This window comes from Pelecanus crispus, chromosome 3 (genome assembly GCF_030463565.1).
Source record: "Pelecanus crispus isolate bPelCri1 chromosome 3, bPelCri1.pri, whole genome shotgun sequence".
Classification (NCBI taxonomy): Eukaryota; Metazoa; Chordata; class Aves; order Pelecaniformes; family Pelecanidae; genus Pelecanus; species Pelecanus crispus.
Window position 1 is genome coordinate 86,131,020 of NC_134645.1, and position 144,179 is coordinate 86,275,198.

Consider the following 144,179-nt stretch of genomic DNA (forward strand, 5'->3'; position numbering starts at 1 on the left):
ACCCAACGTACATAAAAAATTGCGTGAAGACCAACTATCTCAGCAACTATGTGCAGTTTAATTTCCTCTTCCTTGTTTGGCATGCTTTATTTTCTATATGTTGTATTTTATAAATGTTGTTCACATTCTGGGCCAAAGGCAAGTTTTCTGATTTTCTCATGGCTTGCAAGATGTACCTCATGGGTGTATCTTCATGTTCCAAACTCAAACTTAATTTTTGCAATACTGTTGACATCAAAGAGGACTGAAAGGACTACCACAGCCTGGAAACCATCTCTTCTTGAGATCCATTGCTTCATCACTAGCCACCACTTCCACAGCAGAAGAGACAGAAGTCATCCAGACACTTGCTTTTTTTTTTACACAAGCTTGTTTCAAAATCTTCTGGCTGATTGTAGCATCAGTCTTGTGGCAAAAAATGCAGCCATGTAAGTAATACTTACTGCAGATGACTGCGAGGAATTCAAATTCAGGGTTTTCCAAACAATCTCAGCAGCTGCATAACCTACTTTTTAGAGTTTGATTTTCCCTCCTTTGAAATAGTCTCATTCAATGGCTGTGTAACAAGTAGACTATTTATCCATTAACAAAAGAAGAAAACATAACAGACCTAAAACCCATGTCATCAGAAAAAATGTCTGCACCAGCTTTAGATGCCAAAATGAAAGGCAATTCTGAGACATTTGTATTTACAGTAACATACAGGAGAGTAAAAAAAAAATATGACCAGGCTACAGTTTCTTTTGAGCTACTGCAAAATTGTTCCTTAAGAATAAATGCAGGTAAAGGGCCTCATCCAGAATGGGATATATGCAACTGCATCTTCTTGACTCTTTGCAAACATAAGACCTCAGCTTGCGAAAAATACAGTAGGCTTAAAAATCTGAGCAGTCCATCACAGTCGGGCTGAGACAGACTTGGTGAACTGCAGGACTTGCTTTTCAACGGCCGGGGCCATTGTTCACCTCCTGAACATTTCAATCAGCCCACTGGCAGATGTGCTTCCATACATGCCTGCACGCTCAGCCCCGCCGTGGCTTCCAGCATTGTTTGGCAGCACTGCGGCAGAAGCGAGACAAAGATAAATGGAAGTGCGAAAGCTATATTTACACAGCGTTTAAACATACCATATACTGGAGATTGAAGGGCTTGCTGATAGGTGACACTGCAGGTTTCAATAGCGAGCACGTCTAGTAGAGCCCTTATGCCTCATTCAGGTCATGCGGCTCCCATGACTTTACCTAGGGTTGTTGTTTTGCCTGAAAAACAAGTTTTTTTGTGGGTAAAATCCAGCAACAGTGAAGTTTGATCCCTGATCTCAGCAAAGCAAGAACATTGCTCTCCCGGAAATAATATTCTTCAGCTATTCAAAGATCATCCAAAACTAAATAAGAAATAAATCAAATATGAAAAGGAACATGCACAGAAAGCAGAGAGCCAGCAAAAAAGTTACTTTAAAAATATGTTGATTTTGCTCATAAGCCAAAACCATGAAGCAAGAATAGAAGGATTACATTAATTTTTCATCGTTTGCCATTCAAATAACATCTCCGTTTGGCATACATTTAGACTTCAGTCTTACACTTCATAGAGTGTTAGTATTAAAGCTGGAAGAACAGGAAGCTGCAAGAAGTATTTGTAACAAAGCATATTTTCACTGAGATAGGCCTGTTTTCAAATTCATATAACACTGACAAAACTGGAGTAAATTTACGGCATTTTGAAGACTGTCAATCTATTTTTATCATAGAGTGACTTTGGAATTTTACGTTGAAGACTGGCATAAAGGAGATATCAAGAGATATTACAAGAGATGTCTTTAATGAACAATATTTTACTACATAGATATAAAGAAATCACCACACTTAGCATGTGTCTCCTTTCAAGAAATCCCTTTTGATTCTGTTGTGAGTCACTGACAGAGAATACAGAGCATAAATGGCAATAAACTCAGTGGTATAAAATAATAAATACATTTTCATTGTAAAAGATTATTTTAACCAGGTCTTTTTGGCTGGTGACTAGAATATTTGTGGCACCAAGGCAGTCAAAATCTTGATGTTACTGCTCCACGAGTGCGAGGGATGAAGGACTGTTAATGTTACCAGCATCTCTGTTAGACATTAAATATAGAAAGGGATGTGGGTCACGCATGTTAGTTGTACAAGCAGTGCCTAAGCACCCCAAAGAGGTGTATCGGTTGTTCCACCACAGCAAATGAGGTGGGATTCAGCTGCCTGGCTGTTCCCTGCAGGCAGGTCTGTAGAAGTTTGTAGGAACTCTGGGCATAGTTGTGGGGTGTTATTTTTTTCTCAAAAGGTGGTTCTGATCCTCAGAGGATGCAGTCCTCATGAGACTGTATGCCTGGAGAGGTGCAGGGGATGACTACGGAGAGGTATAGCGGCTCCCCCATCATATGCTGGGAGTTACAGACCCTTGGGCTCCTGCTATTCCTCCCTGCCCACGAAACTGTGCTGGCCTTATTGTAGTGCAAAATAATTCAGCAGAAATAAAAGTAAAATACTTCAACCAGATGAAATTTAAATAGTATAAAATTGTGATTTGTGAAGCAAAACTGCTGAATGAGTAAAAGAAAAAGAAGCATGAAAGATTTCTTATCAGTTTTTCCATTTCAAAAGGCTCGCCTGTGGAATGACCCATCCAGCATTCTTCAGGCTTTAATTAATTAAAAGCAGGGAGAAAGTTAGGATTTTGGCGCAGGATAAATATTCCAGACTTGAAGAGATGTTGCTTTAATGACCTGGACACTATCCAGGAAGTACGCAAAGGCTAGCAGGCACTTCTGACAGCTAATATATCTGATAAAAAAGAGCATTCTGGCCAATTAAAGAACTGGGGTAGAAATAATGGTTTGTCACCAAGTGTGTAACTGAGGCCAATTGGTCCAGATTAACCAATGGGTTATCCTTTGTAAGTGAATTTAAAGGTCACGATGAGCTGTCTTGGTGGGTAAAAGATAAAAATGTTAAATTAATATGGTGGCAAAAGATTTTCAAATGTGAGACGTGGAGATAAAAATTAGATTTGCAAATCATGCAAAATCACCTGGAGTGGACTAAGCAAATTGCTCTTATGGCAGAAGGTCATTAAGAAAAAAGTGTGAATAAAAGTATGAATTTCAAACCACCGTAGAAAGCAGAAACCTTCTTTAAGTATTCATAGGCAAATGTTCTCCTGAAGGACTTTATTATAAACTAACAGTTGGGAGCATATATATCTGTACATGGGGAGAGGTAGGTTGTTGTGGTTTAACCTGGCAGGCAGCTAAACACCACACAGCCATTCACTCACTTCCCCTGCTCCCCAGTGGGATGGGGGAGAGAATTGGGGAAAAAAAAGTAAGCTTCGTGGATTGAGATAAGGACAGTTTAATAGGACAGAAAAGGAAGGGGAAAAAAAAAAATAGAGAATATACAAAATAAGTGATACACAATGGAATTGCCCACCACCTGCTGACCGATGCCCAGCCAATTCCCAAGCAGCGGTCGCTGCCTCCCGGCCAGCTCCCCCATCTTACATACTGAGCATGACATCATATGGTATGGAATGTCCCTTTGGCCAGTTTAGGTCAGCTGTCCTGGCTGTGCCCCCTCCCAGTTTCTTGTGCACCTGGCAGAGCCTGGGAAGCTGAAAAGTCCTTGACTAGGGTAAGCACTGCTTAGCAACAACTAAACCATCAGTGTGTTACCAATATCATTCTCGTACTAAATCCAAACCACAGCACTATGCCAGCTACTAGGAAGAAAATTAACTCTATCCCAGCTGAAACCAGGACATAACGCTGTTTTAGGGCAATCTAGTTTCCACCTTCTACAATAAAACAACGGGTTATGTTATGGATAGATGACCTATACAATACTACTTGACCATGAAGATACTTTCTCTAATCTAGCTGTAAATTTCCATCATGCTGACTGTCCTGGGAACAAATCCCATCGAGGTGGATTTTTCCAACATGCTTTTCTCTACAATCTCCCATTGCACAGAGGCATAAAGTTTGATACTGACTCTGGGCAAAGAAGATGGTCACAGGCTTCAGGATCCCCACAAGACCTATAGGGATGTCCATGGGGATGGAGCTTTGGTGTCCCCGTTTTGGCTATGGCAGCCTGTGACAGAGCAGAGTCATTAAGGTTATGTGCCTGAGTATCCTGAACTACAACCAGGCACCTCGGGAGACAGAACTGAACCCAAAAGTTTGCACTGAGTGCTGGGAGGTGATATCTATTCCTCCCAGCCTTGGTCTTGGCCTTCTCCTTGCTCAGTCCTGCTTTCTCCCCACAGATTGATGTAGGTAGAGATGTAGTGGCCACTAATGGCATGAAAGAATGTTTACACTGTAAATGTCTGTCTTCCCAAATGCAAGAGAGCCTATTTAGACACAGTGTGATGTCTAGCTGAAAGCCAAAGCCTCTCCAAACTTGATTCTTCCCGTGGGGTCAAGGTAAGATGGCCTGTCCTCATGCCTGCCCCATGCATGGGGGATGTGGAGGCAGCCTCACGGCTCTGGCTCTCACCTACCAGCACTGGGGACACCCATCAGAGCACCCAGCTAGGCAGCTGCTGCTCACCGCAGGCCAGCCAGCTGCTTCTCATGGGCACCTCTGCCCCATCCCTCTCCAGAAAGTGCTGTTGTGCTTTTAACATTAGAGAGAGCCTGTCCACCAAACACTTCTGAATTCATGTCTGTCTCAGTCAGCAACTGTATTCAAATGGCTCTGTTTGCTGCTACTTGAGAGATAAGATTCCCCAAATAAGGCAATAAATATCCACAGTAGCTGTTGCTTATTTTTACAAGCACCTGCAATATGGAGGCCCCACATCATCACTGCAGTGCATAAAAATGTAGATGTTTATAGCAGGCAAAGTCTAGCCAGCCCCATAAGAAGGCCTTTTGGTGTTCACAGCCTCCCAGCTGTGCCTGGCGCTTCCTTCCCACCTAGAGGGGGTAACCCCCAGGCCCTCAACCAGGGGGGATGCTGCTTGCTGCCTCTTCTGGGTCCCTCTTTCAAGCAGATGAATAGCTTGGGAAGGAGCCTGCCTGCCACCCACCCTGCCTGGGGCTGAGCTGCTGGCGACTTGCAGGCGGGCACTTTCCTTGTCTTCCAGGGCTGCTGGCGAGGAGAAGAGGAGCAGTGACAGCCCAAGTACAGAAGCAAAGAGCAGGACCAAGGAGGCTGCAGCTGGCTGCCCCTTTCCTCCTGGCACAGTGCAAGTATTTGTCTTTTAGCTCCCTTCTTCCAGCCCCCGTTCTGACTTTGTGTGCACACTGCTGTTCTGGCAGGATTTAGGTGGCTTTGAAGCCACAGAAAACAGCAACAGCTCCGAGCTCAAGCACTGTTAAAAAGCATAGAGCTCCATTCCTGCACATAGCATTGCGATACTAGTGCTAGGCCATGAGATTTCGGGCCTTCAGAAATGGGTTATTACAAGTATATAACCAGTGATCATAAACGGTATTTATTTTTCTTTATGTGAGTACCTAAAATACCCAAAACACACATAAAGCAGCTGTTTATTTCTCTGAGGAGCATTTAAAATGCTTGTTCTTCCATGGATTACCCGTGTGAGTGAATGAACTTAAACCACTAAACAGCTGATTCTGAGCCAAATTTTCAATGGATATTAAAAAAGATGTACACATACCTAGGAAAGTGTGCATTGCCACATGAGGTAAATGCATGCAAATGAAGATATCCAAGTACAATGGCCATAAAGCATTGATGAAAGGTATTTTATTGACACTGAAGTAACCTTGTTGAATTGCAAATTTTGGCTTCATTTCCTTTTCTGTAACCACTGCAAAAGCAAAGAAAGGATCTGATTTCCTGGAAGCAGGTTTGTCTTATCTGTTAATATATAGTCCTACCTTTTACATTGGGTGAATATATTTGTCCTTGGTTGGCATAATTTGGGACAAAAAGGAGGAGATATCTTGATTTTTCAGAGAAAAGCAGCTATTTTGAGGACTAATTCTAGGGAAGTATTCTGACATTTCTATAAAGAAAATGTAGAAACAAATCATGTCTAGTCAGAGCATTAGCAAATTGCCCTTCTAGTGGAAGGAATTGCAGTACTGAAACTTTTAGCATACGGTTTCCTATAGGTAGACTACCTTATAGGGTTTTGCAGGAAGCGAGACAGCCAGTAGCTTGTACGTGAGATTCCTTAGGATGGGAACTTCAGAAATACTAAGCGGTGCCTGAGCTTCATTCCCATTTTTTAAAATGACCGAGCTTCGAAACATGAGAGTGTGTGGCAGCGCATGCTGGTGATGGTGTGGAGAATCCTGATGGCTGCTCCAGCTCTGGCTGTGACGGCATCCGCCGGGGTCTGCCTCTGCCTGCTGGTGTCTGTATGGCTGTGGCGGAGCTAGCCAGCTCTTCTGATACCTGCTGGCCAGGTTGGTTTCAAGGCTGTTCTCATGTGGTGCCATCTCAGGGACTTCTACACCATATTTAGTTGCACTAAGGTCCTGCCGATTCTCAGTTCAGTGTAGGCTCCCCAGTCCCTTACTCCCTTTTGAAGAATCACTTAGGAAGCTTCTGAAACTTTTACCTTAAGACTCTTTGCTGACACCGTGAGAAAGTGAGGGAGCAGACGCAAGTACCCATGTAAAATAAAAATATACCTTAAACAGGTATACAACATATTTGAAACATAAACATATTTGAAATTTCAGTGGAACCCCTATTCTGTTTAGAGATAGCACTGTCCAGTCGAGTGTTAGAGTGAGAAGCAACTCATCTCAAACCCACAGAGATGGCAAAATCGCCTCTTGAAATCACAGTATTTCTTTCACAAGGTGCAAAATATGGGGAAATAAAGCTCAGTCAAACTTTTCCTCCACTCCTGGTAAGTAACATGTAAAATAGAAAAAAATCCCCAACCAAACAACAAGCAGAGCCTTCTTGACCCAGCTGATTTCACTAGCTGGTGCCTTGTTTCTTCCCTTTCTTTAGCTGTCATTGCGTCTCGCCCCCTGTAAGCAGCTCAGTCTCATTAAAAGCAGTGTGGTGAAACTAGCCACATCATTATACTCACTTAGACAGAGTTCTTGTAGCCAGCACTTACCATTCACAGTAACTGCCACTTAGGATTTGTGAACCCCCTATTGGCACCTTCCTGGTCATTTGTTGGGTTTTTTTTTTTTTTTGTGTGTGTGTCTTACTTTGAAATTTACATGTCTTCAGAACAACTAAAATTCACAAGAACAAACTAATTAATGGATTCCAGTTTTGACAGCTACAAGAAGACAGATGAGAAAGTAACATGCTTCTGGCAGCGTGTTATCAATTGGGAGGCACCAGTGCATCGCCTCTATGTGGTACAGTGAGCTGGAACCGACACTGACAGATGACACAGCCCTTGACAGTGAAGCCTGTACGAGCTGACAGCTCCACTTGCACTCAGGCAGGTCCACGCTCGGCGCTGGAACTGAACCAGCTTGATGTGCAGAATATGCTTGCTTTTATCTTCCCCCCGGCTGCACAGTGGGCAGGCTGAACAGCACTGTCAGGTGGATCCCAGGACCTATCTTAGAAAGTTACAACTGTCACGAGTCTTAAGATTTTACCAGTAAAAGTAAACTAAACCAATGAACAAGTATCATTATATTCCGATCGGTGCTTTGCTCTCCTTTTTGGAAGCAGGGTGGCTCCCTGGCTGCTGGGACTAAAGGAGCCCAGTTTCCTACGGACCAGTGGCTGTCTCCCAGTTGGATTCTCAAGTGTCTACTAAGGGGCTTGCTCCGAGCGAGCCTCTGCCACAGCTGGGCACCCCGAGCCCCCCTCTGCCACATGGATTCGCCAGTGTCGAAGAAGGGCTGAACGCACACGGCTGCCTTTCTTTCAGGTGGATCTCTTTTCTCTGGGCAGCTTCCTGCTCTCACAGAACTGCAGGAGCTTGTGTCTTTGGGCTTGTTACCCCTGTGTCAAATTTGGTCAAAACTGGCCAAAGGTTTAAGTTCAGATGGTGCTGGGGGGTGGAGAGAGGGTGCAGATGCACATGCAAATACAAAGTATGACAACATAGACCTAATTTCCTTTGAAAACAAGGGTAATACAGCAAGGCTAGGGTTTCTTCACACTATACGTTCAAGACATATATCTACAATCTTAAGATTAAATTGAGTCTGAGTGTAGAGGCCCTGGCAGCCTTATCTAATTCTTCCCTAAGGGGACAGGGATGCTAGAGGCACCGGCATAACTGCTCTGTGCCGTGGTGAATTACAACCCTACAGCAAGTATCCCTTCACAGATTACCGTGATAGATCTTTGTTCCAGTCCTCCTCTCTTAGTGTACATAGATGAGCTCAGGAAGAGACCGTATGCTTTTAAAAGCAACAGAATACTGGAATGAATATTCTCTCATGGATTTAAGAGAATATTGTCTTAATGAAGAAACAGTCTGGTCAAATTAGTTTGAATCAGCCTAGATCTTCAAGAAGCTTCCTTTCCTTCATCTCTAATGCTGTAATTTTTTCAGCTCGCATTACAGAGGAACTGAGAGCCCTATTAAGGGGAAAATCCAAGTTTTATGGCTCCAGCGAGGGGATTTATTGCAGCCAACACATTTCTCTCCCTTGCTCCTTACAGCTCCATGTGGTCCTTCTGCCTGCTTCCCTCCTGTTCATTACAGTCTCCTTTGGCCCCCAGAGCAGCTGCCAGTGCTCCCTTGGCCTAACGCTGGGGTGACACAAGCAATAATACCGGCAGAAGCCAGAATGGCATTGGGCATACTTGTCCGCATTCAGCAGCTGTCAACAGGACCTATTTGAAAGATAGATGGGGGTTTCTATAGCTTTGTTTGTGCACATGTGCCTCAGAATACAGCGCTTAACTAGGAGGAACATAATTCCACTAGCTTCACTGGGACTATTCGTATCCTTAACATTATGCTCATGTTTTAGGGACTTTGCTGAATCGGGACCTAAATTTGTGAAATTTGTGTTGTGTGCACATTTGCTTGGATTTCTCTGCGCTGTGGCTACCCATGCATGCTGTCATTCCTGCTACTCAAGAGCTTGGTAGTACTATGTAACAGGAGGTACATTTCACACAGTCTGTTTTTGACTGTTTTAAAGTGTAAGAGGAGAAAGAAGTTCATTAGAAATTGGTCTATTAAAAGACAACTGGGCAATATTTTTGAAGTGCTTTTCTCTGTGAAGCTCTGTGAGGACAAAATTAAGTTTTTTCCAGATATTGATACTTTTGTTTACTGTTACACATCTATATGATGCATAAATAATAGATCTGCTGGAAGTCTTCAGAAAAAATTGTTTAATGAGGATCAAGATTAACAGGACTTCCCTTTAAGTCAACAAGAAGGAATTTACATTCCTTTTTCCAGGTAGCCTTTGTGCATCACCTTCCCTTTCCCTAGAAACCAAACAAAATCCACAGACTGAGTGGCTCCAACTTCTCAGGTGGATCGTATCATTGAGAAAACAGAAAAGCATGTAAGCATGATTATTATTTGCCTTATGCTAATGTTTAGACACTCTTATTCCAACTTCACAGTCAAGGAACAGTGAGGCAAAGAGAAGCAATTGTCTAAAGCAACATTATGGTCCCATGTTGAGCCATGAAGCTCCTATTTGCTCTGAAGCAATGGCATCAGTCACCCTAGAAAGCCACATTCTCATCTCACTTGGTCCCTCCTTCTCCCGCTGAGACAATCTGCCTGGGTAACAGCGTGACAGCTCGCAGGCACTAGCTCAGTCAAGGCAGCATGTTGGAGGGGAACATTGGAGGCACTGCCTGTCCGAGTCAGGCTGGTCATACAGGGGTGAAAGGCTTTGTTTTAACATTACAGCAGCACACTATAATTATGTTTGAGCAGACAGTTATCGCTAAGTTCTTGCTTTCAATACATTACACCCACCTGAAAAGTTACCTTTTAGAAAGAAATTCAAGTATCTCTTCTTAGCCTAAACGAGTTTGGAATTAACAGAATATAGAAAATAGGTGATTTTCACCGTAAAATTCTTTTCATAGGCAAGAACACTGTATTTCTTAGATCCAGATGTTTGAACATAAATATCGTATCAGATAATTTTTTAAAGAAAAAGCTTATAGAAAAGATGTGTTAAGGATATGTGGCCAGAGTTCTTTCGCTCTTCTTTCATACTGATTAAAACTAATTTCATATAAGCAAATAGAAAAACGTCACTGGTGTTCTTAATTTTTAGGTATTAAAAAAAACCTCCCTGGGGATAAAAATGTCTTATGGATACTGCTCCTGATTTAACAAAAGTCTTCCGAAGCACAGAACAAACATGCCGTGGGAGGTGCTCAGTAGTGTTATAACTGAGTGCCCTGGATGGTCTTCTGCAAAGGTCAAAAGAAATAGTTATTTAGAAACCAGGCCCTCACTTCAATCCCTCTAATATGAAATTGAGCAGTGAATTGACTACCCTTCATAATGCACCTTGCAGCAAGAATCTAGGGTGTTTGACTATTCAGAGCTGAAGGTATTGTCCTTCAGGGTTTTTTCCTTCGAGGTTTTTTGCTTCTATATTGGTTGTGAGAGTCACATCCTTCCACACTTACAAAACAAAGCAGGATCACTGAGCAGGCAATTTGTGAACTCGGCCTATCTAGGTTAGGAGCTGAATCCAAATTCAAACTAGATCTGGATGAAATATTTATGAGTATGCACAGATAGATATTTACACAGAGGGACGCGGATACAGACAAATTCAGATTATCTGTTTTACTCCTCCATGATCAGACTGTTCCTGGATTGCTCGCTTAGATATATTTTAAATGGCTTGCATTTATATTCATGGTGTTGCACATATCTGTGTTCTTGCTTTTTTAGATAGATTTTAAAATATCATACTGAAATTTTATAGAGCCTGATAAAGTTGGATAGCAAACTTTCTTAAACAGAATGAAATTGTACTGTCTAACATCATACAAGGCTATCCAAGATATTCTTTAACTTCCTTAAATACAACATTGAGCACACAGTTCTTTTTCTTTTACATTTTTTGAGCGAGTTATCTTCAAAAACCTCCATCATTTATATCTGGAACCCAGGAACACATGCAATATTTCTTTACAGCCTCATTTATCAAGAGAATCGGAAGTAGAGGAAGCTATGGTGAGCCAAATTTTCTGGTGGTGTGAGTGGGGAAGCTCACTGACCTCATGAAGGCTCTGGCAATTCATACTACTAGAGCCTGACTTTTCTGGTGTATCCACATTATGGTGATTAGCAAAACATACTTAAAATTTCAGCTGAGTATGTACTGTGATATTGTCAGCATGAAAAAAAGCATATTCTACACAAGGAAAAAGGAGCTTAAATTTTTTCTTAACATTTTCACTCCATTGACTCCATCCTGCATTCAGACAGGTAAATGTAGTGTCTCCGACTGTTTCTTGTTTCTGTTTTGGAGCCATCCATGGAAGAGAAATCCACTAAGGGCTGTGAAAAACAAAACACTCTCTCTGGCTCAGAAAGCCCCTGAGGTGCAAATTTGTGGTTGCTAGGAGAATATTTTGGGGAAATATCACTATGTGTTTTCTCTAGGCTCATACTTTTCTGTAGCCACCTGCCCTTGGACACTGCTGAAAACAGGGTCTTGGGCTAGATGGACCTTATATTGGTTACAGTCAAAGAGGCCAGGAGCAGACATGAACCCTCACCAGTTTAAATTCTCAAAGTTGTTCTATAAGTAGAAATGTCTGCTAAATCTCAGAGTGCATTAGATTCTGAGAATGACATTTTGCTCTTTTTTAGATGGCCCTGGGTCTTTTCCTCAGAGGTATATGTTTGTGTTTCTTTCTCAGAATTTACAATGAGTAATCAGACAAAACCTATTCAAAATATCCTACTCAGAATATCCTCATGGTGTCCCTTGTCCCTTCCTCATATCTGAGAAGGACTAGCACTTTGTTTTTTGTGACAAAATCATAGCTGGCATATGAGAAATGGGGTTCCATTCTGTGCATGGATTTTCTGCTGTAACTCTGGAAGACAGAAATGGGGAGCTGAAAGTGGTGAGGGCAGCAAGGGAGGAAGAGTTTTATTCCTCTGAGAGCATTAAACGCTAAATAAGAAACTAGAACTGTCTTTTTTTTTTTTTTTTAAATGGTGTTTTTTCACAGTAGATTAAGTGAGGAAGAGATTATCCAGTGGTTGAGTAACAGGGCTGAGATTCAGGACGTACAGCTTCAGTTTCTGCCCTATCCCAGCAACTTCTCACATGTCTGTAGGAGTCTGTCCACACCACTAAATGAATGAGGACCAAAGAAGAAGTTTTCACTCCAGGCCCCAGTTATGCACCCTGCTAATTGCTTTCCCACTCCTGGCTTTGATTTGGATCACTGCAGACAACTCATGCAAAGACAAGGCACACATACCTTCCCTGTTGAATTGACTCCGAGGTCTGTTCCTGAAACGCAGTATGGAGATGATTGCATTAGGTCTGGCTCCTCCTGCCTGGCACAGTTTTCCAGCACTATCTCCCCGACTTTGCACATCACCCTCCAGGACATGCTATGCGAAGCCCTCAGTTTTGTAAAAACACTGCTCTAATGAGTTGCAGAACAGGTTTCATATTATTCCAGCAGCTCAAATTGAAGAAATACATGGAGGGAGTCATGATTATATCTAAAATCTACAAAGGCACCACTTGGCCCAGAAGAGACTCAGGTGTCCTGTGAATAATCTGGAGAGACCTGAAAAAGAGTATCTCCTTCTGCTTTCCTCTCCAAGAAATCTGAGTCATCATCTGTCTTTAACAATGTTTTTAAGCAGCTAGATTAACAGCTGGAAACCCTAAGCACTACTGTAAGCTTAATAAATAATAGAAGTGAAGGTAGCTTTTTGATAAAGCAGTTCTGGTAGGAAAGAACAAGATTTTCCATTACTCCTCCTGAATGAGATGTCTTTTAAGGCCGGCTTATCGGAAATGTATATAGCAATTCTGTTTCAAGACATTCTCAAGAATTTCCTTAATTAGCCATCCATGTTTACTGTACTTGTCCCTTATAATACATGCAGTGTTATATTTGCTATCTGTAATCTCTTTGTTGATTTTGATTCTCCTGAAATGCATTTTTCCCTCCAATGAAAAGTACCAAAAGAGCTTTCATTCAAGAAAATATGCTCGGCATCTGAAAGTTTGGGATATGTGGGAGTCACATCCTTTTTGTACAGTTTCCTTTAGTACAGTGGGAGTTTAACTCCTTGCTGTCTCCTGCAAAATGAAGTCAAACTTATGGAGCTTGCAATGTAGGTGCCCAGGGGGAGGGGAAGGTTTCAAGAGAAAGCCCAGCAGCTACTCCTCCCTGGAGGGGGGGCAGATGGGAGGGAAGGAGAAGGAGCTCTACCTGTGCTGGCAGCGCTGTGTCCCGGAAAGGCAGAGCATTGCTCCTGCCACTGCACAGCAGCTAGCGCAGCTGTACAGAAGCTGTAATTTTGGTACAACAGCACCCATAACTTTGGTGCTGGATAGGGAGGACTCCCTGGAAGCACTTACCTTTCTGAGGCTGAAGACCTCCGCAGGCTTAATGGACTGCATTTTCAGTTGTTATAGATCAGTTTTTGTACTGTTAAGGATCAGGCATAACATCTCCATGTTAAGCTTTTTAAATAGCTCCCCTTTTATTTTCCAGTACTGTTCTGACTCCAGAGTCAGGTTAAAAGCTCTAGAAGCTGATGAGAAAATACTGGGTGCTGGACTGGAAAGAATATTAGCAATATTCTGATTTTGTCACCTTCTTAATTCTGGTTGATCTGTTGGCCACAGGGGCTCCTCTGCTCCCTGCTGTCTATAGCTGTTCTGCTTTGACAACCTTGCACAGTGGTTATGGTCTGTGCCACTATGCACACTTTGCACATTAAATACATTTTCTCTCACCCATGAGCCACCGTCTCCCTCTCTTGGCTACATTTGTTCATCTGAGGCTATATGGTACAGGCATAAGAGCAGTATAAATGTAGGAAATGTTGAGACTGCAGCACACCAGAGAGTTCTTCCCAGGTCCTGAGCTGGCTTAGCAACCAACCAAGGTCTGGACTGCACGGAAGCAAGGGAGCTGTGATGCTCTCCATGGCCCCTGAGGGCACCTGCCCTGGGGTACAGGCACAGCAATGGGGCTGTTTTACTCTTTTTGCACCTGAGGAATTGCCAGTGATCATTACAGACTTTTTACTCTGCAGGAGGAATATAAAAGAAGGCAGGAACCAGTATCTGGCTCACTGACAAAAAGATTTCAGGCCAAATGACTCACCTCTGGCGGAGTCAGACAAAGCTTTTCAGAGGACATGATTTACAAGGGAATTCAGTAGCTGGGATTTATTTATTTTCAGGGCTTGTTGAGCTTTTTTCAGCTCTTAAACAGTAAATCTGCATACAGAAAGAACATAGACTTCAGACTCATGAGGTTTGAGGACGGACTTCATAAGTGGTCACTTGTTGTGCCTTACCCACAGAGGAAGAGAAAGCAGGTTTTTAGAATCTTGTTGTTGCCCAGATCATAAGACCCTGATGCTCGTTTACATGAAGATGGCAAGCTGAGCATTTGCCTCTGGTTATAAACACATCATTTGTGAAAGCTACCATCCTGAAAGAGAGAAGTTTGCTTCTTATGAGAACTGTCTCCTTTTCCCCTCTGTTCTTCAGTTGAAGCTTTGCCAAAGAGGTCAAGTAGACAGTGGTCTCACAAAACTGAGAGTCACCTAATGTTCTTAGTGTATTCATAACTCTGACAGTTTCTAAATATATTGCTAGCGAAGGACCAGAGTGTTCAGGAAAAGACTACACTGAAAAAAATGTGAACATCCAGTACAAATAGCCAGACACAGAATAAGATGTAATACAATGGACTACTTGGAGCATAACTGTAAAGTTACATTGCCTTGAAATTCTTCACATTCTCTGCAATAGTTTATACATTAAGTCCTTCAAGCATCTCCTGAAGCATAAACTATGTACGTCAGAATAAACTCACAACTTACTCTGGGTATCACAGAAAATCACCTGGTGTGTTTGCCTGAAATCAGGGATATTATCATATGTGGTAATTCTAATTAAATGTTTACTTCTGCCATAATAACTAGAAGTGATTATACTATACAATTTTCAAGAACCTCCCCAGTGAATTAAAAGGATAGGAAATTGCTTAACATACAATGATATTTTTTCCCTTTGAGAAGTCATATAACAGATTTATTGGGTAGTTCGTTCTGTAACACTTTGCATCTTCAGAACAACCCCTTTTATATGGGATAGAGAATAATTTGATATCTGCTTGTGATAAAATTACAGGCTGCATATCATTGCTGCTTCACTGAAATATGACTTGAAATAGTCTGAATTAAACTCTAAAAACAACAGTTCCAGATTGACAGTTTTTGGGGACTTTTCAAGTCCATTTTTAAATAACCAGTTTTGCTATGATATTATAACTGCAAACAAAACACATTTACATAAAGCTTTTTTGTTTAGAGTTTTAAATCTACCAGTAAAAATCTTGCCAGAGCATTGGATTTAAAAAAAAAAAAAAAGCTGCTTTTTTTCTGTTCTGTAAGTGTTAATTGGGATTTCCTTGTCATAATGAAGGGTGATACAGAAGGTGATCTAAAGCACATTCTTATAATCCACCGTACCATTACTTACAGGTGGCTCTTTCACTACTACTAGTGGCCTGATTTACTCATTTCACTAGGTTTACATAGTATTTCTATGTTTTTCTGTTGCAGAAGTGAAGAACAGTCATAAATAATGTAGGAAGTCTCCTAATTATGAAGAAAAACATACATAAGAATTTAAGAAAATATTTTACCAATGGACTACAGCTACATTTTACAATTCCAAGGAACTGTAATGGTTTGATGAGCTAAATCATGTACCTTGTCTAAGCACAACAAAACTTCCTTCTGCAAATAGTTCTTGTACCAGGGACCAGATCTCATAGTCTACTACAAGGTAGAAATGGCAGCAGAAGAGGATGAGTGGGGAGATGTGAGGAAGGTGCTGGATGCCCAGGAAGCTGAGGTATACATAAATGGTCCTTTGCACGCTATTCTCCTGCCAGCAGCACTGTGCAGCATTAGGCAGGCACCTATTCTGCTTACATCTAAAGCCAACTCTGCTCAGGGTGCTCCAGTTTTGTTAGAGCTGGGATTTTCACCATTTCTGAGTTTGGAGACCTAAGGAAGGATTCAGATCAAGATATCTTTGTTTAGGGTTGCAGACATGGGTTTTAGTGGCATCTTGCCTGCACTAAACCTCCAGTTGCGGGTCCAGAGAGATGCAAGTAGCTCATAGCCCTGTGAAGATGCCTTAGATACCACAGAACATTTCAAATTAGTGCCAAGTGCCCATAGATACTATTTAGGTAACTAAACTGAGCCTTAGGTGTCTACATGGAGATTCCTACAGGTGATCAAGGTATCTAATCTTCCTTTGTAACCTGTGGAGATCTACTCTTTACGGTAAATGGAAACCTGTTCATCCTCCATGTTCCACTGACAGTATTGACAGGGTCTCTATTTACTGAGACAAGAGCTTAGACACCTTCCTCCTATGCAGACATCTAAACATATGTATCTATATCCAGAGCTGAATCCCACTCCAAATTCTGGTTTAAATTCTGGTTTGTTTTGTTCTCATCGAAACCGGACTTTTTTTATGGCTGTCTAAATTGTGGTGATGCCTAAGATCTATGCAGTTGGAGATTAAATAACTCATTAATTAAGTCAGCTTTAAAGTCTAGCTTGATGGTGGCAGAAACAGCACATTCACCTGTAGCACACTGGCAACGCGGTAACAATGTGATCTACTTACTACAGAAGACTACAGAGAGTGAACTATGAATTAAATGTTAGTGTGCAGGTTCTCTTCTTGCTGACTTGTAAAATGGACTGCTCTGGAAAGCAGTATTGCTTTTAACTGAGCTTTTACTGTCCTTCGTTGAAAGATGGCAAGCTCCTCTCACTCTATCAGAACACGGGACTACCAGGAGGTGTAGAAAATATTCTTTGCACTTGGTCATCTGTACATGGCTCCAGCCAATTCTGCTTGTTCTTTAGCTCTGTCAACACCAAATTGGATTAGAAATTAAAAAAACAAAACAAACTTGCCAGAAGTGAATTATTAAGGGATTTAGAATCATGGAATCGTTGAGGTTGGAAAAGAACTTTAAGATCATCGAGTCCAACCATTAACCTAACACTACCAAGTCCATTTCTTAATTTCCTTCTGATATTGCACCTGAGAAGCCAAAAAGTAAAATAAGAAATAGTCTATTTCATCTAGATACTGACCACAGATTAGAGAAACAGCAGGAGGAAATAAAAAATAACCCTGGTCTAGGCTGGACTTGAATGGTCTTGGCTGGGTGAAGAAGAAATGCCCATGGACAAACTTGGAAAGTTCAAAGACAGTGAACTTTATTTGCTTGGATTCAGCTTGCAAAGCTTGGTGCTTAAATAGGATATATAGACCCAAATTTGGGTGTTGTAATGGGCAATTATCCTTGGGTGAATAAAAATGAGGCAGAATTTGTGCCTCCTGTTGCAAATACCTAGTTATGAAAAGTTGGGTTCTAAATATTTGCCTTCCTGGCTCAGAACAATTATCAGACATTATATTTTAAGGAGTACACTTTATAGCTTGCAAATAACAGTCATGTGTTTTAATGTATTTAATTTTACTGGCCTGACTTTCACATATTTTAAGAGCTTTCTACCTCTCCTTGGCAGCATAAGAAATTTATCTTGCCAGAGGGATATAAAGGGTCTGTAAATGAAAATCAGGGCTCCGTTATGCTATTTCTGAACATCAAGGTCTCAGGTATTAGGCTGTTTCAGATTATTGTTACCTACCCTACCTTAATGTGAGAGTGAAATCATGCAGTGAATAATGGGCTGGGATGAGTGAAATATTCCCCCCTTCTGTTGTTGTGGGTTTTTTTCCTTGCAGTTAAGAGAAGCATAAAATGTGCAATTGAATCCTGTTTGGTTGATATTAAGATAATAATTTCCCGCACATACCCATACAAACAATGCTGCAATGAAAACTGAATACATTCCTGCAGCCTATGAACACCCATAGTAAATAGCCCTACTCTAAATTAACTAATAAAACTTTTCTAATTACGCACGGTAGAAAGGGTAAAGGAGAGTGATAGCAGGAAATTCCTTTTGCCTCATGCTATGGGTTTGGAAATGCAGTGACATCATTTCTATTGCCAGGCACTAGAGGAGATCATAATAGGATATAATTGTTGCTTGCTCATTTGATTGAACTCCAAAACTATATCAAATAACGCTTAATTATACACATAGAATATCATTACAGAAAAGGACTCAAAACTGAGAGCTCAGTGTAAGCAGAAGCATTTAATAATTATACAACTCCTGTAGATGTAAATAGATAACTTGCTGCTAATTAGTCTGGAATTTTATGCTCGCAATATCCTAAGTAAATCTAGTGAAAATTAGTTGGGAGCCTGAACATACAGTTTTGCTATAGCTCCATCTGGTACATGCCCTCCGATTACCCAGTACGTTGGCTAGCTGTTTGAGGGCCACTTTTGATATCTGGCCAAGTTTAAAGGTCTACTGGAGGTAAAACAATGCCCACCCTTTTACAAGGGGATCATTGTTGCTCAACAATAAAGCTCTCTGGCTTATTTGAATGTCAACAATTCAGAAAAGTTGATGTTTGGAGCCATCAAATAAAATGTTTTTGTGAAACAGTTTATTATTTCAGTGGTAATTATTTGAATCATTCATGGTAAAGGATGTTTGCTAATGAGAGCTTGGCTGCTGTAAATTCCAGGGAGACTGAATGCTCTTTGTGCTGACAAAAAGGCCCAAATCACTGGAGAGCGACTGACTGGACAAATCATTCATCTATGCAAATGCCAGCTGAAATGGTCAGATGCATTTATTACCCTCCTCATTATAGTAAACAAGGCAGAAATCGTGACTGGCAGTTATCAACTTGCCCTGAAGTGTGATTTGTTCTCCTACCACTATTTAAATGAGAGGAAGAAAGGCATGCCACCAGGGACTTTGTTGGTTTATAAAAGAGTAAATGTCACATAGCCCAGTGCTTAAAGACTTTTGATTGACAAATGTTTTATTTGACATATCAAACAATAAAGGTTTTCATATCAAATAGTCCATATTTGTTAGCAGAAATTTAACCCTTGGAAGAGTGAGAACTGATTTTTCAGAATGCTCTGAATCCAGATAGAAAGTTACAAGTAAAAAGAAACTCTTTAACTGGGTGGGCTGGAAAGACTCACACAGTACTGTAGTAAGATGTTTTTAATGGAGACTTCAAATGAACTGTTGTCTTAGTTGCTTCAAGAAAGCATCTCACATCGGGAAGGCTAATAGCATGTAACAGAAGGAAATAAAACAGTGATTTATTATTTTTTTTCCTAAAGGAAATATAACAGCAGTTTGAGAAATCTAAACAGGAACTGCCTCATCCTCAAACTATGTTCCTAGGACATTTATGCTTGTATTAGGACAGGATATAGCCCAACTTGTTTGAGGAATGTATGGGTTTGATAACCAGAAGTATTGCTGAAAAAAATAAAAACAACCAAAAAACAAGCAAACAAGAACACAAATCAAAATTGTTATTTGTATTAGGAGTGTGTATTTGTTGCTACCTTTCATTTTAACAAGCACAGGCTTTTGTGTTGGTGATCTGTCATTATTGAATATGAAACTATTATTATATAGGCAGTTTTAAGATCCTGTATAAATATTTACACAAATCATATGTCCTATGGTGTTAAACAAGAAAGAAATTACATGTGATTAAATGATGCTTCACATCATTGCCTGATGATGTCTTTTCATCTCTGTCAGTTGGTGCAAGGACCAGATGGAAAAAGCATGTATGCTCTATCCAAATGTGAATGTACACTTTGATTGTTTGAGAATGATCTCTTTCAGCTTTATAGAAGCGGGAGGACAAACTCTGAGTGCGATCCTTTAAACCTTTTCCATCCAGAACAGGAAACTGGGTCTGAAGAATGAGATCCTGAAGCTGAGTAAAAAGGAGAGATCATTAGGTATTGTAAAAGGAGAATAAAGCTCTTTGATCATGACTTTTGGGGGGCAGGGGGAACGATCCTACCTGCCTATATCTTCTAACATACGCATTCTGCAATCCAAGTAGCCTGGCAGAGAAATACTAAGTGGAAAAGAAGCTAGAAAAAGCATGTTGGAAAGATGTTTTGGGTTATCTGGGAAATATAATGTGATTTTAACAATAATATGAATATGAATAATACTGCTTATTAGCTAGCATGATAGAGGGAGGAATTAAAAACAAACAATGTCTATATAATGCTTTATGGCTTCTGTGAATCAAACATTAACTGATTCATTTTCTCATTAGCTCTGTGAAGTAGCATCATTAATCCTCCTTTGTGATGGGAGAGCATCTGCATACATAGATAGGTGATAGATATTTAAGGTCACTCAGCTGGCTGCAGCAGACCTGGGTGTTACTACCTAGAGCATCTGATTTCCACTTGTGTGCATAGCTATTACTGTATGCTAGGACTATGTACAGAGACACTTCCTACGTGCTGAAATGGATCACCACAGCATTTACTTGTACTGCATACCTCTGCTATTAACACTTAAAGGTCCCTGCCTTTTAACATCACAAAAAAGCACTTGTCATCGTGGTTATCACTACTGTCATTAGAAATACAGGATTTTCCATTCCAACCTGAAATAAGGATTCTTAATTGCAGTATCCAGTATGTGGAGGCAGGTCAGCCTAGCACTTCAGAGTAACATCCTTGGCCAAGTCAGGCTGTGCTGCCTTGCATACGGAAGGAAAAATCCTCCATATCCTGGAACCACAAGGACATCTGGTGAGATATATACCTTGCAGGCAGAGGACTACAAACATTCTTGCCGATCACAAAATAATCCAACAGCAGTATTTGATTTTCTGACATTATACAAAGATATCAGAAGATAATTATTGCAAATATAGGGAAGAAAATATTCCCATTTTTTTCTAACATAGCTTCTACTATTAGATCTAAGTGCTCCCTTGCATTCTGTTCTTAATGTAGTCTGAATACACATATAAAAAATAAAAAGTCATTGTTACTGGCATCCTCTTTATAGGCATTTTGAGATTACCCTTCTGTCTTGGGATGCGGCCAGCTCTTATTTATGGGAGTCCCTGCTTCTCTTCCCTCCTATGCCCCCATATTCCCCTTTTATCATCCTCACACTCCTAATTTCTTCCTCAGTCTCTCAGAAGCTGGTGTGTTTAAATGGTGCCATCGGTCCACCATTCTGGCTGCCATCAATCTCCTTCAGACCTGCCACATCATTCCAGATCCGTGCCTTCTGCAGGTCTTGAGGGTGCTGTCACCAGGGGCTGATTTAACGCGGTGGAAGAGGCAGACAAATGGTGAGCTGCAGAGACAGGACAGGCCAACAGAGCTTCGTAAAAGCTATAAATAGCGTTCCTGGTTTTGAGGATTTTGGAGCTTAAGAAGAAAGGCAAGGTGCTAATGAGGCAGGGAGAGGCACCTGCTCTTCGATGACATTGCTGGCCTCCACCTTCTCCACTGGAGAAAAAGTTAAAGGAGTTGATTAATATAGTTCAGGAAGGTTTCAGGATTAATTTTCAGGAATGTGAAGTAATCAACATTTTCTCAAGCAGTTAGTACCTTCAGTCAATAACAATGCCACCTTCAGGACTAACTATGTGCCCAGAATAAGTGATCATCAGGAAGCCAGGGACAGGACAACACTCAGTCTAAAGGGTTATAATAGCAGAAGAGGGAAAAATCTCGCTAACAACGCTGAATATCTTTCATTAATGCATACTGGAAGCTAACAGCAGGCAGCAAAAAAACCTCTTTCATTGTGCCAGTTATTCCAAGTAACTTGGTGTCCTCTGCGTGGAGGTGAGTGGGCTGCATGCTCATAAACAGTTTTCTGTGCATCCCAAGCCTCCTTAATCCATGCAGGAGCTGCAGATGTCACTGCAGCTTCAGGCTTGGACTGATGACCCCTAGCTATGTCCTCCAAACAGTAAGGAAAGCTTTTGGTGCTGGGAAGCAGAGAAATCAATACATTAAAAAAAAAACAGATTCAAACCAAACAGCACTCTTCTAGTGAAATTGCTGTATTTAAAAGCTAAGAATGAAATTGCTCTGCCATGAAAAATATATTCCAGTGATCTTAGCAACTGCACCCTGTTATATTGTCTTTGGATGAACTAATTAATTACAGCACCAGCAACTTGCTGGTAAATCTCAGGCATGATATGTCGGAGGAAAACGCTCCAGGAAGAACTGACCAACCTACGATCTTCCTTAAGAGGCTTTATAATGGGGTAATTCCAGTCACTTCAAAGGAGTTACCCTCATTCAGAAGTGTACAAATCAGTACAGAAGTAGGCCAAATATTTTGTATATATTTGTAGTCAAAAACTGTTTAACAGTCATAATTATGTGAAATCATTGGCAGATGTGCTGAATAGCCTGAAACTGAAGGGAGAATGGAACAAATAAAACAAACTGTGAAGACATTTCTACATTAAAAAAAAATGTTCCTTACACAATCTGATCTGTATCCAATACAAAGATATTAATACCAGTCTTTTCATTATTCAGAACTGTTTCAGCAACTGCATCCAAATTAACATAACCATCTATTTCCATGTGAGCAGGAATTCATGCTAATTGTACATTAATTCCCAGGATGAATAATTGAGGTATCAGATGCAACTGCTCAAAAACCTAAATCTTGTTCAGTGCTAAAGTAACAAGTTCTAAGCCTTAAGTTAATCAAGAAAACTACACATAGGTCTTCATTAACATAGAGGGAATCAATCCACAGCTGATAAAATCACAGACCATGCAGGTTTAACAGCGTGCGACTCTATCATACTTAACTCAGTCTGAACACATCTGTGTCTTTAAAGTTTCACAGCGCTGGCAATTTTATAGCTAGGAACCATCACCTCTCATTACGCTAACAGACCTCTTTCCAAAGCAATAATGTTGTGCGGATGTGGAAAAGGAATTATTTTAACATGATGCCTAATTTTTCGTGTTTGGGATCAGCTAGCATTTACTCCCGCTTCCCTGTATTTCTCCCTGGCAATGTTGGATAGAGAACTTATATGTAGATGTCCTGGCTGTTACGATTCCTCTGCATACTAGTATGACACTGTGTTGCTTGATAGTGCTGCCTATTCATGCTCTCTCTGTAAATATTACCTAGATCACAACCCTACTTCATCAAATATGGAAACCAGCCAAATTCCTGCAAGAAAATACAGTCATTTCAAACGCTAAAACATGCAAAACAGAAGGGAGCTAGCTAAATAAGCTAAGACCCAAGGGTTGGAGAATTACTTGTAACTAACAGCTCGTTTGTTTCTGACTAGCTCTAAGATGGAAATAGAGCATCCAGCTCACTAAGGTAGAAAATTCCAGTATAATTACTAGACAGGAATGGACACCCACCCCCCCCCACCCCCCACCCCACCCCACCCCACCCCCAGATTCTTGGCTTTTATATTCTGTTTGAATGCCAACGAGGTATCCATGCATATGTCAGAACTGACTTAGTCGTTGTTTCTATTGCTGTAGCAAAGTCATTCCTAAACAGAGAATGCTTGGGTGAGACACCTGGCTGTGTTATTTTGTATTTGCACAGTATCCATACTCAAGAGACTTTTACAAATTAAGGAGAACAAAAGTGTTTCCTGCAGTGGGGGCAGGGTCTATGTGGGTGTGTGGAGGTGTGTGTGGTTGGGGGTGAGTGTACACATATGCATATTACAAGCACGCACACACAGTGTCACTTTTAGCTGTCGGTATAGCAGGGAAAGGAAGGTGGCTACAAGCTTCTAGTTGGAAGCTGAAGCTCATTAAGTCTTTCCTGAAATCGGCTGCTAACAGGTTATATATTTAGGGAAGTAGCAGTCTCTTTTCTTACACATTACCTGCTGGAAACAAAAAGCAGAAAGAACATAACTAGAGACTTCTTGCCAGTTTTACACACCCGACCCAGCAGTATGAACCCCCTTTCTCAACCCATTCTAGTTTGCTCTATATTCCGGAAAAATGCTTGAATGACAAACACGGCTGAATGACCTGAAGCCATTTATCCTCAGCTCTGGGAGGACTGAACTTCTGCTGATGAATAGACCTTATCTCTGTGAGAAGATAGGTTCCTTTTTTGTGCCCTTGCTTTCTGAAGAGGACTCATTAGGTTAACCAAGAGGTCATTAGGTCATTAACTGCCCAAGTTGTGGTAGATTTCCCATGATGTTTTAGGGCTTGTATACATTTTGAACTCCCAGACTTTCCCTTACTAAAATTCAGGAATAAGTTGCTTTAGAAGGCTGCAACAAAATAAGATGCTGAATTCTAATACATATTCTGAACCATTCCATCACGAAATAAGCTTTGCAATGTGCTATGTCTATTTCTGCGCCCCCCCCCCCCCCCCCCCCCGCCTTTTTTAAATAAAACACAGCAAGCAGTAAAGCCTCCTTAATTTTTTATGGGTAAATTTTCTTATATTGACTTTTAATACATCACTTTTACTTTTTATACTTGTATGATAGCTTTAGCAGTGGAGAAAAGTACTAAATAAGCACATGGTTTTACTGTTGGCATATTTACATGGCTGAAAGCAGCTTTTCTGCGTGCAGTGGATGCACATGCTATTTCTGAAAGAAAACTTTAGCACATCTGATCCATCATGTTGGCAGCCTAAGACATCAGTTGCAAAGCATCACCAACAACTTCTCCATTCATTGCCACTGATAACAATGCTCACATTGATCTGATTGGAACAGCGATATGAACTTCAATGTACTTCTCATAGTTTTCCAGGTTTCTAACCCTTGGGTGGAATCATCTTACTGTTTAGCATCTGTAACTCTTCAGCTCTGCTGAGCTCTGGTTTGATTGATCATGCCATTGTGAAATGTGGCAGCAGTGGATGAGCCACAGGCAGCTTTGTAGCCATGGAACACAACTGACCTATAAAAGTATCTCTGGTCATATGAACATATTATAAAGGGTTTAAAATTGTTATGTGATGCTTGATGAGAGGCTAACAATGTCTTTTTGTTAGGCTAAATTACATATCTCTATTGAAATCAATATGGCTCAGATCTGCAAACACTGAAGTACTGCACTGCAGCTGTATCTATTCCCTTGGCTTTTGTGCTAAAAAATGGCACAGTGTGGACATTACACACGTCTATCTCAAAACTACCAGTCATCTGCTCCTTGCTGCCAGTCAGTTCATACAGCCATCATGCAAGAAAACATGAAATGGCTGATACATTTCTAAAGAAAAACTACTGGCATGATAAAGGAGACTTGAGCTGATTAACAATTACTACCAATCAATATCATAAGCCTGATAAAACAGAGAGTCCCGCTAACTATTAGAACTTTCCCTTCGTCATGAAATTACAATAAGACCTTGTTCAAATGTATCTTGCAGTTCTCTAGTTGTTACAAAGACGGAATCAATTGTCCCTGCTCCTTGAGCGTACATGCCTGTGATACTCTTCTGCACTCCTAGCAGGCTGCAAGGAAAGCCTAGAGACTAGAAGCAGCCAACAGTGCACCAGAAGCACTTAGCTTTAGAAATCTGACATTCAGAAGGTTAAAGCAACGGGCCCGGTTTGAAGAAAGTAGGTGCTTTGCCAGAATTGCCTCTGGGAACGTTTTTATGGCACAGACACCTAGAGCATTTACTTGTCTGCTGGAACAGAAAAATGGCGGTAGCCCAAGGGCTAAGGGAATTTCCTACTTACTCTTTCAACTGTTATTCAGGTTTCAATGTTACTGTATATCTTGCTAAAATGTTATACAGGTTTTACATTCCCACTCTTAAGTTTCAATTGAACGTAGCAACAAGCTGTGCAGTGTCAACACAAAAGCTTAATAAGATTGTATCTATCTCTGTCTCTTTAGATCCCTATATGAAACCTATTGCTGTTTAAATTAGCATATTATCCTTACTGGATCCTACTGCTGCTGACAAAGGATTCTGATTTAAAACTTGTCTGAAGATTCTTGCACAACAACCTCCTTGTATACAGTAGATTTTACTATCTCAGATTCCCTAATCCTCATTAAAAACCTCACAAAGACTTCAGTCAGCACATCCTTTCCAGGCTTTAGGATTATCGCTCATGAGTATATTTCTGCAGAAAGATAAAAAGGAAAGAGGAAAGATTTTTAACTGTGATATGTCCAGGAAATTCTGTATTTTGATAAATTAGGATTTTCTCATTCTTTATGGTTTTTTTCTTAAAGCTTAATTACATATCATGCAGAGGGCTTCCACAGTAAGGGCAGTGCCTAGCCAAATGCTGAAACTGTTACTGTTATATAATTTGATAATACATACTAAGTACTTCATAGAAGACATAGCAAGACATTGCCCTTGTCCCAGTGAGTCTATAATCTAAATTCTGTGTGATCTACCAAGAACCAGTGCCAAGCAGCAGAGATAGATGAAATACTGCAGCAGTTTAATTGTGCATAAAATTTAAGCACAAACTTGTATTGTGGCACATTCTTCTCTTTATTTTTTTAATAAAAATGCAGGAAAATAAAGATAAAATGCAGCAAATATGATTAACTATGCAATATGGCGTTTTCATAGGGCATCGCAGAGAGAGGATGCTACGCAAAATATTGTTACATGACAAAAATCCCCACAGGGAATAAAAAATTTCCTCTGGAAAAAAACAGAGTTCAAGCTGACACAGAAACCAATGACTTGTTAGGTCTGGCTCATGGAAACACCTACAAACATGTTTAAATTTACTCAGTGAGGAGTCTCATTGACTTAGTATACTTTCTCTTCCACTTCGAAGAATCTATGTAATTTCACATATCAAAAAGCAGTAATGCCGGTCCAAGAGGCAGTGAGATGTTTCCCACGCTGGGTTAATATCCTGGGATGCAGAGGAAGCCAGAGAGAACAACTCACACCAATGGCAACGGTGTTATGCATAGGCACTCAGTGCTGCTTTGTGGTTAACACTTGGCTAAGTTGGTTGTATTAAAAACAACTCTCTGATCAAAATTATTTCATTATTTTTAGGGTTCAATTTAACACTTTAAAATACAAAGCTTTGCAAAGTGATAACAAAATTCAGATCAGTCTCCTGCTGGGAGTGGGAACTGGTGACTTACAAGCCAGGTAGTTTTTTGCATGATTTCTTTATTTACAAAATGTTTTCTCAACCAGTATGTTAGAAATAGCAACACAGGCCTCTCTTTTTTTGCAAACTTAACTAAGGTATTACCCTGTTTTCAGGAGGAGCTGCCTCCTAACTTTCTACCCAAGACTCAGGTAAGCTTCATTGCTTAATAAGCAGATCCTTCGTTGTCACTAAAAATCCCTTTGTTACATGTGCTTTTTCAAAGACCACCTTGCCTGGAAAAGTGGATCTGGATGTCTTCTGGGAGTGCAAAACATAAAAGAACCTTGGAGCTCCAACTGCCAGACACCATAGCTGATGTGGTGGGATCTTTACCTCCTCCCATGGAAGCTTCCTTCTGGACATTTTTATCACAACGGTGGCTTGTGGTGATGAGCTAAAGGATCCAACCGTGGGTCCAAGACCCAGCCATATGCCTTGGGAATCAAAAGCAATTGAAATGTCACTAGCCATATCATTCCTTTACCTGCCTTTGGTATAGACACAGACATAACTTCATCACATTTAATGATACCAGTTATATGGCCTTTCCATTCTTTACACCTAATTTTGAAATAACAAAATTCCTACTGACTTCAGTAAGATTTCCCCCTAATGAGCTAGCCGTTGCACCACTTATCATAATGAGCAAAAGCTGAAGGAGAACACTGTTAGGACCTGAATTTGGTGATTACAAAGTTTGATTAACACACAGAAGATAAGTCTCACTCTTACCTTCCAAACAGAAGGTTTCCTGTACTGTTCTACCACTGTATTTCCTTTTAACACAAAGGACCATTTCTGGAACATATACTATGTCTAGTTTTACCGCTGATGTGTATACAGAAATATGTATAAAGTGTTCCTGAGGCATAGCTCACTGGAAATTATCTGTCATTTCCAGATGTGGATAACTGTTGAATAAAAACAGATCATCAACTGATTCTTACAAAGGCTGTGGAATGACAATTTGACAGTAATTTGGAGCACATCTTGAATGCACATAGCTTGAATGTGAGACAGCAGCCTAGACAAAAAGGACACTGTCACCCAATGTCCTCTGTCCCCTTCAATAAATACTAGTCTCTCTGCAGCTTTAAAATACTACCTGCTGTTGGACAACCTCTGTGAATAACGATGAAGTTGGTTCTGTAATTCGTCTAGCTTGGTAAGGATATGTTCATGCATAGCACATCATATGATTTGCTGTCTGAAAGGTTGGGGATGGGCTATGCTAAGTGCAGAGAGGTGTACCTCCGAACAGTGGTATCTTCTGCGTATCTTTGGCACCTGTCATAGGAGCTGGGATAGGCTGGATCACCTGGAGGCAGCCGTGTCTCCCCATGAAATATAGAATGAGGCTAGCAGACTAGATCAAACACATAACCTTTACAAAGCTAAATTTAAGTGATAATTCCAGCATTTGTGACCTGGAGGGGGAGTGGACTGAGAGAAAAACTTTTCATATCCTTCCATCTTCTGCACTGACACAGATCTCAATCTCAATATGGTCTTAAAATAAACAATATGGTCTTAAAAAAAACACCTGTTCCTAGGTGATACATTGCATGCGAAAGCAGAAGTCTTAAGTGAGTGAGATAAATTGTGCCTTCGAAGTGTTCCCTTTCTTTTCATTTAGTTCAGAAAGGGAGGATAGCATGATACATACAGAAACCAAAATGAAAACAAGCAAATAAACCAAATAAAACACAAAAATTCAGCTTCATGTCTAACCTATTTTCTGACTCATCAAACTTATTCACAGTCCTATTTTTTTTTTTTTTTTGCATTTTTATGAATTTAAATTTTAAGGTGGCCACTGTCTGGGAAGGTAGGTATTGAAAGCACCTTTATAAGCTCTCTGTAGCTAGCCCCTAACTCTATGGTAGGAGTGAGGGAGTGAGGCTAAATGATGCAGAAAGGCACACTACACCACTGGCACTGGAACCTGAAAAGCCTACCTTTCTCTTCTGTAAAAGTAATGCCTTAAAAGTCAGGGTTTAAAATGTTATTTTTAAAATATTGTGTATGGTGCAGTGGCATCTTATGCATATAAAATATGTCTGTACATATGTGTATTTCTGCATGTGCACACACATGTGCATGCAGGTACATGAATCGGCTATAAACTGGTCACCCTGGCATGTCTGCTTGTGGAAAGCAGGGTTGTGTAGTGGCCTGGCTGCCACTACAGTTAGCAGCAGAGAAGCACTCTATCCTAAATGTATAGATTTATGTATTTGGAATTTATTATAAATGTATGGAATTTATATTAAAGCATTATACAAGAAGTACCTTAGATACAAGGTATTCTTTACCTTCTCTGGATTTTTAGAATTATTTTTTGACCACCTAGTCAAAGTCAGCATCACTGTTTTCTACCGTAACTGCATAGTCCCAGGTACCATCTAATGTGGAGCATCACAGAGACATGAGGGGACAAGACGGAGCGGCAGCAATTTTGGCGATCATCGCAGGAGCTGGAAGGGGAAACCACGGTTGAGAGAGAAAGCACAAGTGGTTGGGCATGCGTTTCAAATTAGAGGATGTGGAAGCAAAACATGACACTTCCTTTGCAATATGCCAGTTCGGGACCCAAGAGGCACTACAATTCGCTGGAGCAAGTACTCATTAAGGCAAATTAAAATCAGAACTGCCCTTATGACATGCAGGGGACTCAAAGCACCACGTTTTAAATGCACGACCCTGTTGGGCTGGGGCTAGGGCGAGACTTTTAAGCTGCCTGTTAAAAAGCTTTGGGAGAAAAGAGGCTGGGGCGGCTGGGCTTCCAGCGGGCGGCTCACCGCAGCCCTCCGTGGCTGCAGGGGTAAAGCGGTGCAAGCCAGAGAGGGCTGGAGTCACAAAACACCACAAAACAGTAACCCCCCACCGCCCTTCACTTGGCTTTGCAATTACAACAAAGAGCAGGACCGCGGGCTGCGCCGACAGCTCTCACCGGGCCCGGGCCACCGCTCCCCTCAGCCCTCTGCTCCCCTCATAGCCCTCAGCCCTCAGGCCCCCTCAGCCCCCAGCTCCACTCAGCCGCCCTCAGCCCTGCGCTCCCCTCATCGCCCTCAGCCCCCAGGCCCCCTCAGCCACCAGGCCCCCCCAGCTCCGCTCAGCCGCCCTCAGCCCTCCGCTCCCCTCAGACCACCGCTCTCCTCAGCCACCCTCAGACCCCTACTCCGCTCCCCTCAGCCCTCCGCTCCCCTCATCGCCCCCAGCTCCCCTCATCATCCCCAGCTCCCCCCATAGCCCTCAGACTTCCTCAGCCGCCCTCAGCCCCCAGCTCCCCTCATCGCCCTCAGCCTCCAGCTCCCCTCATTGTCCCCAGCTCCCCTCATCACCCTCAGCTCTCCTCAGCTGCCCTCAGCCCCCCTCAGCCCTCTGCTCCCCTCATCGCCCCCAGCTCCCCTCATCACCCTCAGCTCCCTTCATTGCCCTCAGCCCCCAGGCCCCCTCAGCCCCCAGGTTCCCTCAGCCCCCAGCTCTGCTCAGCCGCCCTCAGCCCTCCACTCTCCTCAGCCCTCCACTCCCCTCATCGCCCTCAGCCCCCAGCTCCCCTCATCGCCCTCAGCTCTCCTCAGCCGCCCTCAGCCCCTCTCAGCACCCCGCTCCACTCCCCTCAGCCCTCTGCTCCCCTCATCGCCCCCAGCTCCCCTCATCACCCTCAGCCCTCAGCTCCCCTCATCGCCCCCAGCTCCCCTCATCGCCCTCAGCTGCCCTCAGCCCCCAGCTCCCCTCATTGCCCTCAGCTCTCCTCTGCTGCCCTCAGCCCCCCTCAGCACCCTGCTCCGCTCCCCTCAGCCCCCAGCTCCCCTCATCGCCCCCAGCTCCCCTCATCGCCCTCAGCCCCTCTCAGGCCCCAGCTCCCCTCATTGCCCTCAGCTCTCCTCAGCCACCCTCAGCCCGCCTCAGCTGCCCTCAGCCCCCCGCTCCGCTCCCCTCAGCCCTCCGCTCCCCTCATCGCCCCCAGCTCCCCTCATCGCCCCCAGCTCCCCTCATCGCCCTCAGCCCCTCTCAGGCCCCAGCTCCCCTCATTGCCCTCAGCTCTCCTCAGCCGCCCTCAGCCCGCCTCAGCTGCCCTCAGCCCCCCGCTCCGCTCCCCTCAGCCCTCCGCTCCCCTCATCGCCCTCCGCTCCTCTCATCGCCCTCAGCCCCCCTCAGCTGCCCTCAGCACCCCGCTCCGCTCCCCTCATCGCCTCCAGCTCCCCTCATCACCCCCAGCCCCCCTCATAGCCCTGAGCTCCCCTCAGCTCCCCTCATCGCCCTCCGCTCCCCTCATCCCGCCGCGCGCTGAGGCGGGGGCGCGCGCAGCTGGCGGCCGCGCGCAGCTGGCGGCCCCGCCCCTCCACGGCCACGGCCGCCACCGCCCCCCGCCACCGCCGCCACCGCCGCTGCCGCTGCCGCCGCCGCGCCTCTTCCTCCGGCGCCCCGCCCCCGCCGCCGTGCGGGCCTTCCGGCGGCGCCTGGCGCGGCGGCGGCGGAGCGCGGCCCGGGCTGCTCCGCCCTCCGACGGGGTAGGGTGGCGGCTCCGCGCGGGGCGCGGGGGGGAGGGAGCCGCGCTGCCGACCGGGGCCCCTCCCCTCGGGACGCGGCCGGCGGGAGGGGGTCGCCTCGCTTCGCCTCGGCGGAGGCGGAGGCGGGCGGTGCCGGGCGGCCCCCTCCGCCCTCCACCTCCCTCCCTCCCGCCCGGCCTGGCAGCGCTGCGCCGGGCCCGGCAGCGGCCCGCTGCGGGCGCCGGTCCTGCGCGGCGGAGGAAGCGGGGGCCGGGCCGCGGGGCCGGCGCCCCGGCGGTGGCTGGCGGGGCCGGGGCCGGCTGCTGCCGGGGAGGGGACGCGGGGGGCAGCGCGGCGCCAGGCGGCCCCGCCCGCTCGGGGGGGTGGGTGGGCCTCGGCGAGACCTGCCCCTGGGGAGGGCCCCTGTGGGCAAAGAGCGCGGGTGGCCCGCGGGCTGCGATATTGGGGCGGGGAGAGGGAGCGGAGCGGTGACGGGGGCGGGCAGGGCTGGGGCGCGGGTTGTGCGTCCTCCCCCGCGCCGGTGCCCTCGGTGGCAGCTGCTGCGCCGTCCCGGTCGCGCCACGCGAGTTACGCCTCCTTGCCCCAGTTGCCCAAATCACAACACGACAGAAGCAGGGGAGCAGCTTAGCTAGCAGCATTTATTTATTTTATTTTTTTTTTTCTAGGTACGTACCTCGGGGTGCTTCGCTCCATGTGAATTGTTATTTATTGTCGGTGCAGGCTGATGAATGGACAGTGCGAGGTAACTACATGGCCTAAGAGCTACGGCTAGTGCAGTGAGGTGGCAGGGCACCAGCAAGTAAATGCTCTGCAGAATATGACTGCACGGAGAGGCAGTACAACATTGTGAAGAGAAAAATGAGAAGACGGATGCGCTTGAGTTATTTATTGAAAGTAGTATTGAATGGGGATATATCTGGGTGGCTTTTTTGGCATGAGGAGGAGAGTTTCACTGTAGCTGGAAGGGTAGTCATTCAAAATGAAGTGGTATAATGCCAGCGACTTTAGGCTTTCTATAGAGTGGGTCATTTTTAAACGGGGCTACCTGATAGATTTACACATATTGAAAAACAACTTCTGTTATGTTATATGTGAAGACAACCTCCAGAAGGCAGGGTGGTCACCTGGACCATATAGTAGATGCCAAAAGAAAATTTGTCTCTGTTACACTGCACTGCTAAACCATGCAGTGAGTTCTGGTCCTAGCAGGAAGCAACAGTCAAATCAGTGAAGTAATCTGAAATTCTTGGATTTTGCATGTTTTGATGCTCATGACGGCAACACAAGCAAGATTTTAAGTAGGTAGAATTGTCACAATGTTCCCTTTTTTTTTTTCCCAAAGTGTAAATTTATAAGTTGCAAATATGTAAAATGGCTATGTTTATAGTGCCAGAACACATTACAGGAAGAAACACAGCAAGTCGGGCCCGAGTTTAAAGTATGCTGTAAGAGCTTATTAATGTTTAATTAATATTAGCTTCTAGTTTCAACAAGTTGAGTGTAAATGTTGGTATAATCTAGGTAATTAACAGCGAGAGACGCTAACCTGTGGTGAAAATACAGGTTTTAGCCTGTAATGTAAGGTCGCTGTATTCCCTCTGTGCATTAACGTGCAAAGATAATTAAGAGATTTCCCATTTACCATCTTTTATCTAAGACGCATATATTAAATTGCATTAATCTTTCTTCAGAGATAATACAATCTATTGTTTTTGTCATTTATACATTCTTTGTAATTTGTCAGTGTTGCTTGTTTCTTTTATAGTCAAATGAAAGAAAACTCTGCACAGTACTCCCAAGTGTGAGATTAGCAAAGCTGGTGTAAAGAGGAATTATTACCTCTCTGGCTTTAAAAATCAAACCAGGTATATACATGACTTGTATATACAGCATTTGCTTCCCTTGAAAGAGTATGAACTCTTGTCTAACGCATGCATTGCCAGGGACGGCTCAGGCATGAAATATGCCATCTTTCATTTTTTTTCTATGTCTAATATCTGTTACTTGTTACGTTTTTACACACATCCTTCACTTTGCAGCCCCTCCAAATCCCCAGTATTTTTCTGTACATTTCCCACCTTTTCTCAGCAGTCTGGTTGGTGAGTAACTATGTAACTGTGTCCTGTTTCTGCTCTCATGGGATGAAATCGTGAATACTGGGGAGCTGCGTTTGCAAAACCAACCAAAATGAATAGGTACAATAATCATTAACAGAATGGGTTGCTTGGAAGCTGGAAAATAGATTTGTGTACATAAACTCCCTGTAAAAAGAGGCAAAATAGACTGAAGAGAACTAGTGCTTTTGAGTGCTTTAGTTTAATTAGTGCCTGTTCCCATGAAATCTGTACAGAAACCATAAGAGTTTTTGCTTTATCAAGGTTTGTTGTGTTTAAAGAAGGAAATAGTGAATTACAGTCTTAGAAGGCTTTCTGTATGCATAGCATAAAGGGAAGAAGGGTTAATCATAGCAGAATAAGGGAATTTGCCCATATAATTGAAATAGTTGTCAATTAAACAATGATCTGAACAGGAGAGATTGTAAATAATGTGATGGGCTCTAATGTATGTTGAAAGGAGGTAGCATCTCCTTCTCTTAGGGAAGTTTTACTCCAGGTCTAGTCCAGTCTGGTTCTCTGGAGTCCTGTCTGTCTTATAAAACTAGAGGTAACATTTCCGTGGCCCTTTGAGCTGGTCTGACTTGGGGCTCTCGCAGTCTCACTGCCCCTTTGAGCCAGCACTGACTTCATGTGAACCGGCAGGGAGTTGGTTCCCGGGAGACGAACAGACTGCAGAACTACACTTGCTTGCAGGAGTGGTTGGTGTCTGGCTGGATGAGCCCCAGCAGTCATCTGGCTCCCCAGCAGAGCCGGCTGGAGAGGTGGCTGTGAAGCGGAGAGGGATGGGTCTGCATGGGCCATCAGACGGGAGGGCAGAGCTCCAGCAGCCCCGAGAGAGGCTGGGGACGGGATCCAGTCTGGAAGCGCAGAATGGGCGTGTAGGCATAGGGCAGCACCTCACAGCATCACTGTATGTTCATAGGGCATTGCTTTTTGTTTCTAACCAAACCGCTAACGCCTGCTGTGCTAGTCTGTGGTGGCTGCTGAAGGTCCTGGTATTTAATAGTGCCATTTCAGTCCATTTAATGGTATCCTGACAGAAAAAAATTGTGATATAAAAGAAACCAAATAAAGGAAAGAAGTAGAAGGCTGCTGCTTGGGAGGAGGATAGTAATATAAGTTTAAAAGAAACCTTTATTAAGCTTCAGTTTGGCATAATTTTGCCTGTACAAAAGAAAATGAATAATATACAACAGGCCAACGATGCTGCCAGAGATTGGAAGGTATAGTTGCATAGGCCCAAATGCATCTCTTAAAAATAATCAACCAGTTTGGGGGAGGGGGGGGTTCCACATAAACTTTGCATGTGCATGAACTGCTCTGCTCCAGAGCTGTTTATCTTGATGCTTTGCATAGGCCTGAGTCTGCATTTTTATCTTTTCTTTTTTTTTTTGCACAGTTAAATCCCTTTAATTGGAAATCAGCTTGACCTGTGGTAGTTCCTGAAAAAATCTCTCTATATCATCTGGCCCTACTGAACTGTATTTAATGTAATTCTTTCACTAGCTTATTATCCTTTAACCTCCTGAGCAATTTTTCTTTGGTCTTTTAACTCCACACAACTCTTAATGCTTCTTTTAAAATGCCAGAGGAAGAGTTCCTATTTGTGTTGTAGTCCTAATGCTTATTTATCCTTCTTTTATAATAGTTTTCTGCTTTCTCTTACTTGTTATAAACTACTAAATCCCGTATTGCTTTTAACTCCATAGAAGTAATTTACCTCCACTTGTACTGTTTGGACTAATACATTTTTGCAAAAGCTGTATGCTCTTCCCTGTTTCTTCCTACTTACTTTTGAACCTGTTGACCAACGTCAGCCAAAATTGACAAAGCGGTGTCAGTGTCAAGGACATCAAATTTGTACAGCTTTTATGAAAATCATCAAGTTGGTAGAGGGGGAATGACCCAAATTAATGTTTCTGCTAACTTGAATGCTGCAGATTTTCCATTATCTGCTCTGTTAGACCTGACTTAAACTGGCCCGCTTGTTGACGTACAGCTCTGAACCAGCCGGCGGTTGTGCTGCTCTTTGACAAGCTGATAGGGAGTGCAGCTGGGTTTTGCAACAGCGCTGCAGAGCTCCAGGCTGTGGCCAGAGGAAGCCTGGAGTTTGCAGTGCAGACGTGCAGTTGTGTAGGATGCGTACGTGAGAGAACTGATTCGCACCTGATCTTGGAAGTACCACAGCTGAATGATTCTTAAAATTGAGCTCTGTAAAGCCGTAACTTCCATGGAGCAGCCTTCAAACCATGTTAATCAGTGAATTTTTTTAGTTAGAAGCTGGTGGATATGCTGGTCTACACATGATACCAGGGCTTGACAGCAGTAAGTTTGTTGAAGTTTAACGTCTGTTGGCATATTCTGTAAATAGGTTTTTCTTTTTAAGAGGGAAAAAAATCCAGAAGGAGAATACATTTGTAATCTTCACTTATATCTTACAGCAGCTCCACGCTGAAAAGATAAAATAAGAATTTTCAGTTTGGAGTTGGGTTTTTTGGTTGTTGTTTTTGGGGTGGCTTTTTTTTTTTTTTTAAGGAGGAGAGACTGGGAGTTGTGCTGCTTTTTTCCCCAGTGCCTTTTCTAAAAGGTGGTTCAGCAGGATGTTTGGGGGAAATGTGACATTATTGGGTTTTGGCATTCCAGGAGAGCTTGAAGTGGATCCAGCATATCATCTTATGCATTCCCTTCTGCACTGAATGTCAGGAGTAATTCATGTTGTTGACAGCTATGTCAACATGTGAAACTGAATGAAGGACAGGAACTAAACAAAAAGCTAATAATAGAAGAGGCAAGAAAGTGAGAAGTGAACACTTCATTAGTAAACTTTCTCGCTGTCACAAGTAAGAGGGTCAAATAGTGCAGCCTGTCCTTATCTGTTACCACAAGCGCCTTCTTGTTGGCAACGTTCAAGCGAAAGAGAGCTGTTTGTACATCTGTGTGCGTTTTGTGAGTATGGGAAACAAGCGATTTACCCAAGAAACACGCACAGTGGATTTATGTAGAGCATGCAAAAGTCACGTGGATTTGTCTCCATTTCTTTAATTATTTACCCTGCTTTAAGCTTATGCTTCCAAAAACTCTGTAAAGTATGGTCTCGCCTGTACCCATTGCAACCATTAAATATGGGGTTTGTCTGCCAGGCAACATGAGGCATCATGTTAGTTGTTGTTTGATGTGTCTTCTGCAATAGAATCGTTACCTCTGTTGGTTCAGTGATTACCACAGTATGTATCCTGTGGTAAACTAACCGGCAACTCCAGTACAGGCTGTTGAAGAAACGTTTATTCTATTTTGAGACATGCTTAGTCATCCCTGTTTTGGCCTCTAACAGGTTATGGGCATTAGTCCTTATTTTTTCCAAGTAAAGCTGATGAACAAGTTAATCAGAAGTCCCGTTTGTGAGAAACAGTTTGTGGTACCAGAGGACGTGAATTCTGGAGTGCTGTGTTATTGGCCCAAGCGTGTTGTGTACTGCTAGCAGAAATCAGAGAATACGTTCCACGTTTCGTTGTGTGTTGGTAAATATAAAGTTTACATCACGCAGGTATGGGCAGCTGCTAAATATGGGACAAGCATATGTAAGAGGATCTTTATTAGTAGGGAATATGATACGGCCCTTCCGTGTCCCGAAGACAACATTCAGCTAGAAATATTTCTTCACTGTTGTAAATAGGAAACTTTAATAAAGAGACTTACCTCTAATTTGGCTTTTTCTAATTGTTAAACCTGCTTGGTTGGTTGTTTTACTTGTGATTTGGTGTAGGCTGTGTAAAACACATCAGTATCCTTAATTATTAGTATGTTTTGTGTTGATTTTTTAGGAGGCCTGGCAGTACACAGATCTGGTACATTTTGTGTTTAACTGAATTGTTACATAAATGAAAATATTTTCTCTTGTCAGAAGTAAAATGCTTTCGATGGGGACTTCTGCTTCTGATGCCAGGACAGTTTCGAAGACTTACTTTGTTGCTTGGCTAAAAGGAAGATGATGTCGTTAATGAATTCTGAGCATCCTTCAGGAGGCTGGTGACCCTTCTATCATTGGTGAATGCTGTCATGGACAACCTCAAAGGGTAAAGACAATATTATTGTGAGTCTGTTTCAGGCTAGTGCTCTGATACAGGAAGCAGTGGGTTAAGTTTTTGGTTTAGATTAACTGCCCAAGGCTCGCTCTTTTCAGTCTTAAAACCAGTCACAAATTATGGGAACAAATTAGACAAAACAATTTGCTGGAGTAGCTGTCCAACTTTCTATATGAGCTGTCTTTGAACGGTGTATTTACTCTCCAGATTATATATATTAATATAATATAGATATACTTGAGCTAGTTTTGAGTGAACTAATTTGGGTCTGGGAGCAGTCTTACTGCAAAATATAAGCAGTAAAGTAACTTAGATTTTGTTGGGCTGTATACTACTGCAGCCTGATTAGGTACCCGAGTACTTTGTTTAAAAGCCAGCTTTAGTTTAAGTATTGCAAAACTATACTACGGATAATTTTAGCTGTACCTTCAGACACTCTTCTGGAGTTGTTTACTGCAAGGGCCAGATTTCGTTTCATACTTGATTTCATTTCCATCAGTCAGTGCAAGATTTTTTTCTATTAGTAAATCCCTGAAAATAATACTTAATTTAACCATTAGTCTTTTTGTTGCTCAAGGACTAGTTTTGGCTAATGTTTCTTCATAGTATTCTCTTTTTTTTAACCACAGTAAATGGGAAGCCACATTTAGTAGCCTCCAACTAAATAATTGTCTTAAAATAAAATGTAATAGTTTGTTAATGTTTTAGTAGCAGTGCTTTGTTTAAGAGGATATTCAAAAGAGTACAGTTTGCTTTCTAAGAATGTTTTTATCTGCTCACTATGTTTATTCATTCTGTTTTGTCAGCTCTTTTCCAAAACACCACAAGCAGTTAATGCACCTTATAAAGGACACCTGACCTTTCGCATCTTCCGAAGTCACATCTAGATGCCACCAGTGTTTCCCATGTTAACAGTTCTGAGCATGTTTTACTATATGTGCCTTCGGCGCCGAGCTAGGACAGCGACAAGAGGAGAAATGAACAGCCGGAGGGCTATTGAATCAAACACCCGAGCCTTACCAATCAATGTTGAAATAGTTCAGTATGCCAAAGAAGTGTTGGATTTCAGCTCTCACTATGGCAGTGAGAACAGCATGTCGTATACCATGTGGAATTTAGCAGGTATTCCAAACGTGTACCCTAGTTCTGGTGACTTTACTCAGACTGCCGTCTTTCGGACTTATGGGACCTGGTGGGATCGTTGCCCTAGCGCTCGGCTGCCGTTCAAGAGGACGCCACCCACCTTCTGTAGCCAGGACTATGTGGAACTCGCTTTTGAGGAACCAGTTTATCCCACTGCAGTGCACATTCTGGAAACGTACCATCCTGGAGCTGTGGTCAGGATTTTGGCATGCTCTGCAAATCCTTATTCACAAAATCCACCAGCTGAAGTAAGGTAATTTTTTTTTCTCCTTTATGCTTTCCTGCAAGACGTTAAATGCTACAAATAATGCTGTTTAGCAAACTTTACTTCCTAGTGTTTCTCTGTTTTGTATCTGACCCACTAACGTGTTCTTTATTTCTGCATGTTTTTAAAACTATGGTGACATGTTTTTATAGCAACGTCAGACGTGGATTTTTTTTGTAGGAATTAATGCAGATCTTAATATCAGATTTAATTTGTGTAATGATAGTTTTTGTGTTGGAGTTTTTATGACCAATAATTATTACGTAAGTACAGAAATCACTTTTGAAATGGCAGTTCTGAGGAGTTCTGTTTCTCCAATAAGAAAAGCAAATTGTGTAGAAGAGGCTGAGGATTCACTGTTTCTATATCATCCTGCTTCAAGTAGCCATAAACTCTTTCTTCTCTCTGCATGCTTTAGGTTGTATGTATAGTACAGACACTGTAACTATTCATATGGAAATGAGGCCAACACCAGAAGCACAGAACAGTCAGACAAAAGGTGGTGCCATTTGTCTGATCTTTATTTTTGGCGTGATCAAAGGGTGTGAGCCGCACTTCACTTTTACACTTGCTTCATAGACTAGAAGAAGCTGATTTGATCCTGTTGGTTTTCCTCATAGTACAAACTCCTGATGAAATTCCAGTTGCGGGGGGGGCAGAAAGATGGGGACCTGGGAAATGGTAAGATAATAAAGAAAAACCACTGTGTATGAGGTGTGAAGCTCTTAGTCAGGAGGTGAGGAAGTAGAAATGGAAGGAGAAAGAGAACAGGTAAAAGCACATATTGGGGTTAAAACATTGGGAAAAGCTATCAGTATATGCAATCAAAGTATTCCATATACATCAAAAAGAGATGAAATAATACCAAACCCATAAAGGAAAGGAAAGAACTGATAGAAGAAAGACTTAACAAAAAGTATCCTATAGAAAATAATAAGCCAACAAATACTGTATTCCTTTAAAATGCATGCTTTGGCAGTATAAGCAGTGTTAGCTTGGATGCTGGGTGTTTTTTCCTTGACCTGCCTTTTACAGGTACAGCTAAAAAGCATACTTTTAGGTCTAACTTAGTATCCCATGCTTCCTAATACTAGGCCACTGATGGTTAGTCAAAACCCTGAGAAAATCAGGTGTCATGTTATATATTAAAAATTCCCAATTAATATAGTTTGTGTGTTTCTGTCATCTACTGTTGTTTAGTGTAGTTGTTTGTTTTACAGTGCTCTAGTAAAATAGCTCTAAAGTAAACATCCGAATTCAAGGAATAGTGATAGGTCAAACTAATAATAATAGGCCGCCTAACTTCAGAAGTAGGAGTGCATTTGGCACTGTAGTACAGAACTTATTTATAGGATTGTATGTGGTGAAGGCAGCTTTTAAGACTTTTGAACTTAGAACCTAATGTAGAATGACTTTTGGCTAATTACTCTCTGACCTTTCATTTTATTTTTTTTTATTTTACGATGTAGCACAGATTTATGTAGAGATTATTTCTGTAACTTGATAAAATTGCATTAGAGAAATAATAATAAGTGTGCTGCAGGGCAATACAAGGATATAATTCTGAGTAATAAGCTAATGCTATTTTATAAAAATGTCTGTTTAGGTTTTGGTTCTTATAACAATACACTTTTTTTAGTTTTGTGTAAAGACCAAGAAGTGTTGAAGGAAAGCTCAAGAAGTGTTAACTGAAGGAGCTATTTATTAAGGTGCACTAAAAAAAAAAAAAAAAAGAGTGAATTGTTCAGTGACCTAAAAAAAGATGGAAGAGAAATTACCAATATAAAACTTTTTGGGATGTGCTTTATTGACTCCTCTTGGGGTGTGGTCAGAGCTCAGACTTACCCGTCATAAAAAAGGATGAAGTTTCTGTAGGACCCTGCTTTTTAATTTGTAGGCAGGAGTATCTTCTGTTCTGCCTATCTAGGTTAACAACATTTTTGGTTAGAAGAAGGTTGTCTCAGGGAGCCTCAGAACCAGTTGACTGTGCTGCATCTTCAGTACTTGCCAGTCTTGATGCTAAAGAAGTGTTGGAGGGACTTTTTTTTTTTTTTTTTTGCTTATTTCCCTCAGCAGGACTTGTCTGCTCAGAGCCGTGCATTTGGTTTGTCTCCTTCTTTCCTCTGAAAGAGACAAGCATATCTTATGCACGGTGTCTTGAAAGGGAAGATGAAGGAATCCTTTCTGTGCGAGGTGTGCAGTGGTTTTCGATGGTTTGGACTTGGAGAACTGCCATACTGTTTTCTTCTGTTAAAAAAGGCCATGTCCCAGTTACTCGAAGGGTACTTAGAACCTTGTTTTCCTCTTCTAACTATTTTGATACTCCATTTTAAATCACCTTATTACCTAAAACCTTCAAGTGCTGCTTTGTTTTACCTGCTGACTCTGGATCTGTTTCTTTCTGAACACCAGTGTAGAAAGGGCAGGTCTTTCGAAAGGTTCCTTTTCACCAGTTCTTACTTTGATATTAAAAGAAGGCCAAATTAATGGTGGAGTCGGAACTGTTGAGAGGAAAAGATCTGTTGAGACTTGTTTAAATGTTATGCTTAGTGGATTATACTAGTCCAGCTGAGTAATTTTTTTTTTCTCTTTGTTTAGTATTTAAAACATCAGCTCATCCAAGATTTTGCTGGGTGTAAAAGCTTCTAACCTACAAGAGGCTCTGTAAGGACTTGGTGTACCTCAGTGCTTGCTCAAGAGGACTTTATATATTCTTGTAGAAAAATGGCTATAGCCCACATAGTTGGCTAGTGTGTTGCTCTGTTGCTCATTTTATGCTTCTGTTGCATGCAAGATCAACTGTGCAGATGTTCAGAAAAAGGTCTTTAGTCATGTTCCTCTGTTGCTGGTGCATTGAATACTGCTATCAGTTACAGCTTTGTATGATGCTGTCAGATCAGCTTTATTCAGAGTCTTTTTAGAGGTAGGATCAGCTCTTCATGGAATGGGAATAAGCATTTATTTTTCAGAATGGAATGTAATTGTTCCTAAATAATTCTAATGCTTAAAACACAGCAGTTAATTTGAAGCTTCTTCATTATGGTTTAACTGGCTTCCAGCAATCCGAGGATTCTCTGTCCTCTCATATCTTTTGCTACTTTAAACACAGAAGACATTACATCACTCTCCTCTGCATAAAACAATTTTTAAAAATCATAAATGTCAGAGAAACTGCTGTCTTTACACATGGAGACCTTTTATGCTTTTCATTAGTGCCACTCACACCTTAACTGGTGAGAAGTGTTTGGTAATTTCTTAAACTTTAGTAACGTATGTTAGTATCCATGTACAGATTTGTTAAATGAATTATCTGAGTGCAGAAAATCCAAGCAAAAATTAATAATCTGAGATTAAGACTACATGCTACAATATTCCCTTAGTTCTTATGGAGGAAATCCCTCCCTATTTTGTATTGTGTTGTGCTATGATTACTATACTAGTGTTGCCTTGAGATTTTGTACTACGGTGCATGTTCTGTGTACTTAGGGTTTGGTGACAACGATGAGTCCCTCTTTGGCCAGTGGAAGAGGCAGAGCTCCACACAGGTGTGATGGGGATGCTGCATCTGGCAGTGGCGTGAGCTGAACCCAACCAAGAGAATTTCCTTTGTTTCTCATAGTGTGTTGGACTGATGGATAAGATACAGCTAGCTTCTGTGATGAGGAAAATGTTTTCTTTCCTGTTTCCTTTTCCTCCTCATTTACCCAGAAGGCTTACTCTTGGTGATTCCCTAATGGATTCTTTGGCGTCAGCCCTGTTAAAACATTTTGATACTCCTAATAGTTAGCTGCTGTCAGACAGGAAGAGTTTGTGTGTTTAAATGGGAGCTTTCAAGTCAGAAATAATTTTTTCAGAAGTTTTTCAACTTTTCCCTTTTAAAAAAATAACTTTGCTTTTTAAATTTGGAATATAAAGGAAAAAATCGGTCCCTGTTCTTCTTCTGTTGTGGTCTTTTTTTAACTTAATTTGACAGTTTCTCTTATCTCATGTACATTATAGTGACACCACATATTCATGTGCTTTTATGAAAGCTCAAAACCAGAGATTCCTAACTAGTCTGGGATGTGTGGCAGTGCTTGGGGTGATGTTTCATAGCATATGCCCTTACTGCTATGCAATGATCACTTCTTTGGTAGATTGGAGATTGCTTTGTTGATTATGTTTTTCTTGTTTTCTACAGGTAAAGTGTAACACTGATTAGGTTATTTCTCACAGGTGAGATACCATGATCATTTGGCTGGCTGGGAGCAGTTCCATTCTGCCTTGTGTGTTCCCACCATTTATTCCTATTTAACTTAATTTCTTTCATGTTGTTGAGAATTTTGCTAGATGCTCTTTAGAACAAAATTCTGAGTTTGATTTGTAGATGAACAGCTTGGCTCAGTATTTCCTAGCTTCGCTGTTTGCTGCATGTGAGGTTCCTTTCTCTTTCTGAAGTCTTGGAAGCCTGTAGAGGCAGAAGCTGCTGCAACCAGAGGAGCGGACTAAGGAAGACAGACAAAGTAAAAGGCTCCCTCCTTCCATTAGGAAGTTCATTGTATTTGGCCAATACAATGCTAATCTAGGTGGGAATGTTGCGGATTTGTTTGCTGGCAGCCAGGATAGGGATCAAAATGTTTGATGAAAAAAAATCCCCCCCTTCTGATAAAGGGAGTGAAACCAGAAAGGCAGTGTACTGAATGTAAAATATGGTGAGTCTCTGGCTTCTAGAGAGTGGCATTCAGATGGTTCTTTCACTCTACCTTTTATTCCTTGTGAATCTCTGATGAAGGCACCCAAAACACTGCTGATACCATCAACACATTAGAGTGTGATAAAGGACCTTCAGGGCTGTATCTCACCTATGTGTAACACACAACTTAAGTTATAGCCGTTTGCATCCTTACTTATAACTTGTTTTGACATCTTCAGGGAAACAGCCTTTTCTTGTGCAGATGACTGTCATAGAAGAATGAATTCTGGGTTCATGGGGCACAGTCATTTTTGAGAAACCCATAAAAAGCTCATGTGGACAGGGCAGTTATTTGAAGTACCTTTTGCTGTTTTAAATGCCCTGAGCATTTTGGGAGTCCTGTCTGCTCTCTCTGATATTTCAGAATTGAACTCTCAAAGCAGAAATGAAAATCTGCTGCATATTACCCCATAGTAATTAGACTGCTGTGAACTCTGCTTATCACCTTGATCTGAATGGTTCTAAAATTGTTCTCATGATCAGTCTTCCCTGCCTTTTGTATTTACAGACTCACAGCTGTGGTCAGGGGTGTACTTTCCAGGTTATGTTGAACCAAGTGTGCTAAAGCATTCCTGGCTTGTTAGCAGGCAGGAGACATTTTCTTCTAGGTAGCCTACAGATTATTTACACAGCACTTGCTTGGATAAGAGCAGATGGGATGTATTATAATCACGTATCATGATTATAATTGTTGCAGAAGTTGCAATTTCAGCAAAAGTGTGGTCATACTATTCTCTGAGTTTCCTTATGTTCTCCTTGTTGGTCTATCTGAAACTTCCCATTCTTTTGGCTTTTAACACAGCTATAAGTTTCTTGGGACAGGGCATTTATTTTTTTGTGCTTGAATTGCACGTAGTGCTTTATTCACTTTCTACACCAATCTCAATTTTACAATGCAAGAAATCTCAACAGATTGCATGCAAAGTTTAATCTTGTCTCACTGGAGAGAAATCTGATTCCTTTTCCTAGGAGCCACTTTTCCAAAGAATCTTTCTTCTTATATGTTTTCTTCAGAAGTAACCAGGTCTACTCAGGCATCATTTTAGCCATTAAAAAGCTTTCCAACAGCATTGGGTCAACAAAAAATTAAACAAGCATTAAATATGTGCTCTCATTTGACACAAACCTTGCAAGTATGTTTCTCAGCCTAAAAATTGCTAGACTGTATTTTCCTTCACAGTGAGGGAAGGAAAATGGGAATTCCCCCCCCCCCAGGTGTATTGAGTCTTTTAGTATCAGAAATTTGAGCAGAATGAGTTCCTGGCTATCTTCATGAGGTAGAGAAATCTAACGGGAAAACTGAGTCCATTAAAGCTGAATGGAAAAACTTAAAGTCCGCATTTTCTTCAATCGCTAGAGAAAATAATACAGATGTTACTGCCTCCCATTCAGGCTTTGCATGGCAATGTAAAGACCGAGGCTTTCTAGCACATTGCTGGTGAAACCTTATCAAAGCACTCGCAGTGCAACATCTTTGATCCTCTGTTACTGTATGTCTGCAAGACTTGAGGACAAACAATGTCCTACCTTCAGTCATTTAATTCTGCTTGATTTTTTTGAGAGCTACCTAATTAATTCAAAGGAGAGGAGACGAAAATTCCTTTGACTTCTCCACAGGTATTTGTTGGGATTGAGTTTCTCTTCGGTTTGGGTTAAATAGTTTATTGAGCATCTTAAGCTTGGAACAAATGCAGGCAACCTTACTAGGGAAGCTGATTTTGGTACGCATCCTCAAACCAGGACTGACTGTCAAAACCCCTTTCTTCTGAAGGATTTTGAAGTGGATGACCACAATAAAAAAATGCTCCAGAACAGAAGAAATGCAGTTCTTACTGAAGCCTCTTGGAAATTTAGACTTTTTTGATCCATTTCCAACTGTGGAGTCTTCACTCCCATTCAGATAACATGTAGCCCATTTAAGTGTCAAAGTGCTGATCCTAGATGAAGAGACCACTTCCAGTTTCAGTAATGGGTGTATTAAGAGTATGCCTACACTTGGGAAGAACTTACCAGCCCTGACTCAGAGCAATTGCTATGGCCTGTTCTTGTGTGCGGTGCCACCAAGGCAGAGAAGAATGTCAAATCAATCTGATACGCTTGAGGCATTAGCACTTGGTATGTAATTTGGAGTTTCACAAGATTGTAAAGTCATGCTACGTGTCTTTCCTTTTCTCTAGTTTATTACAGAGACTGGAAACTAGAGACGCTACTTGCTGAAGGAGGTTATTGCTCTGCCAGTTGATGAACCTAGACCTTCAGATGCATTATTTTTTTCCAGAGCTCTGCTACTGCTGGATAATCCTCTCTCCAGGGCACCAAAGGAGAAGTCAATAACTGAGACACATTCTGTTAAAAGTTGATGGTCCAGCGTGTGCTAAATTAGTGAAGAAATAGCCTTGAGTTTCCCTAAGGATAGTTTGAGTGGGTATATGAAAGTGTCTAAGCAAAATGTCAGATGGTGATCTGGATGTATTCAAGAAAGGTCATGTGCATTGCCAACACTAAGTATTTGCTTAGGGAATCGACCTATGTGAGAGGGTGTGACAGTGGGACTACATCTGTTACTTTTTGCCATGAGTTGACATTAATTTCCTAAATGAATGAAATCTTCTCGTAGTAATAAGTCTCTCATAAAAATTGTTAACCTTAGGGTAGAGTTGTTCACTCTCCTATGTCGGTACTTTCTGATGTGCCATATATTCACCAGTCCTGCATGTTTGTTTTTAGTTCATGACTTTTTTTTTTTTCTTCCTTTGACAGAAGACTTCTGCAGGCCTCCCATTCTACTGTAAGGTATTTATGGAGAGTGGCATGAGGTAGGATAGGAAAGTTTATCTGGGCATACCTGAAAATGTCCATCATGAAATGGAAGTTTCAGCCGATATGGATTAATTTTCCTATCCTTGAAATAGTAGCAAATATTAAGCTTCTAAGCCTTATTTATACTGTATGCTATGTTTTAATGGAAGTCCTTACATATGTTTTACTTTGTCATGATGGACAAAGTTTAAGCATTTGGTTCTGGAAAATAATAAGCATGTTTGATTTTGGTTTTTTTTTTTTAAAATGAATTTTTTTACCCCCTGTGTGTTCTGCAGTACATGTCAGTGTTGAGCAATACTTGCAAGTTCAGAGTAGTGGTATCTGGTAGGGAAAGCCAAGATGCTGAGGTACTAGGGAGCAGATGCAGCATTTCTGAGACCCCTGTGACAGGATAAGTAGCCTGAAAGAAATCCTTGAAGCTGGGACAAGGGCAATCGGAAAGAGATGGAGTAGATGTGGATGTGCCTGGGTTATGCACACTGGATGCAGAGATCGCTGTAAGCGTACTGTCAAAGGGAGTAGCAGCAGTGGCTGCTGGAGGCTTCCTTCTTTAGGAATTAACTAGACTTGAGGGAGGAAAAGATGGGCATCAGTGACTGAAGGACCTCTAAGATCCATTTGCTGGATGAGGATCCATGCAGATATAAAGAGCATGTTTCTGTTTTCAGGCCTTTTGGCAAGTTTGGAAGCACTGAAGACCTAATGAATATAAGACTTGATTCTCCAGATTACTCAATTGGCAGCAGGTTTCACTTACTGGAGGAGATTTGAGGTCTGTGTGTGAAAGTAAGGATGTATGTCTGGAAGTTCTGTGCATGCCCTGAACCTCCTTCTGTCACTGGACTAAAGAGGAGAAAAAATTTTCAGTTTAGCAGTTCGGAAATTCTAATGTTTCTTGCAAAGGACCCTTTAAAATGACTTGAAGATTCTATTTTCTTTGGTAATTTGATGGTGAATTACTTTTACAAGGAATAGTTTGTTTGCCTAGACAGATGAACAAAGTAAAGTTTAGATTATTTTTTTTAATAATTTGCAATGCTGCAATTTGAACAAGTTTGATATTAAAGAGTCTGAGCTGTGGGGTTTTTCTTCTTTTTTTATATTTTTGTGAAAACCTTTTGTGAGAAATGAGAGGTCAGCTGACTGTATGTTTGGGTTACATGGCAGGACTGTTCCCTGCATAGTTACACTAACACGCCATCATTGTGAAGACATCTGTAATCCATTTGTTAAGATTACCTTACAACTTGTTAGAACAACTTGTGCATGAATAATGGTACTCTAACACAAGTGCATGTCTATAAGTATACAGCTTGTTTTGTTGGTTAGCAATGCAGAGAAAATATGCTAAGGTCATGAATTAGTGTGCCCTGTTAAATTCATCCTTAGGATATTTACCAAATCTAGGGAAAACATAATTTTCATTGTCTTTTCAACCATGTTTTACACTTGTTAAATACTTCTGACAAAGAAGCACTCTTGCTATGTTCAGGAATTGCTCTAGTAACTTTGATTTTAATCCCTATACTGTCTGTGTGTGCATTTTTTCTTTCACAGATGGGAAATCCTTTGGTCTGAGGCACCTACAAAGGTGAATGGTCCTCAGGCTCGGCAATTCACGCCTTGTATCAAACAGATAAACTTTCCCACAAACTTAATCCGACTGGAAGTGAATAGCTCTCTTCTCGACTATTACACTGAATTGGATGCAGTAGTACTACACGGTGTGAAAGAGAGACCTGTGCTTTCACTTAAGACTTCGATGATTGATATGAACGATATTGATGAAGATGAGGATGAAGAAAAGTATGGCTGTGGAATGGACACCCTTAATAAACAGTTCAGCATTGTTACCCTCAGGGAATGGCCGACAAACGGATATTTTGATAAACTGCCTTATGAGGTGAGAAAAGCATGTTTGTGCGTGATGTATTTGTCTTGATCATTAAGGGTGCCAAGGTACTTTATAGGGTACTGGTCAAGACTGTTGTTTTTACTGATTAGAGTTCCTTGCATTCTTTTGTGAATCTCCTGCAGTTATTGTATGGTTATGCCTGAATTATGTAAGTCTGTCTACTTCCACGGATGGATATTAGCAAACCACTTTGCTGGTATTTGCATAGTTATTGCACTTTTATTTCTCAAGAATCTGTCCACTCACACATAGTTTTTTACACCAGTTACTCTAACCTTGAATTTCTAGCTCTTGAATTTAGAAGCTTCTGGCAGTTTTCTAGTACTTTTAGTCCTCATGCTTGACGAAGAAGATATATAAAAGAAATACGAAAAGATCAAACCAAGATCTGGAAGTGGAAATAGTTTGTAATAGGCTAAAAGTTTCTTTTCCTGTCATCTCTCTCACAAAAACTGAGAACTTTGTTCTTAAAACTGCCATAATATTTTCATATTATGAAATAAGCTTCTTCCATCCAGCTAAGTTTTGAATCATGGTGCAGGTAAAAAGTGTTATAGCTGGACTTCTGTACACTGTCTTGTTTTGATGTTTGCTACTTTTTATTCTATTGTTAGCACAGAAAACAGTTGTGGAGAAACTACTCCTTTCAGATCCCCTGGCAGTGGGGCAGTTGCAAGTGTGCTCAGAGTCAGTGTAGATAAATATTTTCTTTCCTGTAATTGCCAGTATAATGAGATTGTGAAGTATTAGTGCTGAATATTGTGTGCAGGCCAGGAAATTCTCAGTGGGGTGTAGCTGTTTATGGAGGCTGATACCCTAGTTAGAGTAAGAATTGAGAGACGTAATAGTTGTCTTCTCTCCTGAAATAAACTGGGTTTGCACATAGTGGAAAGGAGCCTTTACTTGCCGGTCAGACCTCTGGACTTGGGCAGAGACATGATTGTTCCTGCTCTTCAGTGTACTGCAGTCTGGCAAAAGAAGCAAGTGTTTGTTTACTGTGGTAACTCATCAAATGCTCAGAGTGCTTGTGGCTTGAATCAGACTCGCTTTTGAAAGCGATGGGAGGATGGTGAGAGATGCTGTCACTGATTGCAGGGTACTTTCAGAAATATGTGATCTGATCAAATAGTATTTTGGTTTTGTCACATCTGTTGTCTCTCAGTACCCCAGTTTGGCAGGTGAAGGCCATAGTTGGGTGTGAGTGTGCCCTAGTAACTTACAGAAGTTTGCTGTGCTTGTAAAGAGGAAAGAGAGAGAAAGAGAATGTAACAAGTCTCTATCTTTCTCCTGTCTATTTATCTTCTCTTTCAAGTCTTTTTCAGTTCTTGGGTTTTTTTTGTTGCTGCAGTGGAATAATAAATAAGGATACTAACTTCATCTTGAGTTAGCTCTAGTGGTGTTTTTTTTTTCCCCCCCCAGAGTCCATTTAGTGTTTAATATATTTTACTGTCAGTGTTTGTGTATCAGTACTGAAGTAAAGAAAGTACCTTGCATGTGCAAAGGAGCAGTTGATTCCAGAACATCTTAAAACATGTAACTGTTTCAAAGTTTGAAAACTGTGTTGGTTTTAGTCATTCAAAGAAATTACTGTAGACAAAACTTGATTTAAATCTAGCAAGTCTTGTTTGAAAAGGCTGGATAAATGGATGTGTAGTATAGTAGAGAGAGAGATTACTAGAGAGATTAATCAATCTCTTTTCTGTTCCACATGATTATACATATTAAAATTATAATTTAGGAAGTATTTGTGTAGTCCTGTTACTCCTGTGAACTCCTGCCTTCTTGTACTTTACATTGTGCTTTTCTGCTTTCCTGTTTGTGTACCAGCTTCCTTTCTTATCCATTTTTAACATGTTTGGTTTCATGAATGCATTTATATGGTCTATCAATACCAAGCACATTTTTTTCCTTCTGCCTTGGTTTAAAGAAACTGAAAATGTGGGTGGAATATTTATCAGAAAACTACAAAAGACTATTTCTGGACTGGTTTTGTGACAGCAAAAATCCCAGTCTCCTGCTTTCTTGGTCCAGCTGGAAGGTCTGGGTATCAGAACAACGAAAATGTTGTACTTCGTAGTATGACAGTTTTTTATCGCATCAGATATGGGAACAGTACTCTGCATGCTGTCTTCGAGACTGACAAGTGTCAGATTTTTCTGGGAAGTGTTCGAACCTTGTAATGATGAAGCAAGGCAACTGCTGACTCCTTCCAGTTTTGATTGATACGCTACATGAAAAATTGTATCTTCTTATACGTTTTCATGTTGATTGTGAACGTGTAACTGTCCTAAGTCTTCATACAGATGCCTATTCCTTATTTGAGCTGTTTCAGGCTTTTTCATACTACCCTCCATAATTTACAAAATACACGGGCTGAATGGTCTTCTGTGCTAATCTTAAAGTAGGCAGCAGTTCCTCCAGCCTTTGTTTTGCCTCTGTTGTCTTTCTGAAACTTCCATAGACTATGCTTTCATAGACTGTGTTGTTCCTTAAAATGGCATTAGGAATGGCTTGCTGCAGCATGAGCTCTAAAAACATTGTAAGAGTCTAGATCTCTCCTGCCAACAAAAGAGAAAAATGCTCCTGGGGCACAGACTTCGTTAGAAGAAAGTGTGAAATCTTGGATGAACTAGGTGAGAGAATTTTCCTTCCCTGCTCATGGACGGTGTTAACCAGCCCTTAGTAGCTGTGAAATACTGTACTATCATCTGTTCTCCAGGAAGGATTTTCTAGGCCACACTTCATGTCCTTGTGTTCTTCCCAGTTATCTTTGACTAACTTGCACTGCTTGTAAAGTGAAGGAGTAGGGCCTTAGTCTTAGTTGGCTTTGCAGGAATGCTTGAGACCTGAAGGCCTGAACAAGTTAAAAGCCTTTGAGAAAGGTGAGGAATACCTGCCACAGCATACTTGTGGTGCAGCTTGAGACTCACCAAGATGTGCCAGGTACCAAGAACCTAACTTTTGTTCTTCGCAGAGGAGAGTCAGGAGAAATCCTGCATGCTGCAGTCCAAAAGATATTTTTTTATATAAATTTTTATCTAAAAAGATACGACATCTTTGTCATTCCTTGAAGCCAGTTCTTCCTAAAGCTGCCTACAAGATTTATGAGCTGTTCATGTCTACTGGGGAAGTGAATTTCACCACTAAATGTGGATTTGGCACCTATGTTCCAGGAAAACGGGTCTTGAATGTAAGATCTGCATCCCTTAAATGATACTTAGAAGAGTTGCAGCAATAAGCAGGAGCATTTTTAAGTGTCATACACTTTTTTCTCTCAACAGTAAACTACTTACATCTTTCCAGAACAAATATTTGTAGGCTTTCAGATAATCAGCAAGATTTTATGCCTCTCTTTGGAAAGAGAAACTCGCGAGGGTCTTAAAAGCTGTCTTAACAGCTAATAACCATACGGCACAAGATTCCCTTCAGTTAATGGCCAATATACTGCCAGTTGCTATAGCAGACTAGCCTCTGAGCAATGGCACATGGAGAAGATCTCTCCAGCTTTCATCCTCCTGGATTCTCAATTATTTGACTGTGCAGTCTGTCAGTAAGATCCTTTTCTGTTCTTTGAACCAACAAGGGGCTTAAAACCTTTGCAGCCTTTCACTGCTGAGAGGATCGGAGCCTGTAGCCTGGTGATGTAAAGCCCACTCTGCCAAAGCATATTAACTGAGTAGAATAAAGAAGAGAGAGACTTAAATTATTGTGTTTTGTGAAACTGTTGCAAGATCCACTTTTCACGTGTTCATGTGCGCTATTAAATGTGTATGCGTTTGCTGGTGCAAGCTGTAGGATCGTGCAGCTAGGGACTGTGTTTTCTTAAACTATGTTGAGGAATGTCAGAAGCCCTAGAATACTGCCTTCTCCTTCCTGCCTTCTCCCTTTGCCTTTTTGTGCACTTATCCTTTGTCCTTTGTCTGAGCATGTCTTAGTATCAATTCTAATTAATTAGTGTCTAAGCTGTGGCAGCTCTGGCTGCAGAATGAAAAAAATTGCAAGTCATTCATTTGTGTGTTTCTGAATGAGTGGTTTGCTTAGACCAATATATTTTCATATTGGAGGGACTCATGTTGAAGAACTGAAAGAGGAAATCTGTAGAAAGTGAAGATATTCTAGGTTTGACCAGCATCCAGGCAATATTTTCTGGCCAAATCAAGTTCTGCATTATTGTCCTCTAGCCACAGAAAGTATTTTATGGGGTACAAATGGTTATTGCTTGGTGTTATTCAGCAAAAAAGCTTAAAAAAAATGGAGAAACTTTTGGGTAGGTAAGTACTATTAGAAGCTACACCATTAGTAAAGTTTTACCCCATGTATTAAAGAGTGTGACGGAGATCCTGTCTGAGCTTATAAGCAAACTTTGATGCAATGGGTGAGATGTCTGGTTTTTTTAAGATGTTATATTTTTTAATTTATAATTCAAAATATATGCATATATGTAAGATGCTGCAATCAGGGACTGTGATGATGATAAAACACACACGGATCAGGTACTAATCAGGATCTTTTTTGTGCTCAAACAGCACACAAGGAATTTGTATACTGTTGTTGAATTGTTGTGGAGACTTATGATTTGGAAACCAGTTTTTGGAGGTTTTCACTGTAGTGGGTGTCGATCTCACCATGTCTCTAAAGCGGTATATGCCATGTCTGCCCTGGAAATGGGAGAGAAAGTACTTTTGTGCTTTTGGTCCATCACGGCCTAAAAAAGGCAATCAGTGCTGTATCAATTACATTTTGTTTTCCTCTTTATATTCCTTTGTATTGTTTTTCCAATAATCTTTGTTTTTACTGGTGGATTTATAAGAAAGTGTGAAACAATAATGGTTGCCATAATTTTTCATAAATACAGAGTAAAAACAGTTTGTGAGAAACTGCGTTAGAGAATTAGTTTTCAAAGCAGCTACGTAATTCTGTAGCATTCTTGGAATTGCCATGAACACGGTATAGCACGATACAGCACATCATGCCACATACTCATTATGGTATCAAATTGTACTTTATGCTAGGATACACATACATAAAGATCAGATTTCTGAGAGACACCAGACTCCAGATTAACAGTGATTAATGGTTATTAGCCTGTAGGTTTGGAACCTGTTATCTGTGTTTAATCAAAAGCCAGGAAAAAAGTGCTTTGTATCTTAATGTCATAGTAGTGACATTTCATTATATTTTTTTCATTCTAGATATTATGAAGTAGCATAATTTCAGTGAAAAATAAAGAAGGATTATTTTTTCTGATTAAGACATTCATGTGGTAAGAGATTTCATATCAGATGTGGAAAGATTGCAACATCCTGTATGTTATGAAATAGTCATTGAAATCATCAGTTAGTGTAAAGGGACATTGGTGAGGCATTTATAGTTTCATTCACCATTATCTTCACTGTTCAGAAGTCACAAAATAACTTTTTTTCCCCCCACTGAACAAAATTTGTTACTTTGTTTTTATCAGACATTACTATGCCACATTAATTGTAGACATAAATTTAGCTAACTGCAGCCTTTGCTGCTGCACACTCTGCTCTAGAAAACTTACTAAATAAGCATGGGAAAAATCTGAGGGAAAAGACATTCATAAAATAGATATTTAGGTGGCTTACAGAGTGTGAAATAGCTGAAAGATTGCAGAATAGTTTGGAGCTGTCTTTCAGAATACTGAAAATTATTTAAAGTGAATTGATGGCCCTAGAGAAATAGGTATATGTTTAGGTATCTACTATTAGAATGACAAACAAAACTGTGCTAAGTAACTTCTGAGCTGAAGTATGGGTCTAAGCCAAGCAAAAAATCAAGATATTAACTTGGGATTGTATCTATGTTAGTTCCTAGTTAGTTTGCTCTCTCTCAGATACCAAAATGCCAACAAACTAAATGTCAGTTGGGAGCAAACTTTGTTGATTACAATATATTAACTGCAGTTACTATGTATATTTTTTAAAAATATATATATATATATTGCTGTTACATTGAAATGACTACGCAGATCCTCTGCATCAAGCTGAGGTGAGAGTTCCAGGCACCTGCAGAGACAAAAAGCCTGGGTTGTTTTTAGGAGGAAGGAGGAGCGAGGAGAAGGGAGGAGGGAAGGCTTGAGATCAAGCTTGAGAGAAACTGGAGTATATGCAAACACTGTATTTTGGCATTGGATTTGAAGTTAAATTTTTTAGAGAGTCGTAGATTTGTGTTTGAAATCCAAATACTAAATCTGGAGCTGAGTAGGAAGTAACATTTTTCATTTTGCAGGAAGTTGGATTGTTTTCTTATTTCTTCTCTTCCAAAAATGAAGGGGGGAGGAGGGGAGGCGGAAGCTAGCTGCATAAACTGGTACGTTGGAAGTACAATCTGTTTGGATCTCACAAACAGCTTCGTTTTCATTTTATGTCAAGCATTTTATTCTGATTTTTGGCGGGTTTGTCTTATGAATCCTTATAAGACATTAAAATGAAACATTGTGGTATTTTGAAAGGGCCAGAGGACTCTCTTCAGTTTAAGCTGGTTTGTGGGTTGGGTTTTTTTTTTCTTTTTTAATTTACACTGATTCATTTCAGCAAGTTATTGTTTCCCACTCTGCTTGAAAACACTTAGCCAATTTTAGTTACATAACTTGAGTGCAGGTACTTATAGCTGTTAAAGACAGTCCTGGTAAAGTAAACATTAATTTTTAGATTTCATTTTTCAAGTGCATTTTCTCTCAGGAGATTTTTTTTGTTGTTGTTGAGCGTTTTTATTATTTCCTTAAGTGGGTATTTATGTGTCTGTGTTGATCTTCCTTTAGAAAGGAAAACAGAGCATGATAGGAGTCAGGATATTTCTTAATTTCTGAGTGTGAGATAAGTCATTATAAAAACGTGTACTGGTGCTAGTCAGAAGGGCTAGTGATTATTCTGAAGCTAAGATGATTCAATCTGATAAAGGTAAAAAAGGGGTTTTGCCTTTCAGGTTTGCCTCTGACATAGAACAAAAATGCTCTCAGAGAATTTCAGCAAAGAAGAGATTACTTTTTAAAAGGAGATCTGAGTATGTTGAATTTTTTTACGTAGTTGCATAGTCCAGCATGGATGGGAGAGGATATAAGGTAGAAGACAAAACACTGATTTTTAAAGCAGGGAGCAGAGGAATAAATCTGAAATCAGCTCAGGGTTTGGGGAAACTGGGACATGGTATGGTTTTTCCATGTACTCTGCAAATATTCTGCCATCTTAAAAACCAAATCCAGAGAAGAAAGAGGATGCCAATTCAGTGTTCTGATCAACTGCAGTGCAGACATTGTGAAGGGAAATATGTAAACATGGTGTTTACATATATATCTCTGTTTAAATTAGCATGGGTAAAGAAACTTCTAATTTGAAAGCTTCCTGTCACTTTCATATGCTGATCTGCTTTTTCGTTTCTTGTTTAATGTGTTGTCAAATTGAGAAGGCAGTGCCAGTCCTATTTAACAGTTAATAAATGATTTATTTCAGAAGTTACTTTTAAGTAAAAGGATTTACTTTTCTTTGAAGTTAGAACATCTTTTCTTATTTCTTTGCAGTTTTCTCTTAACATTTCAAGTGCTATATGACCATCTATGACTTTTTTTCTGTTTTTAATATAGCTCATCCAGTTGATTTTGAGTCACCTTACAGTTCCAGACCTGTGTAGACTAGCGCAAACTTGTAAGCTACTATATCAACATTGCTGTGATCCTCTACAGTACATTCATCTCAGTTTACAACCTTACTGGGCAAGGATTAATGACACGTCTCTGGAATACCTACAGTCTCGCTGCACTCTCATCCAGTGGCTGAATTTATCTTGGACTGGAAACAGGGGAGCCATCTCTGTTTCTGGATTTAGCAGGTCAGTGCTAAACGTACTGAAGTATTTTGACTAGCTCTGTTTGCAGAGCTGCTGTTACTAAGTATTTGAAACCTTATTAAAAGACAGTAAATGTCTTTGATTTACTATAAAGGGTGTGATTGTTATGATGTAAAAAAAAACAACGGCTAAAACAGTAAGAGATAGTAGATATAGCAGAAGTCTGTTTCAGTATGTTGAGTCTGCATGTGCCAAACTACCTGTGACTGAAAGGCTTCTTCCAGGGGGAGCAGTGTTTTGCTTTCGCTTGGGCTTCTAAAAGACTCCACTGGAACCAAGCTGTCAAAAATCCGTCTCACGAAGAGAAGGTTTGTGGTTGTTCTTTGTACAGATGAGTCATCAGTAGGGCTGTATTAGAATGGCTGCAGTAATAAACTGATCACAGTGCATGCTTACAAGGTATGGGCCCTCAGTAATCACTGGAGTGCAATGTAAATGCAAATATTTTCATAAAAATGATTTAAAACATTAGCCCTGTTGGGAAACAGGGAGCTTGCATGTGCATCTTCCACGGAGCTGAAAATATGACTGTGCTGTAGGTCATTAAAATAGCAAATTCGCAGGGATTCTTGTCTGTATAACAGCCGTGTTCTCTGCTTTCTTAACATATCATTTCTTGCTTCTTTGCTTGTTTGCATTAGTTAAACAGCATCTTTCAATGCATTTCATTTAAGCAAAAATTGCTGCTTCAACTAAGAGGTAATCAGCAATGGCAGGTGAAAGCACAACTTGACTGATAAGAAACAGAAATGTTTAATATATCTAAAAAAAATTGTCTTAACTCTCATTTGTTTTCTGAATAACAAGGTTAAATCAAGTATTCAAATGTTTTCTTTCCGTTGGTGCCTGGGTGCCTTCCCTGGGGAAGTATAATAATTTGAAGCAATACTTTGTCAAGATGAGAATGTCGCTTTCTTTTTTCTGACCTTCCAGTATAATCCAAGAGCCCTATGCTCTTTTGTGCTTGTTGGTAGAAAAAGGAGATAGACATCAGCTAGTTGTTGAATGGGGTACAAACATTTGTCCTAAATTTGGATTTCATTTTAGATACATTATGCAGAGGATAAATATGTAACCTTTAATTGAGAATTCAACTCTGAATTCATGAAGTGCTTGCTTTCTGATGCTTAGCTATTAAATCTGTCTTTTGAAAACTTAAAGTATGTGCATCTTCATGGCAATTTTTTAAAATTGTCTTTTTTTTTTTTTGAACATGCAGTACTGCTAAAAATTTTTGTAGGCTTGAAAGAAATTAATGTCCAAATTCAGAGAATTATAAACTTTGCAATTCTGGCATTTCTGACTTCCAGTTAGTTGAAAATGGCTTTATTGCTAATGACTTTTTTTTTTACTTCAGTGCTGAACTAATAACAGCACTTACGTGTAGTCAGTATTTCTAAAATAATAAATATTCATTGTTTGACTATTAATAATCTGTGAATATACATGGTCAATTTGTATTCATTATTACAGGTGATATTTATTTGTAAAAAGGGGGAAAAGTGTTCTTGGACACTGATACAATTGTGAAGGTATCTGTATTTCTAGGAAAAAGTATTTCTTGGAAGAGATACAAACAGTCTGGGAATGGAAGATGCAGTTCAATCAAATTTTTGAAACAAAGTTGTAAGCTAAATAATTTTCAGGTGTGACTTCTGCTCAGAATTTTCACATCTGAATCAAAAATTCTCCACTGTAACTAGGTCTGGTTTTGAAAGTTTTCTTTTTCCTAATACAGAAATAATTTTGCAACTCTTTGTTCTGTAGAAGTGTCTTTCTAGTAGTATCTCCAAACACAAATTTTCCTTTTGACATTCTTCATCAGCAGGTTTGTCAAATTTGCTGGCCTCCAGGAAAGGAAAAATCTGCCGCTCATTTGCTATGGAAGTATCTATCAATACAGGAGACTTATTAGAACAACACTTGCTTTTCAAAAGCATTAATGTAACTTTCTTCAAAAAAGTAGTTTCCTGGTAAGAGATATTGTTCCTCAAAGTAATGTTTTAGTTTTATTGCACTGGCTGTCATTAAGAAACCACCACCATGTGGATATTGCAGCATCTAGGACACGTAGTCATGAAGTCCCACAATTTTTCCTTTTGGAACTCTAGATGTTCCTCACCCAGCCTGACTTTTGGGACATATGCAAAACAGAGTTTCCAAAGAATGGCGGTACTTTGACTTCCCTATGAATTCTATTTCACACTTAAATTTTCTTTCTAGTTTACTCTTCAGAATATGAGTCTTGCAGAGGAGGTTCTCCATTGGCTGGGGAGAGTGCATTGCTGCTTTTATCAGTTACCTGCTGGTGTTAACTGTTACTGAAAACTTAATCAGATTTTCAGACTCTAATTGTCTTTTGCAGAAATTAAATATGTATTTCTGTCTGTCTCTGTACGTAACAGTAGAAGACATGTACCACTACATTTATTAGTGTAAAATCTTCTCTTGCTGCTTCCTGCATGAATGTTTCTAAATCAGTTTGTTGTGTTTTCTTTATCCTGCTCTCTTCGGCTCCCTCTCTGGTCTTGGTATTCTCTATTTCTTTTTGCAACAGAAATTTTTAAATAAGGCAATAAGGTGTGCCTATACAGTACCAAGCTGCATCTTTTATTTTGGATTTAATTGGTGAAAAAGTTGTCTTGTAACTTGAGGTTGAGTTCAAACAAGCCTAAATTGCTTATTTCAATACTTCAAGTTTATAAATTTTGTGGTAAGTCGCTGCATAAGCGACCATGAATGGCTGTCAAACCAACTACTTGGAGGTGTAAAGAATTCTGCCTAGAAGTTGTAACAATTTGAAGGACTCCGTTATGCTGTTTTCAAAAGGCCAACCTATATTTGTCAATTCAAGGAGAAAAAACATTATTTGCTAAATAGAATTTGTAAATAACTTCTTCGCAAACACTACAAATGGCTGCAGTACAGAAACAGCAAAATGCTAAAACAAAAATACCTTTTCCTCACAGATAACAGAATTTCACTTTTACAGGGCCTGTTTTTTATTTTGTTTTCTTTATTTTTGCACTTTTCGCTGCAGTTGGCACTGCTGAAATCAAAACTTGTATAGTTAGTTTCATTCTTACAATTATACACTTTAGGTTATGATTTCTGCAACTCAGGGCATATTTAAATGCTACTTTTGCTTGAATTTTATTTTGGCAAATATCTTTCAGAAATGTTTATCTGTGGTTTCCTATGACAGTCTTGAAGGAAGTAGCTTGTGTAAATTTGTGTGTTGTCTTTAAAAGGTGCGTGTAGACATGATTGTAAGAAATAATTGAAAATATGTATTTTCTTGCAAAAATGTATTCAAGTAGAAAATTTTTAAGAGTAATTTTAAGAAATGTGACTGAAGCAAGTACTGTATTATCATGAGGAGATAGAATGCTTCAGGCATATGAACATCCTGAGGCAAAGCTGAAGGTGTTTTAACTTATTGATAACATCTACTCCTTAGGGCTAAAAATGACTATCATAAAGTTTTCATTTCAGCATACAATATAAATTAACTAAACTTTATCATTCAGATTGAACTAAAAGTATATGGAAAAGTGAAAGACAAATGAGTATCTGAGCAGTCTCAAGTGTCTGGAATGCAAAGTGGCAGGGAATAAACAAAGATTTCACAGCAAGCATTACATAAGCAACACTGCATTTCTCTTGGCATTAGAGGTATGGTGAATTTCTTCATGCCAGGGGAATATCAGCGTTGGAGGATAAGACCTATATAAGAAAAGTGAGGCAAGTTGACTGGAGGCATACTAAATATCAAGACGCTGAATAAATGCTCTAAGGTTTAAACAGCTCAAGAATGATGACAGTTTAAAAACAGAGTTCTGCACATGGATTTCTTTGTATCACTGATAATGTCATTAGATTGTCTAAACTATTTTGCTTTAAATATCTGAGGTGTTAGGATTTATATTTCTAATATTTTATACTGTGAAAATGAATCAATAGTGTTTTGTTTTCAGGTTAGTGATGCCGTGTTTGCATGTCAAGCATATCCAGGAATATTTCTTTAACAATTTTGTTGCTGTTAACATTTGAAGGCTTTAGTTGCTGTTTAATAGAGGTGTATTTTGACAACGTTTGACTTGGTGAGGCTTTGCTACGAATCAAACTAGCAGGAAGGTCAGAGAAATTACTGAAACATGCATCAAATACTCAGTCACAGAAGATAGGAGTAACATGTGACTTGACAGGCATTCTCAATTAAAAATCATGTCTGCCTCTCTTTTTTAATTTCCACAGTTTTTAGTAAAACCTAGGGTTGCTGTAACTGAGATTAAGTAATAATGTTTGTTTTGTATGTTTTTATTGAAATAGCTCAATCTGTGTTGAGAAAAGCACAAGATCAGGTACTTACTATTCTCCTTACTTGTGTGAAATGTTTTAAGGTTTGCTGGCAAAAAAAAAAAGTTTAATACATGCTAGAGTAGAAAATAACATGTCTTACAGGAAGGGAAGGTGACTTCATTTAAAAAAAAAAAAATGTTACTCAGTCTCACTCTCAGGCGTGCATACTTGGATGCACCAAGACAACCAATGTGTCCAAACCAATTTGTCCAGCGTGTAGTCTCGCCATTCTGTGCCACCTCCGTCCTTCATCTCCTAATTTGCATGTCCTGAGAAACTGCACATTCAAGGACCTTGATGACCTGCTAATTTAACTTCCACTAACAGATGCTGCTCTACCAGCCCTCACTTTGCTGTTTCTTCTTTCTCGTGCTTCTACACCTGTGTCTACCCATTTGTTCTCCAGTCATAGCAGTCTTAACACTTCTGTTAAAATTATCTGTACTACATGCTGCTGCTGCTGCTGTGTTACACAGTAGTCCCAAAAGGAAAAATGTCATTGTGAGTATAGAAATATCTGGACATGACTTTAAGAAATATGTTAAAATGTAATTCCACAAGCCAAATCTCATTGTTTTAAATTACGTAAGTAAATCTGTCAAAGTTCCTTTAGGTCCTCAGATCTCTGCTGTAAGGCTGGTATAGCATGTTATGATCCAGAGTCAATTAGACACTTGGAATTTTTTATATTAATTACACTATCAGTGCAAAGCCCATGATCCCAGAAGTTGGTGTCTGCTGATGAATGGAAGTATCAAAAGCCGCCATGCATATATGCAGTCACCACAACTTTGGAAACTACCTAGAGTGGAAAACAACTCACTGAAAGGAGGAGGAATGTGTTTCAGTGTTTGGGGAGAGAAAACGGAAAAGTGCATGAAGTTTAAAGTTTCGTAGAACATTAGGTGTTGATTTTATTCAAATATGTAAGCCTTCTGTGTAAAGTGAGTAAACCATCTCCTTAATTAGGAAGACTGAAGGGAAAATAGAAGATTTTAGAGCAGTAGACAATAGAAGCTGCCAGGGATACAGGAATGGTACCTCTGGTATGGCCTTGGATTAAATGCAAGACTGTAACTGCAAGACAGGTTGGGATTATGAAGTTCTCTGCCAAATCTGTGCGAGTAATAATATTGACAGAGTTGTAGTAAGAAAGAGATGACCTCAAGATCTAGAATCATAGAATCGTAGAATCGTTTAGGTTGGAAAAGACCTTTAAGATCATCCAGTCCAACCATTAACCTACACTACCAAGTCCACACTAAACCAGTCAAGGGCAGGCTAGACTAAACCATGTCCCAAAGTGCCATGTCTACCCGTTTTTTGAAAGCTTCCAGGTATGGTGACTCCACCACCTCTCTGGACAGCCTGTTCCAATGCTTGACTACCCTTTCCGTGAAGAAATTTTTCCTAATTTCCAACCTAAACCTCCCCTGGCGCAGCTTGAGCCCATTTCCTCTCGTCCTATCGCTAACTACGTGGGAAGTGAAATGAGGAAGAATATCCAATTGGTTGGGTTGAGGGGGGTGTGCGTGTGTGATATTATTCTTGTCTGGTAGCTGGCTCTGGAAAGCAGACCTAAGTAGCTGGAGGGAGCGTGTAATTGACTTGAAGCAAACTGCAACAGTTGTTTTAATGAAATACTGGTTCTAGGAGGGTGATACCAAGGAGGGTTAGGCAAATAGGGCAACGTTATATCTGTCAAGTAATGGAGGTAACATCCCTGACTTGGATGCTAGCATGAGGTAACACTACAAGGGAAAGTGCTAAAGGAAAGAAAGCAATCTGTCCAACCCTATGTTGTTCATAGATGGAAGGTGCTTCCCCCCACACTCTTGTACACCAAATTCAGCAGTTTATATGTCAATGACTACAAAATGAGTACCTAAGATTTTCACTGAAAATAGATTTGGTAAAAACAGCATGATTGAAACCTGTGGGGATAATTGTACTAAAGGAATATAAAATGAGGTAGCTATTCGTGTTTAGGAATGATGAGTAGATGAGAGAGAACTGGACTGTGATCCCTACTTGTTGTACAGTTTTCAGTAACTTTGAACTGTGGGATATCAAGTAAGCAAGGATCATTATGCTGTAAGTTTTGGATCCAGTGCAGTTCCATTAGAAACCATTGGAGCAAATGTGATGTGTTCAGTACCCTCATAAGCATACATCTAAAGGTATTTTAAGAATTTTGTTTGTGAGGTCTTATGCAGCCACTGCTGACATGAAGGGTGCTGTCTCTTGTACCTTGGTATTTTAAGTTTGGATCTTCTTTGGCTCATCGGATTTGCTTATGATAGAGACATGAATTACAAGATTGGAAGTTGTTAATAGACTAAGTGACCCCATGATCATGATGGGTTTAACATCAGCATGAGCAAATTAGCGTCCTAATAGATATATTTAATGTTTCAGAACGATTTCAGTAGGACTAACTTACTTCTCAAAAGCTGAAGATGAAGGGTAGGGAAAATAAGCAGCAGTTCTTTAGAGCAGGCAGAAGGTAATGGAAAGTGAGTTTGCTTTTTTTATTAAAAAATCCCAAAACAACAAAACCAAAAAACCCAAACCAAACAAAAAACACCACCCCCACCCCCCAAAAAAAACCCCACAATGCCAAAAAACAAAAAAACCAGCAAGCAAAAAAACCCCTGAAATACTGCAGTCTAGAATGCAGATGAACTTAGAGGGAAAGGCCCAATCCACTGTCTAGCAAAATAAATGTACATGTTCACATTATTCTGGGTTGTTTAGTCAGTCATATTTCATAACAAACATGAGGGGAAATCACTTCAGAAATTGTGTGTATAAAATATTGACAATAAAAGCAAAACCAAAGGGATGGATGACTGCAGAAAGGAGGAGACACTAAAACCAGGAACCAGTCAGTCCTCAGTGATTAAAGGAGAGATATGTGAAGAAATGTTGATTTGGGTAGCAGGTGCTTTTTTGGGGGATTGTTTTCAAATGAACTAAATCAGAGCCAGGCATCCAGTGAAGTATGAGAACACATGTCCTACCTTGCCATATGGCTTTGGAGATCCATGTGGAAAGACGTTGGCAAAAGCTTCTGTCCTGAGCAGCCTGTTAAGTGCAAACAAAGATTGGGGTGGCTTGATCATTCAGAGAACTCTGCAGTTCTGCCCAATGTTCTCTGCCCTGTGCTGGTTGCTGACTTCCTCAAATTCCTCCTCCTGTTTCTGTTCGTACCTGTACTTCGTGCCTGTCAGCTTGTTCTTGTACCCTGCTGCATGTCCTTTATCCCCTTGCCTTTGTGTTTAATGTCTCCTAAATAACCTTTTCCAAAAAAGCAGCAAAGCCACAAAGTGCAGTGCTTGTTGCTATCACTGTGTTTGCTCTGCCTGTGTGTTTCAAGTGTAATGAATTTAAATAAAATGTTATGAAGATAATAACTCCTCAAGCTGGTGAGCCTGGAGTTCTTCTACAAGTCTAGGAGGTGAAATGAGTGTTTCCCTGACCTGGTAATGTTAACTTTTAATAGACCTAGAAGAAGAAAAGCGTTGATCTGTACCAACACTTATAACAGCCAAGCCCTGTTAAATTATATGGCAGTTAACCTAACAGCCATTATTGTAATGGAGTAATTCATAAAATATTTATCTGTTAGCAAATTAAAAGCTAGAGGTTTAATAAGTGGCGATTGACAAGGTTTTGTGGAAAATACCACCATTCAAACAAACCTGGTAATTTGTTGATGAAAGAAGTTGTGTGAATGTATTGTTAAAGCACTCATTAAATAGAGAAATTGGCTAATTGGTAATCAGCAATGAATTCGTATGTCTCTACTCTGATTTCCAGGGGATTTCTGTCCTGTGTTTCTCCATGGCAGTGTTGAATTGTATTGCTAGCCTAAAACAGCAGTCTAATGTTTAAATACCTGATGTTGATTGCTGTGAATTGTCATATCATTTCAGCTGACACTCCCATAAGAAGACTTACCAGTCTAGGTGAATGCACTGTATCCAGTATGAAAACAGCAAATAAGTTATTGGTGTTTGATAAACTCTGATTTTACAAGCTAAAATAGATCCCAAAGAGAGACTGCAGAGTTAGACAAAAATAGTGGAAGAGTAGATTTGAAGACCATCCTTGGCAGAACCCCTGTGGCTCTGGGGCTTATGTCTCCCCTTTCATGTCTCAGACCCTCTTTTTGTTTCTGTTTGCATAGGCTCATAGAAATGTTGGATGTTAGGGATCTCTGAAGGTCATCTACTCCAAGCTCCCACTTGAAGTGCCAGTGTCCCCAGTGCTAGATCGGATTAGTCAAGGTTTCACGTGACTCTTGGAAACCTCCAGGGATGGAGATGCCACCCTGGAATCTCCTTTCCCCTCCATATTGCATAGGATCTGCATAATCAAAGGCCATGCAATGCCCAAGATGAAAGGAATAAAGAAAGGTGATGATGAATGGCAAGTATGACTTGAGTGAGTAATGAAAAAATAAGGAAAAGAGGAGGTTTGAAAACTTGGCTCTTGAAAGATGGACTTCAAGTCCTGTGCTGCCGTTAGTGTCATTAAGGAATGCCTCCCTGAATGTGTCTGCTTTTAAGACCAGCAGCTATTTCATCCTAAGTTTCAGCAGGAGCAAAGTCTTAGGAAGGCTAGTACCTGTTTACTTGTAGCAATAGGTGTTTTTGTGCAAGCAGAAGCGTCTTGTCTCTCTGGCATTTCTGTTGTATTGGTTAAACCCAAAAAGTAATACTAACTTTGTGGTGAAAGTGTCATAACCTAAAGCTGCTTTGTCTGCACAAAGGTTTTTGTAGGCTAGGACTGGTAATAGAGCAGATCAGAATATTTATTATGAGAAACTACTTCATGCTCTCTCACAAGTAGCTCCATTGTTCTAGGGAGTTACAAGGGCAACTCATTGCAGCCCATAGGTTAGGAACTCATTTTTTTCTACTGGAGAAACTTAAAAGTATAATAAACTCACTGCAAACATGTGAGGGTTTTTTCCCCTAATAAATATCAAACTTACAAGCCTAGTGATTGATTCACAGTTTGAAGGTTATCTTTGCAATAAAAAGGGACATAAGCGTATGTGGTTTTAATTAAAGCTTGGATTAGATGTAATAGAACTTGAATTTCTGACAAAAGATCTTTGACAGAAAGTGTAATTCATGCAGAGACCGTCAAAGTTTCTAAATTTTGGATATTTTGTCTTCTAATATCTTAACTTTCATTGGAATTATAAAAAGTTATGTGAAATAGTCCTTAGGAGTTTCTGTGTTCTAGAACAGCTACAAAGTGTTGATTTTGACTTATTTGTTAATGAAAGGAATGAGATGTTTTTCTGAAAGTCTTAAAATAAAGTCTCCTGAATATTTCATCCGTTTAAAAGTATTTGCTTAACCTCATTTTTACATTTGCAGATTTTTCTGAGATAAAGAGAAATATGAAATTATTGGTGGAAACTTGCCAGCCATTGTCAAAATTGGCTTTGGGGACTGTTTAAAAGCATTTCAAACATCTGTGTTGTACTTTTCTCCGTTGTCTCAGAGTAAATGGCAAGAAGAAAGCATGTTCTAACTTTCTAAACAGAAACAGAGTTTTCAAGACTAATGTTAATTTAATAAAAAGCCCTCTCTATACTGTTCTCACCTCCAATGATTCTTTTGTAATTAATTTTCAAGGTAGAATTGCTTTTTAAGGCTGCTTTAGTGACATTAGCCTCCTTATGCCATGTATAACATTATATAGCCTTCTTGTGTTTCTTAAAATGTATGTAGTCAAATATTCCTTTGTACAAAACATTGTATAATATCTAGGTTATGTACGGTATCAAGTTAATGTTGATGAAACAGCCTTGACTCTCAGACTGTCTTTGGTTTTTTGAATATTGCCGTCTAACTCAAAACCTAGTTTGGTCTCTTCTGGATTTGTACAGATTTGATTTGGAAGTAACTTCGTCAGAGTGGTTATGATTAATTTACTTTAACCTAATCATGTCTTTTGTTAGTCAGCTGAGGTGACATAAGAGCTGTGGTCTGCAAGCTTTTCACTGTTGAAAGGAACTGTTCCCTGGTTTACGTGCTTAAAGTTTTGGCAGTGTGCAGACTCTCACTTGAAAGTATGTTTATTTTTCACTTGAAATGTGTTTTTTACAGGTTCTTGAAAGTTTGTGGCTCTGAACTAGTACGTCTTGAGTTGTCTTGTGGCCATTTCCTCAATGAAACATGCTTGGAGGTCATTACTGAAATGTGTCCAAATCTTCAGGAATTAAATCTCTCATCATGTGATAAAATACCACCTCAGGCTTTCAACCACATAGCCAAAGTGGGCAGCCTAAAGCGTCTCATTCTCTACCGAACAAAAGTGGAGGTAGGAACAAGTTTTTTTAACCTTTGCAATAAATCCTTTCAATCCTGGTAAAGTTGTTTTTTTTGTTTTTTTTTTTCCATTAATGAAGAAGTGAATTAGAATTTTGCATGTAAATTTGAAGGTAAATTAAGAAAATTCAAAGATAGTTTCAAAAACCATAGGAATTTTTTTTTTAATTTTCAAAATAGCTTCTGGATTTAACAAAAATAAATAAAAAGCCTGCATGTATTAACTTTTGTGGAAGATTGATGATTTTTCGCCAGCTGTTTTAAGCAATGTAGTGAAATGACAAATGTGAAAGCTTTTCTCTTGTTTTGAAGTGTACTCCAGACGGACTGTATTTGGCAATATAATTGGGAATTATCCTGTTCAGTAACTTACTGTAATTATCAACATTCTCTCCTTTAGAATGACTTACTAATTACTAGATCCCTACTGTCTTTGTATGTCAGCAGTATTTGAGACATGGAACACAAATTTTTTAAAATACTTTTCATTTACAGCGTAAAAATTACTTCTTTATACAGTTATTCAACTCCCCGACTCAGGGTTATTATTGTTTGCTGAAACATATTTGCTCTCTAAGATGGAGTGGTTTTACATGCTACAGTTGAGAAGACTGCTGTAGTTTACTACATTTTACAAATGTCGTATCCTAGTAAATTCAGCAATTTGAATCGGAAGCAATTCCATTACTTCTCACTAGCTACATTACTTATGTATTACAACCTTGCTACTCTGTTTTACATGGAAGCTCTCATAGCTGTGCTTCTCTTGTTGCAAAAGCTACTGTTTAGTAGAGTGCCAAAATGGGGGGCAAACATGTCTCTGCAGTTTTTTTTCTGGCTTTTATTTCTACGTTAAACATTTTAAGAAGAGTTTGCTCATGTTCGTTTGCAGAAGAGTTACTTCTGCTTACGCTTTTGGTACACAGAAGTGAGGTTATGGCGCTGGATTTTGTGGGGTGTTAAGCTGTAGTGTAATAGAAGAACTGAAGCTGGAACAGTAGGTTCTGTCTACTAGATATCTAAGGGGCATCTGAAGTTACAGAACCTTATTTCATTTATAAGCAGTTCATACCGAACACACATGCTACAAAGTTAGTTACATCTTCTTGTCCTTTTTTTGGTAAATCATATGTATGTTTGTGTCCAAGGTCTAGCTAGCTCTCTGTAATGATTTAGTAATGGAAGGTAGTTAGCTTAAAGGGTGGGCTACCTGGAGTGATTGGCATTTGCCGTGGAGTGTGCAGGCAGGCAGTCACCATGAAGCCAGTGCCCCTCAGTAACTTGTTATTTTGTGGTAGTTGCTCTGTGTATTGAAGCGATTATTATTTTCTTCAAATGAAAAAATAATGTGGTGAGCCCTGCTTTGAAGTGCCTTTTGCGTAGAGCTCTGAACAAGTACCTTGGGCATATCTGTTCTGTTTGTATCTCACTAGACTTTCTGTAAATCTTGGATAAATCTCCTTACCTCACTTTGAGCGTGTGCTCTGTACTTCACTAGGCTTTTTCATATCCAAAAAAGATCATTGTATCAGAGGTAAAGATTGTATAACTTTTTTTTTTCTTTCTTTACTGTTGATTGATCATGATCTGCTTGATTCTACTCAGGTATCTTCTCAAGTTTGAGACTTTGTGTTTATAATAGTGCAGCAGCTGAGGTATACTCTGAAAATGATTGGTAACTGTCATTTCTCAGCTATCACTTTGCTGAGCAGAACTTGTAATTAGATTGAATGTAGGTAGTAAAGATTTCCTGACTTTGAAGCCCTTAAATTGTGAAGATTCGTTTCTGTCTTTCATGTGTATGGACGTGCATCTGCTTGTAGCTGACAAGGACATTCATTCATAATCAAGCTTACTTAAGATTGTGCTTCCATTGTATACATAAGTATAAACAAAAGGCACTGTTCCTAACAAACCATGGAAGAGAAATTTCTAGAAATTTAAACAGGTAAATTGGAGAGGATGTTTTTGTGTTGCTTGTTAATATGAAGCCACTTAATATACATTGTGCATCACAGGTAGAAAAGTAAAAGCAAAAGAATGAAGATGTAGAATAGGATTTGAATTAAGAGGATCAGAGTTACAAAAGTCACAGATTTATAGAAATAACATTACCTTTCTCACCATTAGTTTCTCTTAATGCAAATCTTTATTTTTCTGTACAAAACAGGCTGCTGCTCTTTCTGTACTCTTCAGCTGGTACAGAGATGTTAAGTAGTAACTGATGTCTAGATGCAAAAAAGACAAGACAGAGAAATTCATCAAGCATGCTCTGGAGTTATTTAGACTTCTCTAAAACTTACCAAAGAACCGTAACATAGCAGTGTTCTTGATTTTTGTGAAATTTCTGCTACTATTGGTTCTTCATTGTTGGAGCTTCTAAGGAGCAAACAAGGGAACAAAGCTAATGTTTAATCAAGAGCTTGGTGTTGTATTGTTGCCAGCTGGACCTGCTCAGAGAAAAGAATCTGAGGCCATAAATCCACTCAGGAAAACTGCTAACTGATGACAAGTACGTGATTATTAACAGAAAGTAAGAAAGAAGGTGAGAAGAACAGAGCTGATGTGTGTGTTATGGTCCTCTGTAAGTTATGTCTCAAAAAGAAAAAAAAAAAAAGAAACCAAAAGAAAAATCCGTTTATTCCATTTAGACCACTGTTTTCCTAAATAATCAGTGGTTTGCTTTTTTTTTTCCCCTTAAAAATAAACCAAAGAACAAGCAAAATAAAGCACCAAGTCTTTTGATCTAAATTTTCTTCTTGCATCATATTCTAGAATGGCAAAGGTACAAGTCCTACCATAATTATCAATGTGTTGTCATTTTTTGTGACAGAAGGATGGCATCCCTGTGTATCCTGTGTTAACCGCCTTGTTGTAAAAATGGGGTGATTGTGCTTCTGATATTTCTGGGGATTTTGAGGTAATTACCAAAACGTGAAGAGGGAATGAATATGCAGAGAACAAGTAGGTAAAAAGTTGACCAGAATGAGTTCTCCAATGGGGTATCATAGTTTTCTTTGTGTGTATCTTACTGCACAATTAGAGGCAGTCACTGGAATTGAAGCATAGTAAAATTAGATCAAATGAGGAGGGGGACTACCTTTTATGCTTGTAAACAGTCTGAATTTATTGTTACAGCTGATCAGGGTAAACACTTAAGTTGAATTATTTAAGGGAATTGATCGTATTTTTTAAAGAGGGCAACACTAAAGAGAACAAAAAAAGCAAAGCAGGACTTAATGGTCTAATTGACTTATAAAGGAGGGCCCCTCTCTGCATGTTATTTGTGATGCCAGTGAAATGGAAAAGGGGTCATTTTCTACTCCACAGTTGTCAACCTCTGTTGAAAACGCAGTGTTGTGTTAGAGAACATCTGGGTAAATAGTACAACTTGTGCTTTTGGTTGTGAATTTGGGCATGTGATTAAATAGGATATGGAATGAAGATTCTTCATCCTTCTTGTCAGTGTGTTGGTAAAGCTGTTTGTGGTTTTGCATGATGCTTTGCAAAGTACAGGATTAATATTTTACTAAAAGAAATGGTGTTTTGATTAAATGAAAACAAACTCCCATGGACCTGCCCAGGTGTAGGATCTCCCTACTCAGACTACATCTTGCAGTACTCTTTCCTTTTATTTTTGGGGGGTTTTTTAATGCCAAAAATTGCTTTTAAGATTTAAAGTATTTGTTGTACTTTTCTGTTTATATAGATTATTATGATGCTTATATGATTATTATGATGCTAATAGATGAATTCTGAGAAAATACTCCGCAGAAGATTGACTACTGTTAATTATTTTTACCTGTTAGGTACAGAAAAACAGATTTTGAGGAAAACAGAAACTTAATAAAATTGACAACATATTATGTAAGCATCTGAGCAATTGTTATGACAGTTCCTTGTTATTTTAGCTGTTTTCTTTGTATAGGTTTTGTATTTAAAAATATTCCCATTGTCTCTGTAATCAAAGCTTGAAAGTGTATATTTTTAGTGTAATGGACAATTCTGGTGTTCTGCTACTGACTGTCTCTGGCACCAAAACCACTGCATTGCTATTTTGGAAGGTAGCCGTACCATCTGGAGGAGTTTATGGTCTTTGGTCCTAACTCTGCTGATTCTTAGAGACCATATATAATGTTATTTCCATGACTTATTGAGTGCAAGTTTCTGTGTACAAAATCAGTTTCAAACCTCTGAAGGGAAGCTTCCAACTCCCTTGAATTATTCCAGCCTCTCTGTTACAAGGAGGAAAGTCCAGTGACTTTCAGTAACTTGTTCCAGGCCAAACAAGAAAAAAAAAAAAACAGGAAAAAAGTTGTCCTGCACCACTATATTCCTCCCTACTAAATGCAGCTCATTTTTCCAGTGCTTTAAGTTCATTCTTAAAGGTTGTTAGATTCTGTATATGCTGGAAATAATCTGTAACTTGCTTTGAGAAACTAATGCCAGCATTTTAGAAATGTAATTTCTGCTAGCTCAAGACCACTATTATACTTGTGGGATTTTTGTGGTGGTTTTGGTATTTGCTGATACATGACTCCTTAATGTTTATTCATTGAGAGTGTATTCACAGCATAATTTAAGCACTTGTTGGCATTGGTACATTTAAAGAATGCAATGAACAATGGAGGTATTATTGTATACAGTAATTGGCAGTGCACATCTTTATGGTTTGAGTATGAATATTATCTTGATTTAATGCTTAATCATGAAGTATCCCATCCATGTAAATAATGCAGCCAAAACTGTATTTTAAAGAAACCAATGCCACAATTACAGTAGGAGAACTTGACAGTCTCCTTATGGCTGGGTGTAAATTTTAATGTAAGATCATATATTTCATGTTGCATAATATCCTGAATTCTTTATAATGTGTGAAGAAAAGGTTTTTAAAGTTAATATTACAATTATGATTGAAATACAAAATGAACTAAATTTAAATCAAATTACAATGGACAAAGGACTCTGTTTTGCACACATTTTAAAGCAAGTGTTGTATTTCTAAATTATATCTATGATATCTTTGACCAAGAGCAAATTTGGAACTTGGGTAGCTGTAAGAGAGGACATTGGAAATTGTAGATACCCAGAAGAGGCATAAGAATCTTAGCAGTAAATATAACAGCTCTTACTTTCTTATGCTGTGAGCAATGAAAGAGTTAATGCTGCTGTAAAATCATTCTACGGCGTTTTCAGAAATAACCTGGTATGGGTTATGTTACACTTCTGAGAGCTATGGTCTGAAGTTTTTCAACTTGGACGAAACTTCATTGGCTTGGGTACAAATCTTCGGGATTAAGAGTTACAAACAAATAGCGGGGGTGAAAAGTGAAAGCCTTTAGCTAGAAAGTAGATTCTTGGAAGGAGGTTGAGCTGGTGACAAATAATTATGCAATACAGGGCCTTGGTGGTGCCTTCTGATCCAATGTCAGGCTCATAGGGCTGAATTTGGTCACTTGAGCCCATAAAGTGGAGAGTGAGGGGGAAGAATGAAGGTGTAAAACAGATTTGCAGACATAAGGGAGGGCATAATTTGACCAAATGAAGCAAAACCAAAATACAGTGATTGAATTAACTACAGAGACTATTACTTTCATTGAATTAATTCAGTAGTTGCCGTGTTGCTGTGTCCCAGTCCCTGCTGTGTCCCTGGCACTGCCGAGTAACTGTAGGTAACAAAACGGTTCCCCTGTACCTCCTGAATCCCAGCTTGCAAATTACATTGTGCCTATTTGTGAGGAGGCAAGTGTTTTGACTTTTGGAAGGCTATATCTGCACTCAGTAATAAGGTTCATTCCACCTTCCTTTCCACATACTCTTTTTCTTCTCTTACCTGATGCTCATACAGTGTTTATATTGCATCTGGTTTTAAACTTGTGTCATAAAGTTTTGGAGGCAAAAGTTTTATCACTGTCCAGTTCTTCATCTCAAAAATGGTCCAATAATCCAAGTACTGTGGGGGGGGGAGGAAGGGGGAGCTGATTTTTAACAAATATATTCCAATTCTCACCCTTTTAATCATGTTTCTTTCCATGATATATCTTCCAAGGTGATAGCTGTGTGGATGCTCAAGGGAGAACAGACTTCCTATTCTAATGCCAGCTTATACTGTAGAGGAAAATGGGTGTGCTGCCATATTTATTTTGAATCTGTAGGTGAAAATTGTCTACGTTAATGTCTCTATCCAGAAGGCATCACTTAAATACACTTGTGTTTGTGCTAATAAAGGGCAGGGGATGGTTATCCACTTCTGCAAACATTAGTTGAGAAGGTGTGAAAGGGACTGGCTCCTTCATCTGTTGACAGCTTTTTTCAGTCTGGTTGGCAAGGCCAGTGGAGCTGGAGCCAGGTGGGCTGGGCTAAACAGTCTCCAGAAGTCCCTTCCAACACTCAGCTCTTCTGTGATTCTGTGACTTGGTGCCGATACTAACGGAGGACTTAACCCATGAGCTTTGTTCTCCTGATCTGTGACCAGGACAACAGCCAGTTGTGAGATGCGCTGCTTCTGTATGCCACACTTCCCCCATCAGTAAAATTTGCATAATAGCAACTTTCTCGTTTTGTAGCTGTGATAATGAGGATGGAAATACAGAAGACACTGAGATTCTCTGATAAGTATGATAACAGATAGGCTACTCTACGTAGGGATGTGTATAAGGACTTGAAATACTGTACCTTGATAACATGCTTTTCTAAGTTGCAGGAAGTTCAGTTCGTTACAAAGCTCAGCCTTTTTCCTCTGGAAAAATTGAGAAAAGGATTGCTAAAGAAAGCTTCCTCAGGAGGTACAAACATTTCTGTGAATTAAGTGATTGGAGACTTTCAGGGATTATCTCTGTCTGGGACTACATGGGTATCTTGTTCTTCCCTAAGGCCACAAAAAGTACCTTGTAAAGGATGAGGTGACCTCTTCTGTTTGCTTCCTCAAGAAATGGCACCAGTTAGCTGAGGGAACTGAAGGACTTAAGCATGAAACAAATTTTGCCACGATTTAGTTCTAATTTGGCATATGATTCCCTGCTATTTTCTGTCAATGACATTTTCTGTAACATTTCATTTAACTGAAAACTAACATAGAGAAGTGAAAATAGATTAAACCAAAAGAAGGTGAACGACTTGAATAGTTTTGTAGGCCTCTAGATCCAATTTTAGTTCCCAGAAACAGGATATTATGTATTTCGTGTGTTACTGAATGTTCATGTACTATCCCAAGACGTGTTCTTTCTGTCAAAAATAAGATACTGAGGATAAGTCTTTATCCTTAGAACTCAAAATCTTCGAAGTAGTCTGAAAATGGGTGCTTTCCAGGAAGCTAACAGATATGAAAACTTTCCTGAAAACTCAAGCTGGCACTCTGTAAGTATCTAAAATTCATTTTGTGTTGTTTTTTTAACTGGTTAACCCAATGACTTACAAGCACACATCTCATCTCTCTAAACCTCTCAAATTCCCTTGGATCTTTAACATTGTTGTTTCAATGTTGTTTCAAAGTATCATAGTACCAACACGTGCATACCTGAAATTATCTTATGATTCCTTAAAATACCGTTTGGGGGAGGGGAAAAAAAAAGATGACCAGAAGCATGTTTTACAGTTTCTTTGCTGGAGCAGATTTAGATAAGAATTGTATTTCACCATTACTATACCTTTTGTTTCTGCATTATTGATGTATTACATTCTTCTTTCTGTGAGAAGAATTGCTTTTTGGGACTACTGTAGGTTGGTTTTTAGATGCTGAGGTACAATATTTTGAAATTTGTGAAGTAGATTTTTTTTTTTTTTACCTTTTTATAGGCAATATTGATTTGACCTGTTACACCTTTCAAAATGAAGGGTTTAATGGGTTTACAGAATTCTGGCTTTGCATCTGATGTGTTTTTTAATTACTGTATTAGAATAGCAGATGTCAAGTAATTTCTGACATAGTTCTTTCACAGACTGTGCCAAAAAAAGCCCCACACCCAAAAAGTTGATTTTTGGTTTTCTTCCTGTGCTATAAAATGCTAAAGGGAGGAAAAAAAAGTATTCTGAGTTTATATAGATTTTGAATTACTTTTGACAATCTTAACAAGATTACCTTTTATATTTGCATGAGGTATTTGTAATTACAAATATTTATAGCAGTATTGGCACTCAGATTGAAATAAGATTGTCTGCTTTCATCTGAGGTTTTTCTTGTTTGGTTGGTTGGGTTTTTTTACCACACGTAGTTCTAGTATGGTAAAACTTTTTGGTGTAGTACCTATGAAATAGAACTTCACTGGCTTAAGATAAAGACTGTGATAAATTATAATTGTATATTTTCAAATAGTTGATGGAAAACACCAATAACAATGTTGCTGCAGTATTTTTGCTACTAGAAGCCAAAATTGGAGGGAAGAACTTTCTGTTGCTGAGCTGTGTTATTGGGGGGGGGGAGAGGATTGGTTGCTGTTTTTTTTTATTTTTCAAGGAGTCTTACTAGAACCTCCTTTTATCCAGTTTTACATACGGAAGTCAATTGCTGTTCCAAAGATACCTTAGTCACATACAGTAATAGCTGTAGTCTTAAAAAAAATGAATCCAGTGATGTGCTGTCATCAAGATTCCTTGTCTCTGCTTTACACAGGAAGACATAGCAGATGCTATTCACTACGGTGTTTCTGGAAGTCCTGAAGCAGAATAATTGAGACACGTAACTAAATGTTAATTCTCCTTGAAATCAGAAGTAATTTGGTTCATTTTCTAAAATAACTTGGCAAAAGTTGTATACATCAGTTTGTAGTAAAGAGAGGGGAAGCTGCCGTACAAAAGAGGACAGTTGAGGATGTTTCCTTTGGTTGACCTTTGGAGGAGGAGCTCTCCCTCCAAAGGCTCGGCAGTAGACCACAGCAGCGTTTTTTCTGTCCGAAGGGTTCATGTTAAGAGATGTGGGGCGCGGCAGGAAAACTCCTGCTGCCAGCCCTTGCGTGAGAGCGCCTGAGGGAGGTGGACGGGCTTCAGGAATGCTTGCTTTCCGGCTGGTGGGGCCGTGCCCAGCTACAGCAGTGCTCTGCTATCTGTCGCTTCTCTGGCCATTGCTCAAGCTCTGCTGCCAGTCACCTGGTATTTTGCTCTGCTAGCCATCATTATTACCCTGTTTTTCCATTTTTCACTTTTGATTGGTTTGTCTGACTTTGAGTAATCTGAGGAGGGTAGCGATAATGATGGAGATGTAACTGCCCTGAAAGAGACAGTGAGGGTGTTCCCCTTAGGAGGTTTCTGTCAGGTGTGCAGTCTTGCAGATGAAGCAGCTGAATTTGGTTGGTGATAAAGCAGTATTTCTTGTAAGAATTCAGAGTGGATGCATGTACACAGGGACTTAATGCACACTGTTGAAATACCCAGAGACCTCATATGACGTGGATGATGTTTTAAAGCCATCTTAAAAGCCATCACATCTCTCAGGTGATGATCACACCATACGTGTGACCTGTCTGTATTAAACCAGCTTATATTTACAGGTGCCTGCATGTGTCCCCTCTGTTACGTTAATTCTTATGGGGGGAAACTGCTTTGCTGCCCACAGAATCACTAGCCATCCTTAGTGAAAAGCAGGATATGGCTGTTAAATAGGACAGATCTTACCATTTGAACTGTTGGTGTGAAATTGGGAAGTTGCTAGTCTGCCCTTCCAAAAAGTTTGGCCTCAATTCTGGTAGTCAGGCCATTCTATAAAAACTTCCAAGTACCCTTTTGATTCAGATTACTTGATCCCAATAAATAACCTGTGTGAGACAATTATCTCAATGTCAAGTGGTCAGTACCATGCGCATGATTTATCTTCTTGATTTGCCAAGAGCTTGTTCATAGTTTTCTTAAAGCAAGTGGTGGTTTCCTTCCTCTCTGCTTTCCCATCAACTTGGTAGTCAGCTTTTTGTTTCACCGTGGGGTTCTCCATGTGTGGATGTTCAGCATTAAGAGGTTTGGTTTTACTTGTGATAACTTGGCAGATCTTTTTTTATTATTATTTTAAGAAAGGACTTCTTAACCTGTTCGGCATGTTAACTTGCTAACTTCTGTATCATATTTACTTTGTAACTATATCCAGAAAGACCTGATTCAGACTTCTTATGTCTTTTGTATGTGTGGTATGTCTTGGTTCTCCAACAGGAGGATTCTAGTCTGTGGCGTGCTGGAGGCCTTGCGTTACCTACAAGGAGAATTGCCAAAGTCATTTTATACACAGTAATGTGCATGCAGTAATACTTGTGTGAAGGACAAGGCAGTTGTGCGGGCAGGGAGTTTGTATCTGCAGCGGTAGAAGTAGCACTCATGATGTGTGTGCTGAACTTTGAGACATTTTGGTCTAATCTGTTCCCACAGCTGTGCATTTGTCTGGCTGAGTCAGCTGGTCCCAACCTCCCTTGCTGTAAATTTAAACCTTTTGGGAACAAAAGGGAAGCTCCTGCCCAGATCATGAACAGATGAACCTTTCTGTGCAGTTCTGAGAATATTTTGATTTCTCTGCTGAAGGATCAGCTTCTAAGAATACGGATGTGACTGATGGACCGAGAGACATATGGAAGATTTCACTGGCCTGGCCTTAGCCTGTAGTTCTCCAGTTCTCCTTTCCATCTGCTTCTCAGGTTCCAAGAATTTTAAGGAATTCATTCAAAAGTCATTGACTACAACTTCTATTAGGAAGACAGAATACTTGGAGTACCCTGCAGAGTTACCTTCTCATTACCACATTTACCCCTCCTCATTTAGTCAAGGTTGAATTTTCTGTCTTGGATTTTCACTCAGATTATTAGTTGTTACTAAATGGAATAAATTGTCAGGTGTTCTGTCAGAGAAATAGGGCTCCCAAAATATAAGTGCATAGTATCAAATGTATACTGACTGTTTGATGTCCTGTAGTAATTGCCTAATTGCTGTATCAACTTTTAGCTAAATATGTTGAGAAACATAAATTTGATTTGTACACAAACAGCATGTGGTAGCTGGTGATTGGGTACTGCATATTCAGGATTCCACAATTCTTTACTAGCCGGCTGATCAAATCTTTTGATACTTTTCCTGTTTGTCTTATGAAAAGGTGATTGTGGAATAAGCTCGTCTAAATATGTTATCCATTATAATTGGTTAATATAGTCCTAAAGACCCTGATTCTAACCTAAAAGCAAATATTTTGTACAATATTTTAACATAGATCTGTAGATTAAGATGAAAATGCTACCTAGAAACATGGCTAAATGCTGTGATAGAACTTGTTATTAAATATAACAGCCTCATAAATTTATATGCAAAGGCAACTCACTGCAAAGACTCTTCAAGATGCATTTTCTGATGGAGAGATAAGTAACCAAAATATGAAAAAGGAATTGTGGTCTTTAGGAATGTTGTTATATTAATTCTTTGATATTGTGGAAAAATGCAATATTCTTGTTGTGGTGAGCTTGCAAATATAGGCATGTTATCTGATATCTGCCTGTGACTAACTTTTATATAAGTATTTGAATGTAAGTGGAGACAACAGGGTCTGGGTGGGGATAGGGCAGGAAGGGCTAGAGATGTCACCATTTGGAAATGATAAGAAAAAAGAATACAGCTTTGGTTGTCCTCTCATATAATGGAATCGGGGGGTGGGTGTTAAAGGATTTTTTTTTTTTTTTCCTACCCCTAACTTAAATTTTTAATGTTAAAAAACCTAAAACTTAAGTCTTGCGTAATTCAATTTTTTCTTGAGCAAAGAGGTTAACTGGAGAATTAGTAACTCTGTGATTAAAAACATAGCAAGCAGGGGAAACCATATTTGAAGAAGGGAGGAAGCAGTCTTTAATGAGACCTTAAGATTACTTTCTCTCAGCATCCACTTCATTGAAAAATTTGAAGAAAAAATTGCAGGAGAACAAAAGTCTTGTAAAAGATTTAGGCTCTCAAGTTGTTTCATTGAGAGGCTAGAAGAATTCCCAACTTATGTCAGACAGTTCTTCTGAGAAGGGGAAAAACCAGCCCGTTGTTTGTTCCCAGCATAAAAAGTAATAATTTTAAAAGTAGTTTTTAAGATTTCTCTATAAAAAGAAAGTTTATAAAAAGGTGCAGGCTGTTTCTTCCCTATCCCAACCCTAAAAGTAAAACTTTGTTGTTTTTCTTAAGCTCTTCCTTTAATCTTCCAGGGGCACACTGTGGTGCACTAATTTTCATGCCTTTATGTGATAGCCATATTACAGTGCATCATTTGTACTTTTTAAACTTTTTTTTTAATATTGGACTACATGACAATGAAACTGCAATGAGTGAGCCACATCTGCCATAGACAGACGTGTTTTCTGTTTGAATGGATATTGAGCTCAGGCAATCTGTTGGATGCTTTCCTTATCATACCAACTCCCTGCTGGATCACGAACGCAAAAATCCTGAAAAAAGTCAAGGAAGATTCAGTCTTGCCCAGTGTATTACTCTGGTACCAGTATTTGGTTTCTCCACTGATGCGTTGTCTGTTCAAACCAGCAACACTCTTGCAACATCTAAGTCAAAACTTAAGTGTGATGTCTAATGTCTTTACAAAGATGGGTAGGATACAAGTTAGTCCAGTATTGGCTATTTAGTTGAAATATACACAGCACATAAATGTCTTCCAGGCTGGCCTGTATTACAGAGCGGAGGACTTTGATGTTTGGGCAGACGTCTCACCTGTCTGATGTGGAGTAAGTCAGGATTTCAAGCGGTAATCTCTTCTCTTGTCCAAGGCAGGATCAACCCTGTTGATGTCCTTTCTGACAGATGTTTGTCTGACCTGTTCATAAAGACTTCAGAGGCTCTTCAGGCAGTTTGCTTCCCTTTTCTGAGGTTTAGGACTAACTGCCATGCCCTAAAATATTTCTGTAATCTGCTCTGTAAGGTCGTGTTTAGCAGCAGTATCATATACTTCTGATCAGTTTGATGTCAGAGTCTTCTCTCTTAAAGCAACTCCTGCACTGTATGTTTTCCTCAGCCAAAAACACCTTTCCCACCTTTGCTGGGAATGGGCAATTGCCTTGCTCTTCTCCTTTGCTTAAGTAGGAGTGTTATCATTCATCTTGTATTGCAAGTCAGAGATGAATTGCACAGACAGATGGCTTGAAACAGACAAGTTATTACAATGATAGTCCTTCTATATGTAGTGCATATGGATTCTGTGAGCTGCCATTCTCTCCTGCTATTTTCATGTCCTTTGCCACCTGGATTCTCAATTGACTGAGGCACAACTAGGCATGCACAAAGGGTTTTTTCTTCTTTCTTGACATATGCAAACCCCACCTCAGTTACAGAAGAACAGACACTGCTTCTGAAAGAAATCTGATTTGGGGTGGGGGAGCATGTATGCGCCCCAGAAGAGGAATTAATATAGCCAGTATGACTAATGTTTAGTAAGTAGGTGTTTACTCTTGGGCTGACTTTGCATGATTCGTGATGGTATGACATGGTGTTCTACCAAGCTCCCCTTCCATTACCCACTTTCCTAATGCTTTTTAAAATTTTTGTGGTTTTTTTTTAAATAATTGTTTCAAATAATACTTTAGGTTTTATAGGTTATGAAAAGATATTTGAAAATGTGAACTCAATGCACATCTATACAGGAAATTCAGGTATATATATACATAATACAGGTCTCAAATTAGAGAGGGACTAAAAAAGGTATCCTGAGAGATGCATCACATTCCTGTTAAAGTTAACAAAAGTAGCTCAGTTGTCTAATCAAGATAACTATGAATATTAGTCTTCCTACCTGTTTCACCCCTCTCTGAAGAAGAGGAAGTAAGGAACTGATCTCACATCCTACAAGCTCTTCAGAGTGACTGTTCACTTTTGCGCTGTTTTGTGTCATTTAAGGAAAGATATTGCTGCTTCCCATCGTTTCAGGCCAGCATTTAAATTCCAGTCTGGAAACCGTTACTAAAAAACATGGTGGAATGCAGCAAGGTATTCAGCTTTCCTGTGGAGTCACCTGAATACCTGCAGAAACCCTGTTTAGAACTGTGTGTGCAGTCAGACACTAATTTATTTAGTTCTGATATTTAAGGTTTTTAAAGAGGGGTTTGGGGATTTTGCTTTTAATTTGTGCACCTGGGTAGGTTCTAAAGCTCATAGCTTTCACTGAGTTAAATAGTAAAGACTTATGTCTCATTCTCTTGGAGTTACTTGTTTATTCAGGTTTAATGATCCAAATGAAGCATTTGCTTAATAAGTACGTTATTTAAAACGTATTGGATATTAACACATGTATTAGCTTTGAAGTGTTCTTAAGTGTTACCTCCTTCATAATGACTTTTTAATGCTCTTGTGTTTAATTCCCTAGCTACCTTTTTCTTTAAAAACATGAATGAAAGTAAAGCAAGCAAGCGGGCAGTGGCTTTGTAAGACCTCTGCAAAGATATACGTGAGGAAGGCTTACTCATAGCATCTACTTTTAGGCTGCCTTTGGGAAATCAAATATTAGAAGGCCAAGTTGGAAGCTGAGGTTCCATACGTGTCAAGTGTTGGGTATTTCTAATTGCTCCCTGGAGACACCTAAATTAGATGTCTGAAATGGTCTCTGTGAATACCACATGCTATGTCCCTGTTCTGTGTCTACCAGCCTTTCAGTGCAAGGGATCAGATATTTCTTCACAGTGATATGACAAAGGATCATGTTTCTGCCAAGTTTCATTAGAATATAACAAACTGCGGAGACTTCAGTAAAGCATTTAACTGTAAACTTTCTGAAACAAGAAAATTTATATTTTAAAAAAACTGTATAAATTATACTACCCGTGTGTACAAATATTGTTGACTAGTGTTCGTGTAGGAATTCCACTAAGCAGTATATTATTTTGTCCCTTCTATATTGCTTGTTTTTTTCTGCTAGAAACTATTGTATATCCTGTAGAAATCCACAGACTTTTACTGTTAATACCTTGTGAAACTTACTCCCATTTTCAAGCTCACACAGATTACAAAGTCCTTACAAAGCAGTGAATGTTTTAAGTATGATGCACAACTATTTGTGTTGTGAATCCCAGACTACATTCTTTTTTGTGCTGTGTGTATTTCCAACTACAAAACAAAATATGGCTACAGACAATGTAGAAGAGTCTTTGCTGTATCTTAGAAATACAAGTAAAAGCCTGTGAAGTTTCACGTGTTGCGGAACAGAACAGCCACGTGCTTTATGTTTTGTAAGATACGTCTGATGTTCCAGTCCAATTTCAGGCTGAGCAATGTGCAATAGTTTCTGAAAAGAATGGCCATATTAAATGGCAGGAACGTGACTGTAAAATACACATTATATCTGTTTCAGTCTGCATGCAAGTAGTGACAGGTGCTCAATGGTTGTCAGCACTCTTGTCAGCACGGAGACTCCTTTGACATTAAAGTCACCAGCTTGGTCCTGATGCTGTGCAGCTCTATTGGCAGTTCCATCAGGCTGCAGCTGATCAGCGAATGTCAGAGCCTCCGCTGTGCTTCTGGTGTGTCACCAGCCCTCTGTGTTTTTGGGCTGGCCTTGCCTGTTATTTGAACTTGCCATACTTCTTCAGCAGCTTTCCTATGGGAAATGAGCGGATAGGTCATGGGTGTGTAGGTATCTTCACGGCGATGCAAAACCACATCCAAAGTGACTTGCATAAAGGTTTGTAACGATTACCGTTGCTTGAAGCCAATCAATGGGTGGAGTACCAAGGGACTCATTAAGTGGCATTTGTGGTGTCTGTAACGGAGTTTTGAGCTGTATTTCAGGAAATGTGGTGACAGCCTTTAATGTCTAATTGACCTCTTCTCTTTGTTTCACTTTCCATATTTCCTTCTGGTGTGTTCCCCCGTGGCAGCAAACAGCCCTGCTCAGTATTCTGAACTTCTGCTCGGAGCTGCAGCACCTCAGCCTGGGCAGCTGCGTCATGGTGAGTACTTACACCATGTGGGGACGGTGCGTGTGTGTGCATGCGTGTGTGTGTGTGTGCACATCTGTGCATGCTTGCTTTGGAACTAGACCTAGGTTTATGTTTCACAAAGACATGTTAAATGGTAAGTTGACATTATACTATACCCTCTTGAAAAGTCCAAGGTGAATGCAGCTTAGTCATATACTTAAGGGTTACATACTAGTTTAGTAGGCCTAAAGCATAGCTTGTAGGCTTTCTCATAGCTCTTCAGCCTCTTCCTAAATTTTGGGGCATTCTTTATAGGGATAATCACTTTTTCTTTCCAAAACTAATCATGACTTATTTATTTTTATTCAGACCAAATCATCATTCCTAGCAGAATAATGCTTGTGTCTGACCCTACAATAATAACCATGAGAGAAATATTTTCAGCAAAAGCCATTTGAGTCATAGACTTGCTGGGCACACTCGTTGATTTAAAGAAAGAGAATACAGGGACAGCAGCAATTCCTGCAGGGCACTCATTTGAGCTGTATTGCATGTGCGTGCCAGAGCTGTATGTAGTGGGATTCTTGCTCCCTGCTGTCTCTGGTGGTAGACATGCCAGATTACTCATCAGGGAGATTTAGCTGACCTTCCTTGTCATTCAAAAAGCAAGCGACAAAGCAGAATTGGCTCAGCCTTCCCTGCTTTGACTCATGGGCAAAAGAGGAAGGCAGCGTGAGTACATTTTTCCAACAGTCTTGTCTTCCTATGGTTTTTGATAGTGGGTTTCATTCCTTCTGCCTGTATGGTGGGACCCTGTTTCAGTCCCTTTGGCTCGCCCAAGGTAACTCATAAGACTTCCATAAGGAGGTGCAGCAACTGATCAACCTAGAATGGAAATAAGCACATTCTTCAATCTGCATGGTCAGATCTTACGGTGGCAGGGCTTATGGCGGCGGTGCCTATGGTAATAAAACCAGTTTTAATCATCTTTTGAAGGAAAAACAACTGTGCAATAAAAAGAAGGGGTTTCCAAAGAAAGTGATCTTTTCACTGTATTTTCACTGATCTTTAGAATTAAGTGAATTTACAAACACCTATGTCTGGGGGTTGATAGGAAATTTATTTTATTTTTGTCTTTTGTAAAAGTAGACCTCACGGTACAATGAATAATTTTCAGAGCTCTTTAGAAATGAGAAATGCTCAAGACAGAGCTTGTAGGTGTGTTAGCAAGCAAATCTTGAAACACCTATGTGTGTCTGGAAAGATGGTATACATGACAAAGTGTTTGCTTTCCTTGCAGATTGAAGACTATGATCTTATAGCAAGCGTGATGGGAGCAAAATGTAAAAAGCTTCGCAGTCTGGATTTGTGGAGATGTAAAAACATAACTGAAAGTGGAATAGCAGAATTGGCTTCAGGCTGCCAGCTTTTGGAAGAACTTGATCTTGGCTGGTGCCCTACGTTACAGAGCAGTACAGGCTGTTTCACAAACCTTGCACGTAAACTCCCGAATTTGCAAAAGCTCTTTCTTACGGCCAACAGGTCTGTGTGTGACACAGACATTGAGGAGCTTGCTGCTAACTGTACGCACTTACGGCAGCTGGATATATTGGGTAAGAAAATGTAGAACTACTGGTATATTTCTTACTGTGTCTCAAAAGCCTTGCAGTTAAAAAGGAGTCCTTAAGACAAAACTGTCTTCTAGATGTATTTTTAAGTAAATGTTTCTTAAAATTATGGTTTAGCATATGAAAAAAATTAGAATCCAGTGGGTTTATACCAACTGTGTAATTTGACTACTTAGTATAAATTGCTTAAACTGAGATTTAAGTGTGATTTAAGTTATTTTTTCAATAACTTTTAGTTTCATGACCATTAGGTTTTTTTAACTGAAATATTTATCTTTTGACTATAAGAAGATCCAACTTCTCCTTCTTTCTGCTTTTGTTGTTTTACTTCTGTGAAGTATGACAAAGTATATTTATAGTGCAAGTCTGTGATCAATAAACAGATTTCTGCTTTTGCGCAATATAGATACAACAAGCAATATTGAATTTCTGTGTCACTTTTACCAGGAAGTGAATTTGACTCATTAAAGAGGAAAAGGTAATTAACAGCAAAACTTAAAATGGATTTCTACTAAGGCAGGAAGGAAGTGATGAGGGGCAAAAAGCATAGCAAATCTTAAATTTCTAATCCTCTGCAGCTTCTACAGTTAAAAATATTTTTAGAAATCTAAAGTAAATATCCTTTGGACTGTTGAGTAAGGACTTTGAGAAATGTAGTTTTGCATGATACTGAATTTATTCTTTTTATAGTGGAATATGAGGTTTTCTTTTTAAAATAGTGTAGGACAGCAGGGATATTTGTGACATCAAGGTGGGAGAAATTTCTTCATGCTTTTACTGACTTATTTTCACAGGGTTAGTTGAAAAAGGAAGATTTAAATTAAAGGGAAGAAAGTAGCTGCACTGCATATTCTTAATATTTAATAATTTTAATGAAAATACTACATTTATGTTGAAAGAGATGCTGAAAAGAAATGAGCGCCCTCAACTTGAATAATGTTCCAAGCAAGTTTAAGTCTATCAGCATTTCTCATTACAAAAAAATTACCGTTTGGTGTTGGATTGTCTCTCCGGTATAGCTAGTACACTCTTCTGCCATGAAATATGGTTTTCCTCATGTCTGACTGAGAAAGTTGCCTTCTGACCAACATGGTAAAGGAGGATGAACAGATAGAAACTTACCTCCACCTAGTACAAATTGTAGAGACTTGATGTATATGTCCACAGGAGGTAATGTGTTTTGCATATCCTTAAGGAAATCTATTTTGTAGCTAGATTATTAAGGGCACGTTTCCCTATTCAGACATGAAAAATTTCCAAATGGCATAGTGAATGAAGTCTTTCATAAACACGTATGTTCTCCTGACCACCCACTTCCATGCATTTCTATTACAATGGCATCGTGTCTGCCCACAAAGTGGTCTGACCTTTTCACTACACTAGAGGCTGCCCAATGAATAGTTGGCTGTGATAAGCCTACAGATAGTCTGCTACTTCTGTGCCTCTCTGCTGGCAGTGAAGGTTTGTTTGCATACTTCTCCTTTAGTGTTTGAATTCAGTTGAGCATCTTATTGATGCTTTTGTGGAAAAATAACGTGTGAACGTGAAAATGGAATTTGTTCGGTTCCCTGGGTGCTTACCAGTATTCCTGAGTCAAGTGGATTTGTAGTCAACCTTTCCCAGTGAAACTGCATGTTTGGTTCAGATAGGTGCTCTCCAGAGGATATCCAGTTGAATTATCTGCAAGATGTTACCAGAAACCTTCATATCCACCTTCCAGACCTCACTTTCTTCCTTCAGAGGAATACTTGGGGGGGAAGGTTGTCTTCCACTGTAAATGCATCAGTACGAGGTGATATAATATATGGGACAGAGTTACCCAGCTTTTTTGGCAACAGGGAGGGAAGTGTGTTCATTTCTTTGTCTGAATATGGGAACCATTACAGTTCCCTATGGCTAAAAGAAAGAGTTGTCAAGTAGAACCGTATCGGGTCATCTGGAGGTAGAGTTGCCAGGTATTGCCATGTAAGTGGAGAAGTTGCTGTTGTCTGAACTAAAGAGCTAGTCTCTCACAGTGCAGGAGTTCCGAGAAAGTCATAAATCTCTGTATGTGCTCTAACTTTTGACGGCTGATGTAGGGCCATACTGTTACTGTAAGCTATACAAATGCTTAATATGTTTTTGTCCTTTTGAGGAAGTGTGACAACAGGTCTGAAGCTGTTAGAGGCCTGAGGTCAGTGCTCAGCTTTGCAAGAGTAACCTTGAACAGTGGGTCTTCTCTATGATGTGAATGAACGAGAGGTACTCTCATTATATCCTTTGTCATCTCTCAAGTAGAGAAATGTCTGGCTTGTACATGCATTGTGAAGGGTGTAGAAGTATTGCTGCTAGGTTAGCAGTGCATGCTGTAAGGGAACTTCTTTTACTTCAACAAAGCTGTGTAAAGGCTTGAGGATTTTTGCTATATACAAGCACTTACCTAAGTAGGGATCAGAATGTCTTACCTTGCACTGCAGTCACCAGCGTTGAGAATACTATATTGGTTTCTCTCTGCAGTTGTTAGAACTTATGAACTTGTCAGGGAAAACTTCTTGTTTCAGTTATAGATTATTTATCACCACAATAGCTTCAGGACTGGAGGAGTCCAAGCCTCTACAAGAAATCTTGTTGAACTGTGTATCATTCATTTAAGTGTTACAAAATGGATATTATATATACCCTGGATGCTGTTTTCAGGTGGTAGGTCCTGCGGCTTGCTACCCATCCATCCTTTCCTTAGTCTCTCCACTATTGTTTGGCAATTCCCTTGTTACAGAATCGGAGGACTCTACAGAAGATGAAAATTGCCAGTTTTCAAGGGCTCCATAAAATTATTGGCCCATGTAAAGCATTGTTTGATGGTTGGCTGTGTTTGTGGTGTGTAAAACATACTTCAGAAAGTAAATTTCTGTTAAAAAAAAAACAAACCAAACCACAAGTTGGATCCATATCTGCTGTATTATAATACAGTTTGGAAGAGGAAGCATGATGTAAGTGCATCACTGAGTACATGAGGGTGTGCTTCTTGAAGTTTTAGTTCTGAGCTTTCTTTTACCCACTACATACTGAGCTGCCTGCTTACAAGTGTCATTTCATTCTCTGCCCACATCCTTTCCTCTGACTGACATGGTGGGTTTCCACCATGCAGTACAACGATCTGGCCGTGATCATGTGACAGTTTGGTAGTGACGGAGTACATCATCCAGTGCTGTCAAAAGTTAAGTGGACACCTCTAGACCTGTAGTTAAAAAAACTAGTCTTCAAACTGCTATCAGCGTTGAGCAATGTGACGAGTCAGATGACAAGCTGAATTGGCAGTGCCAAAAGCTTTTCTTGTACATCATATCAGCTGCTTAGTTATGTTGCCGTGGGGCTACCTGCTGCTGTCAAGGATGAAGAATAAATCATCTTAACCTTGCTCCCCAAAAGTCCCGACTGCCTCTGTCCTGCGCAAAAAGAGTAATAAAAAGTAGACAACCTTGTTACCGCAAAATGCATGTATTCCTATCTACATACCAACACCTCCCACACCTTCCTGAGCAAAAGCAAACCCAACGGCCCCCTTGCCAGCTGTCAAAATTTTCAGCTTTATCTTGAGAGCATCAACACATAGTTAGTCAATTCAAACATGGAAATGTGTAGCATGTTGAAATTTAGAATTTGAGTTGTGTGCAATAGATTGAATAAAATGTAAAGAATAAAAGGCTAGTCTGGCTGGTCTAGGGGAGGACAGGAAAAGTAAGAACGTTTGAAGGAATAGTGCTAGTTATTTTCAGGGTCTCTACTTTTAAATATTATTTGCTGTGTAGTAGTATCCCTTGCCCTAGAAATTGGGGCTCTGGCAATTTTTATAGCCGCCATACACAGGTCTCCTGAACAGCTCTAGAATTTGAAGACTTGGATATATGATAGATATAAATGAAATAATTTACAGCTAATAAAAATAATTGTTCTAGCAAAGAAATCATTACTCAGAAGTGCCTTTTACAAAGGCAATACCAAAGAATTTTTCCAGGGAATAAACTGAACAACATAAATAGCAGATTTTAATATACCATATTTTTATTCTGAGAAATGGCTGATTAGTCCATGTAGGAAAAGTTGTAGTAAGTAACAAAGCTTCCAACCTCTAGAAAAATACACTGTATAGGTAATTAGTAGAATACATTGTCAGTCTTTCAAAGGCAAAGGAAAATGTGTGGTATTAGACTTCTGAAATGCTTTTAAATGTGATTTAAGAAATATGTATCACTAAGTGTACATTGTATAAAAAAAAGTAAGGCTGCAGATATGTTTGCTTATCCCCTGGTATGAATAACCAAACCCCAACTAGCTAACTGGCTTTTTTAGCTTTTAGAATAAGATATTTCCTAACATAAAATTTTAAGTCTGAGGAGGAAAAAAGAAACAGGTGCAGTAAAGCATGCAATTTAGGATGGCCTATTTAGTTACACATCCATTAAAAATCTTAGTCTTAGATGAAACGATGAAACGGTAGGAGAACTGTCACAGGCTCAGGTAGGAAGGAATGAAGAACATCCTACACAAAAAATCTGTGGCTAGGCATCTAGAGCTAGCATTTTTGTAGAAACGCACATTTGGATCTTGAAGCTTAAAAGCTGTGATGTGTAAACGAGACTGGTTTTAAATGAAGGTGCTGATGCAGTAGCAATTTTAAGGCTTGGTGGAAAAAAGATGAGTAGCATAATGTGGTGTTACTGGAGTTTCAGTTGGAATGGTAGGGCAGATCCTGCTGGTGGGACAGTGGTACTATGGTAAAATTATGGTCAAGTGAAGTAAATAAATAAAGCGTATTACAGAATTTCTGTGTATGGCTATAGGGAATGTTACATCAACCACCAGATGGTTGTGGTGACAGTGATCATATAGTGGTAAGGGACTTAAAAATCACAATAATAGTGATAAGCTTTGATTACCTTTGCATAGATGAGATAAAATTTTGGGGCATGGTAGCAAAGAGTGTTTTCAGTGATGTTAAATGATGTCTCAAAGCGACTAATCAGAGAGCCTGCCGTAGAGGAAGTGAAGACCAGACTTAGATACCCCCTTGCTTTTAAAAAGAAGATTACAGGAGACTTCTAAAAACAAAGGCATCTTTATGGAAATGAATCCTGTTCAGAAAAGAAAAATGGGAGGATGAACTCTAGAAAGTGAAACAAAGTCATGGTAAGGCAGAATGAGATATTAAGGAACCATTGGCTTAAAGCTAAATGCTAAAATTGTATTTCAGATATGTTAGGAGAAGTTTACAGGAGAGTTACTGAGGTTGGTAGATACTCCAGGTGTAAAGGGTCATTCAGATATAAGAAGGCCATTGCAGAAGAACTGTTGCCTGTCCGTTAGTGTTCATGGCAAGGGGGATCAAGTAGGCTGCTACAACAGAGCCATTCTTTCCAGGAGATTAGCCGGGAAAGCTGCCTTAAATTGGAATGCCAATACAGAAAGCTTTTGAACAAATCAATGCATTGAACAATAATAAATTGTTAGGACTAAATGGTATTTATGCAGCAGTTCTAAATGAGCTCAAATACAGGGCTGTGGAAATCTTATTTCTGATGTGTGGTCTGTCACTTAAATCAGCCTCAGCACTAGAGGAATGAAAGGTTACAAGCATGGCAAAATCTTCTGTAAAGGGTGCAGGTTAGAAGCTACAAACCAGCAAGGTTGTCTTTTGCTCTGTGTAAACTAGTTGCAACCATAAGAAAGTCAGTCAGTCAGTGGACATGAAGGCCATTACAATATTTTGAAGGAGCTGCATCCCTATGAGGATAGTTATGCCTCTCCAATCTTTTAGAATTCCTTGGAGTTCTTGGTGGAGATGAGACTGTTCCAGTCTATAGAGGACTGGATTTTCAAAAGCTTTAGCCAAGATTGTTCTGCTTTTGTAACTTAGCTGTCTTCTCCTGGATTGTAATAAGTGTTTCAAAGACAAACAACAGAGGATAAGAACGTATATCTCTTTTCACAGTGAAGTTATGTCACTACTGTGGTCACCGAGGGTCTGTACTGATCTCTTTATAAGTAATCCAGGCAAAGGCGTGAATAATGCTGTACCAGATGGTAATGCACAGATATTCAAGGTAGAAAAGTCTTAAGCTGAAGAACTTAATGCTTACGATACTTAGTAAACAGATGATAAAGCAGGAGGAAAACTCTTCCATCAAGTGCAAAGTAATCACGTAAGGCGAAATAACATTAACTAAGCATAAGGGGGATGGCTTTATATTAGTTACTGAATTGTAGGAAGGTGATCCTGGGGACAGTTTTTGGAAAACATCAGCTCATTGCTCAGCATCGTTGTAACAGACAAACAGAAGGTTAAGGTTTCTTAGGAAAGAAATGAAGAAAACACCGTAAGACCTCATTATACAGTTACTGACTTTATGCCCAGTGGACTGTATAGTTCTGGTCATCCAATTTCAAAATTACTAAACTACTGCAGAAACAGGACAACAGGGATCATGTGAGATACAAGAGTCTGGAAAACAGACAGCCTTGAGGGAACAGATGTCTGTAGGATTATGAATGATGTGAAAATAGTGAACTGGGAATGATCTCCCACTGCTGCTTAATTACTGCAATTAATAGGGAGTGGATTTAAGGCTGATTTTTTTTTTCTTTTTTTTTAAACTTTATATAGTTAAATTGTAGAACTAAGTGTAAAGAAGTTCAGAAAAGTAGTAGCATTCATGAAAGGTATCTTCAGAAATCCCTAAACTGATAATTTTTGGCAGTTGCGAAGATCCACCAGTGAAAAGCTGCTTTAAAATCTTGCTCTTGCTTTCCGCCCCCACCCCCCCCCCCCTTTTTTTTTTTTTTTTTTCCCCTTTGTAAGCATTGTTATCCCTAGCCATAGGCAAGATCCTGGACGAGATGGCTTTTTGGGGTTCAGCTCAGGATGGAGCTGTGTAAGTTGAAGTGTCTACCAGCAGGTGTCTGCAGTCATGTTGGATATATAAACTGGTTTTAGAGCCTAGAGAACTCGATGAGCAGTTTGGCCTGCTGTAGATGTCCAGGCTTGGTCCGCTTGGCCAGAGTAACCTGCCTGGCTTCCAGCCATTCCAGTAAGGCACGGATCTCCTCCTGTGGGTCGGTGTCCTGTCTGCCAGCTCTGTGTGGATGTCCTGCTCTGCAGTATACGGAAGCCCAAGGGGCAGCAGGCACTTCAGGCAACAGAGTCATACCCCAGTGCCCAGTCAGCTGAATCACGTGCTGAGCACCGTTGACTGCACTGACTAGATTTCCGTCAGCTATAATGGGTGTGTGGATGCACGCTTATAAACACCTATTTATGCAATTTCTGACTCAATCCCACGCGTCATCTGAGCCTGTGTAACACTTAGGAGTTCACTCACTGTGGTCATGTTTTTAGCAGCGGTAAATAGTGTGTTTTCTGTTACAGTTAGTATATATATAGATATAATTGGTAGTCTCTTGAATAACTACCCCTTGCATATGCATAATACCCATACTCATTCTAGAGTCCTAGAAGCCTTGCTGATTTATTTGGAGTTGGAGTAGCCCATAGTAGCTCATGTGCTGTGCTGGTCATTGCAGTCAGCAGGAGAGTCACGAGAGCACGAGTGTAGCGTACTGTATTGCTTGTTGCCAAAGCCCATCATCTGGTCGCTAGGAGGTCTTGCAGCTGTGGGTACTTGGGGTCAGCTTTTGTAGTTAGAAATTCCCCTCGAAGGTGTAAAGTTGTCCCCTAATAGAAAATGATGGAGTTACTTAAGCAGTTGGGTTAGGAAAGTACAAGCAGCTTCTTAAAGGCAAAAATTCTGCACTGTCTCTGAAAAGCTTTTAATTTTAAATCTAATTGAAATTATCTAAATAAAAATTGCATATAGTAGCTTTTTTTTTAATGACATGTTATTAGCAGCTTTAAAGAAATAGGCTGTTCTCCATAACCTTACAATGGGTTTTGTTTCTTTTTTTGTTTTTGAACAGGGACAAGGATGGTAAGCCCTGCATCTTTAAGAAAATTGCTGGAGTCTTGTAAAGATCTTTCTTTACTCGATGTGTCCTTCTGTTCACAGATTGATAATAGAGTTGTTCTAGAACTGAATGCCAACTTTCCTAATGTGTTCATAAAAAAGAGTTTCACCCAGTGACTCACTACGTATGCTGCTGTGGAATTCATTTGACAGAGTTGTTTCCTGTGAATTTGTGCTGACTTTTTTTTAAGAAGAATATCAATCCTCTATGAAATAGTGGAAAGTATTAATTGTCTACACAAATGGGTAAAATACATTTAAATATATTATGCATTTCTTAAAGAGTTGATATTGTACCTAAGAATTGTTTTACTCTGTGTTAATTGGTGGCACTGCATGTTTTTAAATACCAGCCATACATGTGGCTTTAATGAGAAGAAAATGAATAATGTCTTCTTAAATATCCCTTTATAGGGTGTTACACACAATAAACTATGTTAATATCCAGGTGAAAGCAGAAGTTCAATATTTAGCAGTAAGAAAAAGATGGGTGCTTCCTTTTTACGTATTTGTGTTTGTGTGTGTATATATAAATGTATACAGATGTATTTGTATATACATACGCACATACTGTAGCATTCTAGTGTGGCCTGCAGCATAAGATGTGATCTGGCCTGTAATTAGTTGTCTGAAAACCTGTTTAAGCTTGTATAAGAGTGGATTGAAAAGACACTTTGTCTTCATCTTTATGGCAGTGAATTATATCTGATACATTTTTCTCCCTTCCTCCACCTGGATTAGATGTAGTGATGTTTTACAGTCCAGTCTAAGCGACACAACAGATAAATGCAAGAATCTTCTACATGAACTTAGAGCAGAAACAAAAGTGAAGATTTCCAGCTGCTTCTTGGTATTGGATATGAAGTTTGAGCCAGGTACTTAGTGTCATAACTGGTAATATGCAGAAAACTCCAGAGAAATTTTCTTTTGAAATTTCTGTCGTGGTCGAGACTTGATTTGTGATACATCTGGTTATCATGTAAAGTACCATAAAAAATAGAACTTAGGGTAATGCATTAGCAACTGACCCTTACACTGGCATCAAATCTATTGTCAAGTGTAAAAACAAACATTTTGTTCAGTAAAACAGCAATGAAAATTTAGTGGGTTTGAAACAAGGGCAATATGATCTGGTGATTTAATATTCACCAAACCTTAGTATTGGATTTGTTTTGGTTTGTGTTTTTGTTTGTTTGTTTTTCCAAGAGGTGATTGTTCACAGTGCTATTGCACTCTCTCTCTTTAACACTGTTTAGCCTCTGGAGAAGGCAAAACTGTGTCAATGGACAAATTCTAGAGGTTTCTTCCCTTTGCACTTACTTGGATGAAGTTTTTCTTTTTTTTTTCTCCTCGAATACCACTGCTAGAGTATGTTGCTATGTACAGCTTGAGTTTAGAATGTTACCTTTTTAGCCATTGTTGGTGAATATGGACCATGAAATATAGCCTGTCATTTGATATTGGCTCCACTATTCTTGTATTGATGGCACTTACTACCTACTGGAATAAGAAGGAAAATATTTTGTCTGGCAGAAGTACATTATTGCACTGAAGATCACTGGCAAAGAATACTTCAGCTTATGCAGTAAATAACCAACCGCTGCTAGAGGACTGCTACGAATCATTAAAGATTTGACAATCTCTCTGACTCCTGAATGAACGCTTTGAACTCTTTGTGCTGGTGCCAATACTTTATAAACCATGTCATGAAACAGCTACAGACCATTTGTCTGATTTTATAAAAAGACCTTTTTCTTCAGATTTTTAAATTTTACAGAATCTTTTGGGAATTCTAGATCCAAAGAAGGGCATGCACAGTTGGCTTTTTGATTTTTCCTCCACACAGATGGCACTATGGGATTTCCAACTAGATTATGCCATTCCATTTTTTTTTCCCCCCGCCCCAAAAACTGGACATTGTCAGAGATCTTTAGATTGATTTACTTCATGCATGCACACACACACACTGACAGATGTCAACTTGGGTGTGATTCTGTGTGAGACCTCATTTCTTTCAATCAGGTTTGGTTTGATTTATTTTTCTGGGAACTTAACTTTTTTTATCTACAAGTAATATTTTATGTTGTAATTGATTATTAAACATTGTTGTCCTAGTTATAGGAGAACACAGGTTCAGATAATGGGAGTTTACAAAGAACATTATTTCAGAACAAATGTTTTTGTTGTGAAATTTCACTTCTCAGGGTGCATCTGCGTTTATCTCCTTTTTTTCTTCGAGAACCTTCTTGTTTGTTTTTCACTGTAAATAGAATGGGATGTGGATGAAGTGATAGCCATTGTGCCTTCAAACTGGTAAACTTGGTAAATAATTATAGTTTCACTTCTACAGCATTAGTGAATCAAATAAGTGGTTTTGTAATCATCTATGTGTAAAGGATTTCATTCTCTATTGCTTTTTAGGTAGCATAAAGGAGGTTTAAATTGATGCTTTGTTCATACTAAAGGATTTTTTTTTTCTTATGTTGTGCCTTCTGTTTGAAATTGTTTTGGTCAGGAATTTTCTGTTATCACTTGAAAGATAAATTGAAGTCTACTTTTTATTTGGACTATTTAAAACTTAGCTGTTGCTAACACTGAATTAATTCAAAGAACTGAGAAATAATTGGGAAAGACTTCCATCTATAGTTGTAGACTTTAACCTTCAATCAGTGGGTGAGAAGCTCTTTTAGCTATGGCTTTATACCTCCAAGAAGTCTTCCAGCAAAGAGAGGATAGACCAGACTTGACATTTCTAATATTTTCAGGATAAAGAAAACAACATGCTTTCAGACATTCCTTATTCATCACAAAGAAGCGAGAATAGATCACTGTCTTTTTAGTTCTGTTATTTTATACTTATGTGTGTATATCTACTTATACATGTGTGTATATCTACTTATACATATGTATGTATAAATTATATATACACACCCATATGTTGGTGTGTATATATGAAAATTTTTTGTATGTGTGGATGTACTTATACCTATATGTATAAATATAAAAGCTTTTCATGTAGGAATTACTTTTGTGAAGTGAATGTAATAGCAAAAGGTGTTTCATAGCAGGTCTGTTTGCAACTGTTATTTTACTGTACCTGGAGACTGAGTTCCTCTCCGCTCGTGCAGCAGGAAAAGCCTGGGCAGGAGATGTGCTGGATTTCCTGTGTTGCTTTGCCAAAGTGCCTTTCGGTTTGTCTACACGTGAAAGGTGTTACAGGGTATGGTAGAGTGTGAATGCAAAGTCCGATAACTGCTGTGGACTGCCTCCTTGTGAAGCAGTCGTGTAGAGGGAAATTTGTTCTAGTTTCATTTAATCCAAAATCAATGATGTCAGTTCCTCAGTTGGAGGAATTTAGTTATTCTGGAATTGGGTCGTCACCTCCAACACTGTCCCTCAGTCATGTTACCTAAATTCTGCTTTTAAGGATATTCCATTTTTTATCTTGTCCTTTGATCTCGTCTGTCTCTCTGAAGCATTGTAAAAGACGTGGTTTGGCAACAGATGCTAAAAAAACATTACTAATGTGTCCAAAAAAAAAAAAAAAAGGAAGTGCTTGGAAGTGCTCCTGTTTTTAAACTAAAGGGGGGCTTCCATACTACCTGTGTGAAATCGGTGTGGGATGGTGTGTAGGTAGATATGTCATGCTTTTGGTCATTTTAAAAATTAATATGATAATTTTACCATTTAAAGCATCTTCCCAACTCTTGAAGGCTTCAATTCACTAGTGTACTTGCATTCATAATCCTGGGCTGTCTGGCTAGATAGCTCTGTGGAAATGGATTGTGTTTCTGTTGTTTCAATTTTGCACAGGATTAAGTACATTAGTGAGCAGGACTTATATGGAAGAACAGTTTTGCATGGGAGTTTGGACTTTATAATCCTCAGGTACTTGGAGGCCCAAATTTCAGACCAAAAAAAAAAAAAAAAAGACGACTGATTCTTTCCCTGGGGCTCTCATGCCAACTTTTGCAGATACAAGATGTCCAGTAATCATGGTACACAGTGAGTAGAATTCATCTCACTGAATGTTAGCTCTCTGAAAGTTAGACATCTCGTTTAAGGCAGGAATTTGGGCATCTCTAGAGAGCTATTAATGTCCTTCTAAGATAGATATTTAAGGAAAGTAGAATGAATAATTTTCTGGAGAGCCTCTCTCTGGAGACTGTGGAAGCTGTGATTTAGCTCAGGTTAGATACTTCGCTTTAGAATACTAAACTGAGCTTCATGCCATTCAGCATTGCTCTACCTGTCTTGGAATAGCAAAAAAACAAGACCGGAACAAAACCCCATCCATCCCCAAACCTCAAAATCCAACCAGAAAGAAGGAAATTAGAGATGCTGATGACTTGAAAAATCAGCGTTTTAAATGCCAGGATTTACTTCTGCCCCCGAGTCCCTTGCCAATGCCTGTGGTATGTCTTTTTTTGGTGGAAATGCATCCCCTTTCCCTGTTTTAAAATCTCACATACCTAACTAGCTATATGTATAGTACTGTAAATGCATGAAATTAACAGGAAAATGTAATTAATGTATTGCAGCTATTTTGATAATCTTTCATATTGCTATAATTAAGACTATGACTAGTTTAACTGCTCTCTTGTCATCAGAAATGTTACCCACTGTGCATTTGTAAAAATTGTGTGTTTAATCCTGGTTCTTACTGTGTGTACTTATTGCATCTTACGGGATATGTTTCCCGTGTCACATCTGCAGGACTACTAAATTTACAAAAACTAGATAAAATGTAGCATTTTATTATATGGAGTATGGGGGTGACTTTATATATTGATTTACATGTTCATTATTACTCTTTTGCAATGATTCCGTAAGGTGTAGCTTTTGAAATGACTAGGCTAGAAATTCCTGGTTTAATGCATCTGTACATGCTGTGTTAGGCACAGCCAACATTTTTCCCAAATGAAAGCATTTGTCCTTCACTGAGACAATAATTTCTGTGATTTTAGGATTCTGACTTGACAAAGAAATCCAAGAAAGGGCTCTTTATTAAATATTACCAGGCATGGGACAGGTTGTGAGAACTGACATGAAGGGCTGAGGGATGAGTCTTGTGCGTTACAGATCCTCATGATCTTCAAAGAAGGGCCTCCTCAAGAGGTGGCTCTTTTTAAGAAGATTTGGCCTCAGTAATAGCGGACAGTGGTGGGATTTTCCTTTTTAGCCAAGGCACTAAGTACTGTTGTTTTAGTTTGAGTAGCTCTAGTTTCTCCCTGTCATGTTTTCATTTAAGAATGATAAATAGCACAGTTAAGACAGACATCCTAAACGGGAGAGGATCCTTTGTGAGGAATGAAGTTTCCCTCTTGCATGTTTTGTTCCCCTTTTCTAAAAAAAAAACAAATAAAAAACCCCTCAGCTATTTGAAAGCTCTCTTTCCTTGGATACTGAAGAAATGCAAATGTCAAGACAGTTGAGAAAGGAAACAAAGGAGACTTACCCAGATTTATCTGGAAGCTCATGAAAGGGTGGCCAGAGCTATTTATAGATGTGAGGAAAGTAAGTGCACTGTTCTAGATCAGCTGTTACCTTCCCCAGAAATTTTGTTTCTCATACACTTTCACAGGCTCATACTTCTAAGTCAAGATTTAGCATTTAGATACTCTTAATACTGACCTTTCCTATACGTGCTTGTGCAGTAATTCCTGATGTCTCTTTGTTTCATTTTTATGAACTACATGAAAATATTTTTTCTTCACCTACCACTGCCCAGCTGCATTTTTTGTTAAGCTCTGAAACGGTTTTGTGCAGGCACACACAGGCGCTTGTAAGACTTTATTGCATAGGATTTTTGCAATTAGTCCTTTTTTGAGGGCAAATAAACTGCAGTTTTGGGGTAAAAATGACAAAGAGAAGGCTCTGGAGAATAGAAGGCTCAGGGGAAATCTTATCAATGTATAGGAATACCTGATGGAGGTGGGGAATGAAGAAGAGGGAGCCAGATTCTTCTCAGTGATGCCTACAGACAGGACAAGAGGCATTGGGCACAAACTGAAACACAGGAGACTCCGTCTGAACACAAGACGTCACATTTTATGGTGAGGGTGGCCAAGAGAGCTTGTGGAGTTTCCATCCTCGGAGATATTCAAAAGCTGTCTGGGCATGGTCCTGGGCAACCAGCTTGCGGTGGCCCTGCTTGAGCGAGGGGCTGGACTAGATGACCTCCAAGGTCCTCTCCAACCTCAGCCATGCTGTGGTTCTGTGATCTGAGACTTGCCCTTTGGTTGTTCTGTTTGCTTCAGGGTACTGATTGCTGAAGATGGTAGGGAGGGGAAAAAGAAATAGTACCTATCTTAAGAAACTTGCAATGTCAAGAACGGTCACAAGAATCTTATTCGTTTGTTCATTCCCCTCCTCCCCCTTTTTTTTTTTTAAGGGAAGTAATATTTTTCTTGGTTTAGGTTAGTAGGAAAATCTAAATGTAACTTATTTTAATAAAATTCTGGTAATGTTTTTGACATACAGTTCTGTAACGTACAAAACGTGATCAGTTTACAGGAGTATTATTGTCACTCTGAAGTCTGAGAGTTAGACCAAGGACTAAGATAAATATCCCTATTCTTGAATACTGACAACAGTTTCCGTTTAGAAACTGAGTTGCCTATAATACATTAGGAAAGGTTTAGTTTGCATATTTTTGGTATTTGTTTACACAGATCTTATGGTAAATTGGGATTACCGTGTCTTAGGTGCCAATTGTTTCTGCTTACTCTATTGGAAACTGAGTATAGTGGTTAGCTGTTCATAATGTCAAAACATGAAAATTTGAATTCAGATGAAAAAGAGGACAAAGTTTATGAAACACTGAACTGTCTGAGCATTTTAGGGAGATACTGTGTATAATTGTGGTGAATTACCATCTTTTGTGCATTTATTTACCATTATACCATTGTCAAGAGCTGTTGGGTAGTACAGTCCTCTGCTCGCCATCAGGAGATGGGTTCTCTCTATCAGACCTTGGTCTCTTTAGATTTATTTTCTTCAGGGCAGCGCCACAGGTTTCTGCACATATACACTGTTCTGAAACTAATAGAGGCAAATTAAAAATAGCTGTTTGGTTGTGATTTGGAAACTCGTGGCTAGTCTTTGCTTGGAGTTATTTTGGAAGAGTTACTGAAAGTGAATTAAAATAACCAGGAATTGGTGTGTTCGCAGGGGGACCATGCACTTTCTGATTTAACTTTCATATACAGACAAGTCCTAATTACCAGCTGTCCCTTGAGCCATCTTAGCGAAATCGATGTGATGGTGTCATTCTCGTTCTTCCTAGTGAGCATAAAGCCACTACAGCTCTTTAGTGTCCTGTGGCTTTTTGCATTCATCTCCTTACCAGGCAGATAGTGGAGTTGGGGTGTGTCCGAGACTGGCCTGATCTCCACAAGTGAGGTGCGTGAATTGCCTGGGAAGTTTCCTGCTCATATTTATTCCTGTGTACGGATGAGAAAGAATGGCATCTCCAGGCCTTCAAATTTAAATACCTGAACCCAGCACCTGGATTTAAAAATAATAGGTCTCTCCCCGCCCACCCTCCACCCCCCAAATAACCAGCAACAAAGCGCTTGCACTGTATTTGTGATTTAATAATACGCTACATTTTCTGCCACAACAATAGGAGTTTGAGTAATGTTACAACAGACTCCTACTGCATAACCTTTTAAAGGGACTAATTTCTATAGAAGGTGGGAGAGCAGCAATAGAGGGAACAGTTCCGGACACTATCTGTAAATAGCTCTGCTGTGCACGCTATGCCAGTAAGCACCAGAAGCAAGTTATGCCTTTTTTAATAACAAGTCAAGAAGGACAAAAGGGATAATTGCCTCTAAGCACATTTTCTATAGCCAGAGGATATTTGTTTCATCTAATTTTAAATATCTAGGGTAGGTATTAAAGTTAGGAAACTAGCCTCCTAGGGTCCCTTCACTCTGGAGGGATAGGTTCCTCCGCAGAGTAATTCAGATCAGGAGATCAATCTTAAATTGCGGTCTTGGATTGAGCTCTGGATAAGCTGGGGCCCACGCAGACCACATAAAACTTCTGTTGGAAAGCAGCTTCCTGAACTACGCGTGCTATCCTAGCGTGTGTGGATTCAGAGTTAGATGCTCCCTGTTAGCCCGTCGGCTTCTCTTGCTTCCATCGAAGGCATCCAACACAGCTTTCTTTGCTGCGTTGGTTGAACTGTATCAGATTGCTCCCTACAAAATGTCTTGGCTAAAACCTTTTGTTCTCCAGTAGTTGAGTGTTTAAAGCCTTTTTTTTTTTTTTTTTTTTTTACCCTTCCAAGTTGGGTATTAAAGCCAGCAGAAGGAAGAGGGCATTTAACTTCAATGAAATTGTAGGTGGGAGCATGTTGGTTGTGCAAATGTTTTAATTCAAATTAGCATAAACGAGGATAGGCAGTCTTGATTGTGTTCCAAGGCTCCTTAACTTTCAGATAGTTCATCTCAGTACTGTGTTGCAAAGATTTCCAAACCGAGGTTGTTTATTTTCTCCTCATAATGGTGGTTCAAGCCCTAAAGTATAAAATGCTACTGTGAATATATGAGAACATGCAAGTCCTAACAGGCTTCATTAAGTTTCCGAACTAAGGTCCTTTGAGCAACAGATGTTGGAAGGTTTAGATTAGAAAGGCTGATAAGAGCATATTTAAAGCATGGTGAAGGCAGTGGTTAGCAAAACCAAAAGTGTGGGAGGTGGGGGGAGTGGTTGATGAGTGTGGTGTTCATGAGTGCGTGCTCATGTTAAGCTGCATGGGCCCAGGAAGCCAACAGCCACTACTTTGCACCGCTGCAGTCCAAAGCAGAGTCAGTATTCCAAGAGCTATGTCTGTATGCACTTAGATTCCAGATTTGTTCTCTGTGCTGTCATTCAACAAGTAGTACACATTCAGCATTAACCCCATTTTTCATTTTGTGCTCCTCTTAGTATACTAGCAGTGTTTACCTTAGCATCTTCTGTATGTTTGTTTTTAATATTCCTCTCTGAGGCTTGTGCGGTTTTTATATTTATGCAAGTACTTGATTACATTTCAAAGAGATGGGTTTTTCCCCTCAGAGTACTCTGCTTGACCAGTAGTAAATGGAAGGTATGTTATTAGTGTGTTACTTCTGTTCACATTTGACTACGGCGTCTTCTCTCTGTAAAGCCAAAGGTCTTTGTGCACATGCAGACACAGCTCAGGCACAGATACCTGGCTCCTTCTCATCTGAATACCTTTGACTCGTACCGTTTAATATGTTTTTGTGGTATAAGGTAAGGGTTTACTTGAACACAGGCAAAACAGAGATGTTAGCCCTATACTTATAAATGATTGAATTTATTATGGAGAAATCATCTAATGCCTTATATTGCTAACTCAAAGGTAGTTTCTTTTTATCTTCAAAAGTTAATTACATATTTACACACCAATTATTTCTATTTAGTAAATTAAGCCTGTTTTTTTCTGACATGTTGGGTCATTTAAAACATCATAATACTGTGTTGTACAGTTTTATTCTGTTACTGCCAGTATAAAGAAGTTGAAATTAATGTCCTCACTGAGTCGTCAGTGTCTGCTAATTCAGAGATGACAGAAATGTGTTAAAATATATTCAACCTGTAATATTTATCTTGCTTTGCACTTAATTTTTTCCCCTTTGACTGTGTTGAAAAATACCAAGTGTACATAAAATAATGAATAAATAAAACAAAAATAAATTATTTGTCTACATTTATTGACCTTTTGTGCATTTATTTTAAAAAACAGTGAAATAAACTACAAAATATGATGCATTCAGAGGAACAGTTTGGGCATATTTTTATCACTGTTCATTTTGAAATAAATTACCCTGGCTGTTTTTAGATACGGATTTGTAAGCTACTTTTTTTTTTTTAAGACAAGGGTGGTATTGTTTAATATTTAGCTTACTGTAGCCCTATGAAAGTACATGGAAGTAGGTGCATTACACAAAATGAATTATTCGCTGCCTGAAACGGTTTGTGATCTAGGTACAGAGCAAGAGACAACAGATGGATATAGACAGACGGGATATAAAGCGGAATATGGAGATTACAGTGTACCAAGACAAAAAAAATTGTTGAATTTCTTTCAAGAATCATTTCCCACTCAAACGCAAATCATGTTACCATGATGTATTTCTTAATCCCTTTAATTATATAGGTAGTGATATAGTTGTGTTTAAATGCATAAACTCTAAATTTAGCAAAGATGTTACTGAGTTCTGCAGCTTTGAAAATGGGAACCAGAAGGGGACAGGTCGTAGGTTGGACTCAACTTGTCCAGAACGACCCGAGTACTGAATTGGAAACGAGTAACTGCTTTGCTAGACTTTGTCCTCCTGTTTTTGTGAATTATCTGAAAAGTTTGTTTATTGATTCAGAGTTAATTACCAAATCAGTATTGGACTGATCAGTGCCCATTTTCTTCTAGGTAGAGTTTAAGTGTTAGAGTCACCCGATACTGTTAATTGTTCAGCGTGGGCTCCTGTCTCTGCACGGGTCCACAGGTTCTGCCAGGAGCTTGCTCCAGCACGGGCTTCCCATGGGGTCACAGCCTCCTTCGGGCACATCCACCTGCTCCAGCGTGGGGTCCTCCCCGGGCTGCAGGTGGATATCTGCTCCCCCATGGGCCTCCCTGGGCTGCAGGGGCACAGCTGCCTCACCATGGGCTTCACCAGGGGCTGCAGGGGAATCTCTGCTCCGGTGCCTGGAGCACCTCCTCCCCCTCCTTCTGCACTGACCTTGGTGTCTGCAGTTGTTCCTCTCACATATTCTCACTCCTCACTCCAGCTGCAGTTTGTGTCCTGGTGGGTTTTTTTTTTTCCTCCTTAAATACATTATCCCAGAGGCACTACCACTGTCAGTGGTTGGCATGGCCTTGGCCAGCGGTGGGTCCATCTTGGAGCCAGCTGGCATTGGCTCTGTTGGACATAGGGGAAGCTTCTAGCAGTTTCTCACAGAAGCCACCCCTGTAGCCCCCCTGCTACCAAAACCTTGCCACGCAAACCCCATACAACAACACTCCTACTAAAATAAATACAAAGCTTTGAGTTGTTTTCTTGCATCTCTAAGGAAACTTGTAATAAGACTTTTAATATCCAGCACCTACTCAAGTGTTCAGCTTTTGTATCACAACTTTGCCTCAGGCCAGTATCATTTCAAATGTGCTAAAACTGTCTTCTAGCACCAACTTAACTCCTGCTGGTGCTTCTGATTACCGAGAAATGTAAGGATGAGGCTGGACCTGGCTTCTGTGCATTGTGGACAAAATGCAGCTGACTTTTGGCACGTGCTAAGTACAGTTTCAGACTTCATTTGTGACTGCCCTGTGTCTGACAGATACCTGTTCTGCAGTGCTGCTGTCGCAGTATTGCAAATTCACATCTGTAACTGAAAGTTGTCAGCTGTCCTCTGTGTGGCACTTCTCATCATGCAAATGACTTTAAAAAACCCCACACAGATAAAACCAGATTTCAAAATATTTCAGGGTTTCCAGATGTTAATGCTTGAGAGCCTGTAGTACACTTTATTACATTATTATTTGGCAGGAGTGCATTACTATTTGGGGAAGTGAAAGCACTTATGCATTCTCAGTACTCATGGTTTTACATGCTGTCAGTCCAGAGGGACGGAGGAAAGATTAGTGTTCTGTGAAAACGTTCGAACACGTGAACTTCTCTCTGTTACTTTAAGATGCAATTGGCAATCTTCACTGAATTTAAGCAGGACACTGTAGATCTGATACCATGCATGCTGTGATTGTTTTTTCACTGCTAATATCAAATGTCATCATATACAATGCAGGCGTTTATTATTACGAACAGATTTCAGCATAATGCTTTCCCTCACAGTTTTGAAAAGCTAGAAATAAAAATGCCCTGATGCGGTGACCAGGCAGTTTTGAACTGCCAGATATCTTTAGGAGTTAAAATAAGAGCAGCAGCATTTTTGTAGCAAGGTCATGTCCATTTCTCTGGATGCAAATGCACAAAAAATTGAAGTTCGAGCTTCAGACCAGTAGGTCTCTGAATGCAGTTGGAGCCCAGTGATACAGTCCACGTAGTTCCTTTGTAAAAAGGATATATCGTGCTTAGAATTAGCCTTGTTAACTGGCTATGAGCTCAGGGCTCAAACAAAGTCCACCACAGGCAAAACAATTTAAAAAAATAAGATAATAGTTGTTAAACAGTCTATATTTAAAAACTACACTGAATGTGACAGAAAGATGCGATTGGCAATCCACCTAGGTTATTTCTTGTAGTACTGGTATCCAATAGTAAATGTAGCGATTTGGGCAGCTGTTAGTTTAGCACGGGAGACCTCTCATAGAAGGATCAAGAGCACCTTGTCTAAATTAGTCATTTTAACAGTTGCTAAAAATTATCAAAAGCAACTCAGAGCTAATGAAAACTGGAATGGGAATAATAAAAAGTTGCATTACATCTCAGGAAGTGTGGTTTGACGCAAGCAATTCTCATTCTTGCTTCAAGATACCGCTGAAGATGGTGGGGTCTGGTGTCTGCTATCGCTTTCCAACACCTGTTCCCGGGATGCTGCTGCTGGGAGCAGCTGTTCCCTTGCAGTGACTACAGTAAAATGTCAGAGCGCTAAACTGCTTAATTGAACATTTTGAAAATATGTAAAAGGAGTGTGCTTTGGGATGAACTTTGGAGAACTTACTATGCGGTGTCGCTGTTTAGAGAAATCTTTACTGCGTTTTTGCAGTCACTTCTGTTTAGTAATTGCAAAGGGTTTGTGTGCAAAATTATCTGACCATCACGTGGAGAGTTCATCCAAGGTGATGACATGCCGTTTTCAGCATTTGTATATTTTTTTTTTTCCATACAATGCATTGATAGACCTGATAGGATGCTTTGCAGTAACTTTCATTCCTCCAGCAGACATCTTTTCTTTAAGGTCTGCAACCACTACCTAGCATTGAGCATAAGATACTCATCTTTTTTAAGTGATTAGGGAAGGGAAAAAAAGCGGTGGGTAGGTACAGAGCCTTCGGGTGGGCACTCTGGACTGTGTTGTCAGTGCTGTGCCTGCCGATTGACCTGGGGACGAGTTAGTAAACTTGTAATTCACTTTCCAGCTGTGTGTGATCAGGTAGTATTTACTGTATCTCGTAGCAATGAGATTCACAGAGAACTTAAGTGTTATGCAAGAGTAAATCATTATCTTTGAATTGTCTAAGAAAAAGGATTCGTAAGAGCAAAATACAGTGGGTACTGATCAAACCTAGAGATGTACCAAACCGCTCTAATTTTTTTATATATATACTTTTAAATAATTCAGTTTCTTCAGAGAATGACAGCAGCTTTCAAGTTAAAGTATTGATCCACAGGTGTTGCGCTGCTCTCCAAAAGGCACAGAGGCTTTCGCATCCGTGCCTCCACTGCTCAAAGTGGCAGATCTTTGGAAAGGAGTCACAGATCGAGATTAATGATCTCCAGCTAATGATCGGGCGCTATCTGTCACCTGATAGCAAGAAGTCGGTAGCAAGGGGGTGGCGTGATGACCCGCCTTTTTGCGTTTTTCCTAAATACACAGTCCTTAGGCAGTTTTTACAGCTCTCAGTTGGCAGGAACTGAACCTGAGCTCTGGCAGATAGAGCTGCCATATTCAACTGTGGCTCTGGACTGGAGGGGTTTAGTGCCACGCATCAGTAGATGGATCGAAGTGAAAATGTACACTCCTCTTTTTGCAAGAAAGAAAGCGTGCTACCTTGCTCCCTAGCGTATATTTTTCCTCGAACAACGCTGTCTCCTTATAAAAACACTTTTTCCCAGAAGTCTTCTACAGATGATGAGTTTAAATTTGGAAGAGTGAGGGAACTCCAGCTCCTTTGTGCATCTCTCTGCCTGCCGGACAGTGAGTACCTGTCGTGGCCCCGCTCGCACAGAACAGCAGGATCTGTCCAGGGAAGGCAGAGAGGCCATTCCCTCTGGTCGAGAAATAGCAATGCTATATTTTGTCTCAAAACTGACAGAAATGAGAAAATGGGCTGTATTCACTCAGGATGCTCTTCTGTATTGGGCAGCAGGTTGGGATTGTGGCATTTCAATGAGGCTGTTACTCGTGTTTTACAGCGCTCGCCGCTGTCACAGTCGCGGCCTCTGAGGACTCCTGCAAACTCCACAGCACATCCTTCTTACCCCAGACTCTCTGGACTCTGCTGAATCTGACCTTAAATAGAAAGCGTTTGGGACATGTAAACGACAGGGCTGTAAGAGCCTGTGGCCCTGGGTTTCGGCTGTGTTTTTAGGACTGGTAGGTGCTGGACACCGCCTGCAGCCAGCCTTACTCGACCTGGTAAGCCTTAGGTCCGAGTCTGGCGGCAGAGCACCACGAGGATGTAGGAAGCCTCGGATTCAGGCCAAGGGGAGCTGAAGGTGCAGCCGGGGCTTAGCCGCTGGCTTACACGGCGATGCTCTGGGTGAGCCCCCCTCTGCCCTCTCGCTGAAGGGGTAGAGGCAGGGGTCCGAGAGTCACGGTGCTGCGCCACACGGGGAAGAGGGAGATTGATTTCAGCCTTGTAGGTAGGGCCCGTGGGCGGGAGAGAAGCGAAATCTAACCTGCCCCTATAGATGTGCAACTCTATATAGACATACAGTGGTCTGGCCCTGGCTGCGGCTGTGCCTGTATTTCTGAATGCTCAGCTGGAGAGGTGGCAGCACCGAAGCCGAATGGACCGGCTGCCCCTCCACAGGTCCTCTGGAACACCCCCCTCCCATAGTCGGCGACAGAAGGCATGTAGGCGGGCTGGGTTGTCCATCCTTTTTCTTGCCCAATTCAAAGGGCCAGACATTATTTTAATAAGGGACTGCTTAAGTTAAGGGCCTAGGTTCTACCCAAAATTAAGACTGTCTGGTTCAGGATATGATCTATACACTGAGGGTGTTCAACAAAATTAGTATGCAGAAGGTCAATGTTATCCAGCTCCCCAAACCCATTAACACATAAATCCATACTTGCTTATCTGCCTGTTTAGGAAGGGTCCCTGAAATGAAGCCAGCTTTTCCCTTTAGAGGCTGAACCTTCGTCGTGGCTTTCTGCCTGCTGCAAAGAGAGCTGTCTCCACAGCTAGGACTGCCACAGGCTTGGTCTCTAGTGGAAGGTGCAGCCACTGCTTACCTTTCCTGTTCCAGCCGTGTGCATAGCAGCTTATTTCTGTTGTCTGAACAGATCCACAACTGACGTTCAGCTGGAAAACAGGTTATTTTCTCCCATGTCTGCTTAGCGCTACAGCATTGGCTGGCTGTAGTGTGATTAGTTCTGTGCAGAATGCTCTTTTCTTTCTAAAACTTAATCTTTCTTGGGTTTTTTGTTTTGTTTTGTTTTGTTTTGTTTCAGCTCAATTTGCTTATTGAATTAGCAGAAGACTGTGAGGTCGTGGTATGTCACTTACCTGTTTTCAGCGCACTACAGTCTGCTGTAGCAGAATGTCTGAATGGCTTGGGTTCCTGATATTGGCGATATTTTAGCGTTTTGAGCACCAACTTACGCAGCGTGGCAAGCGGTAGTTACGAAACCAGTAGCACTGAAATGAATGCAAGATGTAAACTCATACGGTCTTACTAGCCACTGCTGCTGCTGGGGTCTGGGTCCCCTAAAGAGCCGAACCTCTGACAGCTGTCAGGCGGCGTGGGATGGGTGTTGCAGTTGTGCCGTGAGGCTGTCGTGGTGTTGGGTGAAAAGAGAGAGCACCCAGCCGGTACCAAACAGCCCTGCGGGAGACCAGGGCTGTCTCTGGTTCTCTGTTCCTGGGAAATGGGGGTTTCACCCAAAGGGGAAGGGGTTTGGGGTTTGGTTGGGTTTTTTTTTTTGGAGGCCTTTGGTCTGGCACCTGGGATGATTTGACTTCAGCAAGAACAGAAGCCATTTGGTGAAATGGTGGGATTTGAGACCCGGCCCCCGCACCAGAAGAAGGGTGCCAGGTGGGGAAGGTGCTGAGGACCTGCCCAGCTCCGGCTCCCCAGATTTCATCCCTGCTTGCCGGGCAGGATGGAGCACCCAGGGATGCACGGCGGGGCAGATAGTGGCTCCCCCGGGCTGTGGGATACCTGGCGCTGGGATCAGACCTCGCACCAAACTTAAGGGCAGCCGCAGGACCGACACCGCTCCCACGCAGCGCGGTCGGAAGAGCCGAGCCCCACAGGTGTCCCCCTCCACGGGTGGCGGGGCGGAGCGAGGCTCCGTGGGGCCGCTTCCATGCTGCGGAGGGGAGGTGGCGTGGGTTTGTCCGGCTATCCAACACGGCGTTGCGGAGCTGGAAGAGAGTTTGCCACTCGGCGGGATGAGGCATCTCCCCAGCCCTCCTTCCGTGGGAAGGCAAAGCGCATCCTCTCTCCCAGCCTTTTGGGGTGGGGGGTTGCAAATAAGCCTGGGGTCCGCTGGTTTTTTTTTTTAACTCCCAGCCAGACAGCAGGGGAAGCAGGACGTTTAACGCCGGACTTTGCTGCTGCTGTGCGTATATTTAAAACAAGAACAACAACAACAAAAGGATAAAACTGAGGGGAGAACAACAAGCGTACTCACGACTTTCTTCCCCCCCACCACCCACAGAGGCACCGCGGGCTGCAGCGACCTCTCCGCCGGGTGCCCCGGAGCCCGGCCCCGTCGTCCTTGCATCCAAGGAGAGAGAAATTCGGAGAGGAGGGGGGTGGGGGGATGCTCCCCTTGCCCTTCCCGGGGGAGCCCCCGCGGAGGCGGCGGCGACCGCTGGGGGGAGCCCACGCTCCACGCGTGGCCCCGGCTCCGGCTCCGGCCCCGGCCCCGGTCCCGGCCCCGGGGAACCGGGGCCGGGACCGGGGCCGGAGCCGGAGCCGACGGCGTCTTCCGTGGGCCGAAACGCTGCCGGCTGTGAGGCCGGTCCACGAAGCGGGGCGAGACGAGGCTCTGCGGGAAGGAGAAACAAGACAACCCCCCCCCACCCCCCCAAAAAAAAACACCCTCCCCAAACCCCACCGCTGCCCCCGTCTCCCTCCCCGCCACCCCCAAAATCACCTCGACCCTGGGGGAAACTCGGTCCCCAGCCACAGCAGCGGCGGAGTCGCTTGTCAGAGGCAGTGGGAAGCCGCCGGGCCCCTTTGTGCATCTTGCGGGATTTCTCCTTGCATAGGCAATTGGCAAAGGTTAGGAAGGCGTCTTTAGATCCCCTATAATCCCAGTTTAAATATTAAAAGTATAAGCAGCCTAGGCCCAGTATTTACCTATGTAACTCCATAGATTTCCCTCCAGACCTGGACTTCTAAGAATTTACGGGACGGTTTGCGTTTCTTGTTTTTTTTTTCCCCCTTTTTTTATTTTTTTTTATTTTTTTCCCCCCACCCCTTCGTATGTATTTAACAAACTAGCGGGAAGAGGAGGGAGGGAGACACCAACAATAAAAGCAGTGTTTTTTATGACCGAGAAGTAGCCAGTCTCCCTGTCTGTAACGTGAGAGGAAGGCGAGATTCCGTCCCCGCCGCCTGCTTTGTCACCGGCTGGGTTTAAGTGGCCGGCACATCAACACAAAAGGCAAAAAACCACACACACACACACACACACATATCCCCAAACTCGACACAAAACCTCTATTGGCTCAATAGTGAAGACGGGTATTTTGATAACGAAATAACCTCCCTGCTCTGGTGGGGTCTGGGCTCCGCTTCGTACCTCCGCTGTGCTCAAAACGACAACAGCCACGGAAAAGGGAAAAAAGAAAAAAGAAAAAAAAAAAATCCCTCAAGAAAGTGTTTAAGAAAAAAAATAAGTCTCAAACGGGATTAAGGTTTTAATTACAATTCCCTATCGAAGTAACATGTTTGGTGAACTGATCTTATCAATTAATAGTAACCTTAATTTAAAACTTATGAAATAGATTCGCATCAAATATACCTCAGACTCCCTTTTTTTTTTTTTTTTTGGGGGGGGGGGGGGGGAAGTGAATGCTACAACCATAAAGTACCAAAGCACTAGCAGAAGAAATTGTAAAGAAGCAATGTGCTGCTTTGGCTAGAAATAATTATTTGCGAACGCTTGGGGGGAAGAAAGTGTCTATCTGGTGGGGGGGGTCTATAAAAAATGGAAGCTGTTTCAAAAAGGGAAAATAGATGGATGTTTCTACCCGCCAACGGTATAATTTCATCATATTTTTGGCCCGCGCTATATTAAAGAGAAAAACAAGGTAATTGTTTCATGCATCAACAGTTTTCCATGAAATAAGAGTTAAAAGAAGTAATAGAACTAATCACTGTCTCCTCAAATCAAGTAGAAAACATTTCAATGCACTAATTAGAGTAATTAGAATAATAAGACTGCCTATATGTGGTAAGACAATGTGTACAAACAACTTTATTTAATGTATACTGGTAATCAGCGATGCGTGCGTGCTTGAATGCTTAGTGCAATAAAATTCACCCCCGTCCGCCCAAACAATCAAATACAAATTAGTTTAATGATTGTGCCTGCTTGAACGTCTTAGAAATCCACAGGCAGAGGGAAATAAATAGCACCATCCTTGTTTGTACGTCTCCCCTACTGACCAAGGAGCTGATGCCTCCATGGACTTGGCAATGAATGACTGTAGACATGAATGAATCAAGGAGGGAAAGGGAATTAATGAATGAGTCAGGCTGGCTAAAAACAAGTCCTAACTTTTAGACGAGCGCCTCTCACAGCTCCCGGGCCGGGAGGGGACGGGACGAGGAAGAGGAGGGGGCGAGCGGTCTCGCCAGCACTTTTAGGAGCCGCCTCTGCCCGGGCTTTCCTGCCAGGATTTACCGCCCTGCCAGGAGGAGGGGAAGAAACGCCGGCCGCCAACTTCCTACCGGCCTGCTCGCTTTTTAATCCTTAAAAACGACATTTCTGCGGACGTGCCCGGGGACGCGCGGGGGGCCCGGCTGGGCCCGCCCGGGCTGGAGGCTGCGGGGCCGCCGGGGGGGCCGCAGCCGGGACGGAGCCGGGGCCCGGCGCCGGGGCCGCCTCCCCGCCCCGGCGGCTCTGCGGGGCTGCCCGCACCGCCCCGGCCCCGCCGTGGGAGCGGTGGGGTCCCCCGGGCCGGCCCCGCCGCCCCCCAACGCCCTGCACCCCTCGCAGGGAGGCGGGGGGGGGGAGCCCTCCGGCCCCGGGGCCGGCAGCGGCTCTGCCCTGGGCAAGGGCGGGGGGGGGGGGGGGGGGCACCGATCCCGCGCACGGACGGGGCCAGGCAGACACCGGCCGAACTCGCCCCTTCCCCGGGGCCCTCGGCCCATCCCTCCCCCTCGCCCGCCGACGGGAGGGCAGGGGCCGAGTCCTGCGTCCCGCGGGGAGGCCCGGCCTTGCGTGGGCGGTGCGGGGCCGGCGGAGGAAGGGGGTGCGAGGGCAAGGGGCTCCGCGCCGGCACCGGCGGCCTCCCCGGCCCCGGGGGGGGCTGAGGGAAACCCCGGCGCGCCCGGGACACTCGGCCGGGTGTCGGAGGTATTTACACGGCCTTTTTAGGCAGGGGTTTGCGGTTGGAGGAAAGAGACCCCCAGCGTGGGTCAGGCCGCGGGCTGAGGCCCGGTGCGGCGTGGAAACCCACGCGCCGCGGCTCGGACTCGCCCGCCGAAAAGCCCACTCGTTTGGTTCATAGTTTGACGAGAAGTCGGGTCTGAGAAGGAGTTCTCGGTTTTTACTTTACCATTTCTGCTAAAGCACGCTTCGGTTTCGCTCTGATTTCCCCCAGAAAAGTCCCCGCTCCTCCAAGCACCGCCCGGAGCCCCGGCCGCCCGGCCAAGGTGAAACTCGCCTTCCTCGGAGCATCTTCCTACAGCCCCGACGACAACCTGGCCATGCCCCGAGCACAAAGTACCAACTTAGCGCCCGCAACTCTGCAAAATTGCCGGGTTTTTTTTTTTTTTTCTTTTCCAACTCAAGATTAAAGCCAGAGCGGCAGCCCAGGCCCCCTCCCCTTCCGAAACACAAAATAAATACATAACCCCCGAAGGAGCGGAGGACGCGGGAGAGCCACGTTTTCCAAGACAGACCTCAACGCCCAGCCTCCGTTTTCGGGCGGCAAAAGGCCGCCGCTGCGCTGTCCACCCGCCGAGAAGCCGCCGCCATCTCCCCCCCCCCCACCCCGCCTTGCTCCCACCCCGCTGCCCCGCAAGGCGCTGCCCGGGCCCGGGCTGCGGGGACACCCCGTCTACGCCACCCTCCCCGTGGCTTTAGCTAAGGCTTTATTTAAGGTTTAAGCCGGACTAAGCTCAGCGCCGCTCTCCCCCCGCCGCCGCCGGGCCCCATCGCCCAGCGGGGGCCGCCGCCTCCCCTCCCCGGGCGGGTCGCCCCGTCCCGGGAGCAGCCCCGCACCGACGGCAGCGGAACAAAGAGCGACCAAAGCCCAGCAACGCGGCCTGGGACAACCGCGGGGCCTGGGGCCGCCCCGGCGGGCAGGGCAGGCAGCCGGGGGACGGGGGGTTTCCCCAGCGGGGGGGCCGGAGGAGGGGGTGGCCCCAGGCTGGGGGTTGGGGCCCAGGCGGGAGGCCGGGAAGGCGGAGGCAGCGGGGAAGCGCGCCCGGGGAACCGGGCACTGGAAGAGGGGGTCTCGGGACGGGGGGAACCCCGAGCTCCCGCCAACAAAACCCGACGGGGGGGGTAAGAAAGACACGACGGGGAGGACCCGGGGGCGACCGGGGCTTCTGCATCCGTCGGGGCTCTCGCAAGTTGCCCGGCCCGAGAGCATCACCCGGCGAGGGACCACCCCGGCCTGCCCCGCGACCTGCGGGCTTTGCCCGATTATTTCCCGTCCCCCCGCTCCTCTCTTTCCAAGCCCCGTCCCCCTTTTGCCCGCCTTCGGCAGAGCGCTCGCCGGGGCGGGCAGCACCGACCGCTGCCTCTCACCCCCCGCGCAGCCGGGGGCACGGCGGGGGGGAGGCGATCGCGACTCAAGGGCTTGGGGATGCGGGGTGTCCTCCAGCCTTCCCGTTTCGGCCTCCGTCAGGGGCAGCGAGCCGAGGGAACAGGGCTTTTGTTGTTGACATCTGAGCTACGACAGAGAGTCCCTGCTGGGAATGAGTGGGGGGCAGCTCGGGGAGCTGCCGCCCCCCCGACATCCACCTGCGGAAGGTGCATCCTACGGCCGCTCCATTTTCCCCCTCTTCTTCCTCTTAAAAGAGAGAAGGAAAGAGGGAAGAGGACCCCGCAACCGGCCGGCCTCCCCGCAACCAGCCGGGAAGGCGAGTCGCTCCCACCTGGTGGGCCTCTCCTCGGGCGAAGACCCCCGGAGGAGCAGCCCGGGGCCCTCCGCAGCGGCCGGCCCGGCCCCGGGCACGGCGGGGGGCCGCCGCCCCGCCACCGGCTCTGGGCGGCCATCCCCGCGGCGTCGGGGCGGCCCCGCCGAGCAAGGCACCGTCCCGTCGAGTCACCTCCTGTCCACCCGACACGGGAGGGCTCGCCGATAGCAGGGCCCTGCCGCCAAAGGCGAAATATTCCCCCGGCGCCCACCCGAGTGTCCTGCAGAGGGCAGAGGCTGCCCGCTTTCCGCAGCCGGCTCCGCGGGCTATTGACCGAGGACTTTTAAATCCATAGCCGGCTTCAACATTTTACCCGTCAGCACGTCTGCGGTCACAAAACACTTCTTCTTTCTGTCACTTCTCCTCGAAACTATTGATAAGATCATTTAGCTGAATCTGTTCGGGATGAGTGTAATATTGACTAGGAGTTAGAAAAGATGATTAAATCTAATAAGCCCAGAAACTATGGGGAAGGCGGGGGGGGTGGGGGTGGGGGGGGGTGGGGGGAGAGGGGGAGAAGAGCAGGATATTGCACTTAGGAAACGGAGCCAGCCAAAAAAAGACTTGAACACGCCGCCGCATGTGCCGACACCGCTCAGGTGGATGCCGCTCGCCGAGCCCCGCACGCCGGGACCCCTCCCGGTAAAACCGACCGGGTCGTACACGCACGGAGCCGCAGACGCCTAACGTGAGAGCCCCGGGCCTGCCGGCTCGGTGCCGGTGCTGCGGGGCCCGGCGCGGGCAGCGCCCGCCCGCCCCAGGGGTGCGAAGCCCCGCCGGGCAGCCGGATCCGTCCTCCCTCTTTTAACCAGTACTCCCCATAAGTAAGCCCCGCCTTTTTGTTTTTCTTTCTTTCTTCTTCTTCTTTTTTTTTTTTTTTTAATTTTTTTTTAAGGAGTCAGACCTTAAATTATCAAAAGGGAACGAGGAGAGTCTCTTCTCCCCCACGCCTGCCGCCAGAACACGCAACTAACTTGAGGAGCAGATCCCCCCGCCAGCATCAAAGGCGGGACACCCCTACCCGCACAGAAATCAATGCTTCAAACCACACCGCTGCGGTTCATCTGCGGAGAGACGCAATGAACACAGCTCCTGAGGCTCTCCTTCGAGTCCCTGGAAGTTATGAACGTGGAACCTCTCGGTATAGGCATCAAATTTATTCCAAAAATTCCATGAAATATAAAGGAATGGCGGTGCTTTTACACAGAACTCAACTCAGTGTAAGTACTGGGGTGTTCTCCCTCCAAATCTTAAGGACTATGCAAATCTGTGCTATCTTTAAAAATAAAATAAAGATATTTCAATAATTAGAACAAACTATGAAGGTATTGTGCATTTCTGTTTTATGTAGATAATAAAATATTACTTTAACATAAATATATAAGGATCTCTGCGTTTTTATTTTTCCCCACAAGCACATCCAAATGTACCAAAACAAAGTATTTTTAAAGAGACTGAACCAAAAAAAAAAAAAAAAAAAATTACATCCCATATAGATTTTGTTCACCTACTCATTTAAAGCTACAGAAAAACAGTTTCCATAACCTGTTTGCTTTAAAAGAAATAAATATACATTGAGGCAGGCCACTTAAAAATGATATGAAAATATTTCCCTGGGTAGCATTTAAAAAAAAAAAAAAAGAAAAATAGACAAAGAAAACATTGAAACTATTTCTGCATTTCAAAGGACAAATATTAAACATATATACATAGTGGTAAGGTTTGCGTGGTAACTTTTTTTTTTTTTTAGTAAACCTATTTGGAGTTTGAGGCTTTTCTCAAACATCCTCTCGACTCCGTTTTCTGACCTTACGCACGTATTAATAAGTGTCTGAAAGTTCATTTCCTCCCTTTACCACTGGATCTGCCCTGATCTGATTCACTTCACTAGGTGCTAGTCCTCAACACTTTAAATAACAAGCAGCTCAATACATCAAAAAAAAAAAAAAAAAAAAGAAAAAAAGAAAAGAGAAAAGCTTGGTGCCCGTATCTTTGTAACAATTGCTGGAAAACTAGGAAAAAGGCTAATGCATGTGCCTCTTAGAAATCATCATCTGTCTTACCAAGAAGAAAGAAAGAAAGAGAGAAAGAAAGAAAGGGAGAGAGAAAGAAAGAAGGAAAGAAAACCCAATGTCACAGGCGCTTTAAAAGACAATGAGAAACATACTCTAAAGCCTTAGCTACTGAATGCAATATTTATAGGAGAGTTCTGCGAGAGAATGCTTCACTGTTTTTTCTCCATAATTGTCCAACACTCAACTAAGTAAACTTTTAGATTATAAAAATGCTTTGCCTCTATAGCACCCGTTTGTGCTGACTAAATGATCCCTTTATGAATTTATAACTATCATAGTTTAAAGTTCCTCTAATGTATATGCATAGCTGTGTGTGTGCATAAGTACACAAACACACGCACGCAGACACACGCACATACATGCGCTGCTCCGAGGTCCCGCTCCTCTGCTTCCCTTTAGAGCTTTTTGTTTTGCTTTTTTTTTTCCTTTTTTTTTTTTTTGTCCCCGTGGGTTTTTCTCTTTTTTTTTTTTTTGGAAAGTTAACCGTTTCCCATTGAGATAGTGTCACGAAATGCACTTTAAAACTACTAACGAAGGGGGGAAAAAAGACTGATTGAAAAATGGCATTTTTTTTTTTTTCCCACTTCATTTCATTCCCCAGTGAAAGACACAAGGCTGCCCAAGTTAAAACTGGTCCTTTCCTTCAATAAATTATACCGCAATCTGACCAAAGGATGGGGGGGGGGGGGGGGGGGGGCGGGGAGGGAAGGGGGAGCTAGATACGAATAGAAAAAAAAAATACAAAAAATAAAAGCGAAAAAAAGAACCAAACCCGCACACGGTCTCTGCGGAGAGGAGGAGGCAGCGTGTGTTTACACGCAGGTGTAAGCAGCCGGGCACCCCCCACTCGGGCCCAGCAGCTCCTCGGGCTCTCCCTGGCTCTGCCTGGGTGCGAAACTGCTCAATGAAAGAAAGTTTGGGGGCTGACATGGGCACGGGCCGCCCGGGCCGTGGGACCGGGGATGCTAAAGGCACGCACGGGGAGCCTCGGGGGGAGGAGGGGAAGGGAAAGGGACCTGGGGGGGGGGGGGGGGGTGTTGGAGGGGGTGAAGCCAAACAATCCCCTTTCCCTCTCAAGCAAGTGCCACTTTCTCCAGGAAAACTCTGGAAACGTGTTGTTTCGCCTCCGCCTTTCCCACACCGGGCCTTGCTCGCCCGCACTGACACAATCTGGAAGGGCTGCATATATTTTTTTCCTCCCCCTCCGGCTGCGCCTCGGCCCCCGGACACACTGCCTGAAAATGAAGTTTACTTTGTCGATTTGCATCATTCTCCCTTCTCCAAACTCGACTCTTGCCGTTGAAGGCGTATATTAAGCAATTACGAGAGTCACGTCTCTGGAGAATGGAAGCTGGCGGTGCATATATATGCGTATATATAGAGATTATATATATATGTGTATATATGTACGTCTATGCACGCATGCATATGTATACATACATACAGATATACGCATTCTTTTTGCTACGGTAAAAGGAGAAAATAAGCGTTACACATATTTAAGAAGACTTGTTTATAACAAAAGTTCACATATACACATAAAGCAAAGGCTAAAACACAGTAACATATTGTAGACCGGTCACTGGTTGACTAACGCTCACCGTGGAAAATGCAAGTCATTTGCAAAATTAAGGTCGGAAAGGAAGGAAAAAAAAAAAAGAAAAAAAAAAGAATTTGTTTATGTAAACTTCGATTTTCTTGCAGTGCAAATTGGTACGGTTAAATACTGTCTACATCAAAAGGGATAGCTTTTCCTTTCTCTTCTTTTTTTTTTTTTTTTTTTTTTTTAAATATTCCTACAGGGGATCCACAGAAAATAAACACAGCAGCATGTGCCAACACCGAGCGACATTCCACAATGCAATCTGCCTTTGTGTGGCGGGAGGGGGCTGCGGAGGGGACCCGAGGTGGCTGCGGTCCCCCCCCCCCGCCCCCCGCCCGCCCCCTCCCCGGCCGGGCAGCGCCGTATTTTTTCGCCAGCGAGCAAGGGAGTTTTGTGCGAACTGCTTCGCCCTGCGCCTGCCCTGCCGCTGCCCTGCCGGTGCCGGTGCCGGTGCCGGTGCTGGTGCCGGTGCCGGTGCCGGTGCCTGCCGCTGCCCTGCCGGTGCCTGCCTGCCTGTGCGCGGTACTCACTCCACTCCGGTGCACGGGCATTCGCCTGGGAAAGGTCAAAATACAGCATCGCACCTGCTACCGTCTAAGGGACAGTCCGGTGCAGGTGCTTTGTCTGTCTGTCTGCTGTGATTCGCGCTCGCCCTCTCGCTCGCTCGCTTTTTGATTTGATTTCTTTTTTTTTCTTTTTTTTTTTTTTTGCGCGGTTTTTTTGTTTTTTCTTTTTTTGTCTTTTTTTTTTTTTAAAGATAGGAGAAAACAATAATTAAAAAAAAAAAAGGAAAACCAAAAAGAAAAAAAAAAAAAGGAGGACAATCAAAAGTTGGGGGAAGGAGAGGAGGAGGAGGAGGAGGAGGAGGAGGAGGAGGAGGAGGAGGAGGGGCCGGGCGCCCCCCGCCGCGAGTTCACTGCACGGGGGTCTGCACCCCGTGGTGCGGCGGCGTGTCCCTGCTGGCCCCGTACACGTCCTCGGCGCCCGGCAGCGTCCCTCCCGGGGGAGTCATGCGCTTCTCTTTCTGTCTCCTGTTACAAAACCACACTCTCACCACCTCCTTCTCCAGCTGTAGGCTGTCCGCGAGCGAGGTGATCTCCTGGGCGGAGGGCTTGGGGCACTTGAGGAAGTGGCTCTCCAGCGCGCCCTTGACGCTCACCTCGATGGAGGTGCGCTTTTTTCCGCTTGCGGCCCTGCGCCGCGATCTTGTCTATGCTGGTGGGGCTGCCCGAGGAGGAGTCCGCCTCCTCCAACCACTTGTTCAACAAAGGCTTCAGCTTGCACATGTTCTTGAAGCTGAGCTGCAGGGCCTCGAAGCGGCAGATGGTGGTCTGCGAGAAGACGTTTGCCGTAGAGGGTGCCCAGCGCCAGCCCCACGTCCGCTTGGGTAAATCCCAGTTTGATGCGCCGCTGCTTGAACTGCTTGGCGAACTGCTCCAGGTCGTCCGAGGTCGGCGTGTCCTCGTCCGAGTGCGGGTCGTGGTGCGGCGGCGGCCCGGGGGGCGCGGCGCCGGCGGCGGCGGCGGCGGGGGGCGCCGGCCCGGCCGCCCCGGGGTGGGGGCCGTGGGGCGGCGGCGGGTGCTCGGCGCCGTGGTGCGGCGGCCCGGGCGGCCCCGGCGGCGGCTCCTCGTGGGCGTCGCGCAGGCCGTGGTGGTGCAGCGCCGGCCTGCGCGGCGCCCAGCATCCCGTTGACGGTGAAGCCGGGCGGCTGGGAGTAGAGCAGCCCCGCCTGCGCGCCGTTGGCCGCGGCCATGCCGGGCGGCAGGTGCGCCGCGCCGCCCGCCCGCCACGCCGCCGCCGCCGCCGCCGCCGCCGCCGCCGCGTGGTGCCCGCCGCCGCCGCCGTGGTGCACCAGGTGCGGCGCCCGCCCCGGCGGCGGGTGCTGCGGCGGCGGCGGCGGCGGCGGCGGCGGCAGCTCGTCGCCGCGCCCGCCCGCCTGCACCACCGCCGGCTTGATGTCGGGCTGGCCCAGCGCGCCCGCCGACCAGGGCGCCTCGCCGCCGCCGCCGCCGCCGCCGCCCCCGCCGCCGCCGCCGCCGCCGCCGCCGGGGCCGCCGTGGGACAGCGCCGCGATCCACTGGTGAGCGTGGCTCAGCGGGTGCCCGTTGCTCTGCAGCGCGTAGTCCGCCTGCACCAGGGCGCCGGCGTCGCGGTAGCCGCCGCCGGGCTGCATGCCGCCGGGCGGCTCGGCGTGCACCATGGGGGGAGCCGGAGGCGAGCAGGCTGTAGTGGTTGGAGGCTGCGGTCGCCATGACTCGCCGAGCCGCACTGATCGCGCCGGTTAAAGGCGCCGCGCATTTTGACAGCTACTTTTTCGCCTCGGGCGCCGCGCGGCGCCCGCGCCCCCCCGGCCCGCGCGGCGGGGCCCACTGCGAAGGCACGCGCGGCCGCCCCGCCCCCGCCGCCGCACGCCATTGGCTCCCTGCGCCCTGACGGACGCGGGCGCCCCTGGCAACCGCCGCCGCCGCCGCCCGCCATTGGCGCGCCCCGGCGCCGGCGCCCCCGCCCCCCGGGCCCCGCCCCCGACCGCCCTCTGGAACCCAACTCCGAGGGGGGAACGGGGCGCGGGGGGAGCGGCGGCCGCGGGGCGGGGGCGGCGGCGGGCGGCGGCAGGGAGGGAGGCGGAGGAGGCGGGAAGCGCGGGGGGGGGGGGGTGTGGGGGGTGTGTGTGTGTGTGTGTGGTCCGCCGCCGGCCCCGCCCCGCCCGGCCCCGCCCCGCCCCGCCCCGCCCCGCCCCGCCGGCGGGAGGCTCTGCCGCCGCCGCCGCCGCCGCTCCGCCCGCCGGCTCCTGTTGCTCGCGCCCCGCCGCCGGTCTGCTGCCCCGGGGCGGCTGCTGCGGGCCGGGGGGACGCCCGGCCGCCCCCCCTCTCCCCCCCCCCACCCCAACTTTCTCAGCCGGGCCGAGCGCACGCAGCGCCGCCCCCCGCAGCCGGCCCCGCCGGCGGGGCCCGGGAGCGCCGCGCCCCCGGGGGCGGGGAGCGGGCCGCCCCCCTCCCCGCCCGCCGGCCTCGCCGGCCCCCGGGCGCCCGCTGCTCCCCGGAGCGCACGCCGCCCCCGCCGGCGATACCGGGGGCTTCGCACCTCGGAACCGCGGAGGTGGTATTGTTCCGCTCGTCCCGTCCCGGGGGGGACGGGGGGCCTGCGGGTCCGCTTCGGCGGCGCCGGCGGCTCTGCAGCGGTACGGAATATCTGAGGGGGGGGGGGGGGGGGGGGGGGGTGATGAAGGAAAAAAAAAAAATTAGAAGAAAGAGGGCCATAGGGAAGGCAAAAAAAAAAAAAAAGAAGTTGCGGCCCGGACAGGAAGGAAGGAGACCCTGGAACTGGATCCGGATTTCCTAGGAACGAGCAGCGCCCGGGCTGGCCGCCGCGAAAAGAGTTCAGTGCCCGTTTTTGAGCTGGAAGCCATAGCTTTGTCTCGCAAATAAACTGCTCACGGGGGTAGGTGCGCGTCGCAGGCTCCCGCTATCTTCATCGAAATAATACAATAGGGCGGACCGGGGAATTTATTACTACTAACAAGAAACAGCTTTCTTCTGCGAGTTGTTTATAAATCATCGTATTTAACGGGAGCGCTGGAAAGGCTCCTTTGCCTGGAAATATTCCTCTGCGCGGGGGTGTGGAGGAGCGGGGGGATGGGCTCCTGCACATAAACATATACACAGAAGCAGCATAAACAGGATATCCAGAGCCCTGAGACAAGGGGCGCAGCAGGAGTTACCTCGTTTCGTTAGTTTTAGCGGCGTATCAAGAGCTCCTTCTGCCGGGGGGTGGGGAGGGAGGGAGAGGGAGGGAGGGAGGGAGGAGGAGGAGGAGGCGGGGGGGGGGGAGCAAACTTTGTCCATGAAAGAGTGGAGATTCTTCCTAAGGGGTTGTGGTTGGGGTTTTGTTGGTGGTTTTTTTTTTTTTCCCCCTTTCTTCGACGTGCAGGCGAAGGGAAGAACAATACTGCCTGTTCTGCCAGTGTCGCGGGGAGGGAAGTCAGTGCCTCTGAAGTGAGGCTCTGCCTTTTGTTTCCCCTGTGGGAAACAACTGGGCACCCAGGAATTTTATAATTTGATGCTCATTTTCTCGTCTCTCTCCTCCCAATTAGGTGTCGACCAGTGAGTTGAAACAAAACCCCGAGGGCAAGTCCGCAGCAGGCTGCCGCCGAAGCATCGCGGGGGACCGTCCTGGGCGAGCCGCCCCGCTCCCCGCGCCCGGGCCAGCCCTCCCGCCCCGCTCCCGGGGCCGCCGACCCCCTACCGGGGGCGGCTTTCCCGCCAGCCCGCCTCCGGCTCCGCTGCCAACACCTCATGCGTGGGACGGGACGCGGGGGGCCACGCCACGCGTCACTAGCGGGGCTGGGTTTTCAGGCGGCTGCCTCCAGCGTGCGGTGCTCGGCCGGCGCGGACCCCCCCCCGCTGGCCGTCCGAGGGGAGTCCCCTGCGCCCCGGCCCCACGGCTGTGTGCGCGTCCCACGGGCGGCCGCTCCCCGCGGGGCGCCGGCCGCACCGCGCTCCCCGTGCCTCGCCGCGGCGAGGAGACGGGACGCGGGGCTCAGCGAGCTCCAGCCGTCCCTTTTTTTTCGGGGGGGAAAACCCCTCCGGCCCTGCCCCGGTCGTGCATCTCTCGCCGGCCCTCCGGCCGCCTGGCAGGTGATGCCGGCGGTCACCGTCCTGCGTGCCTCTCGCCCCTGCCGCCCCGGCGGCGGATCTCAAAGGCTAGCGGCACCCACACGATTAGCGAAGTAGCAACACGGCTTTTAGGAGGCGGACAAAACCCGAGCCCCGCGGCAAAGCCCCTCGCCGCCCCTCCTGCCCCCTCCCCGGCTGAGCGCACGCCCATGGAGCCGCAGCTGGGAGCGGCGAGGAGCGCGGCCGGTGCTTTCAGAGCCGCCGCAGACTCCACCTCCTCGTCCTCCCCATCATTGTTAGCCCTGTCATTAATAGCGCTCCTTAAGCATCCTCCGCTCCCGTCTCCCCCCGCGGAGGGGAGCGCCGGGGAGCGGGGGAGCCAGCGCCCGGCCGCCGCTCTCTGCCCGCCGCGGGCCTCCGGCTGCGGCCGCCGCTCGGGGACCCGCTCGGGTCCGAGGCGCTCGGGACGTGAAAGAGACAGTCATGTGCCCCCTTTCTGGCGGAGCTGACCCCGCGGGATTAGAGGGCTCACCAGCCTTTCTTTCCTTTTCTCTGCTCGTATAAAAGCAGGTTGAAGGTGATGCGGTGTCTTGGGCAGACACTGCAGTGTTTTGATTCAGCTCAGCCCTTTTCACTGTTCAAAGCAGCTGTTCAAATACTAGGGCTGCTTACTTTGACGTGAAGAAGATTTTCAAACAACCCCAAAAGCTTTGAACTGACAGGCCTCCTTGATATCTCCTTCATTGCAGTGCAGCTACTCGAGAATATTCGCTATAAAATACATAGAGCGCCACTTAACTGGAGCTCTCTCCTGGCTGGGAGGCGAGGTGCTGCATACACATCAGGTGCATGCAGAGGGACGCTGGCGAGCTCCGGGAGCCCTCCGGCCGCCCCCACGCCCGGCCACCCCCTCGCCCGGGGGTCCCCTGCCCGCCACCCGCCGGGGGCTGCCGCAGCGGGCGGGCTCCGGCTTGCGAGATGCTGGGCTCCCTCGGCGTTTCAACTCCGTGCACGCCGGAGGGAAAAGCTGCATTTCCAGCAGCAAAACGCCAGCACGGCTCGTTCCTGGCGAGCCTCGGCTCCCGGCCTCTGCCCGTCAGCCTCCCCGGCTCTGGGGGCCCGGGGAGCGCCCTTCAAACGCACGCTCTTGCCTGCTTTTGGGTGCTTGCCTTTGTGGGGTGGGTGATGCATATTGCATATGCCTGTTCTGTTTGGAGGTGAAAAGCTTATTTTAAACTCTGGTCTCAAAGCCTGGAGGTAGACTCAAGCAGCTGAAAGGAAAGGGGGGGGGGGGGGGGCGGGAGGGGGGGGGAAATCCCCGCGCCTCCTTTCTGCGTCTCTATTATCTTCCCATTAGATGTTGTTTTAGGAGGAAATGCGCCAGGAGTGCAAAGCCGCGGCGAGTTGCTCAGAGAATTGCTGGGTGCAATAAACGTGAGGCTCCTGGTGCTCCCTTTAAAGGCCAACTTGGAAGATTTGTGCTTATTGCTGGGGCGCATTTAATGCACCTTTTGTGAGATGGGATTGTTTTGATCTCTGCTTCCTTTTTAACCTTTCTCTATGAGGTATTCAAGCCTGCACTTTCGTGTGGCTCTTTCCAGTGTTGCTCCAAGGAGTCTGATTCGGTGGAGAGACCCAAGACATGAATGAAACTTCAACTTTAAGGGCCTGCGGAGAGACAAAACTGAGGCCGGGGCTTCACAAGTGATTGCTTTAAAAAAATCCAATCTGCACAAAGAGGCAGCTGGCTGCTTTAATGAAAACTGCTTAAAGCTGCAAGAACCGCAGCCTCAGGGATGTATTTATAAGATGACTCAAAAGCTACACTTTCAAGTTGCTTCTCCTCGGGGTAGATATAACAAACACATTTAACTAAGAAATCTAAACAAAAAGGACAGAAATTGATAACTTTGATTGCACAAGCTCACATTACCCATTGAAATTAAAATCCGCCGTCTAAATAGATTTCTCCACCTATCTCCAGAGGAAAGAAAACCTCTCTCCCTGCATATATAGATACACACACACGCGCGTGTAATATCATATACATTTTTTTTTTGCCCTGCTAGAATACTGATTATCCCAGAAGATAGACAAGATAGACAGGTGTAGAATTAAAAAGAAGAAAAAAAAGTTCCTGTAAAGTTTGTATTAATGTTCATTTCCAACATTCTCCACAACTCTATTCTTCCGGCCACTTCATTCATCTGAGACTTGCTATTTTATCTGCATCACTGTTTAAACTAGTCGGATATAATGTTCTAAGTTCAGTATTTGAAATTAAATTATTTGAATTCACGGATATTAATCTTTTCCCTTCATCCTCCAGTTCTGAATCTTGTCATTAAAAATGATCCACCCTTTGTAGTCCGCAAGTGAATATTTTATAGACAGATACCGCTATGAAGACTTCTAACACAACGTCAACCAGTCAGACTTAGCTGTTGCAGGGATTACTTTGAGTAATTTATCAAAGGCAGGCTGCTAAATTTTGAGTGGTGAATATGAGGCCTTGGGGGGAAAAGAAGCAGAAGCGGCAGAAGAAAAAAAAAAAAAAAAGACAAATTCCACCGGTCTACGAGATAAATTCTGGTTGGAGTTAATACAGCTTGTTTATTGAATTCTCGGAGACAGACCCAGATGCGATTGGTGCTGCGGACTTTGCGATTTAGTGTGCAAAAGCCCGGCTGGGAGATGACCGCCCCGCGATGGAGCTGGAAGGGAGTTTCTTCTGGCGTGAAAAGCAGGTGAATTGGCAGGAGAGGGGAGGCGATCCAGCCTCTCCGGCACGGGAAAGCGGTTTCAGCCCGGACTTGCCAAAGCCTGCGCTGTCCGGAGAACTGGGCAGGACGAAACACAGCGACAGGCATAAATAAAAGGAAGGAAAATTAAAAAAGGAAGAGAGAGAGAAAAGTGCCCAGCCTTCTCTGACAAATCTAACGGTTGTTTTTTGTTTGTTTGTTTGTTTGTGTCGTTCAGTGACCGCGTCCGATGGAGGCACGCAGGCGCCCCGGACAGAGCTCAGATAAATCCTGTCCCTGCCTCAGCGGGGGGCACGACCCTCCCTCCCCCGCTTCCAGCCTTCGGGGCACTTCTGGGCACAACTCCCGCTCCTCTCCCGCAGCGCCTTCCCGGAGGGCTCTCGGTCGCCGCTGCCCCGCTCGGTCACTCGCCGTGCAGAGCAGAAGCCGCTCCGGGCCGGGGATGCTCTTTTTGGCCACCAAAGAGGCGACCCCGGGAGCCGGGAGCCGGCCGGGGGCCCGAGCATCGCCGGGGCTGCGGGCGGCACCGCTCCGGCCCCGGCCGCGCAGGGCTGCCCCGCACACGGACGCGGGGCTGGGGGTGGCCCAGGGGCGTCCTGCCAGCCCCCCCCACCCGGCATCACCCCCTCCCCAAACCCTTGCAGCGCAATGCAACGCGGGGGCAGCCCCCGGCGGCAGGGCAGAAATCGCCCGCCCCGCGGGCAGGGCGGCTGGGGGAAGCGCCCCCCCCACCCCCCCCCCGGCTGGGGGGCGACTTGTCCCCGTCCCCCGTCGCCCCCACGCCGGCTCCCACGTGGGGGTCCACTCGGTCCCGGCAGGGCTGAGCGTGGCCCCGTCGCCCCGCGCTGGGATTTGGGCAGGAGTCTGCCCCGGGCGGGGGGAGAGGCGAGAAGCGGGGGGGGCTGGAAACTTTCTTTCGCTCGGCGAGGAAGAAGAGGAGCGAGGCGAGCAGGAAGGCTGGCCCATTGTCCACAGAGGGTGCATTTTTGTCAGGCTGGCGTTGGTTGCTATAGTGAGGAGGGAAGGGGAGAGGGAGAGAGGAGGGAAAGGGAAAGAAAAAAAAAAACACACCCAACCCTAAACCAAACAGAGGAGCACAGTTCGCCTCCCTCCGCTCTCCCGGCTCCAGCCGGCAGCGTTGCCCGCTCCCAACCAAAATAAGAGCGCTCCTCGGGTCGTCCCGGGCTCCCGGCGGGGCGAGGCGCCTCGGCGGCCCCGGCCCCGGCCCCGCGGAGCGGCCCCGCACCGCCCCGCACCGCCCCGCACCGCCCCGCACCGCGCGTCCCCCGCCGGCCGCTCGCCCTGCGGGGAGCGGCGGGGTCGGCCCGGCGGGATCCGAGCGCTTCTGGCTGCAGAGAAGCGCTGCGGGACGCCCCGAGTCACCCAGCCCAACTCCACACCTGATCCAGCGCCTGCTCACTCGGCCACAGTGGCTTCGCACCCTGCAGAGCATCCGTGACACTGATCCTGACACGAGCTGCGTGGGGTTTTGCGGGGTGTTGGTGGGTTTGGTTGGGTTTTGGTGGGGTGGTGGGTTTGTTTTTTTTTTTTTTTTTGGTGCCTAAATAATTTACAGGAGGTGGGGGGAATAACTTCTTCCGATGCAAATGAACAGCTCTTTAATTTTAAAAGAGACTCTTATTTTGCAGCAGTGTTTTTTGTTGCCTTGCTATTGAACTTTGAAAATAGTGTGGCGGGGGAAGGCAATAATGAAGGGTCTCGAAGGCTTAAGATTTAGTTAAGTGAGTGACTCAAGATGGCAAGAAGAAAGTTAGTTACTTAGTTAATTGGGAATTATTCACCTTCTGAGATCGGCGCAGCCGTTTGTTCAGATGACAGTGCGAACTTGGGGCGGGGGGAGGCGGGAGGCAGGCAGGCAGGGGAGGAGGCAGATTTCACTTGTGGTGTGGTTTTGGTTTTTTTTTTTTTTTTTTTTTTTTTTTCCTTCCCCAGGACAAGTTAAATTGCAGCTGAAGGAGAGAGGTCAGTATCTTTTCAAATCAATCTCTCTGTCTGTCTGCCTATGTCCCCATCTATTCCCTGTAAAGGGAAAAGCTCCAACTTTGTTCCTCCATCTGTTCTGTATCATCTGCAATCGACAGTTCTTTAGATTGCATGCACTTTTGCTCCCGATGAAGTGAAACTTTAAAGGTGTACAGTCACTTATCTGAAATAGGGAAAAAAGGCAAGTCGCCTTTTCCAATCTTATAGGAGAATTGTTCTCTTCCCGTGCAACTGTTAATTTTCTCTCTCTCTTTTCTTCTTCTTCTTCTTCTTTTTTTTTTTTTTTTTTTGGGTCTCATTTTCGAATTGTAGTTGACAAGTTTTATTTAAAAAACACTTTACAAGCCACCACTTAATGCATTATTCACATTTTTAAAAAATGCTTGAAAGAAATCACGTTAATGAAGAGAACATTTGTAGTAATTTGGTGATAATTATCAGAATCACCAAATATTCGCAAAGGCTTTAACATTACGTGTTGGAAGAAAAGCAAAACACATTATTTTAATAGTCTGATATGCAAACTATGGACCATTCAATTACATGGCTTAATAATGCATACATGATGTGATCTTGTTATTGGGATAGGAAGGGTTGCAGTAATTCACTCCAAAGACCAAGTGTGCTCTTACATCCAGTAAAATCCATTGCCATGGATCAGGGGGCCCTGCCAAACTACATTTAAGAGAATAAAAATTAATGACTGAGAATTTGAGCGTTAAATTAACATTAATTATATGACCTGCCTGCTGGAAAGATTACATTTCTTACGCCCTAATTAGATAACGTCTCCTCATACATCAAACAATTTCCATTTCCAGATTTCAGGATTAAAATGCAGACCGGGGAGACCAGGCTGCTCCGGTCGCCGGTGCCCCCGCCGGCCTGGCGGAGCGCTCGGGGCCCCGGCCCGCTCTTCCCGGCCCCCGGGGCCGGCCGGCGGCTGGCAGCGGGGCTGGGGAGCAGCCCCCGGTCAGCCCCTCCTTTCACTGGAGTTTCCCGCACCCACCGCCCCGGAGGCGGCGGCCAGGCCGGTCGGGGCGGGAGGGCGCGGAGGGTGCGCGGGTGCGGAGGGGGACGGGGCTGCGGGAGCCGCCCGGGGCTGCTCCGAGGGGGGGGCTGCTCCCACGCTGGCCCACGGGTGCCCCCGCCGGCCGCCCCCAAGGGGTAGGGACGGAGGGACAGGGCTATCTCCCCTCCGCGTGAGCGGAACTAATCGGTATTTAATTGCTTCTCTCAAGAATAAACCCTCAGCGGTTCTCCGTCCCTCCCCCACGCAGACACGCGTGTTTCTGCCTTTTCCTGCCCGGGGTGCGTGTTACGGAAATCGCTGAGAACCCCCCCCCTCTGCCCTGCTCCTTCACTCCTCCGGCTCCGCGGCCACCCACGCGTAACCCACGGGGCACGGTCACCCCACAGCCGCCTGCTGCTTGCGCTAGCCCGACCCCCCCCGACCCCCCCCCCCGCCATCCCGACGGCGCCCGGGCCACGGAGCGGACACGGGTGTGAGTGGCGGGGCCGTGCCACCGGCCGGGCCAAGCAGCTCGGTTTCAGGGCTTCGGGTTTCAGGGTTTTAACCTCGACTTCTGCAGGGGAAAAATAAATTAAAAAAAGGAAAAGGGAAAAAAAAAAAAAAAAAAAGGAGAGGCGGGAGCGTGGGAGGGGGATGCGTGGGTGCGCACCCGTGGGGCGGAGGATGCCAGGGGCTGCCGGGCCCGGTGGTCCCGTCCTCCCAGCAGCGCCGCTGGCCTGGTGGGGGGATGTTGGTGGCACCTCGATGGCCCTTCCCTGGGTCTGCGTTTGTGCTGAGCCTCCAGGAAATCTCCCAAAGAAAAGTCCAAGGAAGCCAGAATCAAGCCAAGCGTTACTATGCAGAGGCTGTCTTGGGAGAGGAGGAGCGCAGCAGAGCTGGGGTGGCCTTTGGTGGCCTCATGGTTAAACGCAAAGGTCACAGCAGCCCCCTCCCCACCTCAAGAAAGCTGTGAAAAAGTGGAATCGTAACATCATAAAATTTTACCTTGTTCTCACTTCATTCCATAGTACCAGATAATTGCTTCTTCAACTCAATTGAAACTCAGCTGCTGTTACTGCGATGTTACTGCTCCTCCATGAGCTTCAGCATTTGTCTGAAACATCCATGTCTTGTCTATTAGTGTCTCTTCCTCGCTTTCTGGACTGGATTGATAACCAATTACGTTTAATGCTACGTTAAGTAACAGCTTCCAGAAATGGAGTAGCTGAGGAGGCTGTGGAGGAGATAAGAGGAAATTGTCTTGTTCTTGGGCTGCCTCCCTGAGCTCCAGAAGCACCTCTCCTTCAGGTATGAAGCCTAGGCCACACAGCCAGACTGATGCTAAAAACAAGTCACTATTCCCCAGTGAGCTAGTCTTTCTGATAAATAACAGATACCTTTTATTTTAAATAACAGATACCTTTTATTTTAAATTTAATGGCAAAGTCTGGTTGACAGGTGGCAAGAGCGCCAAGGGCAGTGGAAATTAGCGGCACGCAAGAAGTCTGTGAACTTGAATAGCATCTCCAGCAATGTATCCACGCTCCAGTAACAACAACCTCCAGCTAGGAACAGTTGAAAAACATGTGTAAAGGAAGCAGATCCAGAAACAACACAAAAGAATATTGTGGCAAGCAGCAAAAAACCACAGCAGCCTGCAGAGCTCCCACTGTTTGCCACTCCTTCTAGCTTTACAACAACTGTTTCTGTAGGAGGTTACTTCTTCCCCTGGTCAAATCGATGTCTGTCCCTCCATCTGTTCCCATTGGCTTTAGCAGCAGAACTGAAGGGGCTGCAAAATGTGTTGAAGAGGGCAGAAGTGAGTGGGTGACATTGTGAAGCTGTGGTCTTCAACTGAGGCACACCTGCACTTGTCTAGTTACCCAGTTATCACACTGGGAGTGCAATAGCCTATTCGCAATGACAATCTAATAACCGGTGTAGTAGTTTTATGTTGAAAGGAGTCTACGGTTGACATAGCTGTTTTTTCCCTGACAATGCAGATGTGGATGTGGTGGGATGTCCCTTTCTCTTTGCTGTGGTGATAGCTCAAAGTTTAATTTTAAATTTTTTGCAGTCCAGCAGATTTTCTCACATTTCTGTAAGTTCGGTGGTTTGAAACAAGCTGAATCAATCTCTTGTTTTGAGCAGGGTGGGCAGAGACTTTGGCCCGAGGACTGCTACAGGTGAAATGATGGTCACACTTCTGCAGCTACGCTTGACTGTCGGGGGGTGCCACCACCAGTTAGAACAGCAAGGATTTCTCTGCTGCTCTCACACACTGCCTGTGAAAGGCAATCAGTCTTCATAGGGAACAGCTCAAATAATTCATGTAGCATAATAATTGTACATTCCCACCAAAGTGACACTGAACAGTCGATTCTTCAAGAAAAAAGATTTCCCCATCACCCTAGATAATTGCTGAAGTGTTACATATCTAAAAAAAAAAAAAAAATCCCTAAAACCCCACGATGGTATGTAAGTATGGACAAATCAGTGATGATTCCTGAACCTACAGCTCCCTGGCTGAAGTGGGAGGCTGTCTGCACATGAGCTGGGTGGCAGAAACGAGCCTGGATCCCTCCCCTTTTCCTGCTACACCCTTCACATCGCGAGGATTGGGTTGTACCCCCACCCCCCCACCCTGCCCTGTTGTCTGCTGTGCAAACATATGGTTGGTGTTTCCTCAGTAGGAAGCCCCTAGCTGAGATTGCACCTGTGGTATAGTCAACAGTAAACAGGACTAAAGAGAGTTAACCTACTTATGTGCACCGAGAGAGGTGAGTTTACTCACTTTTCTTTACTGCTACACCACCGGACTGCGCTTCAGCATAAATTGATTCAAGGTGCCTCGTTTCAGCAGTCGTACAGAGAACTGGCTTAGTTATTCTGTAACTCAAAGGTGTGCAAAATCGCTGCCTAACTGGGAATAAAATTATCATAAGCACAATTATGCCTGTGCTGAAAGGACAAGGTCAGAAGAGAGACTCCAAAATGTCAACAAGACTAGTTCATGATGGATTGTCCCAGACAAAGCTGTCCGATGTTATACATCACAAAAAGTTAAAAGATGATGTAATTTATATGTTAGACTCATTGTCAATTCGCACCAGAACCCAAGGAATGGCAAAATCAGTTGTAGCACTTCTGGCCATATGGCACATTTTGGGACGTGTGGTGAGGGTGGTTGGCAATACACAATTTTTATCTTCGGCTTGTCAGTAAAGAATTTTCTGTGCTGACAGTAGCTTTTGCATTTGGCACCGATAATTCTGGGGGACCCTGTGTCAGTCTGCTTTCCCTGCCATGTCATGCTTTCCCTTCATGACAACTTGCTCTCTTTTTGAAAGAGAATGTCTTTATGCAGCCAAAAGGGTCTCTGAGTTAGTTCTTTGCTCCAGAGTTTTGGCATTGCTGGTTCAAACCTCTTGGGCTGGTCCATCACGGTTAGGCTGGACTGTTCAAGGGCAATTCAGTGGCTTTAGTATCTTCTAGCAGGCCTCAAATATTTCTTGCAGGGCTTCTTGTTTTCTCCCCCATTTTTGCCTTTCTTCCTTTTTTCTTGTAGCCACCTTTTACACTAAACCAACACATTTATCCAGTAAACAACCAGAAAAATCTGGTCAACGTCCACTGTTCATTGGCCATTAATGTCAATTTGGTCAAGTTAAAAAGAATCTGGAAAGAAACCCCAACCAAACAGGTTGTATGTATGCAGCAAAGCAGCAGCAAGCATCTTTGAAGGTTCTCTCCTCCCTAAGAAAACCTTCATTCGCTCATCCTTCTGAATGCATGCATGCATGCACCATCCACAAGCAGTAACTGAGTGCAACGCTGCCAGAGGCACACAGGCTGCATCTTCCCCTTCTTCTTCCTCGTGCATCTTCCAGCTCTGTGCTGCTTCCTGAGAGACTCGTTATTGTCAGGCACATGGGCCAGACAGCAAAGCTCCTTGGCACGGAGGCAGAGGGGACAGAATGGGGTGAAAAAGGAAGGAGAAGAGAAGATGGAGACACAGATTCAGGTGCACCTCTGGAAGTTGGAAGGGGGAGAGAAACTACGACTTGGTCTTCAGATTAGGAGTGAGAGCTGAAAATGAGAAAAGTGGAGTAGGAATGGTTCAGCAAAGAAATTAGAACTGGGTGAAGAAGGAACCTGGGTCTGAGGATTGGAAGGAGAATGCTGCTGTCTGAAAGACAAAAGGAAAGGCAGCTTACTGAGGACACTGAGTAAGCAAGAAGCTGGAGTACTTAGGGCTGGGTGGGTAAAAGAGTCTCAGACTTCTTGAGCCATGCAGGGAGGATTGGGAAATAGTGGAAAAGCAGGCACAGGCAGAGTTTTCATCTGTGGTGGAGCAAAGAGAAAGTCCAAGGAGTGGGGAACAGACTGAGAGGGACCGGCTTCAGATGGAGTAAGTACCATGACAGAACTAGCTCTTCCAGACGTGGCTGAGGTCTTTCAAGCATGGCGCTATATGTCCTGCGGACATGCTGAGGGTGGAAATTGGGGCCATTTGGAAATTACATACCTTCAGATTCTAAGTGCATTGTCAACACAATGAATAGAAATGGCTGTTCCTCTTTTCTGGAAATGTAACTCACCTGGACCTTGCATTGGACCATATTTATTGTCTTAGATTAGACTGCAAAAGACAAGATGGTAGATAGGGCTTTTTGATTTTAGTGTAACTTGCTGTTACCTCCATAAAGAAAAAGGCACATGCTCTGTGTGTGTGTGTGTGTGTGTATGTATTCAGAGACATGCAAAGATGGTAGCTGCATGCTTGGTGTTAGATGTGGTGTGGTAAAAATAATGGTTAAATTGCTTAGGATAGCCACAAGCCCTCTTCCCTCCCTTGTGTTTGCTAAAGGTACAGAAAAGGGACTGGAAATTCAGTTTAGGCTAGTACCTAGAAGGGGGCTGAAGCTCAGTGTTGCCTAATTTTTAGATACTCTGCTTTCCAAGGGAATTCTCAACCTGGAACTGGACTCCAAATTATCGTAATTACAATCCTGATAAGTGGGCACCTCAGAAGGGGGATGTGTCTGGCCTCAACCTGCTGATAGTAAATGGTAACCGGAGGCAGTTGCTCTTCTCTTACCAAGAGTCATTCTCCTCTTCCTCTTCCTCTTCCTCTTCCTCTTCCTCTTCCTCTTCCTCTTCCTCTTCCTCTCCCTCTCCCTCTCCCTCTCCCTCTCCCTCTCCCTCTCCCTCTCCTCTCCTCTCCTCTCCTCTCCTCTCCTCTCCTCTCCTCTCCTCTCCTCTCCTCTCCTCTCCTCTCCCTTTCCCTTTCCCTTTCCCTTTCCCTTTCCCTTTCCCTTTCCCTTTCCCTTTCCCTTTCCCTTTCCCTTTCCCTTTCCCTTTCCCTTTCCCTTTCCCTTCTCTTCCCTTCCCTTCCCTTCCCTTATTTTGGACAGAAGGACACAAGCAGTGAGAATCATGTCACCTAACTTCAGATGCCTGCAATGCAGGCGCCATTTGCAGTCAACAGGAGGCACAGTTCATCAGCTGTGTTTAAGTGTCTGCTCTGGGATGAAATGCAGTGCCTAGGGTAACTCACTCAGATATACCTGACTACACCGTGGATGCCAAAGTTAAGCAAAATTAATGTGACACCCTAGTTAAAAAGCTAGGCATTTCCAGTGATAAATAACAAGCTTTGAGGATGTAAATTTTGAATGTGGTTGTCTCCAGGGACAATTCAGTGCCCAGCCATGTGTATCTAGAAAGTTGAGGCAGTGTAGTTTTCCTTTATATCTGGTTCTGTTGACATAAAAGATCAGAGCTCCTGTTTGTGTTTTCATTGTGTTTCTGCATTTGCATTGGGGTTGGTAAGTAACCATAGCCTCTTGTTTCGAAAACCTTGAAGCAGAAAGTGAGTCCAGTTATTTTTGAATAATATTCTTGAATTCAAGCACCAGAGCAAAGTGGCAGTTTTCTATGGGTTCGTCTTTGGTGAGGCAGGAGGAAACTACCTCTATTGCTATTAACTTATTTGAATGGGATCTTGCGAAATGTCTACTGAAAGGCAATGTTCAGATGATTGGGATAGTTAAAATGGATTTTGATGAGAGGTAAATGAAGGAATATGTATGCATATACATAGGAATACGTGTCTCCCACACCTGAGATATTTTTCTCTATTAGTTATGGGTGAGATGTCTTTTCTGCTTGACATTGCTGTCACTTCAGAACATTTTTGGGCAATAGGTCTGTGAGGCATACGGATAAAAAAAAAAAAAAAAAGCCTTTTACAGCTAAATTCAGTGTTGGCATCTCTCACAGGACTCTATCACAATTTTTTTCTCCTTAAATCTCCTACTCCTGGATTTATGTAATTAAATGACAATCTTGGCTCTTGTGAAAAATAAAAAATACTGTTTCTATACATCATGATTCTAGAGGGATGCTTTAAAAAGTAATTTGAATGTACCCTGAATGTGCAGCAACCAACAGAGAAATAAAATGAAAACCACATTTATTATTAGGAAAAATCTTGAAACTTTTAACCGTACTTGTCATTTTTAAAGTTGACTTATGGTTTAGATTAGACATTAAGAACAGCTTTCTAACTTTCAGTTGGAAAGCACAAGAATAGATTGCCTAGAGTGGCAGTGGGAGGATTTTGAAAATAGACTGGACAAATGTCTGCCGGGAATGGTTCAGCTACAGTCGATCCAGCCCAGTGCAAAAGGAGGCACAAGTGACCTCTAATTCTTCTGAGCTGCAGCAGGTTACGCTCTCTGAAAGCTGGCAGTGGTCCCCCTCCGCCGGCACCAGCGCAGGAGCCTGGCCGGGTTACGCCGAGGCGCGGCGGGTCGGCAGGCATGGGTAGACAGGTTGCCGTCCTTCCCGGGATGTGCGAGGCGGCGAGGAGCGCCGGCGCTGACGGGAGGGCTGTCACGGCTGGGATTCGCCCCCCGTCCTGCCTGACCTTTCTGTTTGACTTCTCCGAGCATATTTTTGGTTATAAGCAGTTCCTCTGGGCAGCCAGGAGCGAGGTAGGGAGTCACCTTCTCTGCAAATGTTATACATGAATAAACACCTTCCTAGGCTTACTTAACCCCAGTCCGCTGTGCGTCTGTTTCCCTGCTGACACACAATTAGCATCTGAAGCATCTATATTTCCTGAATCGCAACAGAGATAACTTATCATTCCGGCTGCTTATCTCAGACCTGCCCTGTGGATCCAGTGGAAAGATTTCTCCTTTAGCGTGTAACAACTGATACTCCCTTTGAAATATTCCCCCTTTTTAAAAAAAAGAAGGTTTGGGATTCTTACCCTGTACATTTTGCATCTCTTTTTCCATCTCTATGCCCATATAGCTCAGTTTATTATTATCAGACTGCCGGCCCCTATCTTGCTGGCAGTGATATCAGTTCCATGCAATATATGCCCCGGGAAGTTTCAGATGTGTTAGGAGCATCCTTGCATTGCAGTTGCCAAAGTTGGTGTGCCATTTAGAAAGGCGGCTAGGAGGGGACTAGGTACATGTTCAGAAAACTCTTCTGGAAGCTGCAGGAATATCAAACATCCATCTAATTGTCATTTTGTACCTCTTTTCTCTCTTAACAGCTCCTCTGGATATCAAGTCAGCACATATTATGTTATGCATATATTCACTTTCTGGGAAAAGAGTCTGCAGAGGCAAAAGCGCCCGCAGCAGCTAGCGGCCCTGGAGAGCAGGAGGGTGGGACCGGAGAGGAGTGTACCCAGGAAACATCCCTCTGTGGTCCTTCTTCCAGGGAGTTTCACTCCACTCCCCTGGGCAGCCAGGCGTGGCATCGCTGGAAACAGCTTGTCTGGCAAGCTCCTCGGTGCCCTTTCTCACGCACAGGGTAGACAGGAGTGCACTTCTTGTCCACGCTGCAGCTTGAAGCCACCAGCGAGCCCCCAGCATGCTCGGGGCTGCACATAGATGCGCTTGCTGCTGTATGCGTCTCTGCGGAGCCTGGCCCCAAAAAGGTGTGACCTCTCTCAGGGGCTGCTCGTGTAAGCTGCTGGCTCAGCCTTGATCCCCATGTTTATGTGCATCCCTACAGACTTCACTGGGACTTGTTGGGGGAGCTACCTGTTCACAAATGTTACAACCTTTTTATCATAGCTTTAGGTAAGAAAATAGACATGCTGTAAAGTAGGAAGAAGATTAGGGCAAGGAGCTAAACTCTATTTTTGCTATACTGAGTACTGCTACCCCTAAATCACGTGCTTTATCATGCCATGGAATCTTATCCGAAGCAGTGGAAAGGAGCACATAACTAACCATGGAGTTGAGATTCATTGGCTGGAATTTTATTGTAAGAGATATGAGGAGCATGATAGACACACTGGTGCTATCATCTAGAGATGTGCTCCTTGATGCTTTTCATCATAAGATGCTGCTTCCTCTTGCTTATATAGTTTTACCATCCGTCCTGATTTGAGTGCTTCAGTGCTTGATGTGTTCACCCAGATCAAGATCCAGGAGACAAGTGAAAATATAAGCAGCCCATCTTTCACTTCAAACGAAAAGCTTCTCAAGTTTGCAAAGTTGCCAAGTTTGCAAGGGAAGCCTTGCAAATGCAATGAGAAAGCTAAACCACCTCAAGTGCAGGTGCTGGCTTTTACTGCTATTTGAAAAAAATCACGTCTCTATGAGGCTTTTTGTGTGTGGCCTGATTTGTAGTTTCTTAATGCTTGGGACTGGCAGTATTGTTTATAAGTTTGCCAAACTTTTAACAATGAAAGAGCTTTTTTCCAGCTACTCTCTGACTCAAGGCAAACTATCATGGAAGCAGTTAGTTTTGCGGTTCAATCATTTCAGTGGATGAAATTAAGGGAGAATGATACATTTGAACATCCTAAAAAAATACTGCAATTATTTCATTGGGAAGATCTAGCAACAGCGTGTGTTGATACAGAAACTCAGAATTTTGTAGGACAGGGAAGTGCCTTTAACCAAACTCCGATATTTCTGAACATGTCAGTTTACAGGTGCTTGTTTAGCCTTGGCCATATACAGTCCTTGCAGGCTCCATATGCATTTAACACACTCCAGCCTCTCCCCTCACCCGGTCGTGACCAGATCGTGGATGGAGAAAGAAATCCTAAGTGAGTAGGTTGGAGGAGGATTTCCCTGCAAGCTCTCTTTGTGGTGATTTATATTTCTATGTTTCTGTGTAGGGAAACTGCCAGTAATGGTCACTCTCTTGTGATCTTACTTGTTTCATTTTATGGGATGAGGCTGGAGAACGGAGAGGGGGAAACTACCAGAAGAAGTGCGGGAAGATGGAGGGAGGATGGGGGTTCAGACAAAGGAAAAGAGAAGAAAGGGGAAAGCAGAGCAGGAACGATGTGAGATTAAGAGGACAAGGGAAGCATCAGGGCCCAAAGTCGGAGAGAATATGAGGCTGAAAGGGGATGGAAGGATGGATGGATGGACGGAGGGAGACCAAAGGGCTTGTAGCTCCCCAAGGGACCTGGGGCAGTGTGCCACCAAGAGTGCCACCTCTCAGCATTCGTGCTCTGACTTGCAAGTAACAGTGGACGCACTAGCCTTGCACGTGCTCCCATACACCTCTGGTGAGCACTGCATAAAATATAACAGCCTGTTACTGCCATTATTTCAAGCAAGAAACAGTGTCACAGAGCTAATTGTGAGTGGAGGACTGACTTCTCCTACCCAGTGATACATTTATTTTAAAACAAGTAATGAAGTTTTCCTCCTCCTGAATTCCATCTGTCTGAGGGGTATGAAGGTTGAATAATTGAGCCTTCAAAAGTTACAGCATGCCAGAATTAAGTTTCTTCTCTTGTGTATATACATTAAAATGTGCTCGTGTGATCATATATCTGGCCCCAGTTGACTAAGACTGGACATCCAAAGCTGAATGATCCCTTATGAAAGGTTTGATCAAATGACCAAATGCTTTTTAAAAGGTTTTAATTGCATATGGCAATGATAGATAATAACCACGCATTGTGTGTGCATTATTTTCATCCTAAAGCCTCCCTCATAATGTGGGTGGATTTTCATTTCAACATTCATCGTTGAAAATTAGCCCTCACCAGGATAGGAAAGCTGACCTGTTATTTGCCTTCTCACTTCTCACATACGCTCAGTCTTCTGGTTGGAAGTGAAAGAAACCATCACCTTTTTATTTTCTTGGGGAGAACAGAGAACAACGTTGTGACGTGCAACAGCAACGTGCAACGGTTTTGGGTGCCCCAAAACTTTTCACTGTAGATGTGCCACAGACACCAGTTACTGTTACATTTTTCCCTGTCATGATGGCAGGAGCTCACCCTGACCTTCCTGGCCCTCCAAGACATGAGGTTGCTTGAAGACTCTGGAGAAGTTTCTGATGGCCCAACTTGTCTGCGTGAATGGGCACAGAGCAGCTGCAGCAGCCTTGTAACCAGGGCCCTGGTTTGGCTGCTTTTTCCCTCCTCCTTCTCAACTGCTTTTCAGTCAAGCTCCAAAATGACAATTTGAGGTGGGTAGAGTGAGTGTAACTCTTGGGAACACAGGTTTATTATTTTTCTGGCCTTACATGCTTCATAATTTTCAGTGAGGGCACAGCAAAGGCAGAAGTCTTGGTTGCACACTGAATATTCAACAGACTGTTCTGCATCTACTAATTCTTAAGGAGACACGAGCCATTGCTGCACCGAGGAAAATTAGGCTTGTTGGTTCATTCACATTTTAAAAATAATCTTACAAATCTTCATTCTCTCCATCTTACCTATAGCTCCTCTATCTCCATCTTCGCACAACATAAGCCCCAGGTTACCCGGGTTCCTGCAGTACATGCAGAACACATGGTGATCCGTTCAATTTTAATGAAGAGCATTTCCAAAATTAATTACCTAGAAACAAATATTTAAATGACTGTTCTGAATAACATAGGAAGAAGAATTATTGCGGAGGAATGAAGGCTGTTATGAATGTTGCTGTTGTGCTCTGGAGTGCAGCCTCCACGCCTTCCCCCACACCCCCACCCCAATGGAAATGCAATAGCAACGAATGCTACGCTCCTCTCAAGATTTAGATTTGTGCCTAATTTCCAGCAGGTGGATGATGCCGGTGATCTGATGTGGCCTGAATTAAGCATGTCTGTACCTTTTTTTTTTTTTTTTTTTTTCTGAATTGAGACTTCCAGTTGTGTTACACTGAGGCTGGCAGTGACTTCAATCAGCTCTGGATGTGACTGCAGGACTTGGATCTCCCCAGCTCTCCGGCCCTGCTCTCCCTCGCAGGCTTTGCAGAACTGTTGCCTGAATCCGATTGTTCTTGCACTGGAAGAGCTCTTGTTCCTCTTCAGTAATTCTTCAGCATGCTGTTTAGGATTTGAAGCTATAAAAAGCTAAATAGTAAGTCAGTGTTAAACACAACATTTTAACTGTTTCCAATGTTTTCTTCTTTTAGTAAAAAGATACCCCCATAAAATAAAAACCAGTTCACTTTAAAATGCTTATGCAGGCAAAACAAGTTTATTATCTTTTACCGTGATGTTTTATACATCAGTTAGGGTGGGGATTGTATGTGTGAATCTTAAAAAAGAAAAAAGAAAGAAAGAAATGACAAGAAAAGAAAAATTGAAAGCTGTATGCTGGCAGGTGTAGGTGAGCTTAGATAACAAGGATTATATTCCAAAATCTAATATGAAGATGGGTTACGTCTACCCCTTGCCAAAACTAAAAAAAGGAAATCTGATCAGCATGGTAGGCAGCTGAGTTTGACCCAAAGATGTACTGAATAAAGTACCATTTGCATCTTTTTTCTTTTCTGCAGTCTCAAAGCAGTAATAAATAGTGCAATAGAAAAGAAGTGGCAGTGGAATGCCTCATTTTAAAACTTTTTTACATTAATCTCTTTTCAAAAGGAATAAAATAAGAAACTGAAGGTAAACAGTTCTGTTTAATATATAAAAAGCATATAAAATGAGCTTTAAGATTTATGTTTTTATGTATATGTGTTTATACTTCTTTGATGACAGTAAAATACATGAGAATGAAAAAGAGATCTTAATTTTTTTCCCTACGCATTTTATATGCATCTTTTTTTCTAAGGTATCTGGTGTCAGAAATCACTTGCAATATACATGATACAGGGGTTTACTGTGATACACAGTTTTACCAAATAACAGAGTAAATAGGAGACCGTATGTACAGTAAATGGAACCTAATATTATATTATGTAGTGAAGGAAAAAAGACAGTCCTTCTTCTAGCTGCAGTGTTTGCCTTCCACCGCAAAATGCCTGGTTACCTTTCTGCCTGCCACACAGACTGCAGTGAAGCAGTGGGGGTCTGGGCTGACCGTGCTGTGCCAGCTCCCCCTGCCCCAGCACCCAGCATGGCCACCGAGGACAGTGGTTCAGAAGGGTTTGGCCAACTTCTTGTGACAGGTGTTTTAAAAGGATTTGACTTCACCTATATACCTCACCCAGGGGCTGGTTTTTCAGAAGAGCTTAGCTACTGATGCTGGGCTGCTTGGAAATGCAGATGTTTCCTTTGGGTGCCTATGCAGGAACAGATAGGGGCAGGTCTACGGAGAGCTGCAGTCCATGAAGTTATCTCCGTCCCTGGACGACACTTCCAAAGCGGCAGTGCCAGCCAGGGCGGTAGACACACATGGATGGAACTGCGTGTCCTGCTGGCTGAGCCTCCTTTGGACACCACTCAGGAATGCCAGAGATTGCCAGAAAGAAGCAGAGCACTAAAAATACATGTGGGGTGGAAAATCCACCCTTAGTGAAGGCCATGGGATTTTGCTGCTAATTCAAAGGAAGGAGAGAATTCTTCCGACCAAAAGAGTCAACACTCATTACTGAAATCTTTGAATAAACCTTTGAATGAAGCCTAGTATGTCCATAGATACGAGCTAGTACATCCATCTAAGTACCATACTTCTGTTCATATGTGAAATGATGAAAAACGTGTGTTCTTAAGGACACTCGTAGGCTGTACAATGCTGTGCTGAAGCTTTTATTACATTGATTCAACTACTTTCTGCAGGTTATGTAAAGTAATCTTTCTGTATCTCGCGGAATTTGCATCCTGGGAGTGATTGATACTCTAAGTGTGATGAAGCTGACTTCCATTCCCTACCGCACAGGTGTGTGATGAATCTCGGTTTGAGGTGTGCTATTATTTACTGCCAAGGTTATTTCATAAATTCAGTTTCACGCTTCTAATTCAGACCTGCATGCTTTCTGTGAGGAGGGCTCTTATTAAGTCATCATTTCTTGAGCAAACTAAACCAAGCTAAAAGGCACCAGTAATAGATTGGTTTTATTCCACTCCATAAATGTGTGAAGTATTGTTTTATTATACATTAAAAGTGTGATTATGTGTGATGGCGTCTTTGGATCATGTCAATGGATGAGTGCCACTTTTCATTGCTAGCTTTAATCTGGGTGTAGATCACTTTTAGTTTTCCAGGAGATTTGTTAATGGAATTGTGAAAACTAAAACACAAACCAGAAAGGGGGAAAAAATCTCTAAAACTGCCCAAAAGGTTAGTACTAATTTTCAGACTATCTGAGTATTGGCATATGTGTATCACTTGCCATTAAAAAGCCAACCCTCCCGTGCAGCAATTATTTTCCATTCTAGGGACAGGGAAACGATGAAGCTTCTGGGAGAGCATGCACTATTACTGCTGGCTATTCAACAGCAACCACGGGACCCCATGCCTTTGCTTTACAGCAGAAAAAGTATTTGCAGTTGGTCAGGTAGTTGCAGAGTTCAGCCTGTCTAACCCCTGCCAAGCATGAAAACAGGGCAGAACTTTCAGAAGCAGGAAGGATGTCTGGTCTTTTTTCAGCCTAGAAGCAGGTTAGAAAGGATGAGAACACGCTTGTTGGGTAGACTCAGTCATGAAACAGCTCTTTTTGCACATTACCCTTCAAGCTCAGCTTGGAATAGCCTGCCTACTTATTTGTTCTTGATTGATTTGGAGTCTTTCAGGCATTTGAAGAACAGAATCATCCCCATCTTTTTGTTCTCTGAGGTATAAATTATACAGTATAGTAATTTTTTCTTTTAAACCTTTATTTAGAGCACTCAGAATGGTTTGTGCCCTGAATCTGTGCTCTGCAACAATTTTGTTCCTGTGTTCTTGTTCCTTGTGCGGCTGTCTCCATCTACATGGGAGACAGCTGGGCAGCTGCATGGCTCCAGCTGTGCCATGTGAGCCAAGCAGGCACTGTATCAGCTGGATGCTCAACACAGGAATGGACATGAAGTTCATAGGTTCTTTTGTCCTTCTGCTAAGTCTGGCCTCATCCAACATATTTTATCCCTTGCTAAGCTGTATTACATGCACTGACTCCTAGGTATATCCTCCACACCATTTATTTGGACACTTAAGGCCCTTCCTTAAGTCATTGTCCCACAATTTTCCATGAAAAAAATTATTCTACTACTTTAAAAGACAAGACCAAATAAAATTTCAGTTGATCTCCTCTCTCTTCCTCTTTTCTTACACACTGCTTCAGCTATACCTCCCTTTGAATGTCTCACCTGTATTCCATACCACAATCACACTGGTTTCTTTCTGTACAAATACAGGAAATGTGTATTTCCAACAGCTGTGTCTCACTGGGAATCTCTTCTCCAGAGTCACTGTGTGAATAACCTTTGTTATGAGTTTGTTTCTTTCAGCCTTAGTTCTGTCCCGGCCCTCTTCAATTTGGCTTTTGTCTTGTCTTTTTCAATGAACTAGGTTAGCCATTTGTTCTCTCCACTACTTCCCCTTCTCATAAAGCTAACGGCCAGATGAGACACTCTATGCTCTTCTTGATATTCTTCTTGATGTGAACCTCTATGGCCCAATTCTATTGTTATGCTTGGCTGCTTTGGAAAATGCTACCCGTGGAGCTTGGAGCCTGGTCTGCATTGTCCCACATGGAGAACATGAGTACTGTACACAATGGTCCTTTGTGTCTGAAGGAGAACCTGTAACACGACGTGGATGAGACAGGCCAAGCAAGGAATTTGTGGGGAGCAAAAAATATCATGACTGCATAGGTGGGATAACACCTCTACTTCTCCTCCTCTTCTGTGGTCTCCTTCTTCTTTAAAGCCTCAGGTACACATTTGTTTTTGCTCTTTCCATGAAATGCTGCTGTGTTTCGTAGTCTCCCTTCCGTACCACCTGCTTCTGTAGAGAGGTAATCCAGAAAGTGAAATGGCCAGGGATACAAAGGCACACCTTACCTAGAGCTGGTAATGGGCTATCTGAAATGTGCTGGGGGCTGGCCCTAAGTGCTTCGCAACCAACACAAGTTGGTGGTTTGGTTTTTTTTTTTTTTTTTTGGTTGGTTTTGGTTTTTTTTTTGTTATACTTGGTTTGGAGGAGTGGTAGTGGTAGAGCAGGCAAAGTAAGGACTTGGTTGGTGATGGGTGTGTAATCCACTGGCCCCTGCTGCACAGAATTGGTGATAAGGCACGAGAAGCAAGGAAGCCATTGGAAAGGGAAAGGTCTGAGCAGGAACTAATTGGCTCACCTCTGCCACTGTTTCTTTTCCATTGAGGGAAACAAAATGAGACTTCTAAAATGACTTTGCCGTGGTCCTATAAGACCTGTAAAATTAACTTTCCAGCTGATATGTGAACCATATTTTCTTCCCTTGGCCTTTACTTTTGTAGGCTGTTATCTCATGGTATGCACATCTTACTTTAGTTTCTGCCTTCTCGAGAAGGAATCTACCAGTGTCCAAACACCCATTTTTCCTGATGGCAGGGACATTCAGTGCAGCTCTCCAAACTAATCTGTTTGCAGCATAGAAGCCTGAAGTGTGGAAGTGTTTGTGGTGTGAATCCAAACCAGCTTCTATTATAATAAAGTATCATGTTCTACACAAGTAAGAAGTAGTTTATTTTTCTCCTGGTTTGATGCAGATCTTGAACAGTTCTTCCACATCTGTCTTCAGAAAGGATAATTCATATGAGTAAGGAAATAAGAAGTGGGGTCAGA

At 43.0% G+C, this 144,179-nt stretch overlaps 2 protein-coding genes across 8 annotated transcripts; one reads left to right on the forward strand and one right to left on the reverse strand.

Annotated features, from left to right (window-relative positions):
• The first annotated feature begins 31,738 nt into the window (after nucleotides 1–31,738).
• FBXL4 (F-box and leucine rich repeat protein 4) lies at nucleotides 31,739–94,235 on the forward strand. Of its 7 annotated transcripts, XM_075706695.1 has the most exons (13): nucleotides 31,740–31,761; nucleotides 32,427–32,503; nucleotides 33,527–33,626; nucleotides 37,780–37,951; nucleotides 38,767–39,356; nucleotides 46,861–46,893; nucleotides 48,481–48,826; nucleotides 56,442–56,686; nucleotides 56,929–57,012; nucleotides 67,198–67,411; nucleotides 83,229–83,300; nucleotides 84,571–84,883; nucleotides 92,849–94,235. In XM_075706695.1, the coding sequence occupies exons 5-13, from the start codon at nucleotides 38,848–38,850 to the stop codon at nucleotides 93,010–93,012; spliced, it is 1,980 nt and encodes a 659-aa protein (XP_075562810.1). In that variant the 5' UTR covers nucleotides 31,740–31,761; nucleotides 32,427–32,503; nucleotides 33,527–33,626; nucleotides 37,780–37,951; nucleotides 38,767–38,847; the 3' UTR covers nucleotides 93,013–94,235. The 7 variants fall into 7 exon arrangements, with proteins under 7 accessions (XP_075562813.1, XP_075562810.1, XP_075562814.1 ...); XM_075706698.1 differs by lacking the exons at nucleotides 32,427–32,503; nucleotides 33,527–33,626 and having other exon boundaries at nucleotides 31,739–31,761; XM_075706699.1 differs by lacking the exons at nucleotides 31,740–31,761; nucleotides 46,861–46,893 and having other exon boundaries at nucleotides 32,330–32,503.
• A 24,502-nt stretch (nucleotides 94,236–118,737) lies between these two features.
• On the reverse strand, nucleotides 118,738–120,076 carry POU3F2 (POU class 3 homeobox 2). Its single transcript, XM_075708025.1, is given in 5 exon segments — nucleotides 118,738–119,004; nucleotides 119,006–119,170; nucleotides 119,172–119,493; nucleotides 119,495–120,027; nucleotides 120,029–120,076. Coding segments are annotated over 5 exon segments (1,335 nt in total).
• Between the last annotated feature and the right edge of the window lie 24,103 nt (nucleotides 120,077–144,179).

Excerpts from the sequence above, each read along its gene's own strand:
- FBXL4 (XM_075706698.1), top strand. The coding sequence starts at position 38,848 with ATGCCACCAGTGTTTCCCATGTTAACAGTTCTGAGCATGTTTTACTAT. Across the intron at positions 39,357-46,860 it reads AATCCACCAGCTGAAGTAAG|AAGACTTCTGCAGGCCTCCC; the intron begins GTAATTTTTTTT and ends TTCCTTTGACAG. Across the intron at positions 56,687-56,928 it reads TCTGTTTCTGGATTTAGCAG|GGGGAGCAGTGTTTTGCTTT; the intron begins GTCAGTGCTAAA and ends GGCTTCTTCCAG.